This window comes from Taudactylus pleione, unplaced genomic scaffold (assembly GCF_031769625.1).
Source record: "Taudactylus pleione unplaced genomic scaffold, aTauple2 ptg000032l, whole genome shotgun sequence".
Lineage (NCBI taxonomy): Eukaryota > Metazoa > Chordata > Amphibia > Anura > Myobatrachidae > Taudactylus > Taudactylus pleione.
Genome location: NW_028284434.1, coordinates 33,061,074 through 33,181,172, shown reverse-complemented (window position 1 = coordinate 33,181,172; position 120,099 = coordinate 33,061,074). Strand labels below are relative to the sequence as shown.

At 44.2% G+C, this 120,099-nt stretch overlaps 1 protein-coding gene across 1 annotated transcript; it reads right to left on the bottom strand.

Moving 5' to 3' along the window:
- Positions 1-22,078: 22,078 nt before the first annotated feature.
- Positions 22,079-111,893, bottom strand: UNKL (unk like zinc finger). The gene is given in 16 exon segments (XM_088451872.1): positions 22,079-22,671; positions 22,674-22,698; positions 25,488-25,745; positions 27,521-27,723; positions 37,667-37,897; positions 43,993-44,085; positions 47,999-48,176; positions 51,209-51,271; positions 66,611-66,777; positions 78,953-79,037; positions 79,321-79,438; positions 80,901-81,036; positions 84,196-84,329; positions 86,809-86,985; positions 109,134-109,343; positions 111,829-111,893. Coding segments are annotated over 16 exon segments (2,271 nt in total). The 3' UTR covers positions 22,079-22,543.
- Positions 111,894-120,099: the final 8,206 nt, after the last annotated feature.

Here is a 120,099-nt window from a genome sequence, read left to right as displayed (position 1 = left end):
CCGCTAAACTCTGAAGTTCTGAAAAAAAACTTACGGTAAAGCATAAAAGAAAAAAGCCTAAGGAAACTATATTTGAACCTCTATACACTCCTGCCTATACCTTCTAATGTCCTGCCTATACCTTCTAATATCCTGCCTATAAACCTCTACGCTAATTTTGCGTATGCAGTCATACAGTAAATAAAGACTCCAGACCTAGAACCTGTGGTTCCAAAGCACAAAGTATTATTCAAGTAAAGGTACAGTCAGTTACACGCTATGATCTAAGTACAATTTAACGCAAAGAAATTATACAGACCCAAGTACAGTATACATACGCAGCACTCTGGACCAGATGTAGGCATCAGCAAGAAACCCCTCGTCAATCAGCATTCAGCACGAAGACTAGAAACCCAGGGTCAGAGCACACATATTTATACCCCCCAGAAATAAACAACACAATAGAGAAGTTTGTTGCTAATACCATTGGTCCTAAAGGAGAGGGCATATGTTACAAGGCATCTAACAAGTTGGTTCAAATAGACACAGTCCAGCCTCTAACAACTGGTGGTCTCTGGTTTCCTGCCTCATGCAAATCCTAACAGTTGGTCATATAATGTACATTTTGTTGCTTGAAGTCTCTGCGGTCCATAAGTTGAGAATGCCTGTTGCGATCTCTACATCGATGTTACCGGAATACTGTTGAGAGAGTACGCATCAGTACAATACCAAACATGGCTTACTTATCACGTATAAAACCTTAGTTACAAAATAATCTTTATTTCATAGCAATTATAGTAAATGTGCATACTTGAATCTTATACCTTAAAGCTTATGGAACCTTGTATGTGAATATGTAATGTGTGAGTATGTGGGGTTTGATGTAAAGACGCTAGTTAACTTGGGGCAGATGCGTGTGCATGACCTAGGCATTCGCTAATATGCGACTAGTTAACACCGAAATTGTGCGTATTAATGTGTGTATGAGAAATGGTGAAAGACGCAATCGCATGATGCTAATAGTAATATCGCCACATGTACAAAAGTGTGAGTTTATCTAAAATGGCACTTGGGCGGCCATTCACAAAATGGCGTCTTGCAATCTCATTTCCAAGATGGCCTCTTGCGGCCAGTTGCAAGATGGCGTCGCTGCGATTCAATTTTAAACTGATCTTGTCTCAGCCAATAATCCAGCTTCGACAAGCCTAGGACTGCCTAGCAGTCCCACTGTTATAACAGGTGCGTCTTGCCGCGCACCAAACAAAAAAACTGCCTGTGGCTAGGGGCGGTGTATTTAGGGAGGAGGACCAGTGCATGCTGGGAGCTCCAAAGCTTTGCTGTTTGGAGCATTGGATGTGATCCAACTACATACCCCAAGGTAGATCCTGTGGACCCTATGGAACCCGAAGAAGAAAAATGCGTCGACCTTTTGTACCTGTCGACCTATTGCATATCGACCATCTAGCGTCGTCCTTTACATTGTCGATCTATCTGGATACCTTTGTAAATGTATGGTAGCCATTCAGTAGTCCAGGTAAGGAAATTATCCAGTAATAATTTGCTTATTTCCTTTACACTTCATGAATGAATGAGATGTGCAAAGCTACATATGTAATAGGGTGGGTAAGTATAAACCACTGGCAGCGTGATCAAAAACAGAAGCACCGCTGTGACATCCACGGCTTCTCTCTCATCTTCTGCAGTGTGCAGGCAATGAGGAACGGGAGGAAACATATCCTAGGCATATGACATTTATAAAGTATCTATTCCCTCATTCTTCTTCCTCCGTAGGGGACACAGGCTTTACACTGGGTATAGGTTGGTGGGTTGGGCACCATGTAGTTAATACTTGATATCTATCAGCCCGGGGTTCTCTCCCCTATACCCCAGCCACAAGCACTTCAGTTTGTGCAGACAGCTTCTTTTTTTTTCTTTTTCACTTTATTATTTTATTTTAAACTGAATAGGCAGCGCTGGCCGTTCTGTAGGACACCTGCACTGCCGCTCCCTCACCACAGCGCTGGCGGCTGGGTCAGCGTCTTTGGCCAGAGCTCCACAGATCAGGGGGGAGCCGCAGCAGGGGGGACAGGTAAGGCAGCTCCCTTCTTGCTGGAAGCCATGTTGTCGCAGCTTTTCACCGCCAGTTAGGGAGACACCAGCGTTGCTGGCTGTGGGGACCTAGGTCCTCTTCGCATCCCCAATAGACCAGCTGGGTGACACGGTGTAGGCAGACATTTGCCTTGGGGCCAATGCCAGAAGAGGAAGGCAGGCTCTCCCCATTAGCTGCTCCCCCGCCCCTGGGTACTATCTCTCAAGAGGCATTCCGTCCCGGGATCACTCCTCTTTCCCCTCCTTCATAGACCCTGGGCAGCCATTTTCACAGGGCCTGCTAGTGCAGCTTGTCTCCGGAGAGTGTAGGCTCCTGGTCTCCCTGTATTCCTCACCCTCAACGGTCAGGTTATACTATACAGCTCCTTCCTCCTTTCTTGGGGCTGGTTTGTTGAGCACTTATTGGGTCTCATTCAGACGTTAAGGCCCTGCGCACGCGCAGCGGCCGCACTGCGCGTGCTCAAGCCCCGGAGCGAGAGAGAAATTCTCTCACTCCGGAGCTCACTACAAAAGGGGCGGCTGTTGATGGTGATCGACAGCTCGCCCCGTTTTGTAGGCTACACAAACGGAGGTGTTCCGTGCCGTTTTGTGGGCGGCCGCACTGACATCGGCATCGAGCTCCCTGGGGCTTGCGGTTGCCGAGACCCATCCTTAGGGTCTCGTTGCAAGCCCCGATGGTCTTGACCATCGCGACCATCACCCTGGTCTGTCGCTAAAACTGTGGGTGGTAACCCACAGGTTAGCCAGCGACCAGGAGGCCGCACTGGAAAAGGCACGCAGCTGCGCTCATCCAGAGCGAGCGGTTGCTTCTTGAGACCGCCTCTGAATGAGGGCCATTGTATTTTTCTATTGCATTGAATGTTCTGTGTGTGTGACTATTTTGTGCATTTTGTATAGTCTTAGGTCTCTGCATAGCCCCATTGATTCTTTTATTTGTGGTGCATTAGCAGTCATTGCTCTACACCTTACTGGCACATCACAGTTCCTTGCTCTTGGATTTCTATACTATGTCTTCCAGGGAGGAGGGTGCTTCTGTGCTGCGTAATTGTAGGACTTGTTCTGCTGTGTTTTCTTCACAGGTTCCAGACCATGATGGCCTCTGTGTTAGCTATTTTACAACTCCACAGCAGGAAAGTTCGTTAGCTTCACCTGCCAGTCTGGAAATTTTTTTGTGTTTACTCGCATCACCCCAGGTAATGGTGCAGGTAGTGAATAGGCTCACATCCACTGGGCCCGCTCCTTCAGCTGGTGTCCCTTCAACTGTGGCCCATATATCCAATGTGATGCCATCCCATTTGCTGCCTTCAGTTACAGAGCCTCCTTGGATGCAGTCCTTTACGCAGTTAGTTCAGGGTTTAGCCCACGTGTCAGAATCTTTCAAACAGATACTGGACAGGGAATGCGCTACTAAATGTAAGCCCCCTAGAAGGGACAGCTCTATACCCTTGTTTGATATTGATTCAGACTCTGAAGTTTCCCCAGACCATGAGGAAAATATATCCATAACCTCTGATGTGGAGTCTTCTTCTATTCCGGAGGATTCCCAGCCTCAGGTAGATGTAGTTTCTTTGATCAAAGCGGTTAAATCAGTACTGCTAACCAAGGATGCTGAGCCGGCTTTTATGTCCAATGCTTCCAGTGTTAAAGTGTCAAAAGAAGGCAATTTCAGAATTTCCTTCTTCGTCGCAGCTTGAGGACCTTTTGGCGGAGGCATTGTTCCATCCTAATAGGCGCTTCCAGGTTTCTAAGTGCATTACTTCATTTTATCCTCTGCCTGCTGCCGATCGGGCTAAATGGGAGTCTCCTCCCCGGTTGATGCGCATGTTGCCCACCTAGTTAGGAATACCACTCTTCCTCTTCCTAACACGGCATCCCTTAAGGATCTTACTCATAGGAAATTGGAAACTTTTCATAAATCTATTTATTCTAATGCAGGTGTGGTAGCTCGTCTGACTCTGACATCTGCCTGGGTTGCTAAGGCCATTGGTCGCTGGACAGATGCCCTGGAAGATGGCCTCACTTCAGGTACACACAGAAATTAGCTTTCGTCTCTCGTGGAGCATTTCCGAGAGGCAGCTATTGACACAGGTATACAAACTTCCAAGGTATCAGCGTTGTCAGTGGCAGCTAGGAAAGCCTTTTGGCTTTGTTCCTGGCACGTGGATGCGGACTTTAAGAAGGCCCTTGAAGCTCTTCTCTTTTCGAGAGATATTTTCTTTGGACTGGAATTGGACAAAATAGTGGCTATGGTGACACATGTAAGACAGCTCTTCTCCTTTCTGGGGCAGCCCCTAGGTCGGATCTTCTCATTTTCGCTCCTTTCGTCTGCAGAGAAAAGCCATGGGCTTGTCGTTTTCTAGGTTTCAGGGATCCTCCGCTAAAAGTTAGAAGCCAGCAGGTAGGTCCGTTCGCTCTACTGGCCTCCAAAGTCATGTAATTTTTCCGGTTCACTCATCTCAGCGGGGCACGTGCTTCTATGCCAGTCTCTTCCTGGTACGGAAGCCGAACGTATCCTTCCAACCAATTCTCAACCTGAAGTCACTCAACAGGTACTTGAGGATTCCCAAGTTCTGAATGGAATTGCTTCGCTCCATTATACTAGCTCTGGAAACGAGGGACTTCATGGTCTCCTTAGACATCCAGGGTGCCTACAGTATTTGCATATTTCCATCCATCTCAGTCACCGATTCCTCAGGTTTGCTGTCCAGGAGGAACATTTCCAGTTTCGAGCTTTGCCATTTGGACTTTCCACGGCCCCTCGTGTCTTCACAAAGGTCATGGCGGACCATCTTCGGAGCAGAGGAATCCAAATATTTCCCTGTCTGGACAACTTGCTTCTACTGGCCCACTCTGGAGGCCCTCAAGGAACACATTCAGGTCACGGTGAACCTTCTCCTGGCCCACGGATAGATCAATTGGAAAGAAATGCTTTCTGATCTCGTCTCAGGAGATGGTGCATTTGGGGGCCCCAATTTTCATATTTTGGCCTCTATTCACCACCACAATGGCTTTGAAATGAAACAAACAAGATGTGCTCTAACTGCAGACTTTCAGATTTAATTTGAGGGTAATTACATCCAAATCAGGTGAACGGTGTAGGAATTACAACGGTTTCTATATGTGCCTCCCACTTTGTAAGGGGACAAAAGTAATGGGACAAACTAAACAATTCTAAATCTTTCACTTTTTAATACTTTGTTGCAAATCCTTTGCAGACAATTACAGGCTGAAGTCTGGAACGCATAGACATCACCAGACGCTGGGTTTCATCCCTGGTGATGCTCTGCCAGGCCTCTACTGCAAATGTCTTCAGTTCTTGCTTGTTCTTGGGGCATTTTCCCTTCAGTTTTGTCTTCATCAAGTGAAATGCATGCTCAATTGGATTCAGGTCAGGGGATTGACTTGGCCATTGTATAACATTCCACTTTTTAGCCTTAAAAAACTCTTTGGTTGCTTTTGCAGTATGCTTCGGGTCATTGTCCATCTGCACTGTGAAGCGCCGTCCAATGAGTTCTGAAGCATTTGACTGAATATGAGCATATAATATTGCCCAAAACACTTCAGAATTCATTCTGCTGCTTTTGTCAGCAGCCACATCATCAATAAATACAAGGGAACCAGTTCCATTGGCAGCCATACATGCCCACGCCATGACATTACCACCACCATGCTTCACTGATGAGGTGGTATGTTTTGGATTATGAGCAGTTCCTTTCCTTCTCCATACGCTTCTCTTCCCATCACTCTGGTACAAGTTGATCTTTGTCTCATCTGTCCATAGGATGTTGTTCCAGAACTGTAATGGCTTTTTTAGATGTTGTTTGGTAAACTCTAATCTGGTCTTCCTGTTTTTGTGGCTCACCAATGGTTTACATCTTGTGGTGAACCCTCTATATTCACTCTTGTGAAGTCTTCTCTTGATTGTTGACTTTGATATATATACACCTACCTCCTGGAGAGTGTTCTTGATTTGGCCAACTGTTGTGAAGGGGTATTTCTTCACCAGGGAAATAATTCTTCTGTCATCCACCACAGTTGTTTTCCGTGGTCTTCCGGGTCTTTTGGTGTTGCTGAGCTCTCCGGGGCATTCTTTCTTTTTAAGAATATTCCAAACAGTTGATTTGGCCTCACCTAATGTTTTTGCTATCTCGCTGATGGGTTTGTTTTGATTTTTCAGCCTAATGATGGCTTGCTTCACTGATAGTGATAGCTCTTTGGATCTCATATTGAGAGTCGACAGCAACTGATTCCAAATGCAAATGTCACACCTAGAATCAACTCCAGACCTTTTACCTGCTTAATTGGTAATGAAATAACGAGGGAATAGCCCACACCTGTCCATGAAATAGCATTTGAGTTGATAGTCCCATTACTTTTGGTCCCTTATAAAGTGGGAGGCACATATAGAAACCGTTGTAATTCCTACACCGTTCACCTGATTTGGATGTAATTACCCTCAAATTAAATCTGAAAGTTTGCAGTTAAAGCACATCTTGTTTGTTTCATTTCAAAGCCATAGTGGTGGTGAATAGAGGCCAAAATATGAAAATTCTGTCAATGTCCCAATATTTATGCACCTGACTGTACATCATCGGGGAGAACATAAGGAATAGAATGCATCATGATCATCCAACACATTTCCCTCACAAAGGATCCTATCTCAGGTTCTCCCATCAGGCTAATACATGTTTCTGGTTGTATAACCCTAGCACAGTACCCTTCTGATATTCTGCCAACCATTTCCTTGGTGTTACTTAGTGTATATTTATACCGGAAGTGTCTTCCACCTGACCTAATTGTGCGTAACAGTTCATAATTCATAGGCTCACGGTCAGCTCTTTGTGAGAAGGTCATCGTCTGGTTATTCCAGGTCACCTCCCAACTTCCTGGTTCATTGGAGTTGGTGATGTTTAAACATAACAGTGTTTTATCTGCCTGGTACTGGTGGAGTTTAAAATGGGGTGGTTTGGTATTAAGAAATTTTCCATCCAGTGTCTTCCCTTTTTGTCAATGTCCCAATATTTATGCACCTGACTGTATGTGTATATATATATATATATATATATATACACACACACATATACACCATCTTGGGTGACATTCTTGTTCATTTTTAGTATATGTGCTACGGAAGTGAGCACTAACACAGTACCACTGAATAAAAGGGATCAGTGGCAGATCTTATCTAGTGGCTACGAGGTTGCAGCCCCCCCAGTAAAATCCACCACTTCAGTGAGCTTCCCATTGGAAGTGCCACCTGGCAGTCATGCTATAGACAGGCAGCCACGGGGAGGTGTATCCTCACCCTGGGACTGCCATTCCGGGCTGTGATCAGCAGAGAGTGGCTTCCACTGAAAGCCACTGCTCTGCCTTTCGGGCAGCCCTACAGGGCTTCTCGGGTCTGCAAACAATGCTGCCTTGAGAAGCTGGTGTTAAGGGTGCGCATGCACAGTCCCGATGCCTGCCAGATTCATTGAGCAGGCTTCGGGACCCAAGCGAGCAGCATCGGCAGCCCCCCTTAGGTAAGAGGGCAGGAGCCGCTGCTGAAAGGGATTCAAACAGTAGAATACTGAACACATAACTTAACCCTTTATAAGGTAAAGCAGGTTACAACCTGTTCATCTCTGGGGATGCTGAACTCATGGGCTGTGCAGCAGGACTCTTATGTATTGCAATTCCCACTAGGTCTGAACGGGAATCTGAAGAAGCGGGCATCTGTATACAGCGTGCTGTACTGTGAGGTGCCCTAGGAGTCACTTGGAAGCCTGGCAGCTACTGTCAGCCGGGAGACCTGTGCAAATCGGGAAGCTCTCTGTAAGACAGGCTCCCGGTCTAAGTTGGGAGTCCGCTTGCCGCTATAAGTGGCTATTCCCACGCTACCTACAGGGCAGGGACCTAAGCAGCGGCGGCCTTCTGTGCTTCACAAGCACTAATAATAGTATGAAAGACGTGCTCCACTCTGCAACAGAGAGGCAGCGGTGTCCGCGCGAGCGTGTCTCTGCATGCAGAGCGAGCTGCGTTAAGTGGTGGGCAGAGAAGTCTCAGGGCAGGCCTGGCAGGTGCCTGTGACCACGGCACAGCCGATACTCGCCCTGCCTTCCTGTGCAAGTCAGGTAGTGAAAATAATTATTTGTGCTAAGCAGTTGCTCTATCTCTGATGGCCAGGCTATTGGGGAGCTGCAATACAATAGATTTCACCCATCCTGGTCCTCTTAAGCAGGGAACTGGGAGAAAAATGCACTACCGTTAAGCTCCTCCCCCAGCCTAAGCAGTCAGCTCTACTAAAGCTGGCCACACATCTAAAGATTATCTGTCCAACCAGCCAACTAGTTGATTGGTTGGAATGAAAATCTAGTAACATATGGGAGTAACTGATGATCAGCAATTTGCTCTTACATGCCAGAAAACAGATGAAAATTTTCGTCAGACAAGTTTGTTAAATGTTTGATCTAAACAATTTGTTTAAACAACAGTTTTTGTCCATTTTCCGGCATTTTTGGAGCAAATTGCTGATTGTCATTTGTTTTCATATCTTACCAGATTTTCATTCCAACCAATCAACTAGTTGGCTGGTTGAACAGATAATCTTTAGATGGGTGGCCAGCTTAACTCTATGGAGAGTCCCTTGGCAGAGCCAGAAGGACTCTGCAGCAGCACATGACAGCATATACTGCTGTTGTCTAGGGAGCTGTGAATAAGCTTCTCGTTCTGCTGGGCTGGTGATATCCGCGACTTCTAGAGTCCCCAACACCCCTGCTACTCAAGGGGGATTGGGAATACTCACCATTGTGTGGCCGACCGGTGCACAGTGGGCATGTGGGGACCCGGACACAAGCAGCTGTGGCGGGGCTACTCAGAGTCTGTTGGCCCTGTGCCCCGGATACTAGCTGCGAGAAGTTGTGGCGGGTCCCACCAAAAGCTCCCACGGTGCAAACACACTGGCACAGCCAGCAGTCTGCCTGTTGATGTGAAATTAAAAATAAATGAAGAAAAAAAATGGCTGAGGACAGCCCTGGAATTGCCTTTCGGCTCCCTCAGCACTTAAATTAAACTGAGTCGGGTGGGATATAGCGGGGGAGGAGCCAGCTACTCTTCTGAAGAAATTTAATAGTGCCAGACTCCACTCATCACTCATCTATACACCATTGTGTATACTCCAGTGTCCCCTAGTGGATGAAGGAGAAAATGCCCAAGTGCCGTGGAATCTGTAGCCATACGACTATGGCCGATTTAACCACAATACCTGAAGAAATATGCATTTCCTTAAACCAGCTTTCCAGCCTTTTATCCATATTGGACCACCACATTTTAAAATAATAATTGTTCTAGTATATACTAGGCCAAGGCTGCATCAATGTTAAGCATTGAAAACCAATGCGCAGTACCCCACCATCGACCTGCTTGCGAGCACTATGTGCTCATGAGCGGGTCTGAATCAGGACCGTAGTCCTTTATATAAAATTCATTGGTTTGTTTGTCTGTCCGGTTATGCATTTGGACACTCCTGCACCGATTGGGATGAAACCAACGCAAGGTGGTCCAACTGGATCCTGGCTAGGTTTTAGTGGGGTTAGGGGCCCGGTTGGACCTCCTGTTGGTGTACGCTGGGCAGAACTTTGAACCGGGAGCCTGTACTGAGCCTTCCACTGGATGGATTTGGACAAAAACTTGTGGTAACATTGGATCCCAGGAGACATACTAGGGTGGTTGAGGTCCCAGTTGGACCTCCTGTTGGTATATGCTGGGCAGAACTTTGAACTGGGGAGCCTGTTCTGGCCATTCCACTGGATGGATTTCCCGAAAACTTCACAGAGGGGTGGCAATTGGTCTGGGATGCCTAACTAAATAACTTGAAGATTTAAACCCGGGCAAATACGGGTACTTAAGCTAGTATATTATAAAACTATACAGAATAAACAAAAGAAAATTACAGTGGATATTGAAAAGCATCAGAAGCCGGGGGTATCCTCCATACCCAGACCATTGTAAGCGTTTTTTCAATGACACATTAACCACTTCAGCATTAATTTACCTTGGCTCTTCCCCAACTTCTCCCATCTCATAACTTGCTGATGATTTAAGGCTCACAAAACATCCCAGTGGCACACAAAGACAAGGCTGTACTATAGCCCTTAGATAAGCGATAACCAAATCCAGTCCTACCGCACCAACAGTAGCTCAAGTTGTCAGGATTTCTTTATGCATTCATAAGTGACTTGGTCTACTTGTTTACATCAGTAATTATCCTACATATTTCTGCAGACAGAAATAACGAAAAGATGAACTGTTGGAATTTGGGAAACGCTGCTCTAAATCTGCAGCTTGTGTATAAACAAAAAAATAATAATCTCCAAGTACTTTTAGAGATGAACCTCTCTTGAATAGAAGTCAGTACCCTTAAATAATTTAATATGTTCATGGGGCTGACCAGGGTGTTTTTAGGCTTGAAAACACAGTTTGTACATACTGGCTCCCACATAATCAGATAAACAGTGCTTTATCACGTATGCCACAGGCAGATTGGTGTGTCTCACGTGTTCTTCTTCCTCCAGAAGGTTCTACAAGAGTACTGAAGTGAATTGTAACAATAAAATATACATTCTAATAAATGACCTAGTTCCAATCCTTATAGGTTTTGTTTTGTGTGGTTCCACTGGGGCAGAATTTTGAGTTACAACTTCCCAGCACATGCAACGGTACCATTCAATCTTCTAGTGGTCTGCACAATGGCGTGACCCGGGTGTAACCTGGCTATGCACTGCTCTACGTCTGGTGTGCTTCTCCCAGCTAGAAGCCAACGCTATTGCTATATTAAATGTAGTGACAGCGCTTCTCCTAAGATCTACCCTCGATGTCCTCTGAATTTTCAGGCATCACAGGGATCATCTGGCACCAGTACGTATAGCATACCTAACACTACACTACATATGCAGATCTCAGTCATCTGATACTGGGGAAAAAAAAAACACCAACAGGAAGGAGGAGAGACAGAGATGGACAGACTTTTGGGCTTGTCGATCTACTCTAAAGGCCGAAAATGTTTTGCGATCTAATACATAGAGACATTTGCACGTGGCTGAAAAAGGGGACGGGGCACATCCAAAAAGCAGGAATAGCCTTGCAGGTCCTGGGGACTGTCCTCCCAAAAATCGGGACGGTTGGGAGTTATGCTCTTTAGGGCTCTGAGCCAATGAAACATGAACCATATACATTTTATCATTATTAAAGGGTGTTATGTGGCTGGATAATGTACTAAATACCCACAGATACTCCATGCCTGCTCTGCAGTCACTTCACCCGTCTGCCAACCTGTCACTCGCATATCATCCCTGTCACTCACATGTTCCTCCTGCCCACTAGCCTGTCACTCATTGCCAGTTTTCGCTCTAATGTCACCTCCTGTCCCATCAGTGTGCCCCACAATGGCCATTACATTAACCTGAAAAACTGCTCAGGAAACATCTGCCCTTGTATACTCTATGACTGCTGTAGTCCATGACGCAGACTCTGAAACAAAACAGCACACCAGCTGTCCTTCCACCACTGTAGCTGTCAGGCGGCTCTTCCAGCGCCAGACCAGCGGTATGTTGTACAGATTTTCCTATCAGGGGGTGCAGTCAAGCCATTCAAATAACAAGTTTCCCAGGGAAATTGACAAAATGGATGGGAATTCAAGGTATCAACCTGATTGGCTGTACAGGATAAGGGGAAGTAAATGGTAGCCAGTTTTATTTTTGCCCATCTCTCCTCCTAAATAGAATGTCTGAAAACGGGGCAGAAAGTCAAGAGGTAGGGGACAGGCTGTACAATGCGTGCACAGCTGCAATAAGTTTCATTACTCCAGCCTGCTAGCCCAATATTTATTTTTTTTATTATTTTTTGGTAGTGCATAGGGCGGCAGTTCGTACCCCTATGCCCCTCCTTTATCTGGCTCTGGTAACAGCCCAATGGAGGCAGTTACATGTGACAGTCTCAGCCAATAGTGTCACGACCAGGGTTTCTCGGCATGGTGGTCGGCGGGGTATACATGTGAGGACGCTATGGCGAGGGACATCTGGTGGTGGCGCTGGTGCCTGGCGGGGAGCATTGGCTGTGCGTGGTTCTGTGTGGGCATACTGTCACTCTGGTCTGGTTAGGCCTTGTGGTGCTTCCGTTCCGTTCTGGCATGGGCGCCATCTTGCCTCCTGACATGTGACCTAGTTGCCCTATCCAGGTGTGTCACGTGCTCTCCTCTGACCAGTCACGGCTGAGCACTGGGGATTTAAGGGAGTTCAGAGCTCCCTTGCATTGCCAGTGCAACGTGTTTCTCAGCAAGAGCTGAGAGAGAGAGTTCACGTGCTTTCACCTGTCCTGTTGGATTCATTGCCTAAGCCTGCTTCACCTGACCTGCTCCAACCCTGCTGGATTCCCCTGCCTCCTTCAATTACCATCCCTATTGCCTGAGCACCTGTGTCAGCTAGACTTACCCTGCACCCTCCATATACCTTCTTACCTGCCTGAGTACCTGCTGTTTCCCTGCAACTTGCTTCATTTCACTCCCAGCTGGACTTCACTACGTCTGCCTGCATCAGTTACAGCTCATCAAACCTCGATTCAGTTACAGCTCATGATACCTGCATTCTGTTTTCAGGTCACCATACTTGTATACTGGACTGTTCCTGCCTGTCTATTAACCCCCACTACAGTCATCAAGTGCACTTTAGTGCTATACCTGGACTTTTTCTATTGCCATTCCCATGTCCCCTAAGTCCCTTATTAAAAACTCCACTTTTTAATTTAAATCTGCTTCTATCACCACCCGGGGTCCACAACAAAATCAGAACCTTACAAATAGTAATCAACCTGATTCTTATTGGCTATTGCTGTCACATGGGATAGCCGTGGCATGTCAATAATCAGCCTGATTCTTATTGACTTCAGCTGGACGTCACAACAATCTACGAAGATTGCCTTGGCCACCCCCTGCTATACACATGCCATGGGGTGTTTCTTTTTTTCCTGTCTCTAGTCAGCTGACTGAGCTATAATCTTCTAGAAGGTGCTAGATAAATGTTGGGTAGAATCTGATTTTTTGCTATGGGCAACATCTCCACTTCTAAAAACCCGAACTTTAGTAAATATACCCCATAAGAGTCATAATTTTTACCTTCCTAGGTACATGATAATCCATTATTTTTAGAAACGTCCTTTTCAGTAACCCTTACTATGGCTGCCCAATTAAGCAGGCATTTATATACAGTCACTAACTAGCAATGAAAGGATATCTTGGAAGTGGTTCCTAACATCTCAATGTGCTCTAAAGATAGTCTGAGCCCATAGTTATATAATAAGGTGACTTATTATACCTGCCACTGGTCTATGCACAGTTTATATCCACTGATGCTGTAGCTCATTTCTGCGGGGAGGCTCTGTACTTGCTCTATGTATAAGTACCTTTATTTACATTTATTTTTGTGATTTGAATTGAGGTCTTTAGGCCATACTTCTATTTCTCTGCCCAGACCCTGTAAATCTTGATTATGGTAACTGATGTCTTTTAGTTAAACAAAAGCTAGTGTCTGAAAACTCAGTAGAACTAACATTTTGGGAATTGAAGAGGGAGATTCCAATATAGCACTTCTGCCGCATACTATCCTTTTTCAGATGTTGTTTATAAGCGATTATTTGCTCAGGTGTGTTTGTTTGTATACTACTACTGAAGTAAGCTATACAATTTATTTAAAAAAAAGCCACACACACAAAACAATTAAAGATCAAAATTTTAATTCCCATATTGATAATAAAAATAATTCCATGAATTTTGTAAACCATTGCATAAATGCTATAGTGTAAAAGGTTTTTTTCTTAAAAACAAGTGTTAACAATTTAAAACGATTCACTATAAGTAAATGATTATGTCATTATAAATAATACCTTCTTTATCAGCAAAAAAACAAAAGAAAATCTCATTCACAAGACCATTCTTTTTGATACAAGCAAACCAGATTAGCTTCCATAAATTAAAACATGTAAAATCTATAATATTTAGGGCCTTATGCTGACCACAGGTACACAAATATACTGTAACAATATTACTAATATTTAAACACTTGTTAAAATGTTATTTTAATGTCAACAGATAACCAAAAGGATATGTATCAGAAATTAATTTAAAAAAACACAATTTAAAAAAGCTCTACAATGCAGCTTGAATTCCATCATAAACCCTCCAACCTCTGCAAAACCCTGAGAAACCCCAAAAACTGTACATTTTATTTATCCCCAGACACTGTTATATGGCAACATCCACATATAATTCAAGTGCTACAAGCACTTCGAGAACCTGTTACACAGGCAGCAATACACTAGCAGAAGAGTGCACTAAAATAAAGCACATTCATTGCACTATGCAATCTGGGCTTAGCTCACCAGAGAATAGTTTCTTCTAAATGCAAAAAACAGTATTAGGAATTAACAAAAATCTGCAATCTATTCATTTTTATTTATAGAAATCTATAGATTGTGTAACAAAAAACTACTGTAGTACAACGAATGTATTATTTAATGCACAATTGTGCCTTGGTACTGCTGAGTAACATGTCCTCTAATTATTTGGTCAGGTTCCTTTAAATTCACACTGGTCATTGACATTTTATGGTTAAGAAAAACAATGCATTTGATATATTTAACAGAGCACCTATTTATTTATTAATTTCATTTTATAGCTTGAATTTGTAATATTTGCATAAATTATTAAAGTAGATTTATTAAGATCATAAAATTATTTGCATGTTAATTTTTTTTGTTTGTTTTTGCATATAATACCACCACATTATAAGGATTTCTCCTAATTTGGAATCAAACTGAACTACGACCTTTAAAATATGGATGAAACTGCATACATTTAAAATAAAATAAATAATAATAAAAAAGAAAGTTCACCATATGCTGCTTAGGTGCCAGAGTCGTAAGATACTCATCCAAGGGGCATTAACATTTTATATGAATGAACAGATGGTACGAATATTAACCCAGGGTTTCTGCTACAATAAAGAAAAAAACAAGAAACACGCAAATGAGCTTCTCCTTCAGATAGTTTCACATCTTGGTACATTTCTTTGGTCTGTTACTTTTCTATAAAAAACATACGATAAAGAATATTTTTGATCAACCGGAAAAAAGCGAATATATTGTAGGATTCCTTTTTTTTTTTTTAATAACAGCAGCACCCAAAAGGTGCACAGATGCACACGAATACAGTAATAATGTACCCCAGCTATGGATCAAACTGATCCATAACTAACAGGTTGTTTTTTTTATTAACAGTCCGCTCAATTTTAATAAGCAGTGTAGAATAGGTTACTTTATGACAGTGATGATTGTTATTATGTCCTCCCTTTTTGCATTCAGTATATCCTCTAGGACTCATCTTCTAGTAACTGAACTACGTAGGTCTGGCTCCAAAGCTCGTCACAGCATCTTAACCAAGTACCTGGACCGCTGCTTATACCCACTGGAACATAAAAAGCCACCTACAACTGCACCCAGTATAGCAACTTCTTACAAACATGCAAAAGACCTAATTTAAATTAATGAAATTTCAATCCAAGGAATCTATAAATACAATTTCTATGCTCAAATGCCAAATATGTTTCATTGCATGGTTTATACAACAGTCAGAGTTTGTATATCAGTATGCGTTTGCGACGCTGTGTATGTATCTCTGGTCATGTGTTACCGTCTGGCCATATCTTTACATTATGGATCCTTCACCCACAGCAGTGTCCTGACGACTAACAGGTTGTTGACACAGGGTCATTAATGTAGCTTTGTTAACGACTGCCAAGGATGTATTTTTTTCTAACAATTCTGAACGTTCCAATGTTCTGCACTATCAGGCATCTGCTAATAAGCTGCCAATATCAATAGAACAGCACTGATTAGAAGGAATAATTTGTCACAATAAGCACAGGATGGTGAACATGGTGAAGACACTGAAAACGGATAATGGTGAACAGCTGGCGTGCAGCACTACAAACACCAGAGTGTACTGAAGTTTCACAAGGAGTTTTTGCAGAGAAATTCTCACAATTATACAGGTCAAATTTTAAAAAGTTAAAGGTAAATTATCTAAAACTAGGAGAGTCAATAAACTAGCATTTACATAAATATTTCATAACATGAAGCAACAACAATGTGCCCAATATGAATGGAAGATGGGAGGCACACAGAGACCTCAAATTGCAACCACTTGCATAACGCGGCACCGAAAACAATTTATGGCATAAGTGCATGTCAAACATGTCCTCAAAAGCCGCACACAGGCCAGAATTCAGCGGAGGACCATCACAGAATTGTTTAATATCTCCATTCAGATGTAGAAAAATATTAGTATTCTGATTTTATATATAGTCAATGTCTACTACAAAATGTAATAGAACACAGAACCTATTAGTTCACTGATACTATCTTTATAACCTACAGTACAGGGATATATTATACCTTATAATATAGCTGTGCTTATAATTAATACTGCAATTACATGTACAAGTTATACTGAACAAAGGCATTTTGCAGAGCTAATAGGAGAAAATACCCAGACCGCCGGTGAATGTTGCCACAGAATATAGTAGAATATTTGTTATTCATTTTGTCAACCCTTCTAACCTCATATGTCAATCATATAACATTGCAATGGTCACTGACACAGTTTGCAGGGCAAGTCTCACAATCCAACTACAGCTGCAGGTCCTACACCTCTTGTCCAAACACATACAAGCTCATAGCTACACAGTACAGTATTCCGTACATCACTAATACAGTATAACACAAGTGTCAGGAGAAGTGCCGCACCAACAGCAGTAGCAGATGAGTCAAGTTAAGCTGGGTAGTACACACTAGGTCAATTTGTCTGCCCGATGTGCCGGGCTTGACAGCTCAAATGGGTGGGCATTTTCGCTCGCCCATTTCAGCTGTCAATCTCCGCAGGGTGCCGCAGCAAGTGTACGGGCGATCGGCGGGTCACCTGTACACACCAGCAGATGACTGATATATCTTTCAGATAGGTTGACCATGCTGCTGTGCAGCAAAGCAGATCAGATATGTCTATGAACGACGTTGTTCACAGACGTATCTGCTGTATACACCTGACGATGCACTACAGATAAATCGCCCGTTCAAACAAACAGACAATATATCAGTGTGTACCCAGCTTAAGACTACTAAGAGGATTGTAATATGACCCCAAGTTGGAGGAAAAGTTATAGAATGTTTTTTTATACAGGTTACAAATAAATTGTGGCTTTAATTCAGCCAATTGAAATGCATAATAAGGGGATCATGAAAACAGAGAAGATCCAAAATAGTGTCTTGACTGTCTTCCAGAAACTGTAGGTATACCATGTTTATTCCACATTCTTACCTCCAGTTTTGCTTTTAAGGTGTGAAGTGACCTGGAATACACTACGGCTCTATTATTAACATTGCATTTAGATGTAACATGCTGACCAAACCAGATACATCCATATAGTCTGTAACTAGCTGATTGGTTGCGGTAAGTCACTTCATCTAAATGCTGTGTACTCAATAAGCACCACTGAGTACACTTTTGCAAATGAATAGTAATAAAAAAAGTAATGAGTTCATAAAGCATACATTAATACAGAAACACTACTGTAAGAGCACAAAAGCTCATATGGTTTCTTGGCTAAGCCATGACATGTACTCCAAATGTCAAGTGACAGTTAACGGTACTAACATGCTACACAATAGAACTAGGGCAGCCATTTTGTGCATGTTCACCAATATTTTATTCTCTGTGAAAAGTATTCAAGAAAGAAGAAAACCCTGTAAAATCTATTGATTTAATTCTTAATGTGTTCCAATATTAAAAAGTAATGGGTTTAATGATTAACTAAATGTCAAATATAATTCCTGACACATGTTTAGCTGTTTCTGTATAAATAGTAGAGGACATGTATTTAAACCTATTTGAAATGGTAACAGAACTAGCAGTACTGTAAGAGGTTATACATAAAGCTGCGACTAATTAAATCACTAGGGAGGGTATGCGTCGGTAGTTAAAATAAGGCTTAGGAATGGAGGTAGTATTGATGGGTGGGTTTCCCTATGGTTTACTGAGTAGATGGAACTGGTCGGTCACATAAAAGTTTACATCAATATACAAGTTAATCTGTTAAAATGTCCTAGTCTGTGGTGTGCTGTATTGCTGACAGCCATTAAAGTCTTAAGCTGGGTACACACTATATGATCTGTCGTATGATATAGCGTTCCGTCTTGGATCGGAACAATATATTGTACGGATCATGCAGAGTGAACGCCTGATACACCATTCATCGCATCGTCCCATCTGATGCTCTGCACAGCAGATGGGATGATGAAATGAACAAAGCCATGCTGCTACATGCGCTGTCGTACACCGGATCTTTTAGTGCGTACGGCGCGTGCAAAGTATCGTTACATCGTGTAATTCCGTTGCTGGGGACACACATCGTATAGTGTGTACCAAGCTTTAGACAATATGTTGTGTCTCAACTAATAATGCATAAGAAAATCATACATGTTTTGTCGCATGCAACAAAACACTCCCGTTCATGTAAGTGGGTGCAATCTGGTGCATGTAACCAGCCCAACACAATTATTTAAGACAATTTAGAGGGCTTAACTCAGAAATTACCAAAACTGGGACAGAGACTTTACATCTCACGTCTGTTACAGATATTTCCCTACGAATAACATGGATACATAAAAATTAAAAAAAATTGTTTATCGTTATATAGTATATATAACTGAGGCAATGTATAATTTATAATGGCGTTTCTACCATGAAAAAAAAAATTATAGTTTGTGTTGCAATATTCTCAAAATGGATGAATCATTTTACCTATTCTACAATGCCTTGTAAATCTGCAATACAGACACATGTAAACAATGCTTCAGAGAACAGTGTATAGCATGCAAATTATACATTTATTACAGAGGATACCACCAGTTGGAGCCTTACTTCCTAATACATTAAGGCCCAGGTTTCTGAAAAAAATATTATTTTTGTTTACTATTACTTTAACTGGATTTCACATTAAAGACACCATAATATTTATTTAATAATAATGTATTTTTTTGATAGGCACAGTGCATCACTTCACAGGTGTAAATGTATTCCTAAAAATGTCTAACAACTTACAAGTAGTATACCTTATTTCAACTTCATTAATTAAGCAGAAGCCTATTTGTCAATATTAAACCTAATTAAACCATTTTTTTTTGTAAATCCCCTTTAACACCAATAATTACAGTGATGTTTTAGGTATAAAAAATGCCCCATTCATTCCCACTCTATTCCCAATTCCCAGTATGACCGCTACTTGACATAATTAAATTTGGAAATGTGTGGGGGTGTGCCCTCTCAGGAGAATGGGCCCCAAAAGGATAGACTAATAATGCTTTCATTTTTAATAGTGTTAAAATGTAAATACAAAAGAAAGTGTTAAGACCAAAGAAAAGCACCATAATTTTGGTTGGTGATTCCCAAGTGCATAACAAGCATAAAAGTACTAAATTAAATATTTCCTAAATATATTGACTATACTAAAAAAAGAATACTTCTAAATGTTTCAATAAGAAAATAAAAGTAAATGCATATGGTCACTTCTCAATCTAATCTTCTCATCCAAGTGTTTAAATTGTAGAAAAAAAAACAAGCAAAAACATAACAAATGCTACGTATATTGGTTATCTCTTAAACTAGACAACTAGAGAATGTCATTCCACATTTGAAATCCTCATTACCTATTGTCTAAAACCAACAGCAATTATCAATGATTCTAAAAATAATAAAGCTCATCATACTACAATACTTCTCTAATTTGGTCACCATTAAAATAATAATAATAAAAAAAAGTTACCAAGTCACTTTGTACATGTTTTGCCTATCAAAATGCTAATGTTCAAATGTCTTTGGCCAAAGACTACACAAAAACACACACACTATCTTCACAAAATAAACAGCAGAAGTCCACTGATATTTATAGCAAATTGTGGAGTTAATGCAACTATTGCGAGTCTGCACTAATGAAAACTTTTTGAAAATGTAATTTTTCAGAAAAAATATGTTGCCTGTTCACCTGGATTCCCATGTATTATTTTATAAAATAGGTCCAATAAAGGCTCATGTTATATTTTTCTGCAAATTTAATAGACAGCCTTTTTGACAATTGGCAGCAGAAATTAGCAGTAGTGACTTAAATATGGTTGCAATTGGGTCACAACTTTGCTGATCCTATGAATGAACTTCTCTGAAATACATACATAATGCAACACAGTAGTTGGTCATTTACATTTCTGGATGTGTATCAGTCTGTATTTAAAACAGAAATAAAAAAAAGCAACACCGCATTTCTTTTTCTACATATAAATCAGTTCCATTAGTAAAATGTGACTAAATACAGTGCTAAATACATTATTATATAGTCCTGAAGTGCATCTGCCTAACCATCTAACTTCGAAAAACAACACAAAACAGCCTTGATCTTTTGACCATTTGGCAATTAAAAGTTATTTAAAAAAAAAAAAAAGAAGTGATCACAGACACATGATAGTTCCCCTTTAAGTACAAACATGGTACCTAATAAAATGCAATATTTTTTAACAGCAGAAGAGATTGCAAAAATGAAAAAAAAAATAATTAGGAACTACAGAAAAGCACCATTGCCAAATTCAATTTTAACTCTATTTGAACATTCTTGATTGGTAACTATAGCCTAAAATTTATTTTAAATTTCCAATATTCAAGCATGCCCAGAATAACTTGTAGGGAAAAAAGTTGCAAAACATCTATTTTTTAAGAACTTATCTTTAGCTGCTGTAAGGTATAGGCACTTGATGAAAGTGGCCATGTGACCTCATTTCACATCTCCAAAAAGCTTATAAATGCATGATATCATCAGGTTAGGATACAAACAAGGTAACTATGAAAAAGCTATTAAAATACAGGAAAAAAATAAATCATAACACATTGCCATAAATGTGATTTTTTTTCTTTATGCAATAAAAAAATGTAAATAAAAAATGGTTCCTTCGATAGAATTTTTTAAAATGTTTTGTAAATATGTGCCTTATCATCCATCTGCTGGTATTAATTATAAATACTATTAGTTTGCACTTACCTGAAAACTGTAAAAATCCTAAGCTACATTGTCCACTACTTGGTATTGTTCATTTAATAAAGTACTAAAATTCAGCATATGAAAACTAACAAAATTTACCACACTAATTATTTTAACAGTAATAAACTGACATGAAATATTTCTTTTCCGTTCACAGTACACACGAACAAGCTCAATATTATCGCATTATATATAAAACCAAAAAAGATCTACAAAGCAGCTTAAAGCAATTTATAATAACCTCTAAATAGAATCCCTGGTTAACAAAGTGCTTTTATAAGAATTAAACTTCTTTGAAATAACCTAGTAAAAAATAGTGCTAGACTGATTCCAAGCTCACAAGGTTTGAAATTCATGTTTTCAGGATGCCGTACACTCTACATCACAAGTGAGTATTCCCCAATTTAGGGAATAAATTTATTTCAATAAATTTGATCACTATTGACCAAATTTAATAGTTGCATTTCTTTTCTTTAATTACAAGCATTCCAGAACAAATCATGTTTAAATGCAAAAAAAATAATTATATATATATATATATATATATATATAGCAGTACACGTCACCAGACTCAGGCTATTCATTTCTACCACATTCATGCAAAAATGAGATAAGCTCAAAGATGTATGTCGGTGCATTTCGCGCCATACTATTCTTACATATGATCATATGTGAAAGCAGTCCATTTCAGCCCAATTCTGCATGTTTTTTTAGATGGACTTTGTTTGGTTCTCAAAGAACTAGCATTGTAGTTATCTCAATCAGTGTCTTTGCAGATAATGCTTTTACAGAGGTGTCTAGTCAGCTGCCTGTGAAGATACTTTAAAAAAAAATAAAAAAATCCTATTATGATTCCTTGAGAACCAGATTTAATAACGGGTTTGCTAACATAGAACCTTTTATTTCTTTCACATTAATACTTGTTGAACAGCTTTCCTTATTGATCCTAGGCCCGTTCGTGAGTGCCCACTACAGTGAGCTAGAAATCCTTATCCACGTTAATCTGAAAGAAGCTGATTAAGTTTGCAGAAAGTCAAAATACATGTTAAGAAGCAACAAGGAAACCTAGTTTTTCCTCATAAAGGCCCGACAGATCAACATAAGCAATTTATCTAATAATCCTTGGTGCCCTCTGAGTGTAGAGATCAGTCTATCACTGGTGAAACAATTTTTACCTATAGTTTCTAATTCATTTAACAAATGCAAAAAAAAATAATTAAATATTTTAGCTTCATTACAGGATACAGATGTATTTCTCAATGGGTTGGTAAACTGCTGTTTTGAAAGGCTTTTCACCATTTGATTATTTTGGTCTTGCAGTAAGGACATTCAGGTTTGCTAGATGCAGACTGTTTACATAGTACATAATGCTGGCAGGGCTGCAGGACTACACTTCTGTCATTTTCATGGCAACACATTACTTCTGGGAATGTGGCTGGAATATCAACTGTGGAAAGAAAAAGAATATACACACATTTAAATAAACATACAAACTTCTCCCTATAGCAAAAAAAATATTTCAATAAATTAATTAAATTAGGCTCCCAAACTTTCTTGAATCATGGCGCCCTACCGTATCAGCATTTTTTTCACGACAGCCCCTAGGCCAAAAGTTTCTTATTGAGAAATTCTGGAAAAAATTTAAAATTAAGAAAATTGTGCCTATGTATCATCCTTCGGTTCAGGTATGTGTCGCAAAAAAAAAACAGTATTCTAGCAGCTGGAATTGAAGATTTATTCTAAACTGCCCGACAATCATGTTGATGCCTCAAACCCACTTTTCTGAAGGGCTGTTGTAAGCAAACTACAGTTTAAATAACAATAAATGTTGGGAAAACATTAACATTTATTCAAACCTCTTTAAGCATAGCAACCAAAAATGCTCAAATATAATAAGAGCAGGTAAACGCTCAAATATAATAAGAGCAGGTAAAGAATCACCTGTGAGGCTGCCAGGTGAAGGTTTGTTTAGCTCATGTGTCGTGCGGTGACTGGCTTCGGTCACATGACTAATAATGTGACTATTGTTATTTTGCTAGATCAGTCTTCTCCATTGCCATAGTGATGATATACAGATTTAGCAATTGTTTGGTTGAGTCAGATGTCAGGCCAATTGGTCGCAGTCAGTCCAAGGTGTGTGCTGGCAGTCTACAGTTTAATAGCCTCCTTGGTCTTCATCAAGAATCGCCGCCAGGTGGTATGGGCTTCGCTGCTAGGAGACCAGAGGCAGGGCTGGATTAACAGAGAGGAGGTCGAGGTGGTCTCTCTGGTGCCCCCAAATATTGGGAGCCTCCACGCGGGGTCGATAGAATGTGAGAACAGAGGCACCTGTTCCCGGACACGGCGGCATGCAGTGGGACTGACTCAAGCGGCTCCAGCGTCTCTACATCACATTCTCCATGCTTAAAGGGAGCTGACAGTTGCTCTGTCTGCATACTGCAGCAGCAGATGTCTGGACTCCAGGGTCACAAAGGCATCAGGAGCCCGCCAGGACTCAGAGGTGCTTTTAAATAATGGGCATAATGGGGGGGCTGTGTGACATAATGGAAGCACTGTGCAATATGTTATACATGTGGTCCTGTTTGGCATAAAGTAATTTTATTGGCAAGGGCCCGACAAATTAGTTGCCATGGGGTCTCCGCAAACCACAATTCGGCACTGGCCGAAGTCACGGCCCACTAACCGACCCCCAGGGAATGACTTGCTGTGAGTAATAGCAGACTGGTGAATTACAGAATTGCTAAACAAGAGAATGGTCAGTCATAGTCAAAAATCAGGATCACTAACACAAGTTCAGAAGCAGTACCACTGGCTAGGATCTGGGTCACTGGCAAAGGTGCAAACGAAACAGGCTGTGGTCAAGTGCACAAGCAGAATATGGATAAACAGGAGAAAGCCGGGTCTGATACACTGAAATTCACTATGAGGAATCATAATGCTTGAGCAAGCTAGAGACCTTATACTCTGGCACCGTTTAGTGCTCAGAGTGGCCTTAAATAGACAGGCTGCTTAAAATTTGGCGCCAGTGTGAGGTCACTGAAACTCGCGGCTGTATCTTTAAATTTACCATAAAACTGTGCACCCAACCCCTTGGGGAAGCGGCACAGCCATGATGCCAGAGAAGTTACATTGATGGGAAGGAAAAGAGACCCAAGGACAAGACTGCTGGGAAGACCCAGAGACATAAAGGCTACATCACCGGACTCGATAAGTTGGCACCCAATGCTGTTTGTGACAGGATACCAAGCAACGAAGTGTTGAATAGGGATGGATGGATAGAGATAGATAGAATCATGACGCACAGATGAATCTGGAAAAGAGTCTGTTCCTAAATGTTTATTTTTTTCATGATTTTTTTCTTAATCATCAGTGTAATAATCACTTATACGGTTTAGTGAATTGGTTGTTTCAATTTTAGTTACCAACATAAACAATAGATTTAGAATTTATTAGCCCAATCAACATGATGACATCGCCGTGGGGAGCCCATGATAAAGTGAACTGTATCGCCACGCAACCGTACTTGTCTACAAATTAGTGGTAGATCCAACTGGCAAATTTACTTATATTCACTGGCGTCACTAGGGGGGGTGCGGGCCGCACCGAGTGACACCATCCGAGGGGGGTGACAACAAAATAGCAGAGCAGCTCTATTTTGGTGTCACCCTGTCGGATGGTGTCACCGAGCAGCCACAACGCAGAGAGAGGCAGAGAAGAAGCTGTGAGCTGCCCCCAGCAGCTGCCAGAGCACTGGGTAAGCCCACTGTGTTCTGAGAACGGGAGGCGTGAATGCGGTCACGCCCTGAAGACTGTCACATGCACAGGGGCATGGCTTAGCAAAACAAGGCCCCGCCCTTCCGTGTGCACCTTCGGCATGCGAGAAGAGTCCTGCTAGTAGCACCGGGTGTCACCAAAGTAATTGATGCCGCTGCATATATGTGATAACAAAAAGTGTTTTGGTTAGATTCAGTGTTAGCTAGTTAAGCAAGGCTGTCTGCTGAAACAGGTGATGAAGGCTATGTAGTGAGTGAACAAGAGTCTACAAGGCAATCTTAAAGTCACTTTGGTTTATTTAAAGAAGAAATTCACTGAATTATGTGGCAGTAAACCACATTTACATGCAGAGTTAAGCTGCACACAGACTATACGCACTGAGAACAGTTTGTTCCTGAAGCTAAAATGGAAGCTTCAGGAAACATAAGTGAAGTTTGCAAAAGAACTCGGCCAAACTCTTACCCTGTCGATGGTTTCCAAGTCAGAACAAAGCTGGCTTTTTAAAGTATGTAGCTTTGGTAAAGGAAGCTTTTCTATTTCACCATATTTTCTCAATAAGGAAAATGGCGAAGATATTCGTAGGTTATCATATTCTTCTTGCAGCTTCTTCAGTTTGCCTTCCACAGCTTCCTTCTGTAAAAGTGCTAGCTGTCTGTCCGCATCGGCTGCCTTGGCGCGTTCCTTGGCCTCTTGAGCTTCCGACTGCCATGCGTCACATGCCTTGGGAATAAAATACAAGACTTATAGTCCATGTGTACCCGAATACATGTGACAAAGCTTCACAACAGCGATTTCTACTTTGCTCTTCTTCAATCACCACCCAGTCATCTGGCCTACATCAGTTATCTGCTGTGTTCTCCCCATGACCAATTTCACATACGCTCCACCTGGCTTTTTTTACATGCCACTAGGCACTATCCTGCTTGAGGGGCCAAAATCTGAGTTGCGCTGTGCTTCCGTTACTGTAATAGAGAACCCTCCCATCAGTGATCCCTCCCCCGTCATTAAGAGGCAGGGCACGGTCTGGATGGTGGGTACATTGCAGAGAGGTAGATGGAGAATGCGGATGTGCACTTTGACTCTGCCTGCATTGCTGGACATAATTATATCTGTGTCAAGCCAGCAAGTGGACAATATCTACAATAATTATATGTGTACAGCCAGATTACACTACCCCAACCCTGTAACTTCTTAATGCGACCAGGCTGGAAAATAATTCTGGGAAGAACACGGATTTGACTTGATTAGCGAACTAAGGGCTCGATTCAGACCCAGTCACTAGGATGCGTTCGCTCGTAGGTGCCGATGGTTCGCATTGCGCGCATACATCGCACTGCGCGTGTGCGACCTAGTCCATGCGATCGCAAAGCGATCGCTCCATGACTAAAGACGCCCCCGCCAGAATGAGGGACAGTACAAGCCATTTATGGGTGGTGACAGGGGTTGGTCTAGGAAAACGAGGGAGTGGAGGTGCGAAAGCAGGCGTGCCTGAGCGTCTCAACGCCGTTTCATAGGCGTGCATAATTAAGACGCAGTGTCATAGTACACGTTACATGGCTGAATTTTACACTGAAGTGCTCGCAGTGCTTGTGGTAGGGTATGGTCAACCACAAGCGCTGCGTTCGCTTCTGATGGTACTGATGGTTACATACACTTCCTGGAGAAGACATGCGTAGGCTGGTGGGCGTCTGCATACACAGGACGATCGCACAGCAAGACATAGTGGGCGTGCTTATGCCTTGCTGGGCGATCGCCTGCCTTGCTGTTAGTTGGCCAAATTTGCATACACATCGGGCGAGTGTACCCATCTAGCGATCTACCTAATCTGCTCATACCAGAAGACTTTAGTCTTGTATCACACCAGTGGGGTTGCACATACATTGAGATATGCATGCTCACAACCCAAAAACTAGTTCATATTGTACTTTTCACATGTATTCTACAAACAAACTCAGATATAGGATTGGTACTTTTGCAAAATAGACTCTAAACCCTTACAGAGTGTATCCTTTATAGGGTGGTATGTACTAAGCATCGTATAGAGGATGTGATACATCCTGCCACTTACCTGTTACATACCAGTGTTAATAACTCCAGTATGTACCTAGAAAAGCGATTAAAATCGCAAAGGTCAGGTCTACCGATAAGAGCTGTCCTTTGCGATACACAGACTTACGGGGTTTATGCCCCGGGAGTCCTTCTGCACATGCTCAGAATAATTTGCCGGCTTCAGGGGACACTGGGAGAGATCCGATTGGATAGATTTCAGAAGGAAGTGCGAAAAGAATCCCACAGGCTTCCATTTGGCAACGCCGCCCATCGGGTCCAAGCTCCAAAATGTATCGCGTTCCGGAGCTTGGTACATATGGGAATGCAGCCAAAACTCTGAAACCTTCATTTTCAGAGTTTGGGACGCATTTCCAGCTTAGTTCATCCTGCCCATTATGTTAGTCTAACAATAAAGCAATGAATTACGAGCACATGAAATATCTTGCCTGTTTTACTTGCTGCCAGGAATCTTCCCATCTTTTTATTTTTCGCTTGGCATCATCAAGCTCTCTCCTAATGCGAGACAGCTCATTCCCATTTGAGCTTGTACTGGTGGAACTGATAGTACCACTGCTAAACACCGGAGAAGGGCTAGGAGAGAAACTCCCGCTAACAAAGTCCCAAATACTGCCAGTCACTCCATTCAAACCTGTCAGGAAAAAAAAAAATTGTTAGGACGCTAGAGGTTACAAGCACGGATTGCTGCCTAGCTTGCATAATAACTATGTCACCTGGTTAAGCTTAGAGACATTGCAAGACCGATATATTGCATAGTCTAGAAGGCGCCCAAACCACTGACTTAGCACATTTCTGATCGCCACTATTCAGGAGGTTGATGTTGTATGGATACACAATGGTGTCTTTTATAGTACAGTTATGGTGCCCACACACATAACGATGTCCTCATGATACGATTTTATGGCCAATTTCCTCATGAACTTTCACGGGAGCTCCCTTGCCGTCGTGATCACGATTTGGAGTTAAAAATGTCCAATCTGACTAAAGATCCATCTTGCAGCCAATGCATTGTATCCCAGATTGGCTAATCTGCCCTACAGCACGGCAGATCAGAAGATGCGATGTACGACGAGCGGGGACGCGCATCGTCATCGTGCTCGTGAGTATAAACTCACGATTTGTACTTTTTTTACCCGATTCGTCGTCACGATTCGTCAAAATCGGCCAAATCGTGTAAAATATCGCTATGTGTGTGGGCACCTTTAGTGTTTAATGCTTACATACCACAATCAGATTTAAAAAGGTGTTTTGCAAGAAAGAGCAAAGATCATACAGACAAGTGTTTAAGTTGCCAAATAATTCAATATAGTAAACCTAGTCTCTTATCTCGGTACACAAATTGTAAATTATATGCTTATACCAGTGGTTCCCAAACTGTGTGCCATGACACCCAGGGGTGCCTCAGGGCACTTTCAGGGGTGCCTTGGGTTGGTGGCCCAGTACCAAATAAAATTAATTTTATTCAGTGTGATAGGCAAAATCAGTGCTAATGGCTGCAAATCCAAGAGTGTCTGGACAAAAGCACAGCCCTGTCAACCACCACATAACAGAACCTAAGTCTGACATAGAAGCAAAATTTACTTTATTTTTTTTCTGAATTTCTCAATTTCTCAAGGGTGCCGTGGAAAAAGTACTGATACTCTAGGGCGCCGCGAGTCAAAAAAGTTTGGGAACCACTGGCTTATACCTATTGAAACAACACTGCCCCCTACTATCTATTAGTATTAATGTATGTTTTCTATAACATGGGAGAGTTTGGGACATGTATATACACATATTGAACTTTCTACCTTTTCTCTGCATGTGAAAATTAGAGTTATGGTAGACTTACCTAGATAACTCCTTGTCTTCGAGGTCCATAGGGTTCACAGGGATACCATGGGGATATTATGGTTGGAGAGATCCAGGCACCAAACAGTTAAAGCTTCAGCGCCCAGGATGCCATGGGTCCTCCTCCATATATACCCCGCCCCTAGCCTCAGGCCTTCAGTTTCGTTAACAAGCCTCAAGGCAGGAGAAGGAAGAGCAATCGTACACCAGAAACACTCATACACAAGATGAGGGAATCTGTGATCGAAAGAAAAAATTAACTATACAGCTAGGTGCATCTGTGTGGGTGCCTTGTGGTTTCTTTGGGCCGCGAAGAAAAGGAGTTACCTAGGCAAGTCTACCATAACTCTAATTTTATTCTTCAGGTTCCACAGAGATCCACAGGGATACCATGGGGATGTCTTAAAGCAGTTCCCCTAGTGTGGGGGACGCTCCTGAGCTTAAAGGAGAACTCGTTGCCCAAAAGGATGCATCCTGAGAAGCAAAAGTATCAAAGGCATAGAATATAAGAAAAGTGTGGACAGAAGACCACGTAGCTGCCTTACACAATTGTTCAGCAGAAGCACCACGACTAAATGCTCACGATGGCCCTACAGAGTAGAATGTGCTGTCACCGTGTTTGGGACAGGCAGACCAGCCTGTGTGTACACCTGAGAGAGTCATCCGTAGCCATCGCGCCAGTCTGCTTATTAGCTGGCCATCCTCATTTGTGAAAACCATATAATACAAAAAGAGCATCTGATTTTCTAACATAGCTTTTACGCTCCACATAAATATAGAGGGCACAAACTACATCCAGGGAGGCTTCACCTACAGAAAGATCTGGAGCCTGAAAAGCTGGAACAACAATTTCTTCATTCACATGAAAATGAGACACTACCTTAGGAAGTTAACCCTCCCTTGTACAAAGAATAGCTTTATCCTGGTGAAAAATCAAAAATGGGGAGAGACAAGAAAGCGCTGCCAAATCAGAAACTCTGCGTGCAGAAGAGATAGCGAGGGGAAAAAGTGTCTTCGCTGTCAACAATTTAAAATCTACAGAGTCCAGAGGTTAAAATGGGGGAGCTTGTAGCTCTTTAAGAACCAAAGACAAATACCACGTTGCTACCGATGGAACAAAAGGAAGCTGAACTCGCAGAACTCATTGAAAAAAAATTCTGATATCCGGTAATGAGGCAATCTTCCTCTGGAACCAGACTGACAGTGCAGAAACCTGCACTCTCAAAGTGGCCAGGCGGAGACCACGGTCTAAACCAGTCTGTAGAAAAGCCAGTACCCTGGAAATCCTGAACACCTTAGGATAATACTTCCTATGGGAACACCATTGACCAAAAGAATGCCAAACTCTGTGATAGATGCGGGTAGAGGCAGGCTTTCGTGCCCTAAGCATCATTTTAATTACAGAACTGCTAAAACCTTTTGCTCTTAAGATGGAAGATTCACACCGTCAAAGCCTTCCTGCTTGAATTTCCTGAGAACTCTTGGGAGGAGAGAAATCGGAGATAAAAGATACGCCAGCTTGAAGTCCCATCTTACTGCCAGTGCGTCCACAAAGGTTGCTGATGGGTCTCTGGACCTGGACCTGTACCTGGGGATCTTGTGGTTGTGACATGACACCATGAGATCTATTTCTGGTAGACCCCACTTCTTTACCAGGAGCTGAAACGCTCCCGGATGGAGAGCACTCTCCGGCGTGTATGTCCTGAAGACTTAAGAAGTCTGCTTCCCAATTGAGTAATCCTGGTATCAATATTGCCAAGATAGCTGGAAGATGACGTTCTGCCCAAATCAGAACCTTTGTCACTTCTTTCATGGCTGCGTAACTTCTCTTGCCTCCTTGATGATTGAGGTAGACCACTGTAGTCGCATTGTCAGACTGGATCTGGACCGGCTTGCCCTGGAGCAGGTCCTGTGCCATGAAAAGTGCTTTGTATACTGCTCGTAGTTTCAGAATGTTTATTGGCAAATGACTTTCCGGATTTGTCCACGTCCCTGAAAAGGTGTGATGACCTGTCACTGCCACCCAACCGCGAAGACTGGCGTCTGTGGTGAGAAGCACCTAATTTGGAATCTCAGCCACTGCAGAAGGAAGTGACGAACATCTGGAGTGAGAATGATCCTCTGGGACCTTATTTGATGATACTGTCCGTTCCACTTGGAGAGAATCAATCTTTGCAGAGGCCTGGAATTAAACTGAGCATACCCCACCATGTCAAAATGTGGATACCAGTGATCCTAGGACCTGCATTGCTAACAGAATGGATACCCTTCTCTTGTGTAGCAACTTGCATACTTGCAATGATAGGGCCACAATGTTGTCCTCTGGCAGAAACACCTTTTGTGCCCGAGAATCCAGAAAAGCTCCCAGATGTACCATCTGCTGTGTTGGAGAAAGCGATGATTTCTTACCAATTGATAATCCAGCCGTGCTTTTGTAGACAGGCTATGGTCAGTTGAAGATGGTTTTGTAAAAACAACCAGAGTCTGTGCCAATATCAGAAGGTCGCCAGATAGGGAGTCAGAATACTGCCCCCCTGACGCCTGAGATAGGCCGTTATGACTGCCATTATTTTGGTAAATATCCGGGGGAGCCGTAGATAGGCCAAAGGGTAGAGCCTGAAATTGGTAATGTTGCTGAAGGACAGCAAACCTTAAAAATTGTTAGTGGGATGGTGTAAGAGGAACATGCAAATATGCATCCTGAATGTCCAGGGAAACCATGTAATCCCCCGGCTTCATTGCCAAAATAATTGACCGGAGAGTTTCCATACGAAACTTGGGTACAAGGATAAACCTGTTGAGGGTTTTCGGATTTAGTATAGGACAATGAGCCCCATTTGGTTTCTGAACCAGGAATAGATTGGACAAAAAAACCCTTCCATGTTGCGACACAGGAACCGGGACTATTACCCCCGCCTGCAGCAGGGAGTGAATGGCTTCCTGAAGGGCTAAGGCCTTGACTGCATCTGTGCAAAAAAAAAAAAAACTTCTGGGGAGGATGCCTCCTGAAAGTGAGGGCATACTCCTGAGAGACCACTTCTCGGACCCAGGCATTTGTTGTTGTTTGATGACAATAATCCGCAAAGTGAAGAAGTCGGCCTCCCACCCTGGGATCCCCCAGGAGGAGGCACACCCTATCAGGCCGAGGGTTTGTCATCCAGTTTAGAAGCTGGACACCTTGCTGGGGCAGACCTTAGTTTGTCGCCTTGTTGTCTTGCGAAAACTAGTCGGCTTAGAGGAAGACCCTTGCTCATCCCTGAGGACGGAAGGACCGAAATCTGCCTAGACTTTATAGTTGCTGTAGATGGCAGACCTGCTGACTTTGAAGACGCCAGAGTATTTATTTTATCCAACTCTGCTCCAAAAAGTACCTTTCCATAGAAAGGTAAGACTTCCAGAGCCTTCTTTGATCCTGTATCAGCTTTCCAGGATCTAAACCAAAGTGCCCAGCGTGCCACTATTGAAGCTGCTGATGCCTTAGAAGCTAAAATTCCAGCATCTACTGCAGCTCCTCCCAGATAGGAAGCCACTACCCATATGTGGGAGACATACATCATCTGCTCTCTGGTAATATCTGGTAGATGCTGATGGAATAGGCAATGTAGCATTTCTGATTAAATGCATCACATGAGCATCAACAGTAGGAGGTACCTCCCACTTAGTACATACAGAAGCTGGGAAAGGATACAATGATGTTATTCTTTTATTCACATAAAACAGTTTGTCCGGGTTACCCCATGCCTCATCCACAAGCTCAGTGAGTTGTTCAGATACAGTAAACTCCGTTATGGCCACCTTCCGGTGGTGATTAAACACTGGAGCCTTCTTACTATGAGCTGGTTCATCATCCTGAATATCTAGGATTGATTTAACCACCTTCACCAAAGAATGAACATTCATTGACGAATGGTCCTCCTCCCCCGAGCTAGACCCTGGAGAGGAACCATGCGCATCATCCAATTCATCAGATGATGCGTTTGAATCCATATGTTGGGTAGACTGAAAAAGAGATAACTTGCACATAGGCACCTAAGTAACTACTGGTCTGCTTTCAACATTAGATGGTGCCTTGCCCTGACTAGAATGGCCATAAACATCCTTCCTGGAAGGATGCATAGGAGGTGAAAACAAAGCATGCTGTGAACACCCCATCCAAGGAGGCATTGTGGGAGAAGCCGTACAATCCACAAACTGCTTCATTACCTGGGACAAAGAGGATACCCAAGACGGCTCTTGTCCAGGGACAGGTAAACTGGACTGGTGAGGAGACTCTTTATAACAGACAACACACAAATCATCAATTAAGTCAGCGGTGGGGAACCTTTTTTCTGCCGAGGGCCATTTTGATCTATATCTATCTATCTATCTATATATATATATATATATAGAACAGTATTCGCGGGCCCGGTGCAGGCCACAACCCTCCATGTGACATCACATGGGGGCAGGGCCACAATCACCAGTGATTGCAGCAATGCCTGGAGCATCCTGAGGATGCTCCGGGGAGCTGCGAAAGCTGCACTGCTGCATAGATTCTGGCTGCAGGATGCCATTTTAGGCACCCAGCTAGCCAAATGAGGCTAGCAGAAAAAAGCTCAGAGGGCCTTAGGTTCCCCATCCCTGCTTTAAGGGCCTGATTCAGAGCCGGACGCTCTGACCAGAGCGCTCGCTCTGAATCAGGGCCCTCCTCCATTAAAATGGAGCGTCCTCCTGGACGCTCGTATAGCTGTGGGTGACCACCCACAGCATATACGAGCGTCCAAAAAGATGGTCGCGATGGTCTTGACCATCGCAACCATCGGACTTGTGAGGGAAACCCTGCGGTAGGGTTTCCCAGCCACAAGTCCTGGAGTAATTTTGGCTCTATCAGAGCCAAAATCACTCCCACTGACATCACTAGTGATGTCAGTGGGGCCGGCTTCAGACGGTAGGCGTTCCCATGGGAAACTGGGGGGCGTGCTGTCATCCACCATCGACAGCACGCCCCCTTTGGTGCGAGACCCGGAACGACAGCTTGGCTGTCCCAGTCCGGGTCTCGCGCATGCGCACGACGGAGCTCCCTCCATCGTGCGCATGCGCAGTGGGGAACATCGACCCACTTGCGAGCGTACTGCCGCTTGCGAGTGGGTCTGAATGACCCCCTAAGTCCTGAGGGGACAAACAGGCCATACATGATTTACATGAAACCGGCACAATACAGCAGCTAGCAAACAGTCACATACAATACATATGTAATATAATTACAATCGACTGTAAATCAACTGCACAAATGGTAGGATATAGAGCACTTTTTTTTTTTTGCATGTATGGTATACACTGATTGCTTTTACATGTAGCCCACAAATACTGCACAGCTTTATTATTACTCTACAATTTAGATGTCAGTTTGGACACCTCCCTCCCAAATCTAAATCTCTCTGCACATTATAAATCTGCCCCACCTGCAGTGCAGCATGGTTTCACCAAGATGATCAGTTGAGAGAGATATCTCTCTCTGGGCCTGATTCAGACCCGCTCGCGAGCGCTCGCAAACGGGTCGATGGTGCCCTAGTGCGCATGACGGAGGTGGTTCCGTCGTGCGCATGCGCGAGACCCGCATAGCGACAGCCAAGCTGTCGCTATGGGTCTCGCACCAAAGGGGGCGTGCTGTCGATGGTGAGTGACAGCACGCCCCCTTTGGTGGGCGTGCCGGGGGCGTTGCTGCCCAGACGCAGGCGTTCCCATGGGAACGCCTACCGTCTGGGGCCGGCCCCACGGACATCACTAGTGATGTCAGTGGGAGTGCTTTTGGCTCTGATAGAGCCAAAAGCACTCCAGGGCTTGCGGCAGCGAGACCCTACCGCAGGGTCTCGTCGCAAGCCCGATGGCCTTGACCATCGCGACCATCATTTTGGCCGCTCGCAAAAGCTGTGGGTGGTCACCCACAGCTATGCGAGCGGCCAGGAGGCCGCTCAATTTTTAGGTAGGAGGGCCCTGATTCAGAGCAAGCGCTCTGGTCAGAGTGTCCGGCTCTGAATCAGGCCCTCTATTCCCAACTCTGAATCAGGCCCTATATACCTTAACCAAGGGAAAGGTATACAAGGAGACTGATCCAAACCCTCCTGAGGCAAACAGCTACAGCAGCGCACTGGTAGAATACCGTGAGAGTCTCATACACGTGGAGTGCAGGCGGAGCAACCCAGACGCGCGAAACCCTTCATAAGGACTGCGTCTGGGTCGGAGCTGCCGTAGTCCCTACCTCCCATAAGCTGCGTCAACCAGCCGGATATGCGTCTGCTGCTGATCCCCGGCATCAGACGATAAAGCCCCGGCGGTCTAGTGAGAATGCGGATGATCCCGGGCCGTGACTGCAGCTGCTTACATTGCGTCTCCGGCATCGGAAGCAAGGACTGCCGCGAGAAATCGCCTTACCGGCCATCTCAGTGCGTCCAGTTGCAGTCGGGGTCCCAGCATCGCTGCTAGCATGCTCAGCCAAGACCCGCCAGAATCACCAGCCCTGTTACTGGTGTTGCGGCCCGGCGGAGGTAGATGGAGTCGCAGTACATGCGTCTTAATTCAGACACTTAGTACTACTAACACAAAAACATATAAAACATAAAATAAAAAGCTTAGGACTGCCTGAACAGTCCCCTGTTACAAAGGTGCGTCTTAATCCTGCCGCACTAAACGAACAACTGAAGGCCTGTGGCTAGGGGCAGAGTATATATGGAGGAGGACCAGAGGCATCCTGGGAGGCGAAGCTTTAACTGTTTGGTGCCTGGATCTCTACAACCATAATATTCCCATTGTATCCATGTGGATCCCTATGGACCCTGAAGAAGAAAATGTTTGTACAAGGTGTTCCATACAGTCAGCATTTGGTTAAGGGTATACTATCTAGCTCATTGCAAGTAAAGGAAACCTCCCTTCGAGACAGAAGTAGACTGTCCCGTATACCTAAAAGTGATTCCAAACACTGAAGCAAGTGGCGGTACTCTTTGGAATACCAGACTAAATATTACGCTGTCACTCAGACCAAGCTAAGTATATAGATTGAATAATTTTTTCATTAAACTATATTTGTTGGGACTAGTGCCTCCTTGTGTGTCTCATTACTAGGTAAGAATAAAAAAAAAACAGGTAAGCAAATCTAGTTGACACAATAGTGTGTGTGTAATATAGTGCAGGCTAGTCTAGGCTGCCAGTACAATGTGGGTCTGGATACTCCACAGATATATGTAAACTAATAAAAATTTAGTAGAGGCGCCTGTAACCAGCTGCTGATTTAAAATATTTAAACTTCAATCAATATCATATAAAAAAAAATATATATATATATATATATATATATATATATATATATATAAATAAATAATACAGGTGGAAAAATAGCTTCTTTGAATCACAATACCTACAACAATTATTAATACATAAGCTGCATAAACACACAACGATTTTGTAAATGAACGATTTTATTAAACGATTTTCGTTCATTTTTTCAAGGGAAAAATGAACGAAAATCGTTTACCAACATCGTTCATTTACTAAATGTAATGAACGATTTTTTTGAACTACAAACGATTTTTGCATATTCCCATAATGAAAATCGTTGAGTTGGTCAGTCTGACTGAACTACAAACGTGAACGCACATGAACGATAATCGTTCACCGTTTTAACTGAGAAAGTGAGCGATTTTTTCAATGATGAACAATAATCGATTTTGTTTATCGTTACTCGTTCAAAAACTCTTTGTGTGTGTATGCACCTATATACTTAATAAAGTGGCATTAATTCCTAGTAATTTAGTATGCAATGATATTGGTAGCACTGCACAATTATTATTGCCAATAGTGCAGTTCAGCAGTGTGTTAGTAAGCTGAATGAGTTAATAAGCCAGCATTATTGATATCATGTTTATGAATTAGAGGGTTTATTAGATCCAGAATGTATATTAGTATAATGATGTAGAATGAATGGGATCACAAAATAGTATAGTAACGGAATGATGTAGAATAAATGGGAATACAAAATAACAGACTGTAATAAGATCCAAGAACAATCGGAATTTATATTATATATTATAATTAAAAGAGATATGTAATTATATATATGGTTTTTACACCTCCGTGTCGTATATACATTTTTTAATAATTTTGTTTAAATGTTATTAATGCCAATTTATTAAGTATATGTATTAATAATTGTTGTAATTATTGTGATTCAAAGAAACGATTTTTCCACCTGTATTCTGGTTAGAGGAGCCTTTCCTAAATTTTTATTTGTGTCTCATTACTATACTACCTGTGTATCCAAAGTACCTGGTTCCAACAAGAACAGCTAAAAGTAAAAAACAAAACAAAATCGTGCCCGTTACATACTAACGTCATCAGCAGGGACTAACTAATTTACCAACATGCCTGCAACGGTTTTACCTACCAGTGCCCAGAACATACCAACAATACCAGAAGCATATTGGCAAAACTGCTAGACATACTTCCCTACCTCTTCCCTTCTGCTGGCTGCAGCACTTTCCATAAGCCTTTACTGTCTGCGGAACTAGGAACTATATGTAAGTAGGCGAAAGGATGACGCCACGCCAGTAATTCTCCAAGAAGCCACCACAAAGTGATGAAGTAAAGTCTGGCAATCTTGTATCTTCGCGACTCTGATCTACATTAAAAGATCCTGTGCTCCAATTAGCAGAGTGCAATTTTGTTAGCCGCCAAGGAGATCATACATGTTTACCCATGCTTTTAGATCATACCTAAAGAGTTGTGTGAAGAAGTTGAAGTGCCTACGGTATTGTGCTCCGACTTCAGTGACTGTGCCTGTTGCTGGCGTGGAGCCATACTGGAGGCAAGGTAAGACTGCGACAAAGACTGAGAGAGGGAACTTAGAGGAGAGGTTGAGAGAGAAGATGATGAATGGAGAGAAGAGGAACGAGCAAGAGAGCCTGGAATATTTACTGGTGCGGAACTTCCCAGTAACCTCTGACCTAAAGGAAGAAGAAAAAAATTAGAACTTAAGAATAATAAGCTAGTCATGTAATAGAAAGTACTTGCAAGTATGTAATTTCACTTTGTATCAGTAATATATTAAATTGCTGCTTAGATTAGTTCCATAATATGGGATTTGTGCCGTGATCATGGGAGAGCAATTGTCATGGAACTATTACAACCCAAAGCCTCTATGCCACAATAAAGTGATTAAACAAATCAAACTCCAAAAACAGTAGAAGTATACACAGCAGGATATTACTTTTCTTTCGTTCCCTAGTTGCCAATATAGTCAATGAGAGAGTAGTTCCCAGTTTCGAAGGAGAAAGAACTTGTTTAATGCATTAGTCAAGCAAGGCTTAAAAATATTTAGAGTAAGAAGACCTGTTAGCGAACACCTCACCACCACCAACATGCCCCATGTTTCTCCTACAGAATAATAATACAGTGCTCAAAGCTCGAGAGGAGCCCTGTAAAGCTGGGTACGCACTACACATGATTTGAAATAAATTTGCCAATAACCACCAATCGTTACAACAAATTTTTAAAATCGTTCAGTGTGTACGCTCTATGGGCCTGATGCATAGCGCTCACAAGTGGGTCGATGGTGGCCCAATGCGCATGCGCGGTTCACGCCATGCGCGTCTGCAAGCCCAGTAGAACTTCACTCGCTCCGGGGCTCGCAACAAAACATTTTATAGGCGGGTAGGGGGGGTGGATGCACAAACGGAGGCATTCCCGGAGGAACGCCTACCGTTTGTGGGCGGCCCTACTGACATCACTCGATTAGAGCAGGAGGTCCACTCGACATTGCGAGTGCTGAGACCCTACCTTAGGGTCTCCTTGCAATGCTGATGGTCGCGATAATTGCGACCATCGCCAGGCCGCTCGCACAAGCTGTGGGTGGTCACCCACAGCTGTGCGATCGGCCTGGAGGCCGGAAAAAAAAAAAAAGAAAGCCTTGATTCAGAAAAGCAGCAGAATGAATTCTGAAGTGTTTCGGGCAATATTATATGCTCACGTTCAGTCAAATGCTTCAGAACTCATTGGACGGCGCTTCACATTGCAGATGGACAATGACCCGAAGCATACTGCAAAAGCAACCAAAGAGTTTTTTAAAGCTAAAAAGTGGAATGTTATGCAATGACCAAGTCAATCCCCTGACCTGAATCTGATTGAGCATGCATTTCACTTGATGAAGACAAAACTGAAGGAAAATGCCCCAAGAACAAGCAGGAGCTGAAGACATTTGCAGTAGAGGCCTGGCAGAGCATCACCAGGGATGATACCCAGCGTCTGGTGATGTCTATGCGTTCCAGACTTCAGGCTGTAATTGCCTGCAAAGGATTTGCAACAAAGTATTAAAAAGTGAAAGTTAGATTTAGGATTGTTTAGTTTGTCCCATTACTTTTGGCCCCTTAAAAAGTGGGAGCCACATATAGAAACCGTTGTAATTCCTACACCGTTCACCTGATTTGGATGTAATTACCCTCAAATTAAATCTGAAAGTCTGCAGTTAAAGCACACCTTGTTTGTTTCATTTCCAAGCCATTGTGGTGGTGAATAGAGACCAAAATATGAAAATTCTGTCAATGTCCCAATATATATGCACCTGACTGTATATCGTTTGATCTTTTGTAAACTCACTGAGTGTGTATGCACAATATCGTTGGTCCGGGTGTTCAAGGGAAATCGTGAGCGACATCGAATCGTTTGCAAATCATCTAATGTTTACCCAGCTTCACTGTAATGCCAGCTCCATGCCAACATCCCCACACTCCGCTTACAGGGCCTGATTCAGATTAGCACACAAACCTGATGGTTTGCGTACTACTACTACTACGATGTTAGAAGTTCAGCGCATGCGCCGGTCTTCTACTGAAATATTGCTGATAGTTCCCCAGGCACTGGCTGTCTGGGTTGGGGGAGTGTGTAGGGCCGGGAAGCATTCCCAAAACGAGGGCGTGTCGCCCCAGTTTTTCTGGAGATGCAGAGGCCAGGATCTGCGTATTCCGATGTAGATTTCCTGCCCTTGGCTATGCATGCGAGGCGGCCCATCTGGGCAACCTGAGGGTTACTTAGATGGCAGATGGTCTCGCAAGTGATCTAATAGCTGTGTCCTTGGACGAAGCTGCTGATCAAGCAAACAAGCAGGAGGCATCTATTTACGCCAGACGCCTCCTGCTGCATTCGAATATGTTAGCATCGCTGCTGCGGCCAACAGTGTACAACTCTGAATCAGACCCGTAGACCAGAAAAGGGGCAGGCTGTTGCGAGTGTTAGTGATTATGTAAACATGGGGCACAGCCACTGGAGTAGGATGAAGAGTACATTTTATGAAGGGAGTTTCAAATATAAAAGTAATATTTAGGCTCAGCCATTTTAAGGCAGATTTAATTTGCTGGGTCAATTATAAATCCAAGATCAACCAGTGAGCATCCCCAAAGCAGCAGTTAACGCTCATTTCTGTTCGCACCATCTGGAGGTGCAAGAAGTGAGCATTAACTCGGGGATGCTCCCAGGTCTGTAACTGAATAGCTCTGGGCACTTTACCCACAGAAACAGGCCCGGCAACTCCACCCAAGACTAAATGAATCTGCACCTAACGGAGATGCTCATCTTTTGTAGTGCCTAGAGCACCTTAAACTGGGTACACACAGGGCGATATATCGGCTGATCAATCGAACGGCCGATATAACGAGAGCAGGTCAGCGGGAGTGTACCCCAGATATGTTTGTGAATGACATTGTTCAGACATATCGCATCTGCTCTACAGCACAGCAGGTGGCCAATATGGGATGTAATCACGATGCCGGCGGTTAAATGCTGACCGCCAGAATCCAGACACTGAAAGCCCGCTATGGGACTAGAGATAAGCGTCTAAATACAGACGCCTGGCATTCTGAACGCAGATTAGCCTGGCACCGCGCTGTTAGCAGCTTCTGGTTAGGGTTAGATTTAGGCACCCCCCCCACCAGGGGGACTTGGGTCCTCATTCAGAGCCGTTCGCAAAAAGCGAGCGCTCACTCTGAATGAGGGCAGCCGCAATTGTTTTGAAAGCCGGCCTCCTGGCCGCTCGCTAAGCTGTGGGTTACCACCCATAGCTTTAGCGAGTGTCCAAGTGATGGTCTCGATCATCGGGGCTTGCAACGAGATCCTTGCGGTAGGGTCTCGTCTATCGCAAGCCCCAGTGAGCTTCCGGCTCTAATAGAGCAGGAAGCTCCCTACTGACATCACTGGTGATGTCAGTAGGGCTGCCTACAAACGGCAGGCGTTTGTCCGGCCACCCCTCCCCCCCATCCCGCCTACAAAACGGGGCGAGCTGTCGATCAACATCAACAGCTGCCCCGTTTGTAGCAAGCCCCTGAGCGAGTGAATTTGTCACTCGCTCCGGGGCTTGCGCATGCGCACTGCGAGCGCTGCGCGTGTGCAGGCCCTCACCATCGACCTGCTTACGAGCGCATAGCGCTTGCAAGCGGGTCTGAATGCGAGACCTGGTGTTAGGCCCCCCCCCCCGGGAGGGTTAGGTTTAGGCTAGGGGAAGGGGGGCTAGGGTTAGGCTTTTAAGCTGTCGGTATTTCATACCCAACCCGGCCGATATAACTGCAGATACAGATGTGCCCTTATACATCTTTGCTGCAGTCGCGCTAAAAAGCCCCTCTTGGCACGCCAGATCCTGTGAGACTCTGCTAGCACCGGGCATCTTTTTTTGCCAAAAATGCATCTAGGTCGCAATGCAATGAGACTAGGACGCACCAGCAGACGGTGCTGATTAATTTGATATGAGACACTTGTATATCTGTGAGCGACTGAGTCTCTGAATCTGTATACGTAGTGCTACAATGTAGCAGCCGCAGCTTCATTCACTCCAAGTTCTGGTGTGGTTCACAGCTTAACCTGGTTTACGGTGCAAAGATAAACCATTGCAGGGCTTATTTATGCCCGTTAATATACCAACATGTCACCCGGCGTGTAGATACTAAATTCCCAAATGCCTCATATACACTGGCTAAAGCAAGTGTGCTACCTGCACTGCAGATCACTGACCACCAGGTGGAGAATTTATCAGGCCTCTGAAGACATTCTCTGTATACACTGAAGTTCATATGCTACGTTTCATGTTCATCCAATACACACATACAGTTCTCCATAATAATGGGCACTGCAAATTATTTACCATGTGGTGAACTCTACTATATGCATCCATTGTAAAATACTGGCTTACCGAACATACATATGCTATAATATACAGTGCATGTGTGTACATTATATATATATATATATATATATATACACACATACACACATACATATATACACACGCACACATACATACACACAGTATATATTACATATACATACATCCAGAGGTGCGGCACTCTCGATAATGAATTCAAGTAACACCAATGTGTAATAATCAACGTTTTGGTATTTTATATACCATCTTCTGCGAATGGTATACAAAATACGAAACATTGATCATTACACATTGGTGTTACTTGAATTTATTATTGAGAGTGCCGCACCACCGTATGTTTTATATATTTCTGTAAGGGCACCTCTGCAAGTAAAATTTTGTTGTTGGGAGTGCCGGACCTCTTATATATCTATATCAATATATATTTCCCCTTGTGCCCCCAAAGCAGTTCCGATCCGTCAAGGCCTGGACTCCACAAGACCTCTGAAGGTGTCCTGTGGTATCTGGCACCAAGCCATTAACAGCGGATCCTTGAAGCCCTGTAAGTTGCGAGGTGGGGTCTCCATGGCTCAAAGTTGTTTTTCCAGCACATCCCACAGATGCTCGTTCGAATTAAGATCTGAGTAATTTGGTGGCCAAATCAACACCTAATACTCTTTGTCATGTTCCTCAAACCATTCCTAAACAATTTATTGCAGTGTGGCAGGACAGTTTATGCTGTTGAAAGAGGCCACTATAATCAGGGAATACAGTTGCCATGAACGGGTGACTTGGTCTGCAACAATGTGTAGGTAGGTGGTACGTGTCAAAGTAACATCTCCATGAATGCTGGGACCCAAGCTTTCCCAGTAGAACACTGCCCAGTGCATCACACTGCCTCCGCCAGCTTGCCTTCTTTCCGTAGTACATCCAGGTGCCAACTCTTCCCCAGGTAAACATTACACACGCACCCGGCTGTCCACATTTTGTAAAAGAAAATGTTATTTATCAGACCAGGCCACTTTCTTCCATTGCTCCGTGGTCCAGTTCTGACGCTCATGTGCTCACTGTAGGCACTTTACCATTTGACAGGAGTCAGCATACACTGTGTGTTCTGACACCTTTTTATCATAGCGAAGTACAAGGTTCTTACTGTGCAAAATTTGATTAGGAGCTGCTCTCACCTAGGGTATACACTTACCAGTATTGTATTTATAGGACTTTTTAGGTGTTATGTATTTTTAGTATGCTTACTCTTTCCCAAAAGGAAGCGCTTAGGCAATTTGCTTTTGTTTACCTTTCTATTATAGCCAGCATTACGTTTTTTCAGCAATCTGTGCTACAGTAGCTCTTCTGTGGGACTGGACCACATGGGCTAGCCTGCGCTCTCAACGCGCATCAATGAGACTTTGGCACCTATGACACTGTAGCCAATTCACCAGTTGTCCTTCCTTGGACCACTTTCAGTAGATACTAACCACTGCATACCGGAAACACCCCAAGAAATCTGTTGTTTGGAGACTGTCTGACACAGTCATCTAGCCATCACCATCACAATTTGGCCCTTGTCAAAGAAGCTCAGACACTCCTGCTTGCCCATTTTACCCCTATCCCAAGCCCCCTCCCCCCTAGTGCCTATCCCTATACATAATGAGAAAAGCAGGGTGTCTTGGAGACCCTGAGGGAAGCCATTGTGTTTGAACATATCTGTTTAATGGACAATGCTCTCGTTGGCTGTACTGGCATCTCTAGGCTCTGTAAGACATACAATGTTGCTACAAACAGAACCACAAGAAATGGAAAGGAGAAAGGGAATACGTGGCTACTATTGTGAAATGAGGTCTATGTATCAGTTAGAAAACACCAATCTCAAAATATATGGAATGTACTGCAAGTAAGTATAAGGCAAAACCTTACTTGATAACCCCAGGTCACTGTTCTCAGTGTCGTCTAATTCTTTGTCTAAGGATGCAACATTTATATTGCTAAAATGAAGATCTAGGGCAGAACCTGTTAAATAAAATATCATGTTAGTGGACATTTCATACTGATCATTTCAATAAAATGGCTACGGCTGTATATAAACTCACCAATACACGTCTTTAACTGAATTGTATGTCATTACGTACAATCAATATTTAGTCTTTAGAGTTAAAAAAAAAAAAAAACCTCGGTATAATGGGAAATACTATGGCCACCAAGACCATAAAAACACTTCTGGGGCCAGATTTGGAGGTTTGTGCCTGACCGCAACACATGACCTAAAAACTATCAGGTGCCACTGATATTACAATTGCGGCAGGTCTAATCTTAGGTCTTACTATTTGTTTTTAAATATGGTTTTTGTTAGTGACCAGGACAAAAAATAAATAAAAATCTATTGTGCTTGCCATGCCTTTACGTAAATCAAAAAGCAGAGTGAAATGGAATAAGGACCTCATCATGTTTAAAAGGGTCCCACAGTGGAATGTATGACAGCATTAATAGTGGAGGGACATAGAAAGCACAAGAAAGAACACAAAAGCTTTGGCAGTAGATGGATAGATTGTTGTAAAAAAGCAGCTTTCATCAGAAGCGTTCACACGAGTCACTGCAGCATGTGCTTTACACAAAATGCATCTCTCATGTGCGGCTTTGTTTTATCCAATGCTACCACCTTTATGTACAATAAGGGTACACTCTGCACCAGCCATAACACATTCTATTCACATGGTAAATACATAGGTCATATGTTACAAATCTCTCATTCAGCAAATGCCCTTAGAGAGTATGCATCAGAAAAGCAAATAAATGACATAAGACCTCAAATAAAAGTACATATAATCTATGCATATGGTCACAATACTGTGTACTGGTGTGTGTTAAGTGAACAGCTCATTAATGCAAAATGACTGGAAATGTAGAAGAGAAACCAGACATAGCCCTGCAAAAATCTGGTATGATTTTTTTTTATTTTAAACCTTTGTGTCATGTTCCCTTATATCATAGGATGCAAGTTGTGCAAGTGTAGTGATCATGCAAAGTTTGATGCATTGTTGAACAATATACAGCATATGCCTGCTTATAAGATGTATAAATAAAGGAGTCCCTAGATGAAGAATGCATGGCCGTGTGTGACCACAGCTGTGACGGAAGGACAGCCATGGTGTTGTGTATTGAAGTGAGAAGCAGGAGGAATGAAGACGTAGTTATGCTTACCAGCTGTGTAAGTGCTGACTCACTGCCTGCAATGCCCTGCTCTGCTCTCACACACACGGTACCCAGGCAGCTAATCGCAGCAGCTCCCCGGTCATGTGATCACAGTCACATCGGGAGCCCGTCACAGGTTCCCAGGCAAAAAGGAGGACTCACAAACTACTGCTGCTCATTCCCATACCTTGTACACTGTCTGCAATGGTCAGGGTTATTACCTGCTCAGTGCTATGGCTTGTCTTTGGGCAGATCTACAGATGAGAAATAGCTGTACGTAGAGGTACCCCACTGTTTAGTCAACACTAATTAAAGACTTGAACAAGTCTGCATAAACAAAAATTGCATCAAATCTGTATTTAATATTGATAACAAATGCAGGAACTACAAAAACTGTATTTATTAGCAATGTTATTGCTTTTGATCAATTAATAACTGTGTGATGTTAAAAGAGAGTGGGGTTAGAAGCGTGATTTACTGCTCCATAATTATAACAAATTGTGCACATGAATTGTTGAGAAAAGTGCTGGACAGTACGTTTAAATTTGGGTCAATCACACGTACAGTAGGTGCGAGATGCCAGCCCCGCGCATACAGCTGGAATTATGGGTCGCGGAGTGGAAATTTCATTTCTGCCACATGATGGTAGGTGTTGTAATCTTACATGGTCATTAGAATTACAGTGAGCGGGCTGCAATTGCCACTAATTGTGAGACACTTAAATGATCTGCATGTGTCCAGTTTAAAACTTTTTATTGTAGAATTTCTTTATTTGCTCTAAGCAGCTATCAGTCAATCAGAGAACAAAATCACACACACGTTATAGCTATAACCTCACTACACTACAACACACAGTCACCCCGCAAAGACTGCTTTACTAAGTTCTAATTAGGAGCAAAAATAGGTTCAGAAATGAACAGAAGCAAATACAGAAAGCATTTTCACCCCATAGGCTAAAATTCAGGGAATATCATTGTTTTATGCATATTAAACTGAACACTACTGTACCCAATGGTAATTTGTGTGCAATGTAAATTGAATTACAGAAGAAGTGTCTCTCTTTACAAATGATGGCATATAAAGCAGTACAATAAGGTTACTTACATTCATGCTGAATTTAGAGAAAAAATGCTATGAAATCGTAAAAAAAAAATAGAGCGTGTGAATTTGGCAGCAATCAAAACTTACAGATGTGTCCTCATACACCTGTCCGCAATACGCCGCGTGGACGCCAGAATATGCGACTTTGTTGCAATCAGATGTGACAAACCATGTCAGGGGACTGCACTGATTAAGTTGATATAGGACACTTGTACATCTGTGTGCGACTGAGTCTGCATCTGTATACAAAGACCAGCGGAACTTGGTGTGGAAAAAAGCTGTGGCCGCAGAATTGTAGCACTTTGTGCAACTGAGACTGGGTCTGAATACACAGATATACAAGTGTTGCACATCACATTAATCAGACCTATCTCCTGAAGCTGGTTTGTGGCATTCGAAATGCGACTAAAATGCATTTTTGGGTGAAAAAAAAAAAAAAAGACACGGCACAACGGGCACGGCTCACTCAAGCTAGGCGTCTTGGGCCGCATGGTGTATTGGAGGTATCGAGATGCACAGGACCTGGCCGAGAGGGTCTGTTTGACGCGACTGCAGCAATAGCGTATGAGGTCACATCTGTAGCTGTGATGTCCTGTAGGTAGATGAATGGAGCAATGCTGCAAAAGATCCAAGGGTCCCTAGTGTTGCTGTATGGAAGAGGAGTGTAGTTGTGAAGGTGGCAGTGTGTCTGGAGTGGTCAGTTTGTGTAGAATTTGTTCACAGTGCATTTTGCTGCCATTTTATGGCTTCCGAAACACGTTCTTTTGCAAAAGAACGAATGCTGGGTACACACTAGACGATATGTCTATCGGGCACATTGGCAGATATCAGTGTGTACACGCTATGTCGCTGACTATGCGTGCTGCCGCGAGTCGTCGGCAACATCGCCCGTCGGACGGAATGCAGAATGGCCCCCGCCGTCGTTACCGGCAAGTGTGTATGCGCTTGCAGATGCAGCACCCCTGCCGGGTCCCATTGCGACTGACATCGTGCTGGGTACATATCGTTTAGTGTGTACCCAGCTGAACTGTGGAAGCCACCGTGCAACAATAAGCTAAAAATCATTAATTTTAGCTATACTAACTGAGAGGACACTATAGAGCACAAACAGGCCACTTCCCACTACAGCATGAGTGAATATGATAATGTCATGTGAAACCTTGCTCACTTTTACTATTTTGCATCACTAAACCAAGTATAACAGGAATGTGATCCAAATAAATTTTCAGTGACTTTAACATCATCATTTTTAAACACAATTTTACAACTCCACGATTAGAATGGTCCGTGCAACTCCATAGAAGGAAACCAAAATCACCTGACAAAGCATTTACACCAGCAATGCACAACGTGCACATAATACTGCTCTTTTGGCAAGCGGATACAATAGTTAACAGATTTAAAATCTGTTTTGTTTGATAAAATAATTGTAAAATATATATCACAGTGATTATTCCCATCAGATACATTTTAAGATGCCATTTCATACCGTAAGGTCTAGCAGTATGTATAGAAAAGATAAAAAAAAAAAAGAAAAGAAAAAAGAAACCAAAATGTCACAGGGATGCAAATAAAATAAAACTCAATACAAGTTGGCCATACTGAACAGTAAAGACGAAACATGTAGGCTTACCTATTACTGATTCAACAGTATTACTAGCAGGGTAGAATGGGAGTGCTTTGGCATTTACACTTGATAGCGCAGTAGGGGATGAACTATCTGAGCCAATACTGGATGCCAGACTAGAAGTTATACTGGACGTTATACTGGAAGCCAGTGGGTTTACCACTGAAAAAACACTGAGATGGCTCTGTTCAAAAAATATATACATGAAATAAGCAGAGGTGCATTTTTATTTTTTTTGCATACAAAATAAATTGTAACTAAAACAAAAAAAAAAAAATAAAATCTACTAACTAGAAGAAATATGTAGTACAGTGTCTCTTTGCCAACACGCTAGTGGCAGGCATTTTCTTAGACAGACCAATTTTGTACCTGTGTCACTAGTTCCTAGTCAATTGACAGGCTGCATTCCAATGCAATGTTTGAGGCTACAAAATGGCTGCCGTCAATGAGTGTTGGCAAAGAAGACACATCTATTTTGAGATGTCACCTTGTCAAGCACACATGATCGATGCACACAACTTTCTTTATAATAACACAGTCGACACAGAGCAACTTTAGGGTAAATCTCCCACGTCGGGAAAAACATGTGATACAAAAGGGTAGATTTAGAGGACATTGTGACCACCAACTGCGAAGGCTCATACTAGAGATATAGGCCCACAAAAAGGTCAATCATTCATTAGAATTGTGACTTGCGAATTTGAGCAGCATACGGCCACCTCCGTTCCCCCTCTGTATCATATGTTTGTGCCACATATGGGAATGGTGTCACAAACTCAAATGAGTTTAAAGTACATTACTATGACTGGGTTATGTCAACTATTATTTTAGTCACTGAAGAGTAATGAAGGTTATGTAGAAAGAAGACAGTACGTCAGCTGGAATAAAAAGGACGAAAGTACAATAACAATTGGAATGAGTTGGAAGTTCACATGTTACAGTGAGCCCATCTCCTACACAGAGGTAGCAGTCATGTGGGTTAAGCCAAATAAAAGGTGCAGTCCATCACAAACTACATACTGTACATGTTGTGATTGTGCAGCCCCCTAAATGGCTGCCTCTACTTTGTGTAGGCAAAGGGGTACACTTTAAAGGGATTTTTTTTTAAGAATGCTTGATTATGGTCTGAGCACCATATCGCGGTCCATCTCGATCTTGAACATGCCTGGTGTCTTCAGTTTTGAAGTGAGCAGGGAGAGAACAACCTGTAGCTAGATCTTATGGGAGGCAGTGACCAGCCCACTTGTGTAAGTCTGTTGTTAAGGACAGGGCAGTGCCATAACGGGAGGGGGTTGGGAGTAATGGAGGTTGACAGTAGAAGGACCAGAGCCCTCCAAAAGCAGAGTAGTGATGTGAGGTTTCTAAGGCGGGAAGATTGAGTAAGGAAACATTTCAATGACACAAAGTCATACACCAAATTTGCTTTAATAATATTTTGATATTTTGACTATTCAACATATTATGCCACATAAATAATATTAAATTGGTTATCTAAGTGGGAGAACAAAAGTAAAAATATTCCAAGAGACACTATTTCATCAATGTTCCAATCAGACATATGAATCCTGTCCGAGGTGCCACCTTTCCAGCACACGTACAGAGGTTAGATATTCATTCTCCTAATGCGGCAATTGCAAGGTAGGGGGCAGGAGGCTAGACCTGAGGTGGCCGACAGTTTCAGTGCTGTTGTAACAAACACTACAAAGGGTTTTGTGCTTATATAGTTAACTCATCGGTGACTTCTGTTATAAAACATGACCTCAAAGGTTATGTCAAAAAATAAACATTTAAACAAAAATTCAATATAAAAAATTTGCTACATTACGATGGGGTCTCTTAAGAGATTTAGAAACCTGGGACTAAAATTGAATACAACTGAAATTAATGCTCAAAAATTAAGTAAATAAGCAGAATAGTTCTGTGTCCTTAGAAGTTCCAACTCATCAAGACATTTAGGGATAAATGTATCACACCTACTAAAATGTGGAGAAGTGGTGGTGTTTCCCATAGCAACCAACTAGCTTCTGACTACCATTTAACAAGTACATGTTATAAAGTGAAACAGCTGATTGGTTGCTATGGACAATTTCTTCACTTATCCACTTTTTCGAAGGTTTGATACATCTCCCCTTTAATGTACTGGCGATACAGAAAGCAGAACTAAAAGTAGCTAAATGACATAAAACTACATTACAGCATGCTACAACATTTAATATCAGAACCGCACATTGTCATTAAGGAAAAACATTTATGTACTCTGTAAATTTCTAAATCACTAAGGGCAGGATTCAATTAGCTGCTTTAATCATGGGCCAATGCGGTGGTGAGGGCTATTCAAATGTTGCCCGCAGGTTGCACTTAACTCGGATTTCTGTTACACCATGAGGGAGGTTTGAAGAGAAATCCGCCGTTATTGCGGGTGGCGCGAACGGGTACTTATGCCAGAAACTATGGGTTAAGACGCGTTAGCTGTGGATTTACTGAGCGAGGAAAAGGGTTTACACTTCTATAGCTCTGGGTGTAAAATCTGAGGTTACTAGCACTTTTCCTCTCGCTGTAATTTTCGTGGCAAATTGAATCCGGCCCTAGGTGACAATTTTAAAAGACTTCAGGACGTGAGAAGCATAAAAAACACAAGAAGTTTGGACAGACTAGATAACACGATGCACATTAGTGTGGACCAGTCATTTTGTGAGCTGTAACCAACAATCAGCCAATCAATTCACTAGGACGTAGTGACATCATTAGGCACAAAATGGCTTAGTGATGTGTTTCCTGGAGAACTGATAAGCTACATATCATTATTATATGTATGTGTTAGACATATTTTTATAAAAGCAGCCTACTCCAGTAGTAAAGGCTACAGAGAAATCCATATCAAAGGATGTATAAAGAGTGCTGATGTTTTTCCTCATTGCAGCGTGAGAATAGATATGTAAACCACACATGCCGACGTCGCCCATGTCAGCTAGCAGATTTAAAGGGGAAAGAAAATAACAAAACAGAGAAAGAAATTTGCTTGGGTTCCCAGAAGAATTTTCCATCTACATTTTAGTTGATGCTGAAAGCAGCGTTATTCTGTAATTCAACACAGGTTATTTATGACCCACTTGGCTGTATAAGGTGATGTTGGCGCATGTGGAATACACACTCTGGGGCAGCAAGGTTTTCGCACTGTAAATTGTAGGTATACCATAAAAGATAGATTCATCATACCTGTTTGTTTTCATGGTCATTCATTTTATGATTACTCTCCAAAGACAGGCACTTGTGTTTTGCCTACAAAGCAAGGGAAATGTGTAATTTCAGGGTTACTCACTGAAGTCTGCTCACAAAATCTGATTTGGCTATCTGTGCATTATCCATTTCTACTATAGCTACAAATGTCATAGTGCTAAAATAGAACTTTTCACTAGAAATACCCACCCTACCAGCACCCCCACCTCCTGCTGACAAGTAGTAAACCTGCCGCTGCCAACAGTACAATTTTTCGAGAACAACATCACAAATGTAAAAAAAAAAAAAAAAACTACGTAACGGTTAGATTTTCATTTAGAAACATGGACCCCTAAATGTAGTACAATCACGCAGATGTATTGGGGTAGTTGTGATATTAATGCACAATTATAGTTACAAGACAATAAAGAATGCGTTCACAATAACAGTTAAGGAATAAAACAGAATATATTGAAAGTATTAACAGAGGTAAATGTGGGCATAGGTAAAACATGTTACAGGACAGGAAGAGTCATTTTCACATAAATATTCACATTTGAATGCATCATACAGGGTTAATCTATTAGACAAACTCTTGACAGTGATCTAGTGAGTGTATATATAATATATATATTTATAAGATTGTAACAAGTAAAAGCTAAATATACCTCCCACTCCCGCAAAGCTTTTATTTTGTTGTTTGTTACTAAGTAAGAAATACTTTGAAATAAACAATTGTTATTCTGTTACTCTAGTCTACAAGAATAAAAATTAAAAGGAAAACATATGGGTATATTTACTAACGCTTCTAAAACAGATAATTGGAGGAGATGCCCACAGCACCCAATCAGATTCGGTCTATAATTTTCTAGTATGCAAGAGAAATGATAGCTATAATCTGATTGGATGCTATGGGCAACACCTCTGCTTTTCATTTTCAGAAGCTTTTGTAAATCTACCCCATAATCTCGAGTTGTAAAATGTTTACATATTATTTTGTAACAAAACACATGCTAAACTCATGTCAGATAATATGCATTATGCAGGATCTATATAGTTTGAGATGCATTCTCGCAGTTCATATGAAAATACGAAGCATGTCCAACCCACTTGTGTACTGTACTCGGGAGCTGGCAAAGTGAGTAACCTCACACTCATGACCCCCCCTTCTGTACACAAGATACCCTAATAATTCCATGCACTGGTAATGTAAGTGAGCAGATCTTCTCTAAAATCCCAGAGGAAGCAAAAATTGGCTGTGAAGAAACAATGTGTAAAAGTAGAATAAACATTGTATAAAGTATAACATGTCACCACCAATGGCTTATTTTGTATATGAACTCAATGAACAGATATGTCTGCATACATCTTACCTCCGAGCACTACAAGTGTTGTTAAACATAGCTTGTGAGCGTCAAGTGGCTCGATAACACCGAGCATCATTTTGTATGACCTTTTACATTCAACATGTTGATTAAAATGATATGCGGCATGCCTATATTCTGTGTGTGACTGTATCCCCATGTGAAATGCTACATTACATTGTCAGCGGCTGTGACACTAACTCAGCATGTCGTATGCGAATACAGTCACAGTCAGACATAGAATATAGGCATGTCGCATATCATTTTAATCAGTAGAATCTGCATTTCCTTCGCTTTACGAATAAGATGCATTTCAAGGTAAAAATCTGCACAAAAAGACGCCCGGCGCTACTGAGTTACGCCATGACATTGCACGACTAGAATGGCTGTTAAACGCGTAAGGAAGTAAAATATATGTGGACACATCTGTAGCACTATCTAGGTCACAGTGTACAATAGCAGGGCCAGAAGCTACGGTAGAGCGTTAATAGTTTATCTGATTTTGTATTTCCAGAATTATTTATGACCTGAGCTCATACATGTCCCCCTGAAACTTGCTATATACAAAGTGCGGCTGTCTTTTCAACAAGCAGAGTTATTTATTTTCAATGTGATGAGGCACAAATCTGGTCTCTGAAAACTACTATATTCAATACAGAAAGCACACCATGGAGAGGCATATCCGAGAGGCAGGACAGCACACGGCTCCCCCGTGATGTGTTTCCATCATTGGGCAATGGAAAGGTAAGTAGAAAGAAAAAAGTTGCAGGAGGGCACATGCAAACCAATATATGAAAAGGTAATCTGAAGGTGGATAACCGCTTTAATGTTAAGATCGGTATTACGTTAATTATATCTGACATGGAAATTAGTTAGAAAAGATGCATAAATGTTAATATGTTTTTATTCACCCACAAACATTTATAGCAATCCATTTAGAAGTTTAGGAATCAGTCATAAACGTTGGTATATACAAATGGACTAACAATGCACTAACAGTGATCCAAAAAAAGGCTTCTAGATCAGAAGTGTTCTGGGGACCATCAATTAGAAAGTACTTGTTTTTGATTTTTGTTTTTTCAAAAAAACTGTCTAAAGTGCGTTGAAGTAGGAGTATTTATACTGTAAGCTCCAGAGGCCCAGACTGATCAAATGGTTAAATAGTTTGCTGTAAAGCTCTGCGTAATGCAAACGCTATATAAAGAATAAATTAATAAATACCCGTTCTTATTGCTAAAAGTCAATTTAGTGATTCTAAACCAGTGCATCAGGATGCCATATGAAAAGAATATGAAGATAATCAATTAAGGGAAATAATAATTATAAGAGGCCCCAATAGTGCTTCTTAAATATTCATTTATTATCAAAACACTAATAAGTACTACTATTATTTTAGAATTTTACTATACTTATTGATATCAAAATAAGTCAGATGAAAATGGTCCATGGCCTTCCAATTAATTTTAAAAAGTTAATTCAACCATTATTTTCCATAAAAAATTAATGAGAATTTAAGAATTTAAAGAATATGTTCTCCCTTTGTATAGAAAATTGGTAAAACTGAAATACTTAACTCAGGTCAGACGCCTGTAAAATAGAACGACAATCACGTATCCGAACATATCCTCACTATCCTTTAAAGTTTAAGCAACAACTTTAAACTAGCACAAATAATCCTAAATTCATTATGGAAACAGAGAAAGAAAGGCCGTATTGAGTGCTACTAGTTAAAAATTCCACAGTACAGATATGTGATACTATAACTTTTAATTAAGTTACAGGACCTACATTGAATAAAGCTTCTGTACAGCAACTTTCTAAAATATGAATGTGTAATATATGAAGGTGTAGCTGCAGCAACAACTCCTGGATGCGTTCCTGATATGGAAGCAACATAATGATTCAATTTTGCAAGTTATTTCTTTATTTTATGAGGTGGGGGTTTCAAAAAGCTAATATGAGAAATGTGAAATTTTACCAAAAGAAATAATGATAATAAAAAAATTAAACCTGTAAACAGAAAAACACATTTATTATAAACAAGTAAAATAATGTGTGTGCATCATGCTGGTAAACCATTATAATTAAAAAAATGTATTATATCTCGGATGCAGTCGTTTTATGTAAGGCTACAAAGACAGGAATATGCACAAACCTAACCATAGAACTAATTTTGCGAACTAACTGCATATTGTAATCTCATGTCATTAGATTGCACAGTATTATTCTATTTGGAATTGAATAATTATTGAATCATTAATGTTTAATAAATAAGTTATTTTCAATCTTTAGGTAATTTTTTTTTTTTTTTTAAATCAAGCCTGATTTTTACCTTTAGAAAGAAATCGCCACTTTTGCACTGATTTTTTTATTTCTAGCAGAACACATGAAATAAGCATTTTGACTTGCATATATCACTCCCTTTCTAGTATACCCCCCTTTTTATAGTTTCTCCTTCTCTTTTTTAAACTTAAAAAAAAAATAATAATTTGTAGCGCCACCAAGGTTATTTTCTGTCCGTTGGTTAAACTCTAAAACATGGAAACTACTGACACTTCAATCCGATTGGGGGATTAAATCCATGCTAAAAACTCAATGATAAAAATGTCATAATGAAAAAGTCTTTCCAGTTAAAAGACAGATGGGGGCGCAGTTGATAGAGAAAACCCTTACAGACATTATACAAATCATACTCCAAGCTGTAAAGAAAAAGAAAATAAATAAATTTAGATCTCAATGCCCATTGTGACACGTACCTGGTCCTCTCGTTAAAAACCTGGTGCATAGTTACAGCCTGGAGAAGAGACACCTGGGGTGGTAAGACTCACAACACAAACCATTTGCTAATGATTTTGGCCTGCCTATGGATCCAACAGGCGAGAAGGAGCTACTGCTCCCTGAGCTTGAGGTAACTGTTGGACTACTACAGCATGAAATCTGTAGAAGAAGAATATGAATACAGAAAACAAATAATAGATATGCCTGATGTTTTTGTGTAACTGTACATAAAAAAATCATAATAAAGGCCAGTATGTTGCTTTAAAGTATGAGCAATATTTACTAAAATACCCACTAAAATGTATGTCAATTATGTGTAAACAATATGTGCACACAACAAACAGATTAAGGGGGAGATTCAATTAGCCGCTGTAATTTACCATGGGCTAATTGATCGCCGTGGGCTATTCAATTAGTCCCACTTTACAGGGAATTCTTTTCGGGTCTCATGAGACCCGAAAATAAATCCTAGATAACTGTGCTATTATCGTGTGATAGCATCAAGTAACCACACGAATCCGTGAACTTTTCACAGATTCGGTACGTTAACGCCCGATAAATGAGTGTGTTAAAGGGTGTTAAACACAGGTATCGGGGAAAAAAGGAGCCTAATTGAATAGCCTCGGGCGATAAAGCCCGAGGCTACCTCTGTTTTTCAGCCTCTGATAATTTATCAGGGCTAATGGAATTTCCCCCTTAGTCTCTAGTTCCAATAATCAAATATTTATTCCTCAACTCATAACTCATTGAAACAACTGCAGCTTTAATTTAAATAAAATGGGAAAAATCTGGTGTCATCTGAGTTTGTTAAGTTTTTTATAATATATATATATATATATATATATATATATATATACATACATACATACACACACATATATATATATATATATATATATATATATATATATATTTTATTTGATTATGTAAAAGGACAAAGAACACCCACCACTAAACGGAAAGTTACCTGTATATAACTATTCATGTGGGAGATGTACTTAGCCTTAAATAAACACTTAGGAGCGGTTTCTGAGTTGAGAGCAAAGCAAGTAACTTCAGACATGGACAAAACCATATTGCACTGCAGGTTGGGGCAGATATAAAATGTCCAGAGAGATTTAGATGTGAGAGGGGCAGTGTAAAAATAAAGCTGTCCAGCATTTGTGGGCAACATGCAAAAGGAACCAATATTTACCCTGCATGAAAAAATAATGAATGTATTTACATCCCTTGCAATGCAACATTGTTTGTCCAGGTGCAAAATTGCTTGTTTTTTTATTTTATTTTGCTTATAAAACTTAGAATCAGCCCCATAATAGTGCAAGTAGCCACTTTTACATCAAACTAAATTATGCATTTAAGAAAACTGCTAGAAAACATATGTATACTATAAAGTCTCAGCTGTACAGTTAAGATTTCATACGCATGGGACTTGATTTTAAATTGTTTAATCACTATTCCTAAAGCCTTTTAACGGACACTGATACTCTAAACACATTATGGCTTTGCGTTAATATAGAAGTCACCTGCTGCATTCTGAAGTTGCAGTGCTCTGTACAATACAATGGAGGCCTATGGGACCACTCATTAGCTACATAGTATGCTATGCTGCAGGGAAGCTTTGATAAAACGCACGGTTAAAAGTGGAGACAAATTTAAATATTTTATCTACACTTTTACGAACACGGTTTTCAAATGCCCACATATATGACCCAATAAAAAAAAAATTGGAAATAAAAACACAAATATATCAAAATCAAACTGACCTCATGGGTTATTCCCCTATCATCTCTGACATTGTTCTAGCAAAACTATTGTTGCATTGGTACCTGCAGGAATTTGAAAAAACAAAATATATATATATATATATATATATATATAAAATTTTTTATGTTCTATGCTGAGGTCACTGGAAAACATCTTGAACAGAAGAAAAACAGGGATCAACAATCCCTATGTTATACAAATCAACCACGTGCTGGTCCACCAACCGATTTTAAGGAGACCTATGTTCTTACCTGTTAAGTCTGGCTATCGCCTGGAGAGGAGAGTCTGGACACCAATATTATGAGTCTTTTGATTAATTAACCAAGGCTCCTCTCCTCTATACCCCAACCCCAGCCAGAGGCTATCAGTTTAGTTTGTGAACCCACGGCAGGAGCGAGGCAGAGGAGATGGAGAAGGATGGCCGGCATACATACAGAAACATACACACCATGGAAAGTATAGCCGAACAAGTTACCAAGGAAACACCCCCCGGCAGACAGGTGCGTCAGGGTGGGCGCCCTATGTCCCTTATGGAGTCTAAGAAAAAGACTTAACAGGTACATAAATCTACTTTTCTTCTTCCTCCACTAGGGGGCACAGGGATGACACTGGGGTGTCCCAAAGCTGTCCCCTATGGGTGGGGACGATCCTGAGCTGCAGTGAGCATAGAACACACGAAGGCGGTGTCCGGGGATGCAAGAGTATCGAAAGCATAAAACCCGATGAAGGTATAAGCAGACGACCATGTGGCAGCATTACAGAGCTGTTCTGCAGAAGCCCCACAGCATGCTGCCCAAGAAATCCCCACTGCCGCACGGAATGGGCTGTCACCACGGAAGGGGTAGGAAGGTTCGCCAAGGAGTAAGCTTGGCGAATGGTAAAGCAGAGCTAGCGGGCCAAGGTCAGCTTAGTAGCCGGGCAGCCCCTCTTATGAACATCATGTAAGACGAATAGAGAATCAGACTTGCAAATCTCCCTGGTCCTCTTGACATAAACCCGGAGAGCCCTTACCACATCCACCGAAGTTTCTGGCTGAGAAGAATCCATAGTCTGGAACGCAGGTTCTAAAATTTCCTGATTAATGTGGAAGCTGGGATACCACCTTGGGAAGGTAGCCCAGGAGAGTCGGCAGTACAATCCTGTCTGAATGGAAAACAAGGAACGGGGAGTGACACGATAGGGCGCTCAAATCCGACACCCTCCGGGCCGACACGATGGCTAGTAGAAACACAGTTTTTCACGCGAGCCAGTGCAAATCCACCATCTGTAACGGTTCAAATGGGGCCGCCTGGAGAGCTTGGAGAACCAAACAAAGGTCTCAGGAAACCACAGGAGACATGAACAGTGGCTGAACATGGAGAACCCCCTGGAAAAAGATTTGCACTTCCGGCAGCAGAGCTATCTGCCTTTGGAAGAGGACAGACTTGGACCTTCAAAGACGAGAGCCGGAGGCCCAAATCCAGACTTGTTTGCAGAGAGGAAAAGATACGGGAAAGGTGTTAAGACCTGGAGTTAAGACCCCAAGTCAAACACCAAGAAAAATAGGTACACCAAACCCGGTGATAAACTCGTGCCGAAGAAGGCTTCCTAGCCTGCAGCATGGTCCGAACGACCCTCCTGGAGAATCCTTTTGCTCTTAGGATGGATGTCTCAAAGCCACCCCGTCAAAGCGAGACGGGCCAGATCCAGATGGAAACATGGATCCTGAGGCAGAAGATCCGGCCGCAATGGAAGACGCAGTGGGGTGTCGATGGAGAGGTCCAGGAGATCTGCATACACGAGCCGAGGCCAAACAGGAGCCACCAGGATTAGAGTGCCTCCCTCCAGCTTGAACTTGCGGAGGACCCAAGGAATCACTGAGATCGGAGGGAAGACATATATTAGAGGAAAGGTCCAATAACCGCTAGTGCATCTACCAGGAGAGCCTCTGGATTCCTGGTGCGGGAGCAATACCTTTGAAGTTGATGATTGTAAAGAGACGTCATCATGTCGATGTCCGACAGGCCCCAGCGACAGACTAATAGCGGGAAGACGTCTGGATGCAGCGCCCACTTGTCTGCATGGATGTCTTGACAACTTAGAAAGTCTGCCTACCAATTTTGAATGCACGGGATGAAGACGGTGGACAGAGCTGGAAGATGATGTTCCCTCCAACGAAGAATTCGGCTGACTTCCTGCATGGCTCCCTGACTGAGTGCCGCCTTGGTGGTTGCATTGTCCGACTGTACCTTCGGACATCCCTGAAGAAGATGCTGTGCCGGACACAGAGCCCTTTACATGGCACAAAGTTTCATGATGTTGATGCAAAGCTGGCTCTCCCGACACGTCCAGCTGCCCTGAAAGGTATAACAAGTTACCACTCCCCACCCCCGAAGGCTTGCATCAGTGGTAAATAGGACCCAGTCCTAGATCCAAAAGGGGCATCCCATGTCCAGATGTGAGCACTGAAGCCACCACAGCAGGGAGAGAAGTACCTCCTGGGGAAGAATAAGAGTCTGAGCACCAAGGTTTGGGTGAGACTTGATCCATCGCTTCAGAATTACTTTTTGGAGAGGCCGTGAGTGGAACTGACCTACTCCACCATGTCGAACGTTGAGACCAATGACCCCAGAATCTGCACGCACGAGTGTATGGACATCCGACGCTGACTGAGAAAGGTGCGTATTCTGGCTTGTAGGGTCAAAATCGTCCGGAGGGACGAAGACTCTCTGAGCTCTGGAATCCAACAAGGCTCCCAGGTGGAGCATCTCCTGGGACGTAGATAGCATGGATTTCCTCCAATTTATTACCCAGCCGCGAGACTGTAGGAGCTCTACTGTCAGATGTATATGATCCATGAAAACTGTCGGAGACTGGGCCAGGAGAAGCAAGTTGTCCAGGTAAGGCAAGACTCTGACGCCCCTGTGTCGAAGATGTGCTGCCATTACCACCATGACTTTCGTGAACACGCAAGGGGCCGTGGACAGACCAAAGGGTAACGCCTGAAACTGAAAATGGCTGGTTTGTATTGCAAACCTGAGGAAGCATTGGTAACTGGGTTGTATAGGGATATGTAAATAGGCATCCTAGATATCCAACAATGCCATAAAGTACCCAGGTTCCAACGCTAGAGTGATGGACCGAAGAGACTCCATGCAAAACTTGGGAATCCGGAGAAATTTGTTCAGGTGTTTCAAATGGAGAATGGGTCAAAAAGGGCTGTCCAGCTTCTGAACCAGAAACAGATTGGCGTAAAAGCCTAACCCTCTCTGGGAAGGTGGAACCAGAATGATGACCTCTGAAGCCATGAAAGAGCGAATAGATGCCTCAAGAGTTTCTGCCTTTTCTGGTTAAAGAAGGCCGCTGGAAAAGAAACGGGAAGGTGGACGCTGTCGAAAAGTGAGAGCGTAGCCCCAAGACAAGACATCTCTGAGCCAAGTGTCTGTTGTTGTCTGCATCCACACTGCCGAAAAACGAAGAAGCCGGCCTCCTAATCAGAGGTTCCTTGGGAGAAGGCCCGTCCCATCATGCAGTAGGCTTGTCCGTTGACTTGGCAGCTGGACGTCTAGTGGACCAGAGTTGCTTACCTCTGGACTTGGAGCTCTTAAGAGGCTGAACCCTGGCTTCTGGGAAATAACTGACATCTAGCTTTGCCCTGTGGTCAAAAGGAACAAGATACTGAAGCTTTAGGCCTCGGGGTTGCAACAGATGGCAAGAAAGCAGATTTAGATGCTGCCAACGTGGCCAATATCTTGTCCAATTCTGGACCGAACAGAACATCATATAATTGCTTCGGAGAGATAAGAAGCTGCCTCTCTAATGTGTGTTACCATAGTGATCAAGTCACCTCTGTGTGCGCCAGAGGAAAGCCCTTCCCCCAAAGCGTCTGCCCAGTGGCAGACTGCTTTAGCCACCCAAGCCGATGCAAGGGCAGGACGAGCTGAAGCTCCTGTATTCTCAAATGGTCTTTACAAAATTTTCCAGTTTTCTATCCATAGGATCTTGGAGAGATGCCATGTTAGAGCTAGGTAGGAGGGATGGACTAATAAGTAATGTGGGCATCCACTGGGGGAGGAGACTGTGACATTACCTGGGACAGCCATGACACCCAAGCTGGTTCTTGCCTAGAATCCATAGGCGAAGTCACCTGTTGTAGGGGCCCAAATCAACTGACACAGAGGCAGTTGTGCTCCGGATCCTGAGGAGAAAGGACAGTAAGACACTTTTTTACAAGTGCGCATTACTGGAGTGCCTCCTTAGTAGTCTTATTTCCGGACATGCTGCAAGTCGCAGAAATTACCACACACCAACCTAACAAGGTGTAAAGCAAACAGAGGTCGAGAGAGAGAGAGAGAGAGAGAGACAGACAGGGAGGGGGAGGTCGAGGGAGAGATAAAAAAAAAAAAAGCAGGCAATGTGATAAAATGGCCACTCGGCATCTAGGAGGGGGAGGAGAGAAGGGAGGATCTACCTGGGACTTACTGGCTACAGAGGGAAAGCTTGCCCTAGGGTTAGCGGGACACAGGGAGGCCCCACTACAAGCACCGCCAAAGGTATTCTGTTCCGGCGCTAAGACCCGTGAACTTGCTTCCCTAGTGAGCCCAGCTGCGGCTTGCGGCTCCAGGTGCTCTGGAGTCCGTGGCCGAAGTCACTGACCCAGTCGCCAGTGTTGTGGCCATCGGCGCTAGGGCAATGGAGCGGTAGTGGGAGTGTACCACTCGTATTAAACACTAATATAAAATAAAATTAAATAAAATGTGTGGGACCATCTAACACAGCCCCCCTGAAAATGGTGCCCAGCTCCTGACGGAACCAAACTCAAATTGATGGCATCTGGCTGGATGTGGGGTATAGAGGAGAGAAGCCAGGGCTTGTGGGTAATTTCGTTATCGATAAGCTATATTAATAAGTAAAACTAGAACCTTTATTAATCTTGATTGCCAATAAAAATCCTCACAGTATTACACTTAAAAATTACTACGGTATTTAATTTTTCAATCATACAAAAAGGAGAAAATAAAGGGCAGCTACTTAAACTCTATACTCTAATCATGCTATAAATTACAGGTTATACGATTATAGAGAAATAGCATCTCATATTATGAATGTATTTAAGGAGCTAAATTATACGTATGGAGTTGGTAAAGGAAGTGTAAGACCGCCAAAGCTCCTTGTACTCTCCAACAAAATGCTGGAGATTTTTATTTATACATTTATTCTTAATTTTTAATATGTGTCTACCATGATCTCTTCAACGTAGTTTACATAGTGTCTAGAGAATAAGGTAAGTGTACAAAGAAAATTAAGTAAAACAAACAGTGGTTGCGAGTCAATTCAAAGTGATGCAGAATAGAGCTCCTGAAGCTATTCAATTTAGAGTGATGTTAAGTCTGAGAAAGACAATTCTCGCAACTTAACCTGGGTGTTTAGTCACGAGAACCAGTATTCTCAGACTAAAGTGCCTATCGCAAGGCTGTTAGCGATATTTACCCAGTGCGACATCGCCGGCGACGGGACCCGGGTCCGATGGAGGGAGGTATGTGTTATGCTACATTCTGCAGCATGGCATCGTTAGTGACACCCCCCATCTGCTGTAGATGTCGCTAGCGACCCGCGGAAGTGCGCATATCATGGGTACACACTAGACCAGGGGCCTTCAACCTTTGGCCCTCTAGCTGCTGTGAAACTAGAGATCCCAGGATACCCTGCGACAGTTTTGGCATCCTGTTATATCAAAACGGTGGCAGGGCATGCTGGGATGTGTAGTTCCACAGCAGCAGGAGGGCCAAAGCTTGAAGACCCCTGCACTAGATGATGTACCCGATATGTCGCTCTAATTCGCGGGATCGGGCAACCCAGCTTTAGGAACGGACCACCATACAAGGCCCCCTCCAGGACCCTAACACTTCACCAAGATGTAGAAGGAAAAAAGGCAGCCATTGCAGAGTATATACCACTCTCACATCTAATTAACAGATATATCGCTATTGGATTCTTCCTGCTAAATTTTGATCAAGTCTTCCTGCTGGAGCTCAGTGACCAGGTCCAGATGCTAGCAAGGGACACATGGAAGGTTACACATGTCTATCAGCAGCATATTGTAAAGAATGGCCTAAAGCCCTTTGGATTCTGGATGCATAATGTTTTCAAAAGAGGTCATAGTAATTATGTCCTTGTCAGAATGAAGGTCCTTCAGAGACTGCAGGAAACAGCAAATAGGAGAATGTGCTGGAGTGTTAGGTTTGTCCTGGAAATAAAATTACATCTATTTTTTTATTTAATTTAAATCATTAAACCCTGGTGTGTTCAATCAATAAAAATGTTCAAATGCAAAGCTTTGCAAAACTTTTTAGAAACGTAACATGGAGATCCTAGTGACATACCTTCATCAACTCATGAGAAAAGTCACTTTGCATTAAATCTAATTCTGAAATAAATGTAATTATAAATCGTGCTCCAACCTAGCTGAAGCAGTTTCTACTTTTTCGATCTGCATGGGAGTCTGGGCACCCGAAATAGAACAGATCAGTAATGAGATACACATTTATTTTCATCAAGTGCCATATGTTCTGTAATTGCTGCTACCATAATGACATAAACACTCCCCAAAGGAGGTAAAACATGGCCAGCATAGCAGCAACCTTTATCAAATGGATTTTCCACATGGTAATACCTAATTTCACATTAGAGCCACTAATAATAAACAGGGCCGTAGCTAGGGTAGTGTGACCAGTGCCATGGCACAGGGCACCACAGGTCAGGGGGCGCTGTTTGGGCCTTTCAAATTTCTGTTTATTATCATTCTTGCTTGTAGCTTCCTCTTATTTCATCCCCAGCATCTCCTAGCCCCTCCTATATCTTCTCTGGTCCTTCCCCATGAAGCCATGGCCCTTTTTTGGGTGAAATATGTCCCTTTGAAGAATGAGGGGGGTGTCAATGCTCTTTCTGGCACAGGGCACCAAAAATTCTAGTTACGGCTCTGATAATAAACCATACATAGTGGGTAGTGGAAATATAGTTAATAGAAATAAAAGAGAGACTCTTTATCCACTGACATTCATCAAATATGATTTTTCATTTTTTTGCATGTTAAGAACAGCGTGGAACTTATGTAAATGTTTCCATTACCCTAACCAAGCCATTAACTCAATGAGCAAAATACCACCTCCTCTTTGTTTGATACAATGTTACTGACAATGTACATTTATCCTAACAGCAGATCATTAGAACGGGTTGGGTATGATATGCCGATACATTAGATGCCAGCGGTTCAAGTACCGACGCCGGAATCCCGATCGGATCGTGCAGAATCCAGGCAGGGTTCCCCTGGTGGTGCCACCCCCCCCTTCCCGCACCCTAAACATAACCCTCCCTGGGCGGGTTCCTAACTTTAGCCTCCCCCCGGTGGTGCCTAACCCTACCCACCCTCCCTGCAGCCTAACCCTAACCCACCCGGTGAGGTTCCTAAACCTAACCCCCCCATCCTCGGGCTAAGTGTAATACTTACCCACATCCTTACGTTCGGGATGCCGGACGTCGGTATCCTAATGTGTTTGGCATGGCGGCGTCAGCATAATGCCGGGCGTCGGGATTCCGGCGTCTGGAATCCCGTCCGCCGGCATCTTAAACGTACCCCAATCAGTACATATGTGCGATGAGCTTACAGGATATGAAAAAGAGACAAATCCATGAAAATATGGGAAATTAAATAGGTCTGTACCCAGGGGAAAGAAAAGTGCTTAATTCTACAATCTATAAATAGGGAATGTTTGTAAATAGTTTCCTACAGTTAATGGGTCTTCAGATGCAAGTTTAAGTTACATCAACATAAAATTGTGTAAGTGTAAAGCTGGCCACACACATAGCAATATTTTACCCGATCTGGCCGATTCCGACACATTGGAACGACAGAATGTGTAAAATATGGCCAAACAGAGTAAATCGTGAGTCCCCACTCACGATCACGATGTGCGTCCCCGCTGGTCGCACATCGCATCGTCAGATCTGCCGTGTAGTAGGGCAGATCTGACAATCTAGGACACGATGCACTGTGAAAAGTCTGGATGCAGGAGAGATCGTTTGAAGATTGGACACCAAATTGTGTGCAGATCGTGTAGAGATCGTGTGCAGATATGCCGGGGAGAGTTTCAAGGGAAATCATACACATCGGCAGATCGTCATGTGTGTGGCCAGCTTTAAAGACATCAGTAACTGTTTCAGGAAACAAGACTGATTATTAGGACTATAATTGGAGCAAACATCCTACTTAAAAAAAAAAAAAAATTATCACACCGTTAACATTAATCTTACCACAATGTGGACATAGAAGGACAAATTGTCACAATATTGTGTGGTTGTAGGTTTATTAAATATATCTACACAAAACTGTAGTTTGAGATTATGAAAACACCAAAGGGTCAAGTTGTACATTACTCTCGGTTATCATTTAAGTATCATACCTCCGTATTTGAAAGATCTGACAGCGGAAAGTAGTATCCCTGGAGAGGAATTACTATGGTAATATAGGAGTTTGAAAATGAAAAAGTTACATTATAACCTACTGAAGTAAATCTGGTGATAACATGCATTGTAGTGCACTATGAACATTAGACTACAATGTACATTGTGTGCGGAAATGCTGCACAGTAACTAAGTAGCACAAAACAATACTCCTCTTTGGAAAAGGTGAGCAGGTGCCCTCTTTAGTTAGAATATTTATTTTGTTGGCGTATACGACTTTAGTTCCAAACACGGTTGAAGAAAGGAAAGACAGCAGTTAGCCGAACAAGGTGGGGATCAAGACCCTTACACCCAGGTATGTACAAGTCGAATGTACCGATGCTCACATACAGTTTTGAAAACAAGCAGGACCTCTGGATGGGACATGGCATGCTGCCGCTAGTTCCCTGAGCAACCTCCATTATTAAAAAAAAAAAAAAAAGCCAGTGGGTATCAAATGCTTAAAAGGCAAAGCTCCCGGGTAAAGGACACCAGCAGTTCACTAGCTGAGAGGAATTGTAGGATTTTGTTTTGTTGACCGGAGTTATCCATTAACCTTTTTAACATTTTAAATTAGAGCAAAGGCATCAGCATACCCAGTTACCCTCAGAGGCACTAATAGGTCTTCTCATTGCAGTAAAAAACCATGCTGACAGCATTTTTAAATATGGTCCAGACTTTCAGAACCTTTATGTTCTTTTTCAAGGATACAAAGAAGAAAAAAAAAAAAGAATAAATGATCTGAAACATCGGAGCATATTTAAAAAAGCTGTCAGCGTGTTTTTTACTACAATGATGAGATCTATGAGTGCCACCAGTATTGTTGGTTATTGAACTTCATACATTATATATATATATATATATATATATATACATATATATACACACACACACACACACACACACACATATATATAGCAAACTGTCACAGTGCACCATGGAAATCCTCAGAATGTTTACAAAAGAGATACAGTGCTTGTTGAACAATGATGAAGACATTTACAGTAATACTTACATTTGCGGTTTGTTCGTTGTGGTTTAAGATGCTATTTGTACAACTCATACTAGTGTTCCAGTCGCTGGAAAGGCCTATGCTGTCTGACGAATACAGGGAGGAAACGGGCTTTAAATGACAACCCGACTGCATCATCACATTCATGGTCTCCTCGGCAGAGGGAATTCCTACAGGACAAATTACAAGGGTCATTTCTCTCATCGCTCACAACGGAAAGGCATTCATTTACACAGCATTGTAGAACCAAAGAAGTAAAGAATGCTACGAACAGACGTAGGAAATTATGCCGAAAAGAATCGAAAAAAATATGCAAAACTGAACTATGCCTATGTAAATTTGATTTTACCTGAAAGAAGTCGATACTCAAATATGACCCTCCTAAAAATATAGGCATAAACTTCCCATGTCTGGTTACGAACAATAAGGAGATGCAGTGGGGACATTTATAAACAGTTCAAAAGGTAAACACATCAAAAACAATAAATCAATAGACATTCACAGCCAAGAACATTCATGTGAAGATTTCCAAAGCTAAACTCAATACAAATGGTGACTGATTAATTAAATTGAAAAGCCTTTTATAGGTGCGTGTAAGGATGGAGTTAATCTAGACAAGAAAAAAACAGACAAATAAATTCCCCCCAGCACTCTGTACATAAAAGTCAGTAAAAAGATTTGCATCCTATATAATAATAGTGATTGCAGAGATCTATTTGCAAACATATGGTTAAGCAGGGCTTGACAAATCCTGGGGGCCAGGTCGCCATGGCGACCAGATTTTGGTGCCTGGCTACAAGATTTTGCAGGGAGGGGGCGCAAGCAGACCCTCGTCAGCCCCAGTGCAGATTAGTGTCTGTAGTATTGCAGCGGTCATTTCATGCACAAGAGTGCATGTGCTGAGAGTTGTCAGCGGTGACTGCGGTTCCTGTGTCCGTCCTGGCCTGCGCTGGCAACTCCTGTACGTCCCATCCTGCACTGACTCCTCCTCTCCATCCCGGGCCTGCTGTGACTCCTGCTGTCTGTCCCAGTCTGTGCTTAACCTCCTGTACATCCCAGCTGTCTGCTGTATCCTAACTCCAGCTGCATAGAGCTCTCCGGTAAGAGGGTCTATGTGTGGCCAGCAGTGGCGTAACTAGGGCAGGGCGGGCGGGGTGTGTGCCCTGGGCGCCGTGGAACCGGCGGCGCGCGGGGGGGGGGGTTGGGGGGCGGCGCCGCCGGCCACGGTACCGGCCCGCCCTAGTTATCCAGTGTAGCGCCGACCGCAATGAGTGCGGTCAGCGCTACACAGTTACACAGGACCGCCGCTAGGCTTCCAGCTCCGGTCCTGTGCTGCACAGCTGAGCCCGTTCCCTCCCCCTGAGCGCTTGCCCAATAGCGCTAGGAGGCGGGCTCAGGCTGTGCATAACACACGCATCGCCGCCAGCGCTGGTGGCGATGCGTGTGTTAAACAGCAGACAATGAGAGTCAGATAGACTCTCATTGACTGCTGCAGCACCCACTGCAAGAGCCGGGCTTCCATCCGGCTCCTGCAGTGGGTAATGGGACACACTTCATGACGTCTGTCACATAATGCTGAGCGCGCCAGCCCTGGAGGACTGGCGGGCGGCGGTGGGAGCGGTGTCGCGGACCGGAGCAGCAGCAGCGTGGATTCATGTAAGTATATTTTTATATATATATTTTTTAAACCTATCTGCACTACTGGGGGCACAACGGGGGAGAGGGGTGGCTACTACTGGGGGCACCATTATTAGGAGGACCTCTACTGGGGGGGGGCTACTACTGGGGGCCACTGAATCGGGAGGGGGAACCTCTACTGTGGACTACTACTTGGGGGGGGGGGGGAACTACCACTGGGGGCATTATAAAAGGGGCCTACTACTAGAGGCACTGCACTGGGGGGGACCACTACTGGGGGCAATAATAGGAAGGGCCACTACAGGGGGCACTGGATAGGGGGGGATAACTACTGGGTGCCTGCATAAGGGGACCACTACTTGGAAAACTGCATGGGGGGGGGGGGGGGGGACTACTACTGGGGGCACTATATAAAGGGCACTGCATAAGGGGATACCGCCACTGGGCACGCTGCATTGTGGGGACTGCTACTGGGGGCACTGCATAAGGGGGAACACTACATAGGGCACTGCATTTGGGGGGCCACTACTGGGGGTACTGAGTAAGGGGAACTAATTGGGGGCTGTATAAGGGGGACCACTACCAGGGATACTGTATAAGGGGCACCACTATGGGCCTGCATAAGAGGGACCACAACTGCATACTGGAGTACTGTATAAGGGGTACTACTGGGGCTATAAGGTGCATATGGATAGGAAGGTTCAGTGTGAAAATAAGGGATGTGTCATGTTGACACGCCCCATTTTTAAGTGCGCACCCCTTCGGTGCGCACACATCGAAGGGGGGGGCTCCCTTTTCAAATTTGCCCTGGGCTCCAAATAGCCTAGTTGGGCCACTGGTGGCCAGGGATTGCGGAGCGGCTTCAGAGGGATAGTGGTGTGTCCACGAGGGGGGCGGCATGGCTGCGGAGGAGTGGTTTGCCAGCGGAAACCTCCGTAGTTGTGTGGCCATTGGGGGGGGGGGGATAACTGCTCAGTAATGTGACCACGTGGGGGGGGTGGCATTGTTTGCCCGGGGGGAAGCTGCACAGCAATGTTGCTGCAGAGCTGTGGTTTGCTTGGGGGTACCCCCTCAGTACTGTCGCTGTGGGGGTTGGTTGCCTGGGGGGTAGGTGCTCAGGAATGTGGCCCCGGGGGAGCTGTGCAGAGCAGTGCGACCATTTTGTGGACTAGTATAGTGTGTATAACAGTTGCATAACACACAGAGCTGTGCTCCTCACTCACTCCTGTAATTTTTTTGTGGGGACGGCGGTCTGGCTCCTACACTTTCATCCTGGATCCTAGATTTTAGAAAAATTTGTCAAGCCCTGGGTTAAGCCACCAGTGACGCCAAGGTGTCTCCGCTTGTGGTGGTTCTAAAGCTACATGATAATAGCATTCACTCTGGGTCATTTTGCAGGTTCAGGGGGTGCCTCCAGGTGGGTTCACTCTCAAGTTGGATAGATATATATATATATATATATATATATAAAATCTATGTGTGGCTATCATCATGCAGCATGAGAAAATGCGTAAGAAAACTCATCCCGGTGTTGTCTCATCGGGCTCAATTTTGTTTTCTGACCAGAGAATAAAGAGGTGACCATTGATCGCTATGGAGAAACAAGGGCTGTGCAATAGGTACTTCAAAGAAGCAGATGACAAAGTAGGGAGTAAAGAGACTAAAACATGCTCTGCTCTTCCCCTTATCTGCTCCATTATAGTCTCCTGTAGTTATCAATGATCGCTTCATTCCATTTTTTGATAGGAGAAAGTTGAAAATTGATATAAAGTGCTCATGTACAAAACACCTAGTTATCACAAAAGAGTAATAAATCTCCAATTACGCTTAACGATTCAACGGAACGCCTGTTATTACAAATAAAAAACTCCTTTTTGCAATTTTGCCACCTTCCAATCGCCACTTGTGAAGATCAGAATGTTTTTTTAAATTGCATTTATAAGAAATATTAAGCTTTATGCCGACAACAACACAACAGTAGAACAGACATGAACAAACAAGAATGGAAGTACATGATGAAAGCATGGTCCCAGCACATATGAGGGAAAAATATGCATGTATGTGAAAAAAATTCAAGGTCCCAGTGAAATAGTAACACATGAAAAAGAAGAGTGGCCAGGTGGTATATAGACAGCCAGTGTCCACAAGAGCTAGCAGTCACTACTGTCAATATTGAAAACAGCATCAAAAGAAGAAACTAATGCAGTCTCTCCCGAACCAATCAAATGTGAGTAAAAGAGACTTATCACTATGTAAAATGAAGGAATCACACTTACAGTAAGAACCACAGAGCATCCTAATGGTAAATCAAGTACCCGAAGGCGGCATTCAGGTAGAAGCCGAGGGTAACAGGTGGTTCTGTAATTCTTCAGTCTTCTAGCAAAAGGTATATCTGAACAGAGAGGGTCACCAAGGTCCACCCTAGCGCCCAACACCAAAGCAGGCCATCCTAATACAGACCCAATTATTGTAAAACCATTATACAATAAGTAAGTGCCGGGAGAGTTACAGCATAAATATCAAAACCTACAGCAGCCAACATTTCTAATACAAAGACAGCACCAGCCACCATTATACATCCTCCCCCACCCTGTATACCACACCCCAAACATGGCACGCCGGGATCACTGAAAACAAAATAACAGCTACACTCCACTACCTTAATCCCCCCCTCCCACCCTCAACGCAGTATTACTATAGAAGAAAAAAAAAAAGGCGATAAGAGCTATGCTTTATATGACCATATAGATCAGTTAGAAGCAAGGCATAGCTGGCCGGAGCTACTATGTAAATGGCCATAACGCCTTGGTAAAAAGTTCTGCAGACTGTGCAAGACAATAAAAGGTAATCTCACACAATCAAAGAAAGGGTACACATGAAAAGGACATTGCAGGATCAGACATGGTAAACACAGAAAAGCATAGCACAGTGCATAACTACGGAACAGGAGGGGATAGTCGCCACTCGCCTATCCAGCCGGTGTCCTCTAGGGTCATTACAGGACAACCACAGGATAAGCTCTCTAAAGAAAATTGGAAGCCTGTCCGTGAGCACAGAAATCTGTAGGTGATGAAGAACAGGCATAGTAGTCATTTGAAATGGTTTCAGAAGAATGCCCCACTTTTTGGAAGTGAAAAACCTTTATGGGGTTGCCTGAGAGAGAACAGGGAAACAGTATGGTGGGGACACTTTGCAGCAAAAGATGTCACAAAAACTTTCACGATTATATATCCCAAACAGCAACATGTTCAAGAGAAAGGGAGTGACAAGGTCAACTGTACCTTCTCAATTTTATCCAGGATTCTGTGTTTATAGTTGCCCACAGGCCATGGGCACCTTCTGTATACCGACATCAGGCAAAAAAGGAACAATATGATCCAGCAGGGGGTCTGCCAAAATGAGGGTAGTATATATAATGTAGCAGGTAAAAGACAGTCCACCCTGTTGAGCTCTGTACCATGATCCAAGAGCAGTACACAGACCTCAGCACAGAGAGGACTCAAGCCTCAGGGATCAGGAGTACCTGGAGCACAGCGGCGGCAGATCTGCAGACAACCAGTGAGAGAGCCAGTCCTAACAGGAGAGATCCACGCACCAGAAGGACCAGATATCACCCAGGAGGCGCACCACACCGCTGACCGTAGCGAGAGACCCACAAACAGGTTCACAAGGGAAAGTAATAGTGCAGGCTGCGAGCGAGACCCCACAAACAAGGTATAATCACCAAGGAGGATAAGTTATTTTAGATAATTCTTATGATCAGAATTTTAACAGCATCACACAAAAAGTGTACTGAACGCAGAGTTTGATGTACAATGGACGTCAATTATTATTAAAAGTTTACCCAAAAAAGGAGATTTATGTGCTTACCTGTTAAATCCTTTTCTTCAATTCCATAGGTGACACAGGCATTTATGCTCGGTATAGGTTGGTGGGTTGGAGTCCAGGCACCACACTGTTAAACTTGTTGAGTACAGCCCAGACGCCCCCTACCCCCAGCACCTCAGTTTAGTTAACAAGCCTAAAGCCAGGTGCGAGAAGGAGGAGAGGGAAGACCGGCACGCACTCAGGTCCATACACACAAGAAATGTGAACAGGAGAACCGGAAGCAGAGCATAGCCTTGGCAGGCCAGGTGCATCAGGGGGGCGCCCTGTGCCCCCTATGGAATCGAAGAAATGGATTTAACAGGTAAGCACAAAAAACTCCTTTTCTTCCTCTTCCATAGGGACTCAGGCTTTACACTGGGACGAGTCCCAAAGCTATTCCCCTAAGGGAGGGGACGCTCCTGGGCTGCGCCGACAACTTTTTGGCCAAAAGCATCATCAGGGGAGGCAAAGGTGTCAAAAGAATAAAACTTTAGAAATGTATTGGCAGAGGACCACGTGGCCACTTTACACAGCTACTCCGCAGAAGCACCACGCCACACTGCCCATGAAATTCCCACAGACCGGGTTGACTGAGCCGTCACCATGGCAGTGCTGGAATATCCGCCGCCGCATAAGCGTGGCGAATAGTCAAACGGATCGATCTGGCCAGCGACTGCTTAGTAGCCGGCCAGCCCAGTTTGTGAAAATCATACAGGACAAAGAGAGAATCTGTTCTACACAAGTCCTTTGTCCTGTCCACATAAATTCGGAGAGCTCGTACGACATCCAAAGAGGCCTCCTCCGGTGAGGAATACGGAACCTGGAAAGAAGGAACCACAATCTCTTTACTGATGTGAAACTTAAGCCGCATTATCCACTTGCCGATTAAACAGAGTGATTGAATGATTATAACGTCGTAATCGTTCAATCGCTCATTAATCGTGCATGAAAATGTCGAAAACGACCAGCGATGCGCGCTCCCGCTGGTCGCTTTTCGACATCAGTCATCGCCTGAACATGCCGGTCAATCTGCCAATAACGACAGATTGGCCATGTTCAGGGATGAGGGAGGGTGCCTGCACTGAACAACATATCGTTCAGTGTAGGCACTAGAGGGGATGAGGAACGATTGTACGATTAAGATGTTGTAATCGTACTGTCATTACCCCATCGCCTAGTGGATACGCACCTTTAGAAACAACTTTAAGAAGGTAGCCTAGTCGTGTTCGAAGGACAGCTCTGTCCTGGTGAAAGATTAGAAACGGAGAGCGACAAAACAATGCGCTCAAGTCAGACACCCATCGGACAGAAGCTATGGCAAGGAGGAAGACAGTCTTCCTGTTAAGCTAACAAATGTCTACAGTGTCCAAGGGCTCAAAAGGCGAAGACTGAAGGGCCCTAAGAACCAGAGACAAACTCCAAGGAGCCACAGGCGGTACAAACAGAGGTTGTACGTGTAGGACACCTTGAATAAAGGTCCGAACATCAGGCAACAGCGCTATCTGCCTCCGAAAGAGGACCGAAAGAGCTGAAACTTGCACTTTTGGTGAAGCAAGGCGGAGGCCCAAATCCAGCCCCGCCTGAAAAAGGAGAGAACTTGAGAGTCGGAATGACCTGGGTTTAAGATTCCTTGCCGAACACCAGTCAAAGTAAGTCCTCCAAACCAGATGGTAAATCCTAGCTGAAGGGGGCTTACGGGCATTGAGCATAGTGTTAATGACTGACCTGGAGAACCCCTTAGCTCTCAAGATGGATGTCTCAAGAGCCACGCCGTCAAAGCAAGACGGGTCAGATCTGGATGAAAGCACGGGACCTGAGATAGGAGATCTGGCCGCAGTGGAAGACACAGTGGAGCATCAACGCAGAGGCCCTGTAGATCCGCCCCCAATCGGGAGTCACTAGGATCATCGTGTCGCCCTCCAACTTCTATTTGCTGAGGACACACGAAATTAGAGAGCATTCGGAGGAAAGATGTACAGGAGCTGATAGGTCTACTGATCCCCCAGAGTATCCACCAGAAAAGTCCCCGGATCTCTGGTGCGAGAGCAGTACCTCGGAACCTGGTGATTGCGTTGAGACGCTATCATGTCGATGTCTGGCAAGCCCCAACAAGGAGATGAAAGATGTCCGAATGTACCGAATGAATGTCCTGGCAGCTTAGGAAGTCTGCTTTCCAATTTTGTACTCCAGGAATGTAAACCGCTGATAGGGACGGAAGATGCCTCTCCTCCCAAAGAAGAATGCGACTGACTTCCCTCATGGTGGCACGACTGCAAGTACCTCCCTGATGGTTTATGTAGGCGACAGCCGTCGCATTGTCGGACTGTACCTGGGCAGGACGACCCCGAAGCAGAGGGAAAGCCTGACACAGGGCCCTGTAAACTGCTTGGATTTCCAGAATGTTGATTGGCAATCGGATCTCCCGAGCCGACCTCTGTCCCTGAAAAGTCTGCTGACAGGACACCACCCCCCACCCTCGAAGACTTGCGTTGGTGGTTACGAGAACCCAGTCCTGAACCCAAAAGGGACAACCCCAGGTCAGATGGGACTCCTGGAGCCACCACGAGAGGGAGTGATGTACTTCCTGAGAGAGCGCAATCGTCTGAGACGTTGAAGGGATTTGTACCACTGGGACAGAGTCTCCAATTGGAGAGGTCGGGAATGAAACTGGTCTCCACACTCGACATGGTGGAGTATGCCCAGAGAGTCCAGAATCTGCATGCAACAGTGAATTGACACCCGGGGTGATGCAGAAACAAACATATCTTGAACTGTAAGTCCCGAACCTTGTCTGCTGGAAGGAACATCCGCTGAGCTCTGGAGTCCAGCAAGGCCCCAAATGCACCATTTCCTGAGAGAGAGTCGGAGAGGATTCCCTAAAATTGATGACCCATCCGTGAGCCTGGAGAAGATCCACTGTGACCTGGACGTGCTCCCTGAGAATCTCCGGGGATTGGACCAGGAGAAGCAAGTCGTCCAGATAGGGAAATATTCGGATTCCCTTGTTCCGAAGATGAACCGTCATGACCGACATGATTTTCGAGGAGCCGTGGAAAGTCCAAATGGCAAAGTACAAAACTGGAAATGATCCTCCTGGACCACAAACCAGGAGAACCGCTGGTGACAGACGGATGGGAACATGCAAATAGGCATCCTGAATGTCTAAGGAGGCCATGAAGTCCCTCGGCTCCATGGCTAGAATAATGGAGCCATTCAGAACTTGGCAATTCTCAAGTACCTGTTGAGAGATTTCAGGTTGAGAATCGGTCGGAAAGACCCATTTGGCTTCCGGACCAGAAACAGATTGGCATAGAAGCCTGTGCCCCGCTGAGACATGGGAACCGGAATAATGACCCCGGAGGTCAGTAGAGAGCGAATAGATTCTGTTAAAGCTTCTGCTTTTTCCCGATCCAAAGGAAGACCTGTGGAAAAAAACTGGGTCGGAGGATGCTCCTGAAAGGTCAATGCGTACCCCTGGCAGACCACCCCTCTTACTCAGGCATCCTCCGTGGTCACCTTCCAAATTTCTGAAAAAAGAAGAAGCCGGCATCCCACGCTGGTGACCCCCAGGTGGAGGCCCGCCCAGTCATGCTGCAGGCTTGTCGGCTGGCTTATCATCCGGGCGTCTGGTAGACCAGGTTTGCTTACCTGCTGGCTTAGACTCTCTAGTAGAGGAACCCTGATACCTGGAGAACGACAAGCCCTTGGCCTTACCCTGCGGAAATTAGAAGAGCTGCTCCAAAAGGCAGACAGGCAGTCTTCGATGCCGCCAGAGTAGCCACTATTTTATCCAGTTCCAGTCCAAAAGAGAACATCCCCCTGAAAAGGGGAGAGCCTCATGGGCCTTCTTAGAGTCTGAATCTGCCCGCCAGGAACTAAGCCAGAGGGATCTTTTAGCGGAGACTGAAGAAGCCAAAACTTTGGAAGTTAAAATACCAGTGTCTATAGCCGCTTTCTCAAGATAAGAAGCCCCCTCGCGGATATGCTCCAGCAGCAACAAAAGCTCATTCCTATGGGTAGCTGAAATAAAACCATCTTCCAGGGCGTCTGCCCAGCGACCAAAGGCCTTAGCTACCAAGGCTGATGCAAGGGCCAGACGTGCTACCGCACCTGCATTAGAATAAATAGACTTAAGAAAAGTCTCTAGCTTCCCTTAAGGGATGCAGTGTTAGGAAGAGGAAGGGTGACATTTTTAACAAGACAGGCAACATGCGCATCAACCGGGGGAGGAGACTCCCATTTAGCCCGATCTGCAGCAGGCAAAGGATAAAAGGAAGTTATACGCTTAGAAACGAGGAAGTACCTATTAGGGTGGGACGAGGCCTCCGCCAAAAGGTCCTCAAGCTGCGCAGAAGAAGGAAATTCTGCAACTGCCTTGTTTTGACGTTTGATCACTAGCGCATTGGACATAGGGGCCGGATCCACAGCTATGATAGGCAAAACTGACTTAACTACTTTAATCAAGGGAACGAAGTCTACTTGAGACTGAGAATCTTCTGGATAGAGGAAGATTCCACATCGGAAGCTACAGAAACATGTTCTTCATGATCTGAAGAAACTTCAGAGTCTGAATTAATATCAGACAGGGGTGTAGAGCTGTCCCTTTTAGAGGGTCTACGCTTAGAAGGACGAAAGATTCTAACACTTGCACTAAACTGTGAACTGACAGCGCAAAAGACTGCTTCCAAGGAGGCTCTACGGCAGAAGGCAGTATATGCGTAACCTCACCGCTGAAGGCAAGGAACACAATGAGACAGGAACCTGCATTCTCCACAGACAAACTGCACCAGCGGGCACCTAGAAATGGCTGTCCAGCCTCTGTGAGGAGGGAAGAGAGGAAGAGGAGTGAGCCCGGGACTTAGTGCCTCTAATGAGGGAAAGTGCCCAGAGGTGAGGGAGGAGCCAATGTGGAAAGCCTATCTTCCCCTTCTGGCATGGACTACCGCGGTGCCCCGCTGTTTATAAGTGCACTGGTGGTCTAGTGGGGATGCGGAGAAGACCTGGTCCCCCCTGCCAGCACCACCGGTGTCTCCCATACCGACAGTGTAAAGCCGCCTTACCTTGTCCCCGCTGTGGCTTACAGCTCCCTGCACCTCGGCCGCCGGGGTGATGGAGCAGCAGCACGAGCATCCTATAGAACAACACTAAACTGAGGTGCCGGTGGCTGGGGACGGGGTATAGGGGGAGGCGGGAGTCTGGGCTGTGCTTAACAAGTTTAACAGTGTGATGGCCGGACTCCAACCCACCAACCTATACTAGTGCTCCAGCTAGGTTGTTTCAGCGGGGCGCCGCGCCCTGACCTATTTCTGAAGGGCAGAAAGCGCCCTGACCTCCAGTGCGGCGCCCCGCTGAGACAGCCTGCGGGATCTGTCTCCACCCACGGGTGGCATTGTCCAGCGGGTGATCAAAACGGCGGCGTGACGGTCACCGCCGGTGCACCCAGCATTCATTTACAGTGACCACAACACTTGGGGGCTGCCCGGCATGTCCCCCATGAGTGCCTTTTCTTTGGCCACACCCCCTTTTCGGGCGCACACACGTGCAGAAGTAGCCTATCTCTAGGTCCGGCGCCCTGCCTCCTGCCGGACCTAGAGTGAACACTATATTCCCAAGCATAAAGCCTGTGTCCCCTATGGAGGAAGAAGAAATTTCTGCTTTTTACCCCTATACAATGCTCAAGATGTGTTCCGGTTGGCAACAGTAGCATAAGATCCTGGTTTCCACAAGGCACACGTCACATACACTTATGTCTCACTTGCACGTGCATTGTAAACCATATACTTTATGTGTAACAAACGCATTTGCTATTAGGCACCAATAAAGCATCTCTAATACAGTAGAAACAACTTTTCATCTCAAGTACGCCCACAAAATACAGAAGAGAAACAATAGCTCACAAAGGCATAGTCTGTACTCAGGCAACAAAGAAAGCACCAATCAGTGTCAGGGGAGTGTCGCGAACAGCCAATCACAATCTGTTCCATTAGTGCCAGCAACATAATTATCATCAGGTATTTGCCTGCCCTTGCCCACCTTAAAATAAGATGGCTCTCTCAGGCATGTGTGTCTTTTGCGTGAACACATCCGTACACCCCTGCTCTGCCTTCACATACACATGCACGTGCTAGATGTGTGCAGGTTTGGAAGCATGCATTTGCTTTCTGTGCATAGGACGAGCAGGACGGATGGTGTAATGGTTAGCATTACTGTCTCACAGCCCTATCTGTATGGAGTTTTGTATATTCTCCCTGTGCTTGTGTAGGTTTCCTCTGGGTGCTCCCGTTTCCACCCACAATCCAAAAATAAACTGGTAGGCTAAGTGGCTCCCAACAAAAAAGACGAACCCTAGTGTGTATGTGTGTGAACATGGCGGTAGGGAATATAGATTGCAAGCTCCACTGGGGCAGGGACTGTTGTGAATGGCCAGATATTCTCTGTAAAGCGCTATGAAATATGTGTGCGCTATATAAATAACTGGTAATAAATAAAATAAAATTATGCACTGAAAACTCTTGCATGATACGATACACCTTCTAGTGTACACTTTTTGCATCAGTCCCAGAAAGTCTATTGGTGATAGTTGGAATTATAAAACTAAAAATATTTAATACACAGTGCATGTTTTCCATATCTCCTAGTTGGTGCACAAGTTCATTCTCATTAATGGCTGACACATTTTAAAAGATTTATAATTATTATTAATTATTTGAAATGTGATACTGAGGATCTCTGTAAAACATGCCCCGTTAGGGCTCCCTGAGGATGAACACATATGACTATAAGGATTGAAGCAGGATATACCCTGCCAATGTGTATGGATTTGGTCATTTTATTACTTACGTTCAACATGTGCAAAAGCACAAAAAGGTCCTCTTGGACAGTAACCAGTTTGTCTCACATCATTGCATTTTGTAGACTTATAAATCTATAGGGAATACAGAAAAAAATCAAAGACATGGCATGTGGTAGGGTCATTCTGAAAGAGAAGACATATTGCAGAAAAACAGAAGAGACAACATTTGTAGATTGTAGGTATATATGTGAACACTATAGTAAAACAAAGTATATAAAGTAAAATGAACATATGCAATGCAGAAAAAAGTATATATGGATGATACATGACAAAATCCGAGTCACTGGGACGACAAAGCGGTAAGATTTGCAGATGGAGAAGTCAGCAGTGACAGGATACAGGGAAGGCCGCTCACCTCTGGATGGAACTGTTGCTCAGTCCGGGAATGGCAGTACTGGCAGCTGTCCCCACTGTCACACTTGGAGGGCTCTCCCCACTCATCTCCATGTTTAACACTTGGGCATGGTGTGGATCTGAGATGAAAACAGACAGGTCAGCAGTATTACACGTTACAAACAAATGTCACACACATGTGCAGACATTTTATTTTTACACCAACACCAAACTGAGGGGCTGAATAAGAGGCGGACGTCTATTCCATTTCCACGCAGTTTTCAAATCTCTTTTGACCCGAGCATGAGCCGCACTGTGCTTGTGCAGATCTGGTCCGGCACCATTGGAAGAGTTCGGCTGCAGATGTCGGGTGAGTGACAGTCTGCAGCCGTTTGGGGCGGGAAGCGGTGCAGAAACCAGGGACTCGTCAGCCCCATCTTCTGGCCGTGCTGAAGCCAGTCACTGACCCCAGCAGTGAAATTTTGCCAGACGTCCTGATTAACCTGAGGGTTATCCAGATGCCCGATGGTCGTCCTATGTTCACGCAGTGAATCAGATGCTGTGTCTTTGGATGCAGCCAGCGGATCTGAGGAGGTCAGCAGAGGACTTATTTTCACAAAAAGTGATGCATATAAGCACAGATCCGCTGCGTCCAAAGTCGCAACACCGATCCACATGGCATCCACGTCTGACTCAGCCAATGAATCTAGTATAGCAGTCACCTTCAGAAGTGCTATTCTCAGCGTCTGAAGAGGACAGGTAGCTTTCTGAAGTATGGGATGATAACATTTAGGGGAGTCGAGGGGGGGGGGAATTAAATTAGACTCGTTAATTTAACGGGTGTTAACACATAGGATGCGTGAAATGTTCATTGACCTATGCGTTAACGGGGTCTTTTCAGCCATTAACATGCTAACCCCCTTAAGTGCAGCCTACAAGCTGCCTTCGATGCTAATTGAATAGCCCCGGGGGATCATTTAGCACACAGTAAATTACCGCAGTTAATTGAATTCCCCCTTAGTCTTCTAATACTGTTGCCAGACTACATCTTAATAACCATCCTAATCCCTAAACAAAGTCACACACTCTTGCCTTGTTTCAGATGTGCCCTTTTCCCACTAGATTGTAAGCTCTCATGAGCAGGGCCCTCCCTTCCCATTGTTTTCACATCTGCATTTACTGGATCTACCTTGTAAGCCCCCTTTCTATGTATGCGCTGTCCTGTATGGCGAAACACTGCGCACCTTACAAACCAACACCAATAATAAATAGATTAATGCATAGGTCATTTACTTGGGTTGGGTACGGGATGCCGGCGGTCAGAATCCCAACAGGATTAAGATACTGACACCTGTCGGTAAGTATCCTAACCTTACCCCTCAACCTAACCCTAACCCTGCCAGTGTGGGAAAGAGAAACAAGGGTACAGTATAAACCATTAATCCAAATCATTTTAAATCCCAAGCATTCTAGATAACAGATTGCTTGTTAGAGTATTAAACTAGTATTATATGAAAGATTAGCAGAAATCAGGAATAACGCTATATTTCAGCCATGCTCCTTGGTGTCGTGGACTGTCACAATCTGTAATAATCTGAGCACCTGTATTTGAATTTCCTGGGATTGCGCCTCCGGTCTCTGCTATTGTGGTAATGTGGGCAGGCATATCCCTGGCGACAGAGTCTGGGTGGCTTAGTACACTGCTCGGTTTTATAGCTGGCTAGTACAAAATTTGTATCTGCGGGGGAAAAAAAACAATTGTTAGTTCATCAAGATTACTTGAGCTACTTAAAGCATTTAAACAACTTGCACAAATTGGAGAAGAGAAAGTCCTTGTTGACTGATTAAATGTGAATAAAAACAAATAACAGTTACAGTGCTTATCCACCAGGTGGCAGAGTAAAAACCTGGCATGTATCCACAAAGATGCCAGCTTAAAGAAAGAGGCATGGCTTACTACACAAACACTTAAATAAGTCACTTGCAATGTTTCCATATTTTGCACAGATATAAATGAATGGTTTGTTGAAACATGTCCTCATAGGGTTAAAACATTGATTATTATATTGGTGGCTAGTTTGACCTTTAAATTCTCCACTGCTAAAGGGGCCTGTAGTGTACGGTAAATCCATTGTCATCATGTACTGTTAGCAGACCACCTCTGATACTGCACTATGCACATAGAAGGCTGTGTAAGGTTCCAGCTGTTCCTTCATGCACCTTCTTCCCTGCATACGGCAGTGGCTCAGTTGTTCTCAACACTGCTCAATCAACTTCTTAAAAGTGGCCTTTTGTTCATTCCATTAAAACAACGACTGCTTAGATTAAGGCAGAGGTTCCCAAACTCGGTCCTCAAGGTACCCTAACAGTCCATGTTTTAAGGATAACCATGCTTGGGCACAGGTGACTTAATTAGTACCTTTTTATTTATCCATCTGTGCTCAACCATGGATATCCTCCAAGCCTGGTCCGTTAGGGTGCCTTGAGGACAGAGTTTGGGAACCTCTGGATTAAGGAATCATTCAATTGCAGGGCAAGTAAGTGTGGCCAAATTCTGTACGCAAGGGAGCCCCCGACGATTTTTGTTTCCAGGGGGAGATGGTTGCAAGGACACTTCGCCCCTTTCGCCCTAATTGATGACCCCTTAGTTTAAGGCAAGTTATCTGTGCACTCAGTGAATTATGTAGGGACAATATTAACACTAAAAGTGGATTATTTTTGCGGTGTAAAAAATAATGCAACTAAGTATTTTCTGTATAACATTCCTTTTGCTTACACCAGGGGTAGGCAACGTGTGGAACTCTAGCTGCTGCGAAACTACATATTCCAGCATGCACTACCACAGTTTTATCATGTCCTAACGGCAAAGCTGTGACAGGGTACACTGGGATGTGTAGTTCCACTGCAGCTGAAGTGCCACACGTTGTCTACTCCTGGCTCATACAATCATCTGAGCAAAAGGAAGGACAGGAAGTCATGTTTAAGGGTCCCCGAATAGCAAGGTCTCTGACAGTCTTTTATAGCATTATCTATTACCAGAGGATGGATAACTGTATTGCTGAAAAAAAAAATGTATCCATTCTGGATTCTGTAATTTTGGTACGTTTTAGGTGTGCTTCATTGGGGATGTAGTCAGCATCCTGGCATTCCGACTGCCGACTCGGGGGTTAGGGGAGGGTTAGGTTTAGGCACTAGGGGGAGTGTTAGGGTAAGGCACTAAGGGGTGAGGGTTAGGCTTAGGCATCGGGGAGGGAGGGCTAGGATTAGGGTAGGGATTAGTGGTAGTATACTTACTTACGGGTGTCGGGATTCTGATTGGCGGGATGCCTTTGTCGGTATTCTGACCCGAGGCATCCCGACCGCCGGGAACCCATATACCCAACCCTTTCATTGGGGCATGAGCTGCGAATTCGTTATTCCTGTCACACAAGCACGGATGTGCTCAATTAAAGCTGCACTAGGGGGTCAATCCCATTAGAAGCGATGTTCTCGTCCCTGCGAGTAAGTGTGGCTGTACAGATGTGTCCACATCCATCTAGCCTCCTTGTGCGTTAAACAGCCCTTCTAGCTGTACCATGCCGTTGCATGACTCGGTAGCGCTGAGCGTCTTTTCATGCAACTTTTTCCCTTAAAATGTGTCTTTTTCGCAAAGTGATGTAAATAGGACGCACACGCAGCTTATGTTTATTAAAATGATAAATGGCATATGTATATATTCTGTGTGCGACTGCGGTTGTAACTGCATGCAAAATGCTACACTACAGTGTCACAGCCGCTGACACTGTGACTTAGCATTTCGCATGCAGTTACACTTGCAGTTGCACACAGAATATAGGCATGCTGCAATCATCTGCTTGTGTGTCCTATTCACATCGCTTGCGAATAAAACGCATTTGAGGGTATAAAGTCGAATGAAAAGAAGCTCAGCGCTACAGAGTCACACGATGCTTACTCGTTATGTGTAATGCGACTTATAGAGCACAGAGGATAGATGTATGTGGACACATCTGTATGCCACACTTACGGTACCTCTGGACTTGCACATTTCTCAAAATGTGCGAGTCCGGGTGAGATCGGGCAGCGATGTGGGCGAATTGCCACCGCCCCCTTCACTCCTAATTGGATTGACCCCTAGGAGTCCATTACAGTGGGCGGGTATAAAACCAACCTGAAGCCAGAACACTAGATAATACCCCTTTTACACCGGAGCTAAAACCCGGGTTTTTGAAGGGTTAACCCGGGCAGCTCCCTGGTGTAAAAGGGCAGAGGGTTGGATCGCCGGGTCGAGTGACCCGGCAATCCAACGCAGGTAACTAGCAGGGTTTAACACGGGTGTAGCCCGTTAAACCCTGCTATGATAACAGCGCACTCCGGGTCACGATGACCTGGAGTGTGCTGCTAGCCGGCCGATTGGTCCGGCTTCAGTGGCGCTTGGAGATGACGTCATCTCCAAGCGTCCACTTTCACTCCGCAAAAGCCGGGTCTATGCAGACCCGACTGCGGTGTGAGCGGCGCTGACTCGGGAATATCCCGAGTCAGCGCCGGCAAAATTCCGGGTCTGATCCGGATAGGAACTTTGTTTCAACTCCGGGTCAGACCCGGAATTTAGGTGGAAAAGGGGTATTATTCACACGATCAGACCAACTTCTAGTCAAAGAGAACATCTCAAGGTTCATAAAACAAAAATTAACGTGAAAAACAGAAACAAACTGTGTGGAACAGACCGGTCTATGAAAGAAAAGTGTATGCATTAATGTGCCCATAACATGGTGAGCAGCCCCAATATGATAAACAGAAGTGTGTATATGTAGGATCACAAGATGAAATGAGCAGAGCCAAGTACATACGCTTCCTGGTTCCTTTGGCACTGAAGTGTTAAAGGCTTTTGCAGGCTTACCTTGCCATCTAGGATCCTCTCCTAGGATCTTCTCTATCATGGCCTGGCTAGCTAAGACTCCTGGCTGCAGGTCAGGAATCCCTTCACCACTCCCAAGTTGCCCATTTTGTAAGGCTTCCTGTGCTTGGATTTCCCTATACAAACAAACCAACATATAATATTTCAGACATAATGGACTTAAAGCAGCTCCTTTTTCCAAGCTATACACCAGAAAGCTGCAAAGCTCTCTTTTCTTTTCTCATTTACAGACAGCTGATGCAAGAGAAAATCTGATTATTATAACTAGGAATGGTAGTAAAAAGCATGCGCAATTTCGCACTGGGGTTGATTCGGATGGATCTCTTTGTACACATGCATGTAGCAAACTTTAGCATATGGTGCATACACAGAAGGAAATTTGCACATTTGCGTTTCTCCGTCCGATTTGGACAGATCTTTGCTGGATCTCACTTTGCTTTAAATGTGCATTTCAGGACGGGAACCGGGCAAGCGACCATCCGATCACACGGAACCGTTCTGTCTTGCAGGACTGTCATGGATGTGTAGCTATATTTCCATGCTGTTTCGAGTCATGCGTATGGAGAAGGAAAGCCTAATTCAGGCAGATCTCTCGCACCTAGCATAGGGCCTAGAGGAATGATGACGGTTGCGGCTGTAGACAGTGGGCTGAACGGCTTCTCGATCCCTGCATTAGCCCTCTGCAGCTTGAACAGTTGATAATATACAGATCATTGATCTTGGACAATAAATAAATACGGATTTGGGAAGGGATCCCGGTGGTTACTGGAAGTCAGAATACATACAGTGGCATCCCGAAAGTCAGAATTCCGACATAAGTTTGTAAGTATCCTAACCCACCTTTCCTGCAGCAAAACCCTAACTCTCCCCTCCCCCCCGCAGACTAACCCTAAGCCCCGAACAGCCTAACCCTCCTGCCCCCGAAGCCTATCCTTAACCCTCCCCCCCTGCAGACCAATCCTAACCCTAATACTTACCGTCGGGATGTCAGCGGTCAGGATTCTGGAACCAGGATTCCGACTGCTGTCGGGATTCCAGCGCCAGGATCCTGACCGCCGACATCTCAACCGCCGGGATGTCGACTACATCCCATAAAAACATGCTGCTCATGTGCACACACATTGCCATCACTAGGAATGCCAATAATCTTTATTTGTCCAGTTGTCCAAGCGGACTGTGCCAGCAGTACAAAGCTAATGCCGGTGTGTGTATATGTGACTGTATTCATTCTGCTTGAAAGTTCTGTCCTTTGCTTGCAAACCTTTGAGTCAAAATTGTTTTGTATAGTAAACAGGATTTGCTATAAAGCTGAAATTGCTGACACAAAAGGACTCACTGTGTGGCATTTAAGCACAAAGAGTATAGAAAAATTGCAACAGAAGTGGCTGTATCCAATAATTCAATAAGGGAAATTTAACATAATTCTATATTTTACTCAAGTTTTAATTGGTCCAACTTTAAAATCATCCATTAAGGCTAATATATGATCAAACAGGAACAGCCAACCCAGTATAACCCTCCACTGAATTATAAAAGTGAGCCAGGGTACACACTATACAATGTGTGTACTCAGTGACGGAACGACGCAATGTAACGATACATCTCGTGTACCATACACACTACACAATCTGGTGTACGACACCGAGGTGTGTCATTACATGCTGCATGTAACAGCACCGCATCATTCATTGTATCATCCCATCTGCTGTGTAGAACAAAAGATGGAAACTATTAGATGAACGACCATCGATGACGACGGATTGGTCGTACACACTATACGATGTGTACGATATATTGTTCCGATCTGATGATGTCACATACAATATATAGTATAGTGTGCATCCAGCTTAAGTCTGCAGTGATATATATTTTCTTCTCTCACCACATGATAGAGGCAGGTTCAATTTCTTTTTCAGCTACTAGAATGCTGTAGATCACACATAAGCGATAATTAAGCAGGACGTGTGAGCCGGAAGACTGATAATAAGATCTAATAACTGAGCAACAAACGGCAACCATTTACTAGGTTCTTATACACTACTATGGAAGTGTTAATTAATCGTGATGGGTACACATCAAAATGGTTACTGTTCAAGGCTTAAACTAGTTGGCCCAAATGTAACAGCCTGTAAGATGCGAGTAGCACCAAGATTTCATCAGTGTAGCAACAGATTTAAAAGCAAATGTTTAAGGTAAAACCAGGTTGCCCTTTAAATCTAGCGTCTACATTGCCAAAATCTTGCAGACTATTTGGGCTCTTGTATATTATTTTGGTATGCACTGTTACATTACAATAAATATGCATTAATTCCATTACCTGATTTACTTCCATTTGCCTCCCTCACTATGATATAACTTTCGTCTTGTATTTTAGGAGAAATATATTATATATGTATTTATTTATTTTTTATTACCTCTCATGGTCAGACTTAAACCCTGCTGAATTCGTTAAACTTAGGACATAAAACAATGCTAAATATAGCTCTTACTGATCAAACTATTTTAAATTCCTAAAATACAGACTACAGCTGGAGAAGGTTTTTTTGCCATATATAGCCTGAGGCCGTGATAGATCAGACATTAGCAATTGCTTACCTTATATCATAGACAGGAGGTCTAAGGTCATGTGGACCATGGGCAAAGGCACAATGGGGTCCATTCTTCACACAATGCCCTCGGGCATCTGTTTCATGAATACAAGTACCGGTCTTGTAATAACGTAGATGATACTTTCTTTCTGTGTCGCCTGTTGTCCTATGCAAGTATGGACAACTGAGCGGGAATGAAGATAAAATGAGACATAAGTGATATATAATAATAGAAACACCCAAGACACACACACACACAAAAAATGGCAAAAACACATAATTATAGGTGAAACTAGTTTTATATTATTTTCCCCCATATAGATTGCAGAGGCTACATTTTTCTGAAGCTTTGCACAAGAGAGAAATAAATATTGCAACATCAGATTGCTAATAATTAACATTAAAGAGTGTTATAACTGTATGAAGTATACCAGGAAAAGTCAGAATATGACATTGTTTGGGAGTATCTGTTAAGTATTAAGGGTTTTGCAAGCAGTAAAGAGTTATACAGACAAGTCTTTGCACTCATTGAGAGTAATGAAAAGAAGAAGGAGGCGGCACTTTTGGGTAGTGTGATTTACATGGCAGCCATTTCAGCGGATTTGGTTTTCAGCGCAAGAGACAGAACACCCACTTGCACATAGATTGGTTATGGCATACTTTGGTCAGCATGTAAACGGTGGAGGTAATTATATTCCGACATTCACAATGACATTGCCGGCAGTGTAATGTCGAGCACAGCATGACGACATGGTACTAATGTTAATTAAAACATTGCAACCGGGTCGGCACTATAAAGCTTTAAACATGACGCTTTACCAAATTAAAGTGCCGACCGTTACAATGCTTTAACTAGCATTAGTACTGCGTCTGCAAAACTATGCTCGATATTATGCTGCCAGCAAGGTCACGGTCAAGAAAACAATGTAACTGGGCAGCTATGGGGCATTTGCAGGTGGTATTCCCAGGCTCCGTTTGGTCTCTAGCACCAAATATAGGGGAAGGTACAAATTTGCTCTGCTAGCGATGATAACTACTTTCTCATGCGAAGGATTGAGGCAGTGTAACCACATAAATGAATACAATGGAAGATCATTCATTCTTTCCAAGCACACAGTATGGTCGTATCTGTGGGCGAATTATATTATGGCTCATTTCTGGATGCACCAGCAGGTTACCCCTATAAGACGTTACAGGTCACATCTCTCTCTCTCCGGGCTACACAGATGCTCAGCATCCCAGGTTTTTGAAGATTTCATCATATAAAGATTTCAATATGAACACGGACTAGACAATTGAGTTTTTCAACATTAACCAACTAAACTGAAGCACATTAATCCCTTTATGTTCAGAAATGTTACACAACATGAGAAGAAAAAAATGTTAACTTCTATTACATACATCGCCACAATTAATAATCATCTAGTCCTCACTTAAATCATCTTTGGCCTTGTCTGTATTGAGGACATAGCTACAGAATATAAAGGCTAGTTTGCAAACCTAAACTGTGCTGCAATGTTTATTTTGTGTGTGTAGAGAGGAGTGGCTTTCTCCTGACTTACAATAAATTCAGACTTTATTTGATGGTAGCCATAAACATTTACATTTAATGCACTGACAGTGGCCTGCAGATGCCTCTCGGGATCTCTGCAACTGCTCAGCGCATAATACTGCCTGATCTTAGTGTATTTGCTGGGAAGATTAGCAACAGTTATTTCTCAATAATATTTATCACTGAACTGACATCTTCCATCTCCTTCCGCCACCTGCCTTCACACGACATGCTGAGAGTTCAAGCAGCATCTGTGTCTGGCAGCCATACCGGTTTTCCCTTCAGAGAGATTTTGAAAGGAGATAAGATGCATGCTTAAACAAAAATATGGCTTTAACATAACTTAAAGTCAGTGGGACCAAAACTAATTCCACCCAACAACTTTGATTTTTCTATCCAAGCATCAGAAAGGCAGGGTCTAACTCCTGGCGCAATTTACCGCTTAATAAGTTAGGCAATATTCATTTTCTTGCCCGCCTCTATGAGCGAAGATATTGGTTATGCTGTGACTTCACCCGATCACTCTGGACGCACATAGTGGCAAATTAAATTCCCCTCAAATTGTAATCTCACCAGCTGATTTAAAACACATGGGGTTCAATCCGATTAGGTGCGAGTTGAATCCTGTGAGCCGTTCTCATGGTAAACTCGCACCGCAAATTTAATCTGCAATTCAATTTCCTTGCATTGATTTTTCAGAGAAAATGCAAGTTTTTTTTGTGAGCAGGTGAAAAGGTAGGGGAAATATTTATTTTAAAAAAGGTAAAAAAAAGTTGTGACACAATGCAGACCCTTAGATATACCACTCCCAATAAATAATCATGCACTTGGAAGGGTTTATATAGCATTATTTGCCCAATAAAGATCACAGTTTTGAAGTGAATTTTATAAAAGCTCAATAATGGGTTAAATGATGTGGGATAGGTAGGTGGTGTAAATGATGTGGGACAGGTAGGTGGAGGCGTAAATGATGTGGGACAGGTATGTGGAGGCGTAAATGATGTGGGACAGGTATGTGGAGATGTAAATGATGTGGGACAGGTACGTGGAGATGTAAATGATGTGGGACGGGTACGTGGAGATGTAAATGATGTGGGACGGGTACGTGGAGATGTAAATGATGTGGGACGGGTACGTGGAGATGTAAATGATGTGGGACGGGTACGTGGAGATGTAAATGATGTGGGACAGGTACGTGGAGATGTAAATGATGTGGGACAGGTACGTGGAGATGTAAATGATGTGGGACAGGTATGTGGAGATGCTTTATTGATGCGAGAGGGGATTCTGAGCTTGCAGATGCTTGCAGCACAAACACCACTTTTACGTGTTTATTCCAACTTTTTACAAACCTGTACAAAAACACTGAAAAATTACTATACTCAAATTACATTTTCTGTACCACAAAAACGCTGTTGAGACTTTAATTTGATGAAAAACACTTGCTTGCCATCATTTTTCAACAATAAAAACAAAGTGCAAGGATCAGCCATTTGACAAATTTTAAAAACTTCCAGTACTTTCCTTATGGCCACTATTAGCCTTCTATATGGTCTTGCTATCTCAGTTATCACTTTTTGTGGTCCAGGATGGTTTCCCCACTTTTTCATGCACTTTTCCCAATTTGCATTTTGTAGAAAAGTCGCGCAACCTCGACGAGACTACTGCAAATTGGCATTTCTAATTGGATCTTTGGCGTTTCGGGTGCGCGCATTCCTGCAATGTATGAGAGTTTCATGAAACAAACTCGCACCTAATAGGATTGAGTCCAATAAGTGTTAAAATGACTAGTCTATCCAATAAGTGGAAAGTTCCCTTTAAAAAAAAAAATTAAATGATAACTTCTTTATCTGTTATGAGGAACCATACACATATGATCAGGCCAAGCTGCAGGAGGAAATGAAACCCCAATAACGCCTTTTCAACAGTAACAACCAGCATTTCCTAACAACTGGATGACTATGGCTGATTTCAGTACAAAGCCCTTGTATCTTGATTTTTTTTATTTTAAAAACACAGGTTATTTTTAAAATTAAAAAATAAAGCTACAAGGAAATAACCATGCCAACATATATGCAATTCCACCTCCTTCCTTTCCATTCTCCAATGATGTAAATTAAACTATAATGTATAACAGATAGTATAATTTTTGCTACAAATACCAATATATATTTAAACTGGGGGGAATTCAATTGTTTTTGGGCACCTGATCTCCTGTCTAAAGTGACCGGGATCTATTAAATTGTTTATGCTAATGAGCGCAAGAGCCACAAGTGCCCATTATGTCTGCTCGCACCCTCCTGAGGCAGCGAGCAGATATCCGCGGAAAGTTAGGATTTTGGGCACCAGGCACTGCGCCCATTACTTTGCACGGTTTATCCACTTTACTAGTCTAAACAAGGTGCACTTGGGCGTGACATGCGCGATGAATAATGGGAGCCCACAGCACTCGCATCCATTGGCAAGCATTAAATATTGCCCGTCGGGCGGTTATTACTTACGGGTGCGAGAAGACAACCGAATTGGCCCCAAATCATAATTCAAATAATCAGTCACAAAAAAATATTTAGAGGGGGAATTCAATTGTTTACTCAAGTGGAGGAACGGGAGCTGCAGGTACGAATAAACGATTGAATTTCCCCCAAAATGTCAATTTACTTGTGATATTTCCCAAATTCCTCTGCCTTTTTAAGTTCAGCAAAGAAAATAAAAAAAAATCTAATGTCCTCAATCATTTTTATTCATTTCATATCCAGATAAAGTTGAACAGCGCAGAACTTATGGTGCGTACACATGGTACGATAAAAATGCACGATATGAACGATAACATATCGTTATCGCTCATATCGTGCATTTTGTGTTGCCTTCCAACCCACAAATGACCAGCGATGCGCAGGCACGTATGGCCGTTAACTATATCAACCATCGTCCATGCATGCAGGCCAAGCTGGTCGATATCAACCAGGTTACATCGGGAACCAGGATCGTTGATCGCGGGTCGCTGGCCCGCCGTTGGTGTGCTGGATGATCGATATCGATCATCCAGCACTCCGGGAAGGTGCAGGGAGATCGTTCAGCGATATCGTTATCACTGACAATCGTCCTGCGTGTATGCATCTTTAGTCCATCTGTAATCTTGTGCCAAATACCAATTCATTTCTTTCAGGAGACCTAACAGATGTGAAGACACCAACTCCTCATGGCTTCTGTGCTGCTGCCGCTGTCCAGTTACCACTACTGTTGGCATACATGGTGCGCACATACATGTGGGCTTTATATTCTCAGCAGTGCACAAGACATATAGAAAAGTGGACCTTTAAAATAAACTACATTTTGATATTCAATCACTGCCGCATAATCTAAGCAGCGAGTCATCTCACCAAATGTAGCCTTATGCTGGGCATACACTCTACAATTATCGGGCCAATCTGCCCGATATCAGTGGATCGCCTCGATTATTGTATAGTGTTTGTGTGGCCGACCTAGGGTTAAATATTGATCGGTCAGGCATGTTTGATGGTCCAGCATGCCCGACTGACGCGATATCTGCAAGTTAAAATGTCCACCACATTGGGCAGACATGGAACAGGGAAATGTCTCCTTCCCAGAGGCAGAGCGCAGATATCGGGGGCAATACTCTGTGAGATATCTCACAGTGTATGCCCGAGATATCTGCGGACTGACAGATAAAATGTTGGTCGGTCTGACAGGCATTTTATCTGCCAATGTATGCCCAGCATTACATACAACATGAAAGGTGGAAAATTGGTAAGGGCATTACTGAATTTCTGCCTTCTAAAAATTTTCCAAAAAGTTAGACTAGCAGTTTGGATAATCCCCCACATAGCCAGTAGCTGGTTGCCTGACCACCTCCAACCACTCCACTGGAAAAATGTACACTGAAGTAGTACCAAAAGTCATGGGATAGCAGTATGTAAAGGTAATGGCAGGTGGTGTCACTGTACTTGGACATCTTCGAAATACCCAGACCTGCATCAGTTGTAATCTGACATTTTGTGAGTCAGTTTGAACACCGGCTAGGCTACTCTTGGCAAGGTGACGTGAATTATCGGAGTTCAAACGAGGCATGATAGTGGGTGCCCGACAGATGGGACAATCCATTTCTGAAGTTGTGTGGATATTCAACATTCCTCAATCTATGGTGTTACATGTTTTCCCAGGAATTCCTCATGGAAGGCAATACCAACCACCATGGATGACCATGGGTTCTTAATTATAGTGACCAGCGGCATCTGGCCAGAATTTGTCCATGGTAACAGACAAGCGACACTTACTCAAATCACATCCACATTCAATGCAGGAGATACTACTGACTTGCATATCCAGCATGTGAGTGCAGTGTTCTTTAGCTTCCGTGGCACATGGGAGCAGAAGACCCACCAGAGTACCCCTATGAACAATACGACACCAGACAGTGCCTCACCTAGACTCGTGATGTCGCTAATTGGACCCTGGAGGACTGGTAACATGTGGTGTGGTCTGATGAGTCATGGTTCCAGTTGTTTTGGGCTGATGGTCATGGACCCCAGTTGTCAACAAGGCACTGTGCAGGCTGGTGGTGGGTCCATAATGGTGTGGGGTGTGTTCACGTGGCATGGGTTGGGTCCGCCTGAACATGTCATTGACTGGTAACCGCTATATTGCATTGCTTGTTGACCATTTGCAGCCCTTAATAGACGTCATATACGCTTCATATAATCTAAGCAGCGAGTCATCTCACCAAATGTAGCCTTATGCTGGGCATACAATCTACATATAATCGGGCCGATCCACCCGATATCCCCAGATCGCCTCGATAATTGTATAGTGTTTGTGTGGCCGACCTAAGGTTAAATATCGATCGGTCGGTCATGTTTGATGGTCCAGCATGTCTGACCTACTACGATGGAATATTCCAGCAGGATAATGCATAGTGTAATCGGTCCTAAGTTGTCCAAAACTGGTCAAGGTGCATTCTGGAGAGTTCCGACAAATGTAGTCACCACGTTCATCCAACATGAACCCAAACGAGCATTTATGGGATGTGGTGGAAAGGTCCATTTGCACCCAAGATCCTGCACCTACAAATATCTGTGGGAAACTATCCAGATGACATGGGTCAACATCTCTATAGTGGTCTTCCGTAGACTTGTGGAATCAATGCCATGTCGAGTTGCTGCACTTCACCGCGCTAGAGGGGTCCTACACGATATTAGGCACCTATTCCATGACTTGGCACTTGAGTGTATAATGGGTCAATAACTATCTAAACTATTTTACAAGAAGAAGAAGCCAAGCAGCAAGTGGCTGTGCCCGCAGGTGCCAGAAACGTCAGTTTAGTTCTAACAGTTCTTCCTTTACAGACAAGCAGCAAAAATGTTATGGCTTAGACTTCCCTTAAGGCCCAATTCCAATGCTAAATCTGATATTGGAAGACAATGCTACTAAATTCCAGACCATAAAACAAAAAGCAATATCATATTGCAGTTAACAAGACAAAAGGCCCAATTCTAAGTAGGACGAAACAGCAGGCGATTCTCCATCAGGCCCTAGCAGCCTACTTATTACCTCATGCTATTGCGATTATCCGGCCGTGTTTGCAGAACATCCATGCATATGAATGTAGAAGTCTTGTGCACCAATTGATTATCTGTCTGCAGCCATCATCACTTGTATTGGACTTGCATACACTCCACATCGGGTGCAGAGATTCAAAGTCCCATCTCAGTCCTTACAATATGAACAAGCACGGAAGTCGGCTTACCAGCCCACAACACTCCCACAAGATGGATCAGGTCCTTACGATCATCGCTGCCCTGTTACTGCCGATAAATTGCCAATTTTACGGAACCGGGGCCGTCAAAGGACGGACAAACCCATCTGCACTTGCAATCTCTGTCCGTAAGCGTATGCATTGGGCGGCACGGTGATTTCTTTCTACAGTGCCTGCACAGTTTGTGGATATCCACAGGATCTGTCTGCATTTCCCCCTGCAACCAACCCAGAATCAGCCCCAAAATATGTATAATGAAATTCCAAATTATTGCGGAACAATAGTTAGCTTTGGTTCTAATTGATCCAGGGCACCATCTGTGTGGAGCTTGTATATTCTCCTCATGATTGCGTGGATTTGCTACCAAACACCAAAAAACATACTGATGGGTTAAATTGACTCTAGAGTGAGATAGTGAGTGTTATAGAATATAGATTGTAAGCTCCGCTGGGGCATGGGATGAAGTGATGGATTCAAATATTCCCTGTAACCCGCTTCGTAACAATATGTAGATGATATACAGTCAGGTGCATAAATATTGGGACATTGACAGAATTTTCATATTTTGGCCTCTATTCACCACCACAATGGCTTTGAAATGAAACAAACAAGATGTGCATTAACTGCAGACTTTCAGATTTAATTTGAGGGTAATTACATCCAAATCAGGCGAACGGTGTAGGAAATACAACGGTTTCTATATGTGCCTCCCACTTTTTAAGGGGCCAAAAGTAATGGGACAAACTAAACAATCCTAAATCTAACTTTCACTTTTTAATACTTTGTTGCAAATCTTTTGCAGGCAATTACAGCCTGAAGTCTGGAACGCATAGACATCACCAGACACTGAGTTTCATCCCTGGTGATGCTCTGCCAGGCCTCTACTGCAAATATCTTCAGTTCCTGCTTGTTCTTGGGGCATTTTCCCTTCAGTTTTGTCTTCATCAAGTGAAATGCATGCTCAATCGGATTCAGGTCAGGGGATTGACTTGGCCATTGCATAACATTCCACTTTTTAGCCTTAAAAAACTCTTTGGTTGCTTTTGCAGTATGCTTCGGGTCATTGTCCATCTGCACTGTGAAGCGCTGTCCAATGAGTTCTGAAGCATTTGACTGAATATGAGCACATAATATTGCCCAAAACACTTCAGAATTAATTCTGCTGCTTTTGTCAGCAGTCACATCATCAATAATTACAAGGGAACCAGTTCCATTGGCAGCCATACATGCCCACGCCATGACACTACCACCACCATGCTTCACTGATGAGGTGGTATGTCTTGGATCATGAGCAGTTCCTTGCCTTCTCCATACTCTTCTCTTCCCATCACTCTGGTACAAGTTGATCTTTGTCTCATCTGTTCATAGGATGTTGTTCCAGAACTGTAATGGCTTTTTTAGATGTTGTTTGGCAAACTCTAATCTGGTCTTCCTGTTTTTGAGGCTCACCAATGGTTTACATCTTGTGGTGAACCCTCTATATTCACTCTTGTGAAGTTATCTCTTGATTGTTGACTTTGACACATATACACCTACCTCCTGGAGAGTGTTCTTGATTTGGCCAACTGTTGTGAAGGGGTTTTTCTTCACCAGGGAAATAATTCTTCTGTCATCCACCACAGTTGTTTTCCCTGGTCTTCCTTGTCTTCTGGTGTTGCTGAGCTCTCTGGTGCGTTCTTTCTTTTTAAGAATGTTCCAAACAGTTGATTTGGCCACACCTAATGTTTTTGCTATCTCTCTGATGGGTTTGTTTTGATTTTTCAGCCTAATGAAAAAGAATTGCTTCACTGATAGTGACAGCTCTTTGGATCTCATATTGAGAGTCGACAGCAACTGATTCCAAATGCAAATGTCACACCTAGAATCAACTCCAGACCTTTTACCTGCTTAATTGATAATGAAATAACGAGGGAATAGCCCACACCTGTCCATGAAATAGCTTTTGAGTTGATAGTCCCATTACTTTTGGCCCCTTAAAAAGTGGGAGGCACATATAGAAACCGTTGTAATTCCTACACCGTTCACCTGATTTGGTTGTAATTACCCTCAAATTAAATCTGAAAGTCTGCAGTTAAAGCACATCTTGTTTGTTTAATTTCAAAGCCATTGTGGTGGTGAATAGAGGAAAAAATATGAAAATTCTGTCAATGTCCCAATATTTATGCAGCTGACTGTATGTATGTATGTATGTATGTATGTATGTATGTATATATGTGTATATGTATATATGTATGTATGTATGTGTATATGTATATATGTATGTATGTATGTGTATAATATATATATATATATATATATATATATATATATATATATATATATAATTATTATTACCAGTTATTTATATAGTGCACACATATTCCGCAGCACTGTACAGAGAATATTTGCCCATTCACATCAGTCCCTGCCCCAGTGGAGCTTACAATCTATGGGCCTGATTCAGAGCCGCTCGTAAGCGGCCGCTCGTTCGTTCCGAGCGATGTTAGCCCAACTGCGCATGCGTACGGATCGTTATACGCATGCGCTAACCAGTCAGTGCGGCCCAAATTCATGTGCTCGCAAAATAGCGAATGCCTGCTATTTTGAGTGACAGAAAGAGGCGTATGTGGGTGGTAACAGGGGAAGGTGCTTGAAAATGGGGAGTGGAAATCAGAACGCAGGCGTGCTTAAAGGTCAAAACGGGCGTTTTATGGGTGTGCATATTTAAAACAGCAGCATCATTGACCACGTCACTGGGTTATTTTATAGTCAGAACTGCTCGCAAAATTGTGGTAGCAAACACCAACCCCAAGAATAGCGAGCAGTTCATACCCTTGTCGATGTACTCGATTAATATAATAAATAGCGGACATGACGTAGGATGCGAGCGGCCAGGGGGCGTATTTTTCCAAAAAACGAACGCAAGTTTTGTTCGCTCGTTCAGACATAGAGGCGTGAACAGACCGCAAACAGCGAACGGTTCATTTGAATAGCCACCCCTTGTTTTAGAACGAACGACCGCAAATAGCGAGTGGCTCTGAATGAGGGCCTATGTTCCCTATCACATGCACACACACATACGCCCTAGGGTTAATTTTGTAGGGAGCCAATTAACCTACCAGTATATTTTTGGAATGTGGGAGGAAACCGGAGCACCCGGAGGAAACCCACGCAAGCACAGGGAGAATATACAAACTCCACACAGTTAGAGCCGTGGTGGGAATCGAACCCACGACCTCAGTGCTGTGAGGCAGTAATGCTAACCATTACACCATCTTTGCTATATTAGTGGGCAACAAATAAATGAAAGTAGCCTACATGGACTATTGACTACGTATATCAAAGGGGGGAATTTAATTGATGTTTGGGCGCCCATAAGTAATGGGTGCCCGACGGCAGCTATTCAATTGTTTTCCGATCAGGTGCAAAGGCATGATTTCTGCTCACTGCCTCCTGAGGTGGGGAGCAGAAATCTGTGAAAAGCAAACTGTTTGGGTGCCCTAACCAGGACTTTGTACGGATGTATCAGCTTTACACGGTAAATCAGTTGCATTTGGGCACAACAAGTGTGATAACTAATCTGTGTCCCATTGGAGAAATAACTGAATTGCTCTGTCGGGCCCCTGTTACTTATCGCCGCCTTAAAATCAATTGAATTCCATTCTTAGAATGTGTAAAGGCTGCGTAAAATGCAGAGTAAACTGTTAGACAGGAATTGGTATGAAATACCGTCGGCCGCACGGCCGGCGGTTCGATTCCCGTCAGCGGCAGCCCGACAGAAGCAGAGTGCGACACAGCGGAAGCCCGACAGCGCTGGAAATCCCGATCGTGGATAGGTAAGTATCCAATAACCTAACCTAACTCCCCTAACCCTTCTTAGGGGTGCCTCCCTAACTTCCCCCCCAAGTGCCTAACCCTTATCCCCCCTCTAAGTGCCTAACCCTAACCACCCCCTTCCCCGCTGCCTAAACCGGGGGGGTGCCAAACCCTAAGTCCCCCCCGGGGGTGCCTAACCCTCCCTCCCCCTAGCCTAACCCTCCCGGGGGGTGCCTAACCCTTAGTCCCCCCCAGGTGCCCTAAACCTAACCCTCCCCCCCGCGGCGCCCGGCATCACTACGATCGTGATGCCGGGCGCCGGTCTCCCGGCGTCGGGGAAATGCGGGCGTCTACATCTAGACGCCCGGCAATTCACCCTTGCCAGGATAAGACAGTCGGGAAGCCGGCTGCCGGTATTTAGGCAGTCGGCTTCCCGATTGCCTCCCGTTAGACATACCCAGATAAGTCACATTGTCAATGGGATATATTTTTCGTTCTCTCACAACTGATGCAATATGAGAATGGAACATGCCAAGCATCCATCCATCCATCATCAGCTTCAATCTCAATCTCTTTTAAAAGAGCAACATAACCCTTACCATCCATAAATCAGTCACTGGTAACCTGTGGCTCACCCGCTGTTGTGAAACTAAAATCCCAACATGTACCTGTATGAACTGTAGTCCCACAACAGTGGGGAAGAAACAGACTAAAAACCAAATACACATAAAACCATTGTTCTTTACCAGTATATAGCTTATCACAGTAATGGGAGAATCAGATGGGACCACTTTAACTACTTGCTAAGTGCTAAACAATTGTCCTAAATTCTCGCAGCACCCATTCAATCATCTGTTTATGTGATGTCTAATTCCGTTGCTTGCATTCCCTTCCAGGAACTCTAGGCTCTGAGTAGCTTTTTGAAAGCAATAGAAAACAAAACAAAAAAAATGTTTGCAGATAGACAAAGTGTAAGTGGTTTGCATAATGCATGGGATTTAAACAGGTGAGTGTGTAGCCTGCACGGTATTTTATTCTCATCACATCAATGCTGTCATAGCAACAGAGATCAGCCAGCGGATGATAGGCCTCCAAGCATCTTCCTTTTACTTAGCAGCCTGTGGAAGTAGAAATAAAGGTGAACGCTTTCTAGAGGCTTTGGCAATTTCTTATTGTGGATCATTGTGTTTCCATAGCATTAGACAATACGGTAAGCCAATTGGATCTGAGCTTGGCAATCTCCGTTCTATTTTTGGGTGCTTTATGAAAATGCAAAAGACAAAAATAAAGCTACTAGAGAATTGCCTACTTAGGTTAGTAATTAAACCTGTACTTGCAGTAAACATGAATATCAATTATTCCTGAAGTGCTGAATATGGTGCAGTCAAGAAAATATTGTGGGCTAACAAGGCAAAAGCCTCATAATTACTGGCACTAAAACATGTTTACTAATGGTTTTCATAAAACTAGTATTGTGCATGTAAAACAGTCTGACAATGGAATCTCTTTTTTCCCCCACATGTTCGGGAGCATTGACGTTTTTTCCACTCTCAGTTCAATAGGCGTAGCTCCAAACAACTGCACGGAGGTCAATGAAGCGCACTTTTCTAACCTCCCGAAAGCCAGTAAAAACCAATAAAACCACATAAACTGCATTGCGTTTTTGTATGTGTATGTATTTAAAAGACTGAATAATTTTGAAACATGCATCTGTGACACAGCGGGAAGTCATTTTGTCCAGCCAAGCACAGGCATAATTCTCAAAATATAACCCGTAAAGAAAACTTGGGGTGAGAACCCCAATACAATGAGATACAGATATTTATATTTACCACCTACTTCAAAAGGCAAATATTGACACCATCCATCATGAAGCCTCTCACCAGAACCATCATCTCACACACTCTCATAAAACTTAGAAAAGGGGTGGGGAACTATGTTTCTGGCAAGGGTCATTTTGATATATATACCATTATTTGTGGGCCTGGTGCATGCCACACCCCGCCCCTCCGAATGACGTCACACGTGGGCAGGGTCACAATCACCAGTGATTACAGCAATGCCCGGAGCATACTGAGGATACTCCAGGGAGCTGTAGGGGCAGCACTGTGACAGTCTGAAGCGTCCTAAGGACACCCCAGACGGCACTACTGTATAGAGCTTGGCTGCGGGGTGCCATTCTAGGCACCCTGCTAGCCAAGTGAGGCTAGCAAAAAAAAGCTCAGACAGCCAGACTAAATGATTCCATGGGCCTTATATTTCCCCCAGGCAGGAGGTTCCCTATCCCTGACTTAGAACAATGTTTTCACACTCCTCTCTTCCATCTTAATCCAGTTACCTCCACTCCTGTCAACCCCATGCTTGTCTGCACACAGCTCCCCTCTCCAACCAGTCTCTTCATTTTTAGCTTGCCTTCCATCCTGGAACATGAACTCTATGGAATACTCAATAAACATTCTATCAGCCCTACTTCTCTCTGCAGACCATTTTCGCACTCAATTCTCGACACTATACTATTTGAGGCAGCTGAAAGAAATCAACAATTTACTCATGGTGGCGTTGAAGAGTCACGTCCCTCCTCATCCTCCTTGACCACTTTGCCCTTAAACATAAAATTAACCACTCTGTTCTCCTTTCAACCCTTTGCTTCCATTGCTTTTGCAGCACTTTCTCTTGGTTTAACTTCCAGCTTGCCAAGCACTCTTTCATACTTCATTCTTCTGACACATGCTCCCCTCCATTTTTTATGGTGTCTCAAGGCTCTGTTATCTGCACTCAGCTTTTCTCTCTGTGAACCAATATTCTCCTTCAACCTCTACTACCACCAACACTACGTCCCATTCCCTGAACTCGCTACTTTTCTTTTATTCTGCATGCTCAACTGCTGTTCTGCCACTTCCACCTTGATGTTCAAATGCTACCCAACTCTCAACATGTCCTAGAGCTTAATGTCTTCCCCCCCCTCCGAGCGTCACTAGCCCCCCTCCCTGATGTTTGACAACTTCCCCAAATACCCAAGGGCCACTACCCTAGTGTCATCCTTGACTCTGCCCTCAGCTTCCCTCCACTCTGTCTTATCACTGCCTTCTTCCAAACATTATACAGCTCTCTGCTCTGGTGCTTCTAGCACACTCTAGACTGTATCTCAACAGTTTGTTGCAATAGCCATCGTAAGCCAAAGATACAATGTGGAAAATGCAAATTGGAAAAGAAAATACAGTATGCAGATGAGATTCTCTCTAGAGTGTTAACGGTAAACCCAGACTATGTGTCTTAGGCCCAACAATGGGCCTGATTCAGCATGGATCACAACTGCAACAGCGTACGCAGATCGATCGATGGTGCGTACGGTGCATGCGCAGAATAAAAGCCATCGCAAAGTGAGTGACAGGCTGTGAGCGTTTGGGGGTGGTGACGGGGAGTGTTTGAGAAATGCAGGCGTGCCTGTCCGTTTGAACGCCGTTTCCTGGGCGTGAATAAATTAGCCGAGACAGCATATGCAGCTTGAGTACTCACTGCGTTCAACAAGACTTGTCGTTTCTGCGGCAGGTGAGACCTGATGTAATTCTGCGTGAGGGGCCGGTGTTACGATGTATACGCAGGACTGAAAGCTATTACGGATGAGAGATAGCAGTAGTGGGCGTTTCTATGCTGGTTGTGAGACAGCTTTGCGATTGCATTCATTAGCATATTTTCGCATGAAGACCTCCGTGCGAATACAGAGATGCGATTGCAAAAGCAATCCATGCTGAATCAGGCCCAAAATCTGCAGCATTGTGGCTCTGCTGACTGGAGATTGTTACTACAAACCAAAAGAACCCAAAACATTACCTAAGTTTTTATACCAGACCATTTACACTACAGTTGTGTTGGCAGCACAGTTGGTAGAATGGGTATCAATACTGTCTCACAGCACTGAGGTCTTGGGTTTGATTCCTGTGCAGGGGCCAAAACTGTGTGGAGTTTATATATTCTCCCTGTGCTTGCGTGGGTCTGTCCGGGCAATGCAAGCGAGCTTGCAGAAGGAGGAGATCTTCACATGTGCATACCTTCAAACATCCAAGTTGTACGCAAACCATCGGTTTTGCGTAACACTGAATTAGGCCCTAAGTATGAATTTAAATTAGCCTATTGGGTAAAAAGTGGGGTAAATCACACCTGCCAACACGTAGAGATCCCATAACACAGCTCAGTCACTCAATCAACCCTGCACAACAAAGTCACACACAAACGTTTATGCATCTTGAGAACTTAGGGCCTGATCCAGAGCCGCCCGCTCTGAATCAGGGCGTTTTTTGTTTTTTTTGGAGCGTCCTCCTGGACGCTCGCATAGCTGTGGGTTGCCACCCACAGCTTATGCGAGCGTCCATGATGATGGTCGCGATGGCCAAGACCATCACGACCATCGGGCTTGCGACGAGACCCTGCAGTAGGGTCTCGGTGACCGCAAGCCCTGGAGTGATTTTGGCTCTGTCAGAGCCAAAATCACTCCCACTGACATCACTAGTGATGTCAGTGGAGCCGGACCCAGACGGTAGGCGTTCCCATGGGAACGCCTCCGTCTGGCAGCCACGCCTCCGGCACGCCCACCAAAGGGGGCGTGCTGTCACTCAACATCGACAACATGCCCCCTTTGGTGCGAGACCCAGAGTCCCTGGGTCTCGCGCATGCGCACAACGGAGCTCCCTCCGTCGTGCGCATGCGCACCATGGCACCATCGACCCGCTTGCGAGTGGGTCTGAATCAGGCCCTTAGCTCCTGAACCAGAGGTGCATGCTATGCCAATGCCGCATGCAAGCGACCAATGTTACCATTCTGCAGGTGTCTGCGTCGCTTTGCGCATGCCTCCCTATGGTTACCGCCAAAAGTCATAGAGAGGCAATTTTAGTGGTAACAGGAGGGTAGCTAGTCAGGCAGGTGCATCTTAAGATGCAATTACACTGACCCCCGAAAGCCATGTTCAGGTGGGGAAATTGTACCTGCCATTGGGTTGGTGCAATCCCTGATGGTGTGTCTTAATACGTACAGCGGCAGATTAGCGCCACCATCTCTGTACGAATCTCATCGGCTGCAGTATTAATAAAAAGATGCAGTCACTCTGAGGCACCTCTAAATCACGCAGTTATTCTCTCCCATATACTAATGTAACAGATAAATGACTGCCCTGCACATACTGTACCCAATTAGCGCCATATCAATGCAGCCAAGTATCCTATAAACAACCAGGAGGGTTATTGTGCAATAAAATGCTTAGAGCAATCACATAAGGCAGACAGAACAGCCTGGGAGATAGCAGGGAATTTATTACAGCACTACATTAGAACCATGTGACCCAAGCACAACCAATAGAACGCAGAATTGCATGCATTACTTCAACAAAGGAATTTGTCTAATGTAAACAAAGGCGAAAGAGAAAATGAGACCGGAAATAATATGAGATGATTACAGGGGGAAGTTAATAAGCAGCAGTGAAACTCAGTGACAGCAGTTCACACAGTGGACCAACAGACCCATCATTTAGATCTGGAAAGGCCACTGATGGTGAAACCTGTAGCAGTGACAAGCAAAGATGCGTCTCTGCAAATGGGTCTAGTCTCCAGCAGTCAACATACAATACACATTATGAATGTTTCCACAAGCCTCTGTAGTATTGTTCATTTAGCAAAAAAAGTAAAGAATTATACAAATAGAAACACACAACAGGCTTTTAGATGCATTAAGGGCATATGAAAAATGTAAAAAAACAAGAAAAATAATGACAGGGAAAACGGTTCTCAAACTTTGGCACAATATAAGTGGTTTTTAGCATGTTATTCGTATGTGATGCAATCAAGCTTTATACACAAAGGTAACCTGAAAGTTATGTACTTAAAAGCACTACCCCAAACGTTAAGTTTTTATATAACAGCTTTGATGGCAAAATACTTTGTTAAAAACCCTTTCAGACAGAGAAAAGGACCTGGTAATTTGCCGTGGCAAGCCAGGTCGAAATTCCCGGGACTTTGACCCTGGTCACCACCAGAGTTATTTCCTGGGTCCGACCCGGGTTGCCTGCTGTCTGAAAGGATGCAATCTGGGTTATTTAGCCAGGGTTACAGTAAAAGCTTCTCATTGGCATTGGCAGTTCAGGAGTGCTGACACCCACTTTTCATCTTTGTGAGCCTGTTACAAAATATCCACTTCTAATGACTCACACATTTGGCAGGTTTCACAGGGGTCGACCTGGGAATAACCCGGGAATAACCCGTGTCCAAGTTGCAGTGTATAGGGGGGGGAACGGGGGTAGGAGCTGTTAAGGTTGATGTATGAAGCAATGAAGAGAGTGAAGTGGACCAGTGGAGAAGTTGTCCATAGCAACAAATCAGTGTCTGACACTGTAACGTAGCATTTCGCATGCAGATACACCCGCATTCGCACACAGAATATAGGCATGCCGCATCTCATTTTATTCAGCAGAAGCTGCTTGTGCCTTCTATTCGTACACTGTGCGAATAAGACGCATTTGAAGGAAAAACGTCGCATGAAAAGACGCTAGACGCTACAGAGTCACGCCACGGCATGGCGCAACTAGAAGGGCTGTTATACTGATGTGGACATATCAGTATAACCTCCTCCCATATCGTATGATGGGGAGTCCAGATGGCATATGGTACATTTAAAAAAATCAGAGACTGAATTCCTATAACATCAAGAGCAGAGCGCGTGTATATGAAATAACTAATACACACTTGGGCATTTCTGTAAAAGCAACTTTGCTTGTCAAACACAGGGGGAGATGTATCAAACTGTGTAAAGAGGGCATTTGGTGAAGTTGCTCATCACAACCAATCAGCATCTAGCTATCATTTTATAGAAAGTACTTAATGATAGCTGTATGACTGGTTGATAAGTGCAACTTCTCCACTTGTCCTCTTTAATAACCCCTATCGTTTGTCAGTTCAGGGCCTCATTTATTAACGAACGACTTTTATCACTCACAACAAGTGATAAAACTCCTTGCGTATAAAAAAAATAGTGCTGCAGCCAATCAGCACCCAACTGTCATTTTTCAAACAGATGTCAGTTAGGAGCTGATTGGCTGGAGCACCACTATCATACGCAACAGGTTTTATCACTCATTGTGAGTGATAAAACTTGTTGATAAATGAGTAATCACTGCACGCTGAGCAATGTTGTCCCAAGTTGATCTAAAACACCAGGTACGCATTTGTATGTGGCTAGCTTTTGGAGTCTTAAATGTAGTCATGTAATGCCAAGGTGTAAACTGTATTTAAATGGCTCCGATTGTGACCCACAATTGAATGTTATAGCTCTGTGTAAATTGTTGGTATGGAGCACAAACAGAGTGGAATTACATCGGGCAATTGCAGGTACAATCCCTATGGTTACCCCAACTTCTTCCCACCGATGTTCGACTACAGTGAATACCGGTGCAGCTGCTGTTTCTAGTTTCCGTGTTTCAAGCGGTGTGATTAGCGTGGCTGCTGGCATTGCGTGCGCTATATGGGGGATGGGGAGGGGCCAGCTCTTGGAACAGTGGGGTCCACTTGTATCTCCAGCACGTTTCGTACTTTGTCAAAGTAGATCAGTATGTTGGAGACACAAGCGTACCCCACTGTTCTACTAGCCAGCCACTCCTGGTCACCCACATTTGGCACGCGCTCACGAAAATGGGGCGTAGTTGACCAAGGAGGGAGCATGTCCTCATGACATGTCACCAATTTGTCACTCTTGTGGGGCATACCCAGCACTTACGGGGCTTCCCCCAAACTCTCTCCTCACTGTGAATAGATGACGTGCGCACAGCATCTATTCACCCGGCGGCGATTGGAAACCACAACTTGTCCCACCCGCGGGATGGCAGAGGGCAGACTGCTTTAACTGGGGTGCCGCTACAAAGGTCAGGGCGCATTTTGCCACTTTAATATCGGGCAGGACGCGCTGCCTCGCTAAAACAGCCTAGCGGAAACACTCATTTATGAATGGAACATTAATCAAATCAACCAATGATTCTGCTGCTGGTTTACACCTTTGATTGTCTGGAAACCTTAGTGTGTACAAGTAAATGAATTTTACTTGGTGCCCAGCAAGTTTAAAAAAAAAAAACAAACAAAAAAAATTTATTATGTATATCTATATTTCCACATTTTGTTGAGACTGTGTTTTTATAATTTTCAGTAACAATATTTTCATTATTTTAATAAATTGCATTACTGATGTTACATATTTTCCCCATGGCTCCTTTTGTTTTAATTAAAGTTGGCAACAAGTGCAGCTTAACCATTTCTTAATTCATTCTCTACTAGGGAGTGCTTTTATCCCTACCCTGTGACTTCTGCTGTTACCAAAATTACATATACACATTCAGAGATGGACGGTATGGCACAGCCGCAAGATGCAGCTGTGCAACACCGTAAAACTCAAATGAAATGCAGCAGAAGGCGTCTGCAGGAAATAGACACCTCCTTGCTGCACATCTGCGATCTGAGTGCAGCGTCCGTAGATGCGGCCTTGGATCACCGACCGAATAGATAGTCGTGATGGTTGCTCCTTTGGCCGGACTGTGTAAGCTGAGACTTACTCAGCCTAGCCTGGCCTAGCAGTTTGCGAGGCCAGGAAATCTGTATCCACTGACAACCCTGGCCTTGTCCCTCCTGGAAAACGGGGGCGATATGCCCGTTTCCGGGAATGCTGGCCAGCAACGCTACGCGCTCCCAAATGCTGCAGCATGTCAATCATGATGCGACTTGGTGGATCTGCAAGTGAGATTGCTGGACCCGTTCTGCACATGCACAGACTCCAAAATATTTGGAGATGTACGCAGACCCAATGGTTTGCGTGCATCTCTGAAACAGGCTCATAGACAGATTTTTTTTTAGTCACAAAACCATCCTATGCCAACGAGATAATTCTTTTTTTTTCTTTTTTATAGATTTTTAAAGAGTCCTGCAGGCAGGTGGCAGAGAAGGCTTTGCTGCCTTAGTGAATTTGAGGTGTGTCCTATGCCTGCATCACTTACTATCTAACTCAAGGCTTTATTATCAAATACATAAAAAGCATGGCTGAAGGGGGTGTGTGCACAAGGGGGCGTGTACGTTTCCTTAAACTGCAAACAAAGCAGTGATCTTTCATAGAAGCACCAAGTTTACACAACTAGTAAAATCAGTAGCTCGGGCCAAAACTATGAAGCAATCTAAAACGCAGACGCCAACTGCAAAAGCATTTTAAAAAGGCCCCATCATAAACAGTACAGTTCCTGCATGTCGAGAGTATAAATAACCTACTAAAGGATACTTTAGGAACTTGATAAGGCTTCATGAGAAAAAGCTGCAATTTATTTATAAAAGGGCAATTGTCGGAGCCTACTATATTCAGGATTGATAAAAAAAAAAAAAAAAATCCAATTAAGATTTATGCTAAAAATCCTTTCTTGGGGGAAAAAAAAACAACAAAACAAAACACGAACTAGTTACTTAACTGTGTAGTATTACCCTGGACAAGACATCTAAATTATTGGGAGGCCTAATGTAAAGCTCGATTTTAGCCCACCATACATTGAAGTGTTAACCATGTCATGTTGACTGCAGGCAAGCCATATGTAAACTAACCTAATAATGTGCTCAACAGTTGTTCAGTACATTGCCATTTATAGAGCTTATACTGTTAGTTTTTGTGCATTCAACCATTAATACATGTTGGACTTTTCCAAGGATTAAGATGTGAACAGGCATTAGTGACAGATGATCAATGACCAGTACGACAGCTGCCCTTTGCAAGCAGATTGCCCATAGCGAACACACCACAGTCAACACTCAAATGTAAATAAACATTACAGGATGCTTTTTAGATGAAAGTATTATGTTACCAAAACTTACACAGTGTCCCTTCACAACTGTTATGTGTCATCTGACTTATGTAAAAATACATGCAATCACACAAGCTATCAGATATGGCTAAACAGTGCTGTATGTGAGGAGCGCATCCCATTTAAATAAAAAGTCACATCTTTTCATCTGCATGAATAGAAACACAACATATGGGTAAATAGAGTCATTATAGAATGCTATTTATAGTGTTAAACAGTAAATTTCACTTGCTGCTGTAGCGTCAAAAATATTTTAGGTTTATTGCAGAAATAAATAACACACTCAAAATCTAAAATAATCTCTGTATTTCCTTCCCGTAAGAAAATAAAACAAATACATCCTAATTTTAGACCCTAATTGTAGTGTTCACATGTTTTCCCTATTTAATTGTGGCACAAAAAACACTAAACTAAAGTGGCAATTAATTTAATTGCCAACACAAAACACTTATCAAGACTTATTTTACAAAGCCATAAATGCCAAGCACATAGTTACCATGGAAAGGTTTACGAAAGAACTGTAATCCACTTTAGGTGCAAATCTGCCAAGGGGCTGAAAGCAATATACACAATAAAAGGGGCTCATTTGCTGACAGTATCAGGTCTATATCAGATAGTAATTTGACTGTTAGCCTTTATGGACACTGTAAATTGTAGGCAAATTTAAAAAAATGTTGAGACAGATTTATTGTTGAGATAAAAACTTTAAATTTACAGACAGAACATGCTAAACAAAAGTTGCAGTTAAAAACACAATACAAAAAAAAGAAAAAAAAAAAGACATTAGCGACGGATTGTCGCAATGCAGAGATGCCGGAATGAAGGATCGGTGAAATCCAACACCGATTTGCAGATCACGATCAAAATATGATATGATAACAATTTGCAAAATGGTGAAATTCAACATATATGACTTCACTGATTCCCTGATGTATAGTGTAACATCGATGGCCACCGGTCAGCATTTCCGATCCATTTGCAGAATCTGCCAATCTGGTCGGCTAATGTATGGGGGCATTTACCCTTGAATTTAATTTGCATACATGTTGAGTAAGACAACTGGTAAATCTAAATGGATTGAATATAAGCAATTCAGCCACATAATAATGCATATTTAAAGCAACAGTACACATCATCCACGGACTCATAGTTTTGACAAACTACTATAAAATATATTTCAAAGAACAGGGGCCATTATTCAAAGCGCTGGTATTCAACTCAAAAGTATACAATTCAATATTACAAATGGTAATGAAGTGAATCAATGAGAAAAAGTGCCAATAAAAGAGAAAAAAAATAAAAAATTAAGGATATAAAAAAAAAAACAAGTAAAGTGAGAAAACTTACTCATCTCCATCTGGACACATTCCTGTGGTTTCATCGTATTTTGTACAATAAACATCTGGGCTATAGTTAAATGTCCCATCTCGTCTTCGGATTGGTCTGCGACGTCGTTGATTTAAGAAGTGCCAGTGAAAACAGGTAAAAGGTCTATGCTGAGTACATTTGTGCTGCAAAAACAGCGGGCACTGCTCGGTCCGAAATTCTTTAAGATACCTAGGTAAAAAATATATATATTTCTACTATATAGAAAGAGCTAAGGTGCGGCATGAGGTGTTCGTATCATAATTTTTTGTGCTTCAAGTGAGAAAATTCAGCAGGCGTTATCACACAGTAAATATACTTTAACACACAAAGGGCACGATTAGGGGTGTAAATATACTAAGTTTCAACTTTCTAAGCCGTTGCGTCTTCAGCAGTTTTGGACTCAGGACTCAGGGGTTTTGAGTTTAAAATGATTGCACATTTAAATCCAGTGTCTGCAATGGCTTAAGCTGGGCATCCACTATACAATTTTCTGTCAGATATCTGTCCAATCTGGCTGGTTGGAATGAAAGCCTGGTAATGATTGGGAGCAAATGACAGTCGATCATATGGTTTTAAACACTGAAAAAAGGACAAAAAAAATTGTTCAAATTGGTTAAATTCATGTGTTTTAACCAATTTGTCTGAACAACCATTTTTGGCTATTATCCAGTGTTTGTGAGCAAATAGACGATTGTCATTTGCTCCCATACATTACCAGGTTTTCATTCCAACCAGCCAGATTGGACAGATATCTGACAAAAAAAACTGTACAGTGGATGCCCAGCTTTAGTAAATTAACCCCAAGATGTCGAAATAAAAGAGCAGTAGCAATTACAGCTCTCTTGCCATAAAACGTCAAATACACTGACGTTCCAAACGTCATGGGATAGCAGTATGTAAAAGTAATGGTAGAAGTGTCACCGTACTGTGACATCTTGGAAATGCACAGACCTGCATCAGTTGTAATCTGACATCTCATGAATTCACGGAGTTTGAAAAGGGGCATGATAGTTGGTACCTGACAGATGGGAAATTCCATTTTTGAAGTTGTACGGACATTCATCATTCCTCAATCTATAGTGCCATATGTAGTGTTCCCACTAGGCTGCTTTAGCGGGGCATCAAGCCCAATTTAAAAATGCTCCTTGCTCTTATGGCGGTGCCCTGCTGAATCAGCCTACTAGGTGCCGTCGCCATCCACAGGCTGCAGTGCCCGCTGGGAGTGAAAAGTTGAGGTGAAGCTGATGTCATGAGTGTGCACACGGCATTTGTTCACACTGCAAGAAGAGCTTGGGGGCAGCTCACCATTTCAGTGAGTGATGGGCACGCCCCCACTGTGATGTAAAGGTGGTGCGTCTCAAGTACACTCCCCTTTTCAAGTGACCATAGCCCTTTTTCAGGGGCACACATGCACCCTGCCTGCACAAAATGAACACCAACGTGTGTATCAGGAATACCTCATGGAAGGCATTACCACCCACCATGGACAGTGCAGTGGCTGACCACAGGTGCTTATTGAATGTGACCAGCTTCACCTGTCCAGAATTGTCCGTGGTAACAGACAAGCGACACTGCCTCATATCACATCCACTGTAGGAGGTACCAGACGCATATCCAGCAGGTCAGTGCAGTGTTCTTTAGCTTCCATGGGATATGGGAGCAGAAGACCCAACCAGACGCTTCACCTGGGCTTGTGATATCGCCAGAAGATGAACTTACATTAAACGCACACTCTGGGACATAGATTCCGACACTTGAATCGGAATGTATGCGTTAGCGTGTGTTATCAAGGAGTTTGCCGTGCAGGGAAATTGACTAATAATTGAATAGCTCCAGGCATGAACGCTGCAGGTAATTGAATCTGCCCCCTTAGTAATAACTCCATATGGTAACATTTTAAGACCTAGCAATGGGGGAGTGAATTTCTGGCAACCGACTGGTATATTGAAGCAGAAAGTGTTAGCCTGCACCTTGTACCACTGCTGATATATATATATACATATATACATACACACGATTGATACTGTTTTCTCTGTGTTGGAATATGTGCAGTGTACACACAGGGACATGATGGAAATGTATGGCTCCAGCTGCTACAGACGAGGGACCGCTGGGCATCTCAGTGCCGATTATATGGATATGACGACTTGAAGGAAACCTGATGTTTACATCGATGGAATTTTGGCATCAGCTTGGAAACCAACGGGGAACGCAGGCAGCTGGTGGCAGGGTCCCTAGCTGTGGAGGGGACGGGCAGAAGCCGGGAGGACTGTTGCTGCTGGGAATAATGCAGATATTTGGAAGGAGGGAACGGGTTTTATTTAAAGGGAGAAGCTGTCCAGGAATGAGCAGGCAGCGCTATTCTCAGAGGCGACTTGCGACATACTGACGTGTAACAGGAGCGTTGGAGAAGCAACTCTGCGCTACGCAAGGAGCGCAACGCCTCTGCAAGCAGCGGCGAGCGGAGAAGGCTAGCGGCCGGCTAGGGCGAGGAGCGCGCCCACACCCCCCGCACCGGAGGGTTGTGACCTGCACACGGGAGGGCTCGGGAACCCCTGCTGAGCGATTAGGTGACGCGATAATTATAACAGATACATGCAATGCAGTTCCTGATATAACCCAGCGGTGCACGCCGGTGTCTAAATCCGCCTCCCACCCCGTGCCTGTCACTTACGTGTAGTGAGTCGGTTTCTCGGTCTGCGGGGAGCCGTTCAGCGCCGTTTTCGAAACCGACGGCATTTTCAGTCAAAACAAACATGTGCGCATGCGCGGGAATCCGGGAGCCAGCACTGGCTACGCCCACCTCCCTGACTGACAGCTCCGGCCCTACTCCCACCATCCCCACTGAGAGGAGCGGCGCCCATGCCCCGCCCCGCCCCCGCCCTCAGTGGCCGCTCCGCCCAGCCTAGCCGCAGATATTTCCTAACAGTGAGTGACTTCCCTCAGCCCCTCCTTCCTCTGACAGCACTACCGTGCCCGACTGGCAGTGAGAGGAGTGTGGCTCCGCTGTCTGATGTAGTTGTACGGAGCCAGTGAGGCTCATCCCATACTCGTTCATACTTCCCCTTGTTACCCCAAGCCTTTCCTGTAATAGAAACTACCGTAACCGCGCCTTCATTTACTGCTGTTACATTCCCGTCACTATTAGCCCCCATCCCATCGTTACATTCCATCCCTTCTCCGCTGTTCATACACCCAGCCATCAGTACATATGCCGTAACCACGCTTTCGTACCACTCCCCCACTGTTACATACACCCTCCTTCACTGCTATGTACACCCCCTCATTGTTACATACCACCCCCTCAACTACTATATAAACCTCTAATTGTTACATACACCCCCCACCACTGCTATGTACATACCACCCCTTCCCCACTGTACATACACACACCCCTCAACTACTATGTGAAACCTCAAATTTTCTACTTCAGGGTCCATAGGGTATCCACAGGATACCTTGGGGGTATAGGTGTGACGTCAGTCGCAGGGCACCAAAAAGTTAAGCTTTCATCCTCCCAGGATGCACTAGGTCCCCCTCCTATACCCCGCCCCCAGGCCAAGGCACCTCAGTTTAGTTTGGTGCCCGGCCGGAGTCGGGTGCACCTGTTGGAGTGGGGGCTAGAAGAGCCCCTGAAGCTTATTCTTCATGCAGCTGTGGCTGCACAACTGGATGAACAGCATGGACAGTCAGTCCTGACGTCCATGCTGTCTTCCCTACACCCCGCCGGTACCAGAACGCCGGTACTGATCCGGGGATGCTGGTGGGCATCTGGGGTCACAGCTAGCGGTGACCCCAGATGTTCCGGACCATGGCCGGATTCAAGGGGGACAGAGGTAAGCAGCGGGGTCCCGCGGTGGGTCCCCGCTGATCACATGGTCCTAAGTCCCCAGGCAGGGGGCTCCCTGGGGACTGGCTGCAGCGTGGAGCCAGGCGACCAACCTGCGCTTCCACTACCCCCTGGGACAGCGGACCGCAGCAGAGCGGTAGCGCTGCGGCGTCCCAGGGGTTAAATGCATGCCAGGGGAGCGCGCCTTCCCTGTCTCACAGCCGGCGCCTCCCCCGCTGCACACAGCCCTCTCTGCACTGTGCTGACTGGTCCTGTGTCAGCGCTCCTCCCCCAGGCCAGCTTCTCTCTGCTCCTCGGCGGCCATCTTCTCTGCAACGCATGGTGAACGCTGCTGGAAGTCTGGAAGGAAGCATCGTGGTCTGGGTCCCCCCGCATACCTCTCCTACGCTGTGGCTCAGGTCTGTGTATGCAGCGCTGTGTCCTACCAGGCCCTGTGTCTGTGTAGTTGAGTGATCAGCGCTGTTAGTGCAGGAATTGTTATTTCTCTGCATTGTATGTGACTGTGCTAGCGCTGCTGCCTGTAACTATTCTTCACTAAACTGTCAGCTTTATTACTGTCCCTGTTCTTTCTGCTAAAGCCCTTGCGGTGCGGTGCTGCAGGGTGGTCTCTCGCCTATTTAATACTTAATTGGTGAGAGAGGTCACATACGTGGTGCCATCATGTCTGAAAGTGATTTTCCCCTCCGGCTACAGTGTACCACGTGCAAAGTACCGTTAGCGGAGGGGGAGGGTAGCGCGGAGGGCCTTTGCCGGCAGTGTTGTCCATGGCGCGGCCTATTACGGTTACAGCACCGGTACAGGAGCCGCCCTGGGCTTGTTTCGCTCAGGCGTTAACAGCTTTAGTGGGCCAGTTAGCTCCGCAGCCCGCGTTTACTCCGATGGGTTTGTCCCAGCAGTCTGTGGTGTCGTCACCCATGCAGGGGTTCCCACGACAATTGGTGGTACCCCACAGTCTCCCTATTTCCCCGCTCCCGGGTTCTCAGGAGCCAGCGTGGGTTAACTCCCTGACGAGTTCTTTACAGCACTTGTCGGATGTATTGCAAGGGGAGTCTGTGATGCGGCCTCATAAAAGGCCGGTGGCGTCTCTGTCCGCTCCTTATGAGGATGACGAAGGGACGTCTGATGATGGGGAGATTCTGGATCCTTACGATCAGGAACCTTTCCATACTAAGGACGCTGATGCTAAGTCCAAAGTATATATTCCTGGACTTATTCGGGCGGTCCGCACAGCCTTGGTGATTGAGGACGAAGTTCCCCCAGCGGCTAAATCTAAGTATGCCTTTTTCAAAGATGTGAAGGGCGATGCCACAGTCTTTCCTCTTTCGGGTCAGTTGGTGGACCATTTAGAGGAGGCGTGGAAACAACCTGGCAAAAGATACCAGCCGCAGAGACGCCTGGCGGTGGCTTATCCGTTCGCGGATAATTATTTTGCTAAGTGTGAATCCCCTCCACAGGTGGATTCTCATGTGACCCGTCTTGTCCGTAGTGCCACATTGCCGATGCCATCCATGTCCTCCCTTAAGGATGCTACGGACCGCAAGGTAGAAATCTGCCTGAAGTCCGCTTATTCCCTTGCAGGGGGGGCAGCACGGCCGGCTATGGCCATTTGCTGGGTTGCCAGAGCGATGGAGCGCTGGGCGGATTCATTAGAGGCTTCTTTTGAATCCGACTGTCCGGCCGAACAAGCGGAGTTGATTGGCAATCTCCGTGATTCGGCCACCTACATCAACGAGGCGGCTCTAGACATTAGTACTCTGGTGTCTAGAATTTCTTCAGCAGCGGTAGCTGCTCGTCGCACCTTGTGGCTGCGATCCTGGAAGGCGGACGCAGATCCAAGAAAGGTCTGGAAGCGTTGCCGTTTACCGGAGAAGTTCTCTTCGGTCCGGATCTGGATAAGATTGTGGCCACGCTGGCGGCAGCCAAATCTGCTTGTCTCCCGTCGGCCGCTGCTCCTTCTGGTTCTGGACCATCGTCCTTTCGGTCATCTAGGGCCCAGGGCAGGCCCAAACCACAGTCGTTTCCTCGACAGGCTGGCCCTAAGAAATCGGGCAAGCCCCGGAAACAGGCATGGAGTACCAGACGTCCGGCCCCCAAGCTAGATGACAAGCCTGCGGCCTGACGGTCCGGGTCTCCCCTTGGGGGATCCCAGGGTGGGAGGCCGCCTGCTGCAGTTCTCCCGGTGTTGGTCGTTCACTACGACAGACACTTGGGTTCTGGAGGTGGTCTCTCACGGGTACGCCCTCTCCTTCCGGCACAGACCCCCGGCTCGATTCTTCACCACGGGTCTACCATCAGACCGGAACAAGGCTACGGAGCTGCGGAAGGTATTGCACACTATGCTCCAGGCTGGAGTTATAGTGCCTGTTCCATTCTCCCAGAGGGGCCAGGGTTTCTATTCAAATCTATTTTTGGTACAGAAACCCAATGGGTCATATCGTCCGATTCTCAACCTCAAAGCACTCAACAAGTCTTTGCGGGTCCCGAAGTTTCGGATGGAGACCCTACGGTCCATCATTCTGGCGCTGGAACCTGGGGACTACATGGTGTCATTGGACATACAGGACGCTATGGCGGTCATGGCGGCTTCTCTGCGGCTGCAAGGAGTCCGCATGTTGCCGTACTTGGACGACCTGTTATTGGTGGCAGGATCTCCAGAGCTCCTGTTACACCACTTGGACCTGACCATTGCACTGCTGCAACGGCACGGCTGGCTAATTAACTGGCAGAAGTCCACTCTAATCCCGTCTCGGAGGATTCTGCATCTTGGAGCCTTATTGGACTCGGGACAGCAAAGGATCTTCGTGACGGAGGACAAGATCTCTGCTTTACAGTCAAGGGTGCGCAGTTGTCTGCACAGCCGCCGGGTGTCCTTACACTCGGCGATGAGGTTACTGGGCTCCATGGTGTCGGTGTTCGACATGGTGGAATACGCCCAGTTTCACTCTAGACCTCTGCAGCACCTGATCCTGTCCAAGTGGAACGGGCTGCCTCAGTCTCTGAAGTTCCAGACGATTGTGCTCACCCCGGAGGTTCGCCTGTCCCTTGCGTGGTGGTTAAAGATGACCCACCTCAACAAGGGACGTCCGTTCTGGGTTCCAAATTGGGTCCTGTTGACAACGGACGCCAGTCTTCGAGGCTGGGGAGCAGTTTCGGGTCCACACTTGTTCCAGGGCAGGTGGACACCGACAGAAGCGGAGCTTCCAATAAATATCTTGGAACTCCGTGCGGTCTTCAATGCTCTCCTGCAGGCACAGCGGTTTCTCCAGGGTCACCCGGTGCAGGTCCAGTCGGACAATGCTACCACCGTGGCCTACATAAACAGGCAAGGAGGAACTCGCAGTCGGGCGGCTCTCGTAGAGGTCTCTCGGATCCTGGTTTGGGCGGAGCGCAATCTTCCGGCCATATCAGCGGTCTTCATCCCGGGAGTGCTAAATTGGGAGGCGGACTTTCTAAGTCGCCAGGACGTTCATCCAGGGGAATGGTCCCTGCACCCGGACGTTTTTCAACTACTGGTGGACAGGTGGGGTCTTCCAGAAATCGACCTCATGGCGTCCCGGCACAACAACAAGTTGCCGGTGTACGGGTCTCGCACAAGAGACGAAGGGGCGTCTCTGGTGGATGCTCTGTCCGTCCGGTGGACGTTCAGGTTCGCATACCTGTTCCCTCCGGTCTCCCTTCTTCCACGGGTAATCCGGAAATTCAAACAGGAAGGAGGGACGCTCCTGTTGATAGCTCCCGCGTGGCCCAGACGGCACTGGTTCTCAGACCTTCAGGGTCTGTCCGTGGACAGTCCTCTGCGGTTGCCGCTACGACCGGACCTTCTGTCTCAGGGTCCTTGTCTTCACCCGGACCTGACTCGGCTGTCTTTGGCGGCGTGGCTGTTGAGACGGCCATGCTGAGGTCCTGGGGGTTTGCCAGCTCTATGCTGTGTACCATGTTACGAGCTCGGAAACCGTCTTCCGCGAGGATATACCATCGCGTGTGGCATACGTTCTTCCAGTGGTGTCGACCGAGAGGTTATGCACCGCGGGAGTTTCGTCTGTCTCGGATTCTCGCCTTCCTGCAAGCGGGACTAGATCATGGGCTTCGCCTTGCTTCTTTGAAGGTACAGGTTTCGGCCCTATCTGTCTGGTTTCACCGTAGGATTGCTACAATCCCGGATGTGCGCACCTTTATGCAAGGTGTTCTCCGTATTCAGCCGCCCTTTGTTCCACCTGTGGCGCCTTGGGATTTGGCTGTGGTCCTGAGGACTCTCCAAGGACCGCCGTTTGAACCACTGGGCTCAGTGGATATTAAATGGCTAACAGCTAAGACTGTTTTCCTTCTGGCCGTTGCTTCAGCCAGACGTGTTTCTGAGTTAGGGGCTCTTTCTTGTAGACCCCCTTTCTTGGTTTTTTTCATGGGAACAGGGCAGTGCTCCGCACTCGGCCCGAGTTTCTCCCCAAAGTTGTTTCCCAGTTTCAGGTTAACGAGGAAATAGTTGTTCCGGCCTTTAACTCACCGGGTCTTTCCGTGGGTGAGGCCTCTTTGGATGTTGTGCGGGCCTTAAGGACTTATGTGGACCGCACTTCTTTGTTTAGGAAGTCGGACGCTTTGTTGTCCTCTATGGCTTCTGTAAAAAGGGTTGGCCTGCTTCAAAGCAAACTTTGGCAGCCTGGATCCGTATGGCTATTTCTGAAGCTTATCTTCATGAAGGCCTACCGGTCCCTCCTTCTCTGAAGGCTCATTCCACTAGGTCTGTGGGTCCTTCGTGGGCAGCTTGACGTGGTGCCTCGGCAGTTCAGATCTGCAAGGCTGCTACGTGGTCTTCTGTCCATACCTTCGTGAGGTATTACAGGTTTGACACCTTCGCCTCTCAGGATGCTTCCTTCGGGCGGCGGATTCTCCTTTCTGCACAGGAGCGTCCCCACCCTTAAAGGATACTGCTTTGGGACATCCCCAAGGTATCCTGTGGATACCCTATGGACCCTGAAGTAGAAAATATGAGATATGGTAAGAACTTACCCTTGTTATCTCTATTTCTACGAAGTCCATAGGGTTCCACAGGACTCCCGCCCTGTCGCACCTGTGCTGCAGATGGGCTTTGCTCTGGTCACCGGTTTTCCGTCTCCCTCTGGTGAGAATGTGATTCTTGTATGTGTCCAGATCTTTGTTCTCTCTCTTCCTTCTCCTCCTCCGGCCTATGGCTTGGTAACTAACTGAGGTGCCTTGGCCTGGGGGCGGGGTATAGGAGGGGGACCTAGTGCATCCTGGGAGGCTGAAAGCTTAACTTTTTGGTGCCCTGCGACTGACGTCACACCTATACCCCAAGGTATCCTGTGGAACCCTATGGACTTCGTAGAAATAGAGATAACAAGGGTAAGTTCTTACCATATCTCATATTGTTACATATACACCCCCTCCACTGCTGTGTATATTCCCTCATAGTCATATACCACCCCTTCTCCACTGTATATACGTCCCACTCATTGTTCCCTAAGTTCCAGCCCTTCATCAGTGTTGCACCGTATACAGCCTCCATTATACCATACCACCCCTCCACAACTGTTATATACACCCTCCCCTCAACATTGCATACCATCTCTTCTCCACTACATATACACCCCATCCACTGCTGTGTGCACTTAGTTTCGATGGGGTCCGACAGGAGCTGGGTCACCATTTCTAACAGTGGGGCTGCTTCAAGCAGGCCAAGCTTATTTTTATGATTTATTTTTTTATTTCTAGTGTTTTAAACTGAGCAGCAGCAAAAGACTATCCCTTGGTCGTCTGTGCTGCTGCTCCATCACCCCTCCCCGGATAGGTACTCCCAGCGGGACTCTTGGGGGGACTAGCTAGCAAGCTCCCCAGACTGCAGCCCGGAATTCAGGGGACAGGTAAGGCGGGGGCCCGTGTCTTTACTCAGTCTAGCCTCTGGTCTCAGGAGACGAACCAGAGGTGCACCCACAACTCCACTAGACAACCAGGGTATTAATATACTGGTGCAGAGAAATATTTAAAGGGCAGGGGACCCGGTGGTTAACGTCAGCAGGGGGAGAAGGCGTTCTCCCTGCAGCCCCCCCCAGCTCCGGGCGCCATTCCACTGCGGTCTAGCAGTTCCCCCTGAGCTGCTCCTCTCTCACTCTCCGTCCCCTCAGAGATGTGCGGCAGCCATTTTCTGCTTCACAGGTCTCCGGGAACGCTGGGTCCAGTCTCCCTGTATACCTCTCCTAAGGGCATAGATTATACAGCGCTATATTCTACCAGCTACTGCGGTCTGTGTAGTTGACTGTAGTGCCAATGGCATATTTATACAGCCATGGCCAAAAGTTTTGAGAATGACACAAGTATTGGATTTCACAAAGTTTGCTGCTTCAGTGTTTTTAGACCTTTTTGTCAGATGTTACTGATATATTTGGTTCAATACACGGTACCACATACGTATGTATTTGTGACTGGACGCCTTTCGCCTTGGCCGTCCCTGGTCGTGGGTTAGCGCTTTTGGAATCCCACTCACAGTCAGTGACCGCCTGTCACTGACTCCGCCCACTGCACCGTGGGCGTGTAACGATGCTGCCACCACCAAACTACCATCGGCGTTTGGAACCGCTTTTTACGTTACTCTCAGGCTCCTACCTCGACACCTGGAACCGCTTCTGCTGCGTATGCGTTTGACTAGCTGTGGCCACACCACCTGATTGGTGTCGGCTGATTCCTCCTGATCCCTTGCAATGGACCAGGTCTGCACGGTAGCTTGGCAGAGGGCTTCAACTTGGAGACACGGAGCTCTTACCCAGAACAGCCGGAGAACGGAATAGCGTTTGGCGCAATTCTGATGGTCACAGGAATGAGATACAATTGAAGTCAGGCAAGATGTTTATTGCTCAAAGTCTTGAAGAAGACTCGTCCTTCCGTATGAAGGGGTACATCGCATACAAGAAATCTTATCAAGCAATTCTTCTCCTCAAAGAAGTTACAGGGTTGTACAAAAAACACAGGCTCACAGGCCCTGTATATATAGTCAGAACACATAATACAGCATGGTGAAATCCACCCACAGTTGGTCTTGTAAACCAATCAGACCATCTATCCCAAATGTAATTACAACTCACATCC